At 35.0% G+C, this 144,179-nt stretch overlaps 1 protein-coding gene across 2 annotated transcripts; it reads left to right on the forward strand.

Annotated features, from left to right (window-relative positions):
- Nucleotides 1-2,703: 2,703 nt before the first annotated feature.
- Nucleotides 2,704-103,747, forward strand: TSPAN12 (tetraspanin 12). Of its 2 annotated transcripts, XM_074193825.1 has the most exons (9): nt 2,741-2,803; nt 3,515-3,572; nt 3,922-4,057; nt 27,409-27,491; nt 32,605-32,740; nt 58,468-58,542; nt 67,496-67,603; nt 75,615-75,758; nt 102,077-103,747. In XM_074193825.1, exons 3-9 carry the CDS (start codon nt 3,992-3,994, stop codon nt 102,380-102,382), a joined length of 918 nt encoding a protein of 305 aa, XP_074049926.1. In that variant the 5' UTR covers nt 2,741-2,803; nt 3,515-3,572; nt 3,922-3,991; the 3' UTR covers nt 102,383-103,747. The 2 variants fall into 2 exon arrangements, with proteins under 2 accessions (XP_074049925.1, XP_074049926.1); XM_074193824.1 differs by lacking the exon at nt 3,515-3,572 and having other exon boundaries at nt 2,704-2,803.
- Nucleotides 103,748-144,179: the final 40,432 nt, after the last annotated feature.

Below are 144,179 nucleotides of genomic sequence, written 5' to 3' on the forward strand. Positions count from 1 at the left end.
CTGAGATAATAATAATAATATTACTCATGCTTTCAGAAAATCATTTTAGTAGTTGTGTGGAGAATGGCTTGTAGAGAAGAAAGACTTTGGGCAGGGAGAAAAAAATAGGAAGCTATTGCAATAGTTTTGGGGACAGCTAAGTGGCAAAGTGGATAGAGTACTGGGACTGAGTCAGGAAGATCTAAATTCAAATCCAGTCTCTGTCACTTGCTAGTTGTATGACCCTGGGCAAGTCACTTAACCCTATTTGACTCAGTTTCTTCATCTGTAAAATAAATTAGAGAAGAAATGGCAAACCACTTCAGTTGATCTTTGCCAAGAAAACCTTAAAAGGGGTCATGAAGAGTTGGACATGATAGAAAAAAACATCTGAACAATAACAACAATTGCAATAATTCAGGGGAAAGGTGGTTTGTACCTTAAATGGGTTTAGAGGTGATTGTATTTGTAGCAAGAAGAATACAGATGTGAGAGATACTGTACAAGTAGAAACAATGACATCTGGCAATCTGTTGACTATGTAGAGTAAGGGATAGTGAGGGGTCGAGGATAACATCAAGGTTTACAACCCAGGGTAAGTAGGAAGGAGGATGGTATGCCCAACAGAGATAGGGAAGTTAAATTCTGTTTTGGATATGTTGAATGTAAGATACTAAGGAGACATCCAGTTTGAAAAGTTCAGTAGGTGATTAGTGATACAGGATTGGAGCTCAGGAATAATTTTCATGGAGATGATAATTAAACCTATAGTAGCCAATGAGGTCAACAAGTAAAAGACTACAGAGAGAGAAGGGAAGGCTCAGACTAGAGGTTGGAAACAGTCACAATTTAGGATTATGTGGTTGATGAACTAGCCAAGGAGATTGAGAAATGGTAGTGAGACAGAGAGGAAGAGACCAATAGGGAAAAATATAAAAAAAAATATCCAGAGAAGAAAAAGTATTTAGGAGGAAAATGTGCTTAGTGGTGTTGGGTACTGCACAGAGGTTAAGAAACAGATTAAGAAAAGGCCATCAGATTTTGAAATTAAGAAATCTTTACTAACTTTGGAGCAAGGAATTTCAGTTGAGTTTGGGTTCCAAATTGGAAACAGTTGAAATGTTTGTGAGCAGTGAGGAAATAAACATTTTCCAGGAATTTGACTATAAAAGGGAAGTTATAAATTGAAGGGATTTTTGTGTATAGTGATTTTTTTTTATTTAAGGGAAATGAGGCAGAATAGCAAAGAGGACTTTCCTTTAAAGGGTTACAGAATTTTTACTTCCCACCTGTGCCTCAGAAAGTTGGGCTTTTTATGAAACTTAGTAAGATCATGAAAATTAAGATAAATAATAAAATAATAGAAGAAATGGAAGAAACTTGCTATAAGAACTATTTGTTGTTCAGTCCATTCATGTGATTGCTGAGTAGATTTCAACTTTTCTTGGCAAAGATATTAAAATGGTTTGTCATTTCCTTCTCCAGCTCATTTTGCAGATGGGAAACTGAGACAAACAAGGTTAAGTAACTTACCCAGAGACTGGATTTTAACTCAGGTCTTTCTGACTGCAGATCCAGAATTCTATCTGCTCTCCACCTTCAAATATTTAAGGAGATAATTTAGAACAATGATTTTTATGGAATGTATGCAGAACTACTTGTTTCTGAAAAAAAACAATGCACAATATGTTTTGTAGATAGTGTCTTGTATTAATGTAATATAGATCAATTATGCTTCTAATTTTAAAATAATTCAGATTTCCACAGCTTGAATTTAGAGACAAATATAATTTAGTGTGAGGTTTTATTTTTGAAGAAGGCAGGACTTTGATGCTTCTTATCTGAAGGAATAAAAAAAGGCTTTTCCCTATTTGGTTATTAAACACTTCAATAATCAATCAGTCATTCAGCAAGCATTTACTTAAGCAACTACTATGTGTTAGGAGCTGTCTGAGGCAAACAAAGACAAAACAATACCAGTTCTTATTGGTGTTGTTTTTAATGCTTATTTATTACAGGTATCACTTTATACAAGTCATTTGACAGATCTAAACCTCAGTATACTCATCCATAAAAGGAAAGAGTTAAATTAGACCGCCTTGTTTCAGGCATAAGCTCTAAACTTTTTCTTTTTGGAAATGTATGAAAAAAATTAAGAGTGAAAGAGAGATCACATCTATAATAATTCTTTTGTTAGGTTTTTGCAAGGCAATGGGGTTAAGTGGCTCGCACAAGGCCACACAGCTAGGTCATGATTAAGTGTCTGAGGCCGGATTGGAACTCAGGTCGTCCCCACTCCGGGGCCACCCAGCCTCCCCAACATCTATAATAATTCTGAACTCAACAAATGTGTCTTTTCAGAGAGTTGACTTGATTCCCATCTCCCCGCACCAATGTCTACAAGTAGGATCACTTTGTCACAAAGTGAGGGCGCGGTGACAGCTTTCCAGAGGGGACCCGAGCCTCTGAGCTCCCCTTTTCTCCGGGGCCGACCCCGCCGGGAGGAGGTGTGTCCTGGGGATGCTGGCTCCCAGGAAGGCGGCCGCGCCAAGAGCGCCCGCTAGGACCCAGCCCGGAGCGGCGGCCGGCCGGAGCATGCGCCGCAGCCTGCAGGCAGCTGGCCCCGGCTGCCGCGGCCGCCGCGTCCTCTGTCTGCCCGGGGCTGGGAGAGCGGGCGAGGGCCGGGAGGGCCGGCGGCGGGGGTGGGCAGGGGGCGAGGAGGAAGCGTCCGGCCTCCAGCCAGGCTGCGCTGCCCCGATGAGTGCTCGCCGTGTGTCCCCGACGGTCCCTGGGCGGGAGTGGGGGTCGGAGCCCAGCGCCCGCGGTGAGTGACCCGGTCTTTCTGCCCCCTCCTCTGTCCCCCGGCTACCGGCTAGCCGGCCCCCGGCCTCTGGGGAGGTGCTGGAAGCCTTCGGAGCCGCCAGCTGGACTGCTTAGAGAGGGGATCTCCTTCCCTCCTGGGCTGGGCTAGCCCGGCCCCGGGCTCCACTCTGCCTCTTCGCGGGACCTGGGGTCCGCAGTAGCGGTGGACCTTGGGTGGGTGGTCGGGAGCACGGGGCTGGCAGCTGTAATGTGGGGAGAGTAACCGGGGGGGTGGCGTGGAAAAGAGGGGACAGACAGAAAGACAGGCAGGCAGGCAGAGACTGAGAGGAAGGAGATGGAGGGAGAGGAGAGAGACAGACAGACAGAGAGGGAGGAGATGGAGGGAGAGAGGAGTGAGAGTGTGTGAAACTTGGTGCCTGCACAGCTGCCTTGGACTTAATTCCTCCGTGCCTCCCCTCCCCATTTATAATCCATCATTCCATGGCAGAAAACATCATTTCTCACATTCTCTCAAAGAAACCCAAGTCGCGGAGCGGAATTACAGCTAACTCTTGCCTCCCCTCCCCCTTTCCAGACACTTTTACACATGACGTTTTGTGAGAGGTGGGTGAGTGAGAGCAGTGATTTAAAGAAATGTAACTTCCCTAATGAGAAGGGGCATTCACTGCCTTCCACGCTTCAGCTGCTTACTCTAATTCCCTTCACACTTTAGGGTCTTATGCTCTCCAGCCTTTTGGGCTGTTCCAAGAAGTGGCAGTCCCGAAGGAGAGGTGAGTTAGTAGAGTTTTTTAAAGCACCTCATTAAAACTTGCTGGGGGCGAAAAGAGCAACCCAAAATAAACAGTCCCAAGATAAGTCAGCTCTGCACCCATTTGCTAACAGAGCAAATATTTTCCCTTTCTAGCAGGTGTCATCTGGGGCCAGTTTGTATTTTTTGTGTAGTTTAAGTTATACTTCAAACCCTAGTGATTTTTGTTGAGGAGAGGAAATGCCACTGTCCCATTGGGTCAGACGAGACATCCTACTCTGAGGCCACTGAGAGGATGTCTGTGGGTGGAATTAAGAAAAGACAATGGTCTCAGTCCTTTTTCCTGTCTTCCTGTCTTGTACCCATTACAGATAACTGTAACCTTGATTGGTGGCAGAGAATGTGGTAAAAGGATGGGGTTTCTCCAGTGGAGAGCTCACAATGGCTAGAGAAGATTCCGTCAAGTGCCTTCGCTGTCTTCTCTATGCCCTCAATCTGCTGTTTTGGGTAAGTAGTTCTCTTAAACAGGTGGCACTGTCTGGACTCAAGTTACAACCAGCCACCAGATAAGGCACCAAAGGGCACCGCTAAGCATTAATTAATGACATAGGATTAATTCCCTCTATTTTCCAGACTTGTAAAGGTTGCCCTTCTTACCAAGTTTGAGCCACCTCAAGTTCCATTCAATAATTAAAACAAAATCACTATACACCCTTGCAGTAAAATTAGATTTGAAGTTAATCTAGGGTTATAAATAAGTACATGCGCCTGTAGCTACAGATAAGAAAATTATGACAGACTGCTGAAGGAACTCTTTCTATTCATGAGCTAGAGATAACTGTGCAAACCATAAATTGTTTTAGTCAACCTTAAGCATGTAGTTTCCAACTGCAAAAAAAAAGTTTTACTTTTCATTGTAAATTTTTTTACATATATACTTTCTACATACAGTATCTTATAAAAAGTTTACCTGGGTATGTTATTTAGGAATACTTTTCTGCAATGTACAACATGGAAACAATGTAAAGACTGACAAATTGCTTTTTGTGCTGGGTGGGGGAGGGAAGTAAGATTAGGGAAAAAATTGTAAAACTCAAAATAAAATCTTTAATAGGAAGACTTTTGTGGAAGCTGGAAATCAACTGAAATAATAATTCTTGTGTAAACCATTCCAGGTTAGAGAAAATTTAAGGAATTTTCTGCATTTGTATATAAATGTCATACACTATTTAACAAAATAAACAATAGAAAATTTAATGACCTGAAAATAAACTTAATTTCCTTTATATTAGGTTTTTGAGCCTGTGCTTTACAATGAGTTTTTCATAAAGTATATTTCATCATTCTAATGCTATTTTTAAAAAAATCAGTGACAAAATCTTAAAACTGTCAGTGAAACCTGTTCAAATAGAGACCAGTGACTACTGTGTAGAAAAGTAGTAAGTGTTGGATGTCTTTTGGTATGTTTTCTTGATAATTTATGGTCTTTTGTAAGAAAATGGAACCTAGAAATAGTAGCAATAATATAATCTGCATTCCATAACACTTTATAGTTTTTCAGAGTGTTTTCACATGTTTTCTCTTCTGAACTATAAAGTTTGATAAATAAGTTTAGATGGTGTCTCCTAGATAAATTTAGATATAGTCCAGAAAATGAAGGCATTATAAAAGGACTAAGTTGAATATTTATCAAGAAAGCCTGGGTGGTGGGGAGGCTGCTAGGTGGCTCAGTGGATAGAGCACTGGCCCTGGAGTCAGGAGTCCTTGAGTTCAAATCCAGCCTCATACACTTAATAATTACCTAACTATGTGGCCTTGGACAAGCCAATTAATCCCATTTGCCTTGTAAAAAAACCTTAAAAAAAAAGAAAGCCTTAGGAAATTTCTTTCACAAAAATTGAAGTAGTAAGTAAATTCATTTTTAAACTATCTACTAAATATTTCTTATTTATTTTTTAAAATTTATACTTGCAAATAATTTCCTTCCCACTCTTGACTACTCAGTTAATACATGAAGCCATGTATGTGGCACATTATTTTAAAATTTTATTGCTATTGTTGATTATGATGGTTATTAACTATGAAAAGAAAGATATATGAACTTTTCAAAAAGTAGTAATAAGTATTTTATACTTTCTTTTCTTTCTTTGCTCTTATTCCATACTGAAAAGAATTCCCAAAATAGCATGTGATTACTGCAGATACTTAAATATGACAAGCAGTATTCTAATTAATTCTAAATATTTCTCTCAATTTAAATCCCTTCATAACAATTCTTCATAGCTACAGGGCCAATTTATTATATTTTACATTTGTTCATTTCTCATTTCACAATAGGGATAGAGCACTGGTCTTAGAATCAGGAAAACTCATCTTCCTGAGTTCAAATTTGGCTTCAGACATTCACTAGCTGTGTGACCCTGAGCAAGTCACTGAACCTTTGTATGCTTCAATTTCTTCAGCTATAAATTGGGGATAATACTTACCTCCCAGGGTTGTTGTGAGATTCAAATGAGATGATATTTGTAAAGTATTTAGCACAGTATCAGACTCATGGTAAGGGCTATAAACATTAATTATTATTAGCTATTATTATGTGTTAGTGTTCATTAAATCTAATTGATAGTTTAGTTACTTTTATGGTTTCTCGTCTTGTTTCTACTTTATAGGAATTTTGATAGGTTGTCTATGTAATTCTTACCATTCATGCAATCGTAGACTATTTATCCAATACAGTAGTTGGAAAATGAACTATTAAAAATTGACAGAGGGAAGCCAGGAAGGTTTCGCTCCCTATGTGGGAATACCCAGGACTAGAATGGAAGGGCGTGTGTGTGTGTGTGTGTGTGTGTGTGTGTGTGTGTGTGTGTGTGCGTGCGTGTGTGTGTGTGTGTGTGTGTGATCTCTGTATTTCAGAAGAGTTTGTAAGAGCTTCTGGTCATTTTCTGGGGTTGGAGCCATGGGCTTGACTACCCACTTCAACACTCTCGTTTATGTCTCTTACGCATGGGAAGTGTCATAGCTGGCCAGTGTCCTCTTTTGACAGCTACACTTAACTGATTTTGACTTGAACCAGGCATCCCATGCTGAGTGTGGGGCAGAGGCAGGAGGTTTCTCCTTTTTCTGGCTCTTCAGGGTGTATTCTCTAAACCATGGCCTTGTGGTTCACTCTGGGAGGCACACCCCTTCCTCTTGGCTCGAGCACCTTTACAGTAGCCCCACCCCAATCCCATCAGTCACTGTAATATCAGCCACTTCACTCCCCCCAAGAATTAGGAGTAGAGAAAAATATATCTTACTCTGCAGAAGTTTGAATTTTTAATGTCTAGAATTTAACTTTTTGAGTTTTTTTGGGGGGGGAAGTGTGGAGAGGCAGTGGAAACACCTTAGCATTCAGAGAGAAAACCCTATTTTTCCTATTGTTCTATGTTCTTTATGTATGAGAAATAGACCCAAGAGGAAACAGTCTGTAACATTTGAGTTAAAGATGTACTATTCTTTCTCTATTTTTTTTTAGTTAATTATCTTACTTTACTTGATTTTTCATGTGTTCGGTATGCTTTCCCAAGCCATAGGGTAATATGAGCTCAAGACTGCTGACGTGGGATTGGCAAAGGATGTGAGTGGTGGGGGTGGAGGGGCCGGTAATTGGCCAAAGTCCTGAACCGCATCTGGGTCTGTGATTAGCACTGTGTGGTTGTTCTGAGAGGTCTCCTAGAACCTGGTGAAAGGAAGTTGAATTCTACCATAGATATCTCTTAGTGTTCTTATTTTCAGTTTGCTCCCAATGGAGAGTAAAAACAAGTGCACAAAGCAGGGAAAACAAGACCTTAGAAGCACCTTCACTCTGATCAAAAGATGATGGGCAGTTAATGGGTATGTGAAAAACCTTCCTATTGCTGTCATTATCAGTTAACTTTTGTGGAACACTTCCAATGTCCGTGGTGGTATTCTTTGAATTTCTTAACTATCTTCCAATTTTAGACTTAAAACTGGTGGCTTTGTGTTGTGAGTATTTATCTGCTCAATAGCCCTAGAATTATCTACTCATTTTACAGATTATCAAATAGCTTTCAGATGGTAATTTTCTGCTACTATCAACATGGGCAGAATTAGAAGCAAAGTTCTCCTTTTTCTTTCCTTTTGAAAATGCCTGAAAATTGATAGCACTTAACATTTCTTGTGTAATTGTTTCTGGTCAAAAAAGCATAATAGTTTCTTTGCAGTTTTGTTAAAATCTGCATTCTGCACACAATTTGGCTAGAACCATCATAGCGTATTTGTTGGAACATACAATAGCAGGATAGAATTAAGGCCATATTCATTACACAATGAAATTAGGAAAGAAGTGTGGAACAGTAAAAACAGCAAACTTTCTCTCCCTGTACATTCAGTTTTCTGTTTCTATCCATTCACCCTTACTTTAATCTTTCAACTGGTACAGACAATGAAGAGTTAGATACCAATATTATTTTTTAACTAAAATTTATTTTTTATTTAAAAGAAATCTATTTACTTTCTTTCCAACAAGCCTTTTAAAAAGAAAAAAAAAATTCTTGTAACAAATATTGGTAGTCAAAGGAAAAAGATTTCCTCATTGATTATACTATATATATTATATATATATATGTATATATATATATCTTATTCTGCATCCTGAATCTTTCACCTCTGTCGGGAGATGATAACAGACTTTAGCTTTGGCCTTCTATAATCACTGATTAGGGTTCTTCTGGCTTTCAAAATTCTCATCTGTTGCTTAGTTATTGCTATTGCATAAATCGTTCTGGCTTAAGTCTTCAAAATTTATTCATTTTTATAATATTGTTGTTATAGTTTAAATTTTACTGCTTCTGTTCACTTCACTTTGCATCAGTTCATACATGTCTTTCTATGTGCCCTTGAAATAATTTATCTACATTTTATATAGCACAGTAGAATTTTATTATATTCACATATTGCAATTTGTTTAATCCTTTCCCAATTGATAGATATTTCCTTAGTTCTTATGTTTTTGCCACCACAAAAAGAGCTACTATAAGTATTTTTATATACTCTTTCTTCTTTCTTTGTTCTCTTTGAATTTTAAGTGATATAACTGAGTGAAAGGTTGTTTATTACACTTTTCAGGAGCATTTTGTGTATAATTACAAATTGCTTTCATATTCACAAATCCACCGATAGTATATCAATGTTCCTATGTTCCCATAGCCTTTCCAATATTTGTCATTTTCTATTTTTATCATCTTTGCCAATCTGGTGATATTAGGTGGGACCTCATAATTTTTTCCATTTTCATTTCTAAAATGCTTATTGATTTGGTCAACTGAAGATATCAATAATTTTAGATAAATCAGAATTCACCTTCATATTTGATTCATATGTTTCTTTAACTTTTTAAATAGAGTGTAGAGATCTTATTTCTGCATCTAAGGAATCGAGCTGTAAGCTAATGTAGAGCCCTCTGATACCATTACTAACTACTTGCTCATTAAAATTCATTGCACATTCCCTAGAGTAATGATATCACTCAATTACTTCAAGAAATGTTTTATTCCCTAATTTTCCATGCCTAAGCTGGCTACTTCTTTAATAAAATGTAGTACAGCTCACAATGGGGTAGCTTATGTGAACCACTGTCAACTTCATAAAAGGAGTTTTTGGAGGCATTCAGAGGATTATTTAAATCTATTAAATTGCTGCTGAGACTTCTTGCCTATCTCTGCCCAACCTGCTAATTCCCTTTCCTCTATATTCCCTTCCCTGCCCCCCCCCCCCTTATACCAGCAGGGTAGTTTGGTACAGTGGAAAGAGTTCTAAACTTGATGGGGATAGATAAGTTTGGAATTGGAATACCTGCTCTATCCTTTACTTGGCTTTGTAATCTTGGGCAAATCTTTTTAACCTCAGTTTCCTCATTTATGGAATTAGGTTAATATATGTATTACCTGCCCAGAAAATTATTATAAAGAGGAAATGAGAACCAAGAATCATGTGAAAATGTTATGTAGTCTAAAGCACTATTTAACTATAAGCCACCTCATAATTAGTAGGCATGTATAGGGTGAAAAGGGTGCTAACTCTGGAATTAAAAGACATGAGCAAGTCTTTTAACTTCCTTGGAACTCAGGATCCTGAAATGGAAAATGAGGGAGTTCAATTAGATGACTTTTGAATTTCCTTTCACCTCTAAATCTGTGATCCCATTTGTGTTAATGATTTTTTAAAAAGTCACAAATAATTCTCAAATCTGATTTTAGCCATCTTAGTAAAAATTTACATTTTCATGCCATATTTTATACTTTACATTAAGGAAATTAGATAAAATATTATGTACCAGGAACTATGATAATTACCTGAAGGAACTTCCATTATAGTAGAAGACAATCTGTGAAGAGGAACTAGAACTCTGGAGGGAAAGAAGGGAAAAGAAGGAAGTCACATGGATAAATGATTATTAGAAAGTGGAGAAATTCAAAGAGTGAGTCAAACTGGGAGGGAAGTGTACATGGCTGAGACTCCTCATGAAATGTTGTTCCTCATAACACCTTATGTTTTTCTTAGTGCAAATAGTTTTATCCCCATTTTGTAGATAGAGAAAGTAAAGCTCAAAGAAGTTGAAGTTTACCCAAGATCACACAGTAAGGGTAAGAGTCTGCATAGGACATTTTTCAGTATATTATGCTGTCTCTATTCAGAGTTAGTCTTCCGCTTCATCAGTCCTTTATAGAAAACCAAAGATTCCCATATTCTCAGAATTAGAGGGAATTTCAGTGGCTATTTCTTCCTATACCTGAAACAAAAAAATTCTCTTATTGTATACAAGCCAAAAAATCATCCAAACGTTGGTTGAATGACAACCCATTCTATATTTTTTCCCTTAGGTTTTTGCAAGGCAATGGGGTTAAGTGGCTTGCCCAAGGCCACACAGCTAGGTAATTATTAAGTGTCTAAGGCCGAATTTGAACTCAGGTACTCCTGACTCCAGGGCCGGTGCTCTATCCACTGCTCCACCTAGCTGCCCCAACCCATTCTATTTTATGATAACTAGTGGTTAGAAAAATTTCCCTTACATCATGTCTAAATGAACCCATTTTTCAATTTCTAGCCATTATTGCTAGTTATTCTGTGTAGATTCTTGTCTAATATCTTTTCCTTGTACAAGAGCCTCACATATTTGAATGCAGCTATCATGTCTCCCCTAAATCCTAAATGATAGCATGTATTAACACTGTTGTCTTGCTTGTATAACATATATAACCCTGCTACCTTTAATTGTTTATCTCCTTTACTTGTAATCTTTAAATTGCTTGGAAATCGATAATACTGTCTTCTTCAGTCTCTAAATAAGTTAATTTTATTAGCAATTTCAAGAAGTATGCCTGGGGTTTTAATTCCAAATTAGTAAACACCTTAATTCAAGGATTTTTTTCCATGTTATTAGTCTCAAAACTAAGTCAAAAGACTTATTGCTTAAAATTCATCTAGGATCATTCATTAATTTACTCAACAAATGCATTTTTCTATATTGTATAGAGTAAACTATTGAAAGATACTGCTAATCCATATTCCTTGTATCATTTACAAATAATGTTCTGAGATGGGGTGCAAAAATTGTTTTTACAGTATTTGGAAAGCATAAGGAACTATAATCCTTGGTAAATAGGATTATCACAATGTTTTAGTAGTTCAGTAGGGGCAGATAGGTGGCGCAAGTGGATAGAATACTGGCCCTGGGATCAGGAAGACCTGAGTCCAAATTCAGCCTTAGACACTTAATTACCTAGCTGTGTGACCCTGGGCAAGTCACTTGGCCCCATTGCCTTGCAAAAACAAAACAAAACAAAAGTTTAGTAAACTCGGATCAGAGTTGAATGATAATTTTCAGTCACAAAATTGGAAGGCATACTAGAAGTTGGTTTATTGTAAAAGGTTCAGAAATTACCAAATAAGCAGGACTTTTGGATTTAATAATAATCAGTAATGCCTTTCATGGTTTGTTATTGAAATAGTTTTCCCTCCTTTTTTTAGGCAGATATTATTATTATTATTATTATTATTATTATTATTATTATTATTATTACTCTAGATCAAGAAAATATAATGGGAATAAAATGGTTCTTTTTCAGGGCCTTTAATTAACTGCCTAGGAGAGATGAGTTTACTCCCTCTAAGAATTTTTTATTTGCTATAGGGTTAAAATTGTTATTTTCAGGCAGCTAGGTGGCGCAGTGGATAGAGCACCGGCCCTAGAGTCAGGAGGACCTGAGTTCAAATCCAACCTCAGACACTTAATAATTGCCTAGCTGGGTGGCCTTTGGGCAAGCCACTTAACCCCATTTGCCTTGCAAAAAAAATTGTTATTTTCAAGGCTTATTTAACATCATTGGTATATGTAGCTGCAGTACTTCTATAGAGTCCCTGTGACCCAATTAAACTAATTACTCACATTTGTTTAGTACTTTATAGTTACAGAGTACTTTATGCATATTTTTTTCACTTGGTACTTACTACAGTTTTATGAGGTCAATAAGCATTTATTAAATACCTACCATATGTCAGACACTGTGACTTATTAAAAAAAAGCAAAAAACGATTCCCTGCCCTTGAGAAGTTCACATTCTGGGGGGGGGGGGGGGGTGCGGGACATCATGGAAACAATTATTTGCAAATCAATTTTATATATAGGATAAGTTGGAAATAAACTGAGGTAAAGCACAAAAATTAAGAATTGCAGAAACTTCCTATAGGAGATAGATAAATACAAATATAATTATTCCCATTTTGCATATTAGAATACTGAGGCTAAAAGAGTTTAAGAGACTAATTCAAAATCATAGACCTTGTAAATGACAGAGCTAGGACTTGAGTCTTTTGACTCAGGACAGTATTTATTCTACTATGTAAAATAGTCTCCCAGATAGTACAATTGGAAGGAACCATGGAGGTCATCAGATCCTCCTATATATACTCAGTAATTTTACAGCATTTCTAATAGTTATCCAGTCTCTGTTTAAACAATTCTAGTGATGAAGAGGTCTCTACTTTTTCAGGGAAGCATATTACAGTTTTGGACAGTTGTAGTTAAAACTTTTTTCCTTATGTTGAGGTAAAAATCTTCTTCTCTGAAACTATTGATTTCATTATACATTTTAAGTGATACTATGTTCAAAGCATCTGGGAATACAAAAACAAAAAGTTTAATTCTTTGTTCTGTAGAAACTTATAGTCCAAATGGAAGCTGAGGAGAGAGGAAGAGACACATGCAAATTGACCTTATTTCTTTTGACCAACACATGATAAATCTAATTCCTCTTCCATTGAACAACACTCCACATATTGGAGAAGAGCCATCAGATTTGCCCTAGAAGTCATATAATAGAAGCACCTTTATGCTTATAACTAGCAGTAAGGCAGAACTATTGCTATTATCTCTTGATTCTTCCCTTTATATATCTAGATACATTTAGTCTAACATGAATTTTTAACATGTCTGTTGATTATAGAGTACTGGACTAGGTTCACCTATATAAAGTATAGGTGAAAAAGTGCTCCTGTCCTCATGGAGCTTCCCATTTAGTAGGAGGATGCTGCAACAATATAAAATACTATACATGGTTACTATGTCAGAGCTGTAAAGCAAAGTGTTATCCAAATTGGGAGAGAATTTCGTGTGCTTGTGTGTGTGTGTGTGTGTGTGTGTGTGTAAAAAAAGTGTATGGGAGGGGAAGGTATCACAGAAGTGTCATTTTATTTTGACTTTAAAGAATGAGTAGGAATTAAGTGAAAGAGAAGAAATTCAAAGGCATAGATCTGAGAAGGCATAGACCAGAGAGTGTGGACCACATTTAGGGTTATAGAATACAGGTTTGAATCCCAGCTATACCATTTACTTGCTTACAAATCATTTAACTTCTCTCTATGTTTCAGTTTTTGTATTTGTTAATTGAGGAGGTTGGGACCTTTAAGTTCCCCTCTGGTTTTAAATATATGACACTGTGATCAGAAAACATTGTACTCTAATTTGGCTATTTGTATAGAATAAAGGGGGAAAGCTAGATAGTGAAGTGAATAGAATATAGGTCTGGAGTCAGGAAGATCTGAATTTAAGCCTGGTGACCCTGGGCAAGTCACTTAACCTTATTTGCCTCAGTTTTTTCATCTGAAAATAAGCTGGAGAAGGAAATTACAAGCCACTCCAGTATTTTTTCAAGAAAAATTCAAATGGGGTCATTAAGCATCAGGACTGAGATGATTGATCAATAATAATAATAATAATAATAATAATAATAACAACAATAGTAATTAGAATAAATGGGGTTTGTGTGAGAGAAAAGTTGAGAGGTAGGATGGTATCATTTTGTGGAAGAACCTGAATCTCAGCCATAGGAGTTTGAACTTAACAAATTCTGAAAATTATTACTCTTTTTGAACCTAATAAGATGGTTAGGCATATATTTAAGTAATAAGGAAGACTAATTTTCTAATAGTACAGGCAACTAATTAGCACCACAGACCTGACAGAGCTGGGAGTGGAGTCAGGAAAACCTGAGTTCAGTTTTGGTTTCAGACCTACTACATATGTGACTTTGGGCAAGTCTCTTAAACCCTGTCTGCCTCATTTTCTCATCTGTAAAATGGAGCAAATAATAGAATGTCTTTCAGGGCTGTTATGATAATCAAATGAGATATTTGTAAAGTGGTTTGCAGACTTTTAAAGTGCTTTAAAATGCGATGCTATTGCTTCTATTGGTGAATAATTGGAAGTGAGAAGAGAGTAGAAGTTAAATTTTACTTTAATAGTTTAGGTGGTATTAATGAAGTCTTATAATTGAGTTTTGGCAGTAGAATAGGGGAGGGTTTTTTGTGATGGAAATGCTAAAACTTAGCAATTGATATGAAGCAGTGGAGAAAAAAGAGTAAGACAATTTCAAGGTATGAAACATAATCAATTGAGTGAACAAGATTATCAAAAGCAGTAACATTTATTTGTAAAGAGAACCTTGGTTTGGGACCTGTTGAGTTGAGATGGTTGTGAGATTCAGAGTGGAGAAGAAAGAGGGCTATAGATAATAGATTTGGAAGTCAACTGTGTAAGGCTAAATCATGGGAATAAATGATACCAACAATAAGAAGGAAGAAGAAAGTGAGAGAAACAGAGACTGACAGAGACATTGGGGGAACATCAATCAATCAATCAATCAATATCAATCTTAGAGAATTAGAAGGAAGACAAGGAAACAGCAAAGAATTTAGAGAAATGGTATGACAGATCAAAAGACAACTGAGAGAGGTGCCCTTGAAACTGAGGAAAGAAAGAGTTACAAGAAGGAATAGACATCAGATACCATGAGAGAGTTCAAGGAGGACTTGAATTTGGTGTTTAATGAGATGAAATAAGAAATTCACATGTAGATTTTTAAAACAGCAGTAGCATTGACATGAGATCTCCTTCTTTCAGGAAAGATTGCAATTCATATGTGATCATATTTTTATTCCTAGACTGCAAGAGATTAAGTGATTTACCCATATCCCCATAGCTAATTAAGTGTCCTAGGGATTTAAATATGGTATTCTAGATGCCAAGTTCAGTAGTCTATTTATTACAGAGAGGTTCAAAACAACCTCTATTTTTTTTAAAGGCTAAGCAAAAATCACCTTGCACAAGGGGGGAAATTAATAGCTCTGCTTAGACTCCAGGTGAAGATGTAGGACAGATTTAGATATCAAATCTTTTTTACTATATTAATAATTGACATCTAGGATTTTTCCAAGACTTTATTTTTCATTGCTTTAAGTGGTGGTTAAACAAAACAATCAGAGCTTGGACTCAGAGGAGATAGAAATTTAATGAATTTGAATTCAATCCAAATCATTTAGCTTTCTTTTACCTAATACTACAGGGAAGCAGCTGTAGTCCTTTACCTAATAATAATTAACATTTAAGAAGCAAGGTGATATAGTGTTAAGTATTAGCCTAAAAACTAGGAAAGCCTCAGTTCAAATCATGCTTCAGTGACTTTTTTTACACTGGGAAAATCAATCTTTCAATGATAAAGGAATTTGTCTTCAGTTGTGACCTTCATTGCTGGAGGGAATTTCCATATCCAGGAATTACCTATAACAAATAGGTATTAATTACACATCTAGACTCTAGCCATATCTCTAACTGACATTTATATAGTGATTTAAAGTTTAGACAGCACTTTCCTCACAAAAAACCTTGGAAATGGTTTAGATAATATTATCCCTCATATAAAGGGAAAGAGGCTAATATTCAGAGATAAATGAATTTCTTACTGAAACTGATAGTAAAGGATTCAAGCCCAGGGCTTCAGTCTTTGAGCTTTTTCCTCTTTCTACCTCACTACACTGCCTTTCAACATGTGAGAAATGAATGGTTGGAACTAATTTTTTGAAGGGTATTATGTTTATTCAAGATTTGCATTAGAAGTATTTGTAGTTCAAAATCTAACCATGGCATGACTGGATAGTTTAGGACCTAGAATTAATTGGCAAAAATACACACACACACACACACACACACACACACACACAAATTTAGTTAGTGAAGAAGCAGCTATTGAACAATGATCATATTTCACCTGCTAAGATTGATTACTTAGTAGAATGAAGTAGGGGAATTTTGGACCTGGAATCAGGACAATTTGGTTCACGCTTGTTAGCTGTGTGACCTTATGTACTTAACTTTTATTTGCCTCAGTGAGGACACACTAGCAAAGGCAGTGGCAAACCATCCCAGTATCTGCCAAGAAAACTCCATAGACATCCATAGGGTCACAGAAAATTGTACAAAACAGAAAGACTGAATAACAAAAGATAAGACATCTCTTTGACTGCTGATGTCTATAGAAGATTAACTATTTTTCATGTAAGCTGAAAGTAATGGGAAACTGAACAAAGGAATAATAATAACAAGAAGGAAAGGTAGAGAAAAATGGGAAGAGAACTGAAGTTTAGTGTAATGGTTGCTATAGTATTATTTAGAAGCAGTAGAAGTGAGGATGGCAAAGAATAGATAATTGCGTAATCAAAAGAGAGTCAGATGAGAGAAATGCTACACTCAGCAATATGGAGAGAGTGAAAAGATCATTTTGACCTCAGTCTTTGGGATCATTCCATAGATAAGTTAACCAAGAGACAGTAAATCATACCCGGACACGTTAGTGTGGTAGTGTTCATAGAAGAGGATGGTGAGTAGTTGGTAGTTTTTTTTTAATGACTATTGCTATTTCATTGACTTAATTTATAGACCAGAGCTTAATTATGGAATGTTAACCAAAGAAATTTCTTGATAGGGCTGATTCTTCACATAGTTATAAGATAGCACTTTTAATCTTCTTATTAGTCAACAGACACTTGTTAAAATCCTGTTTTTTCTGTTGTAGATCCTGGAGAGGCAAATATAAAAATGAAACATGATTTGCTTCTATCAAGGGAAACAGGAGTCAGATATATAGGTTCATCCAGTGATGTGTGGATTATCGGGCACAAACAATAATTTTAATATAATTTCATTATTTCAGAAGCCTCAGTCATTTATTTACTTTTGTTGATGCTGACTTCAACCAGATGAAATGGATTGAACTGATTTTCTCACCTCTAGTTAGTTTCCTGTCAGTTGAGTTATGGAATCAATGATCTACACATTTAATTCCTCTTTTATTGTTTTTAATTCTGTAATTTTTAAGAATGAATATTACTTCAAGGAAATGTGCAAAAGTTGCAAATCTCAAAGAGTACGCTTCAGTGACTGCTAGAAATGTTGCAGTGGTTATTGTGGGGAAGTGTAGAATTTCAAGGATCATTCAAGCCCATGAACAAACAGAAACAGTCACACTGAAGCCCAAAAGGAAACTATGGCAGAAAACAAAAAACCAACCAAAACCAAAATAACAAAAAACCAGTACCAAGAACTGATAATCAATTGTAAAATAATCTAATTAGTCATTAGAACATAAGCAGAGATCTTCAAAGGGAGATGGCAAGTGAATGTAACTCCTTAAATTCCTTTTTATTGCAATATAGATTTCCTGAAGTCAGAAAAATAGTGAAGAGAAAATGAAACAGTCAACTGCTAGCTATTGCTATGAGGAAAAAAATGTTTTTCATGGGCAAGATAATACAAAAACTGGAGTATTGAAGAATTGAAACTAGTAAATTTCATTTCATTTATATATGTGATTCTGGGCAACTGAACTTTTTTCAACCTTGTTTCCTCAGATATAAAATGGGAAAAATAAAAGATCAGCTTAGAGAGCTGTTGTAAGATCAAATGGGAAAACATGTAAAATGCTTTCTACACCTAGAACTGCTATATAAAGTCTATTATTATTTTAATCAATGCTTTTCCAAAATCATTCTCAGAAGTCCAAGTAAGACTACATAATTGAAATCAGAACACCCTCATCAGACTGAAAAGCATATATATATATATATATATATATATATATATATGTATATATATACATATATATATGTATATATATATATATATATATATATATATCACACACACACACACACCAAAAACGTTTTAGGGATTTTTTTTTAGAGAGGAGAAAGTTTTGTCCTTATGGAATGAATAATGAGTTGGGATAAATATAGTGACATACTAAGAAGTCAAATTTTATTGCAAATAGAGAAATTCCCAACATAACCTCGCTTCAATGCTATATCTTGAAAGTTTAAGAAATTTATTCATGTAATATATAATCATGCTTCAATGGCTTGGGACCTAACCTGGTTGAAAATGAAAAAAAACCTATAGAAAATGATCAAGTCTAGACTTGGAGTGAAAATGGACTGCTTGTCAAAGATACTTTTAGTATGCAACGTAATAAAAGTATAGTTTCAAGATGAACTAAAGAATTTGTGACAAAATCTTATAAATTAAATGCTAAATCATGTAAAAGAAGAGATTATGGGTAAAGGAAGATATATTGCATATTAAAGTTTTTAAAAGATGTAACAAGTTGTGACATTTTTGTCAATAAACTTATTTCATTTTTACCCAAGCATTTTGCTTACAAGTATACAATTTCTATAAAATAAAATTTGACATTTATTTTTTGCTGAGGCATGATGCTGGAAAGTATTACCAACTGGGAGTGAAGTGAAGAAAGGCTTTTCATAGAATTTAAGTTTTGAGCCATGAAGGCAATACAAACTCTAACATATAGTTGAGGAAGAAGCTTATTCCAGGTACAAGGGGATAAGGGGGTCATCTATGAAAAGTCGGGTACTGTGCTTTGCTCAAGATAAAATATAATCAAAAGATAAAGACCAAAAAATAATTCTGTCCCTTATAGAACTTATATCCTAATGAGGGAAGATAACACAAGAAGGAGCAGAAACAGGAATAGAAGATGAAGGGACAAGGGCATGGTATTGAAGTTCAGAAAGTTGTAAATACAGCAAGGAGGGGAAAAGACAGAAGATGTAGTATCTTGTGTAAAGATCAAGTTGGCAAGAGGATCAGCTTGTATGAAAGGGAGCCAGATTATGAAAGGCTTTAAATACTCTTTGTATTTAAATCTGCAAGAGCCGGTATAGTTTATTGGACTGCAAAATGATATAGTCAGATCTTTGCTTTAGAAATATAATTCATTAGTGGTATGGAAGATAGGTTTCAGTGGGAGAATACTGAGACACATAACAGGTGATGAGACCTTGAATTAAGGTTGTGACTATGCAAGTAAAAGGAGTGAGAAGAATGAAAAAGGTGTTATAGAAATAAAATTGATAATATTAGGCACATTTGGAAGGGTTTAGATAATTCTCTTAAAAAAAAACCATAGGGGCAGCCAGGTGGTGCAGTGGATAGAGCACCAACCCTGGAGTCAGGAGTACCTGAGTTCAAATCTGACCTCAGACACAATAATTACCTAGCTGTGTGACCTTGGGCAAGCCACTTAACCCCACTGCCTTGAAAAAAAAACCTAAAAAATACCATATTGAGTTTGAGATGTTGACAGAATACCTAGTATAAAATGTCTAATTGCTATTTGATGATAGATCTTGGAGTCATCAGCCTAGAGATGATCATTGAAATTTTTAGTAGTTGCCTGACCCAAACACAGCTTCTTTGTGCCTCATTTTTACCTTCAAGCTCTAAATATATGATTTTATGAATTTGCGGTAGCTGATGAGGTCATCAAGACATTATGTTATAACTTTTACGGTTCTTATAACTTTAAAGATGTTTTTTAAAATATCTCTTGTGCCTAGAAAAAAGTCATGCTGTTATCCATATAATTCAACAGATATTTGTTAAATGTTTATTTTGCATAGACACATAATCAATTCCTATATGTTCATTCAACAACTTTTCTAAAGAGAAAAAGCATAAAGTTTTGTTGAAAGTTTGAGGGAGAGGTCAATTCCTGTAGGATGAGACATTTTAAAGGATCTGTAGGAACTCAACAGCTAGGGCAGTTAGATGACTATCCATGGTGGATAGAGCACCAGGCTTGGGTTCAGAAAGATTCATCTTCCTGAGTTCAAATCTGGCCTCAGACACTTATTCTCTCTGTGATCCTGGGCAAGTCACTTAACCTTGATGCCTTAGTTCCTCATCTGTAAAATGGGTTAGAGAAGGAAATGACAAACCACTCCATGTATCTTTGCTGAGAAAACTCTAAATGGGAACACACAGAGTTGGATGAAACGGAAAAGACTGAACAACATCAAAGGAATTCAAAAGATGAAGAGAGAGAATAGTATGTAAAGAAGGGCATAGAGATGAATGGACTTGACATGAGTTTTTAAAGGATAGAGAACAATCTAGATGTCTGTAGGACAGAGTGCATTGAGATATGAGATCGTGCTAGAAAAGAAGGTTGATATTAGACTGTAGAAGTTCATGTTAGCTGAAGTGCCTTTTGTGAATGAAGAATTTGTAGGATTGGAGTAATGCTTCTGCAAAAACAACGCAGAAACTGTGATCACATAACAGTGATAGTGTATACTTCACATTCTCTATCTACAATATTCAGTTTCTCTACCGCATTTTCATCTGTGAATTACCATTAATTTACCATTAATAAAATGATTTCCATTAATTACAGTAATTAAATTCAGCTACTTGTTTGTGTTCATTTCATTAATTTGTAGTTATTTTGTGTATTTTTCTTCTGGTTTATTCTACAGTCTACATCATTTTTTTGTACAGGATAATAGAATCTTAGAGCTGAAAGAACCTTAGCGGTTGTGGATTACAGTTCCTTCATTACTTATGAGAAAATTGAATCATATGGAGATTTCATGATTGGTCCAGGGTCACACAACTCACATGGTGTCTGAGAGAGGACTTCAAACTCAGTTGTGACAAAGTTGCCTTTTTCTATGTAAACATATAAACCTGAAAGAGAGCTATTCTTCTTTCCTCTTTCACCACTAAAAAATAGTATAAGTTTGAGAGAGCTGAAAATACAGTTCCATTGTTTTTTTTTAAGCTTTGATATAGAAATCATAGTGAAGTTCTGAGTAGTATTGAAAAGGTTAAGAACACTGATTGGTTCAGTAAAAGACTTGATTTTCCAGAGGATAAGAATATTACTTGGGAGAAGGGTGCTGTACCCCTTGATTCATTCATTAATTTTTTCATTAAGGGGACTATGTTTTGCTCTTCAGAAGGTCATGCAGCTTCTTTGGTTTTACTCCAACTTTATAACAAAAAGGCAAATTAACAAAAGTAAGACTAATGTCATAATTAATATATTTTCATTATTTATATGTATATAATCTTATCATTTTAAAGTAGAAACAACCCTTTAAAATAATGTAGATATGAAACTGTATGGCATGGTAGGAGGTACTTATTAATTGTATAACTAGTCAAGTCATTCTACTGGAGTTTTCTCATCTCTAAAATGGGTGTACTTCACTATGTACCCTACAGATTTATTGTTGAAGAAAGAGCTTTTAAAATATAAAGATTTTTAGTCACATGAGTTATAATCTAGCTTAATTCCTTTAGGTTAGATCCATTGTCCTTTATGAAAGCACTTTCCAGGACCACTGATTTGATCAGTACTCATTTAACATATATGCCCCACTATTTCCTTACATCACAGAAATTAGCAGTCATGAAGATGATTTTGAATTATCATTCTCAAAATTTGAAATAATCATTGTGGGGACTTCATTGTTCCATGTGAAATTCCTCCATGCTTTAGTATATGGTTCACTGAGTTGCTGTGTCCTATAACAAAACATTATGTATTGACCAGAGTTCTGATGATAAGCCTCTCTACACTTATGATACACTGGTTTGGGGACAAAAGATCTAATGTCAATCATAAGACCAATACCCAAACTCATACCATCTTATGAGGACCTGCCAGAGCTTGTTTTATCTTGGCATAGGCAGCTAAGTGGCATAGTGGATACAGAGAGTTAGATCTGGACTCAAGAAGACATAAATTAAAATCTAGCTTCAGACACTCGTTAATTGTATGACCATGGACAAACCATATATAGCCTCTTTCAGTTTTTGGAACTATACAGTGAGGATAATAATAGCATCTACCTCTTATGGTTGCTTTGAGGATCAAATGAGACATTATTTGCAAAGTGCTTAGCAATTGTGGGTGATTAATAAATCTTTATCCCCCCCAATATCCTCTTTCATAGTTTTTAAGTTTCTGGAGTCTTCCATCGTACTATATATTCATTATGTTGAGAAAGAAGAGAAGTACATCTCATAATTTATAAGATTTCTGTGAAATATTTTTTAAAATATTGTTACATAAAAGGTCTTAATCTCTCCCAGAATCTCTTTTCCAAAATGTTTTCTTTCTTGAGTGTTCTCAATAACCAAATTTTTATTACATCATTGCATGTACATGATATATCATATTACATATATTACTCATGTAATATGATATAATTTGGTTATTTCCTGTTGATACTATCATTCTAGCTAGAAGGATATAGTACTGGCCATTAATGATGAATGCGATGTTCTTAAATATGCTTTCATTTTGTAAGAAAATTTTAAATATAATAGGAAAATTAATAAAATATTTTTGTGTTGAAATGATTGTAGTTTGTGGCTTAGAATCAGTGAAAGGAGTATAATCTTCAGATGATTGAACTAGGAAAAATGAATGAATGTTTCAGAGGCAAATTTATACATCCATCAATAAATATTTATTAAGCACTTACAATGTGCTAAGCAGTGGTGATACAGAAAGAGGTAAAAGACTTTCCTTACCCTCAGGGAATTAATAATCTAACTGGAGTGGGTGGTGGTGGGGAGATAACATTCAAAAGTAACTGTAAAGAAATAACTGTATAGAAAGGAATTTATGTATAGGATAAATAAATAACAGAGGTAAGGCTCTAGATTTAAGAGGGGATGGGGAAGGTTTCCTGTAGAAGATGGGATTTTAAAGGGAGATCTGTAAGCACAATGAAGAAGGAGAATATTTTCAGGCATTGGAATCATCCAGAGAAGTGTCCAAAGCCTAGAAATGGGGTGTCCTGTTGCTAGAATGAATGGTCAGAAGGCTTGTATTTCTGGATTGAAGATCAGAAAGGTCAAAAGGGGTTAGACTTTAAAGAACTTTGAATACCAAATGAGCATTTTGTATGCCTCATGAAGGCCACTAGAGTTTACTGAGGAGGGTGATATTTGTGGACATGCTTTTTAATGATTGAATGGAGAGTGAATTGGGGTAGGAAAAGACTTGAATTAGACATATCCACCAACGGATTATTATAGAAAGTCAGGCATGAGATAATAGGGGCTTGTACTAGAATGGTATCAATCAGAAGAAATTTTTGTAAAGGTGAAATCAATAAGCTCCGGGAAAATCATTGGATATGAGAGGGGAGAGAGTTGAGGATGACTCTGAGATTGCATGCCTAAGGAATTAGAAGGTGGTCCTTTATAATAATATAGAAGGGGCTGGTATGAGGGGAAACAATGATATCTATTTTGGACATATTGAGTTGAAGATATCTACTGTTCTTCCATTTTGAGATGTCTAGAAGTTACCTGGAGATGAGAGGTTGGGTCAGGATAGGTAGATTTGATCAACAGTATAGAGATGCTAATTAGATCCATGAGAGCTGATGAGATCAGCCAGTGAAATATTATAGAAGGAGAAGGGAAGGGGTCTCAAGACAGATAAATGCCTGAGGGTTTCATCTGAAAGAGTATTCAGCAAAGGAGACAAAGAAAGAGCAGTTATATAGGTAGTAAGAGAACCAGGAAACGGGGATGTCCTCAAAACCTAGACAAGAGAGTAAGTAAGTAGTAAGGAGGATAAAGTGATCCACAGTGTTATTGGCTGAAGAGAGGTCAGGGACAGCTAAATGGTGCAGTGGATAGAGCACTGGCCTTGGAATCAGGATTGGAGTTTAAATCCAGTCTCAGACACTTGCCAATTACTGTGTGACCTCAAGCAAGTCACTTTTCCCTGATTGCCTCACATCCAGGGCAACCATCTCCAGTCATCCTGATTCATATCTGGTCACTAGACCCAGATGGCTTTGAAGGAGAAAGTGAAGCTGGTGACTTAGTGCAGCCCCCCCCCCACCTCACTCAAATCTGATTCTTGAGCTTGTCATGGCAACACCTCCTTGATGTCATGGTCTTCTTTAAGAATGAAGGACAAACATCATCACCAAGGTTAATTGTAAAGGGTTCAGAAGAAAGTGAGAGGAGAGAAAATGAGGCATATTATTGGAGACATCTTTTATGAGGTCTTTAGCTACAAAAGCATAGCATAGACTAGTGCTTCACCATGGTGCCTCACTGATACAGGAGGAATCAAAACTATTTAAGGCCAAGAGACTTCTGCAGTGGCTAGATCATCTCCAGTAGTCCTGTATCCTAAAAAATCAGGCCGGAGATGGAACAATTCTGGAAAAGTGAGAAGGATGTCTTGCACAGCATAACCCTTCATTATAAATAAACATTTTGCTACACATGACTCCAATCATTTGATTGGTTGGGATGATCTTTATTCTTTGAAGGACTAGTAGTAATCACAAAAGACAAAAGAGATATAGGATGATAGTTAGCAGGATTTGAAGGATCAAATGGTTTTTTTTTTTCAGGATAGGGGAGACATGGGCATGTATGGAAGCAAAAGAGAAGGAGGTTGACAGGGAGAGATTGAAAATAAATGAAAGAAAGGGAATAATAGAGGGGTCAATCTAGTGGAAGAGACTACATAGAATGAAATTATAGAAAAGTAGAGGGGTAAAGCCATTTCTTCAGGTGAAGGAGGAGAAAGTGGCAGCAGGTACCTAAATCATAGGAGATGAAAAAGAGGGAGTTTATGTCAAATGGTTTCAATATTTTCTGTAAAATATGAGGAGAGCTTTTCAGCTAAAGGTAAAGGGAAGCCAGAGGAAATTTGAATAGAAATGAAAAGATTTGGAAGATCTATGTGGGAAGGTATAATAAATTGATAAGGTATAAATAATTGATAAGAATTGTATAGCAGCAGTGAAGGCCGAGTTGAGGTTTTGTAACTAAATATATAGTAGACTCAGTGAGAATTTTGCATAATTTTTTCTATCTGCAGCATGTGTATAGGAATCAAGATGGCAAATGGATAAGGCAGCTAGAGATGCCAGAGTGAACAGTAAAGTTGAAGTGGTTGGACAAGGAGTAAAAAGAGGGAAAAACAGAAAGGATGGCTAATTTAGGGGAGATGGCCAGGGAGAGTTCAATGATGACTAGAAACTTAATATGATGAAAAAATTTTCCCTTATAGCTATCCCAAAGTAAAATGGGCAACTTCAGTAAACATTTAGATCACCCTTATTAGAGATCTTAAAACAGTGTAAATGAGCATTTACCTTTCCCAGTCCTTCCAATAATGATGCTTTCCCTTTACTTTCCCTTTAAGATCAACTTTTATCTACTCAATATATATCTTGTATATACCTAGTTAGTGACATGTTGATTCCCCTATTTCTAGGTGAGCTCCCTTAAGGCAGCACTATTATTTGTTTTTGCCTTTCTCTTTAGTTCCCATTGCTTAGTCTAGTGCCTGTCACTCGAGTTTGTTTTCTGTCTCTCTCTCTCTCTCTCTCTCTCTCTCTCTCTCTCTCTCTCCCCCCTCCCTCCTTCTCTCCCCCACTCCTGGTACCCCTTTCTCTCCCTTCCCCTCTTTCTGTGTGTGTGCATATATAAATACATATATATTAAGCTCTTAATATCTAAAGTTCTTAATAAAAGCTTAGTAACTGAATAGGGCAGGCATTTTATCAGGTACTGATTAGACTAGATGGCCTCTCAGACCCCTTTCAACTTTTACTTCCTCTGAATCTGTGACACATAGAGAAAAGATCACTGTACATGTATTAGGAGACTAACTCTTTTATGGTTTTGACTGTCTTAATTAGCAGTGTAACTTTAGCCAAGTTAATTATCCTCTCTAATTCTAATTATCTTCACTGGCAAAATGAAATGATTGGAACAGATTGGTGTTTCCTAACCTCTGTCTACTGGGGCTGTGGAGAGTGGTGGAGGAGATATTATAAAGAATCTTTGCATCCACATTTATACCAGAGATTGTGATTTTTAATCTTTTTTTAACTCCCCAAGCTATGAAGAGTGAGCTATAGAATTATAATTAGGGGATAACAGAGTCAAATGAAAGGTATTTGTTTTTATTTTTTTATATAAATAAGAGAGACATGGGCATGCTATAAGCTATAGGTGAGATAAAAAGATCTAGTAGAGAAGCTAACCCAAAGTTAATTGGTAGCCTCAGGAAACACTGGGTTCTCTCTCATTAGAAGTCTTTAAACAGAGGATAGATGATCACTTATTTCTTTAGGAGGCCTTTCTCAGTCCCTCCAGCTCATGATGCTAGAGAGATTACAGATGGGGCAAAGGAAGTGAGTGATTGATGAGGAAACTTCTAGAGGACATGGAAGGTATGCAATAAAGGATATGTTACCAGTTGAGGGAATAGCCTTAGCAAGGAGAAAGGGATCTTTTTCCCTTGGAAATTGAAACAGTAGAAGAAGGTGGGTGAAGGTATAGAAGAGTTTGGGTATGTAGAGTAAGAGAAATAAGAGAGCAAATGACTAATGGTCTTGATTTTCATGGTAAAGTAGATGAATGTCATTTTCTGAGAAGGGAGGTTGGAATTGGTGCTGAAAAAAAGGTTTGAAATAGCTATTGTGATGAAAGTCTATCATTTATCAGTCAGTCATCGAAGAATAAAAGTATTACCATGTAGCAGTGAATGTCTGTGCCACATATTAAATCTATCATGTCAGGATACCTTAAATTTTTGATATAAAAAGGAATACTTGAAATAATTGGGGACCGATGAGCTAGATGATCTCCAAGGCCTTTTCTAGCTGGGGAAAGAGGAGGGTTCCCATGAGGACTGGTGTCTCTGGGGGTGTGGTTGACTTCCTCTCTACCTCTCTAACTCTGATCTGTAGTTCATCCCAGGAAGACCTGCATTGGAAGCTAAGCTTCTCCTCATGGCTGTAATGTTACAGGGGCTCTCTGATGATGAGAAGCCTTGGAAGCCACTTCAATTCCCACACACCCACTTGAGTCACTCTCGTTTAAGCTTCCCTAGGAAACTTCTCTTTTTGAACTTTGTTTAATTTTTAAACTGTTGATCTTAGTTTCTTTTCAACCATGATGTTTAATAAATATTTTAGTGTAGCAAAAATTATTCTACCATTCTATCTTTTGTAGTAGATACTCAATAAGTATTATTTGGCTCAATAATACATATTTATTATGCATAATGACCCACATTCTAATTAAATTTTAAATTTGATAATTGCTTCAGCAGTATCATTATACTAAATTCTTAATAATAAATGTGTTTCTCCCCCAGTTGATGTCCATCAGTGTGTTGGCAGTTTCTGCCTGGATGAGGGATTATCTGAATAATGTTCTGACTTTAACTGCAGAAACAAGGTAGGATTTATAATTATACATTACTATATATTTTTAGTATTGTTGGTTATGTTATTTTTCAAATAATCATCTTAATAATATTTCAGGTATAGCACACTGTTGTTGATTTAGATCACACATGAAAGGACTACTTTTGAACTTGTATGGCACATTATCTCTTTCACAAGATTTACCTATTTGTGTGTGTCCTTGACACTTTTCCCCCCATACTATCATTGACTCCTTGCTCATTCTAGTCATTTCACAAACCAATGTGTCATAGAGGGGACCAGATGAATGCATGTATGTAAGGATCAATTGGATTATCATTACTTTTGGAAGAGTATATATCTTGCTGATGCAGGATCAATAGTATCATATTTGTATATAAGGAACTGCAGAGTGTAGGGTGTGTTCAAGGAAGACTAGTACCTTGATATGAGGGCTGCTGATCCCTCTTTAGGGCATACACAGCATACACAGCTGCCACAAACTGGCCCTAGAATCAAGAGGACCTGAGTTTAATCCAACCTCAGACACATAATAATTGCCTAGCTGTATGACCTTGGGCAAGTCACTTAATCCCATTGCCTTGCCTCCCCCAAAAACAGATTGAGGGTAATGGAGAAAGTCTCAAACTTATTGGTGAGTAGTGGGGGGGGGGTCATCTACCCAAAGCATGTGAAGTCTTCCACTGGTGGAATGGGCAAAAGAGAACAATTTGTTCCAATGGCCATGAAGTCAGCTGGAGCAGGTGCTGTGGAGCACTTAGAGTTTGATTAGACATCGAAGATGCCAAGGTCATCCACTGCATCTAGAGCCCTCACCAGTTATCTTGACTCCCTCTTGCTGTGCTGGACCATATTGACTTTGGAAGAGAGAGTGAGGCAGTTGACTTCATGTAACTCTACCTCACTTAAATACAATTAATGCATGCAACAAAAGAAATCACTCATAAGCATTCCTCAAAGTCCTGAAGTAACAGGCAAGTGACAAAGCAGCAGTTGTGGATATACTAGGAGCTGCAGTCACAACCCTGCACACTGGCAGCCCAGGTCATAAAGTCCTTTCCTCACTGAAAGCAGCAGTGGTATTTGGCAACTGCTGGGTGACTGTTCATCTCCTGCTATGAGGAAGAGGCTAGAAAAGATGTCCTAAAAATTGTCTGCTTACCCAACCCTAACCTGATTACTGTGGCAGGCAGAGATCCCACAATGCAGTTGAGACACAAAAAAATTTACAAAAACTTCATCAAAAACTTACCCTCATACACAGAACATGCATACACTCATAGACAACACAAGATCCAATAGACTTGGAAGACAAATAGCTCTTGTTGCAAGAGAACTCAGCCAGGTAGGGTACCCTGAGTGAAACAAGGCTGGCAAATGAAGGCCAACTTACTGAAATTGGAGCTGGATGCACATTTTTTTGTGGAGTAGCCACAGTGAAGAAAAACATGAAACTGGGATAGGTTTTGCTATTAAAACTAATCTAGTTAGCATTCTTAAATGTCTACCTAAAAGAATGAACAACAGGTTCATGATAATGTGATTGCCATTTCTAGGAAAATGCCATTCCACCATCATCAGGGCCTATGCTACCACCATGACAAACACTGATGAAGGTTAAAAAAAATTATGAAGACCAGGAGACCATTATCATCAATGTACCAAAAGAGGACAAGCTTATAATTCTGTGTGACTTTAATGCTAGTTGTGTGACCTTGGGCAAGTCACTTAATCCCATTGCCTTGCCACCTCCCAAAAAAACAGATTGAGGGTAATGGAGAAAGTCTCAAGCTCATTGGTGAGTAGTGGGGAGTGTCTACCAAAGCATGTGAAGTCTTCCACTGAAAACGTGTGCATCTTATGACCTTCTCATCACAAACACTGTCTTCCGTTTATACAATAAAACTTCCTGGATGTACCCTCATAGCAAATATTGGCATAGTCTATGTGATCCTAAGGGGAAGAGACTGACAGGATGTGAGGGCAATGTGTGGTGCAGAGTGCTGGACTGATCACAGACTCATCCTCTCTAAGCTAAATCTTCACAATCAAAGCAGTGGCCCCAAGGCAAAATGAATACTAGAATTAATGTCAGGTAGAGTGTCTCTCTAAGAAGGAACAGTTTGTTGTTAACTTGGGAGTGAAAACTGAGCCAACACATAGTTGGCAACAGTGGAGCAGAAAAGGAATGGGCAGCTTTCAGAGAGATCTGGTGTGAAATGCTGCATTTCCTTATCTTGGCCAGAACACTAACAAACACAACACCAAGATTAATTTGATGAAAACAATGGGGTAATACAGAAGCTGCTAAATGAAAAAAAAAGAGAACTCCTCAGGGTTTACCAGCAGGATAGTTCATTCATTTCCAAGAAATCAGAATTTAATTCCATTAAAAGTAAAGTACAAGCAAAGCTTAGAGAGATACAGAACTCTTGACTCATTAAGAAAGCAGATGAAATTCAGTGTAATGCAGATAGAAACAAATCAAAATGCTTTTATGATGCTCTGAAGTCTATTTATGGGCCAAAGAATCATGGTGTATCTCAACTACTCAGTGCTCATGGAGCCATATTGATTAACGATAGGGCCATGATCCTAAAGATGGGTTGAACAATTTCATAGTGTTCTTAACAGACCATCATCAATCTATGCAGAAGCTATTGATCATTTACCTCAAGTTGAAGTCAATCAGGCCCTAGATGAATTCCCAACTGGAGAAGAGGTTTTGAATACCATTAGACTCCTTTCAAGTGACAAAGAAACAACTGGTACTGATTCTGTTCCAGCTGAGCTCCACAAGGTGGTGGTGGGGGGGGGTTCATTGTTCATCCAAAAACTGACTGAAATTTTCCAGTTATATGGCATGAAGAGGTTATCCATCATGAATTCAAAGATACCTCTATCATCTATCTCTATAGAGGTAAAAGGAACAGATTATCCTGTGACAATCACAGGGGTATTTCTCTTTTAGTCATTGCTGGTAAGATTCTTGCCAAAGTCCTTCTCAATAGGCTGATCCTTCACCTGGAAGATCATCACTTCCTTGAGAAGCCAAGGTTCCACCTTGACTTCAGAAAGGGTAGAGGAACAATCAATATAGTGTTTGCTGCCTGACAACTCTAGGGAAAATGCCATGAATATAACAGAGGTCTACAATATTTATAGATCTAACCAAGACCTTTGATACCATCAGTCATGAGGGTTTATGGAAAATTATGTCAAAATTTGGTTGCCAGGAGGTTCATTAGTATTGTACATCAATCTCATGATAGCATGCATGCCTGGGTTCTGGATAGTGGATGATGCTTTTGAGATTTCCTAGTCACCAATGGAGTAAAACAATGATGATGTGTCCTTGCTCCCATACTTTTTAGCATGATGTTTTCAGTCATGTTATCAAACACCTTCACTGAGGATGAACACGGCCTCAAGGTCAGTTACCACATTGATGGCAAATTCTTCAACTTGAAAAGGCCAAGACCAAAGTGGAGGGAGTTTGGTACAAGATCTTCTGTTTAGAGATGACTGTGCACTCAATGCAGGCTCTGAAGCTTAGATGCAACAAAGGATGGATTGATTCTCTGCTGCTTGTGCTAATTTTGGGTTAACGATCAACACCAAGAAAACACAGGTCCATCAGCCAACACCACACCAACCATATGTGGAACCATAATTACAGAAAATGAAGTTTTGAGTACTATAGACAAGTTCACTTACCTGGGCAGTGTCCTTTTCAAGGTGGTACACATTCACAATGAGGTTGACACTTAGATTGCCAGAGCTAGCTCAGTATTAGGGAGACTCCAAAAGAAAGTGTGAGAGAGAAGTATTAAAATAACTACCAAATTGATGAGCCATTGTGTTGATCTCATTGCTATATATGCCTGTGAAACTTGGGCAGTCTACCAGTGCCGTGTCAGGGAACTGAATCACTTCTTTTTACATTGTCTTAGAAGATTCTGAAGATCACCTGGCAGGAGAAGATAGCAGACACTGAGGTTCTCTTTCTCAAGCTAAACTGTCTAGCATTATATTACTACAGAGAGTGCAACTGTGATGGGCTAGGCACCTTGTTAGAATGCAAGGCATACTCTTGCACCGCCCCCCCAAAAGTATTTTATGGAGAACTCACACATGGCAAGCACTCACAAGGGGATTAGAAGAAGCAATACCAAGACACCATGAAAGTCTCTTTGAACAACTTTAGAACTGATTATACAGCATGGGAGACACTGACACTGGACTGCTCCCATGGTACCTTCTCTTCAGTGAAGGTGCTATACTCTATGAGGAAGGTAGAATTGAAGCAATTTAAGGGAAATGTGACATATGTAAGTTGAGAATACCCACCCCAGGTGTTCACATGGGCTGTTTGTTCCTAACCTGTGGTAGAGAATTTTGAATTCATATTGGTCTGATCAACCATAGTTGGACATACTGTAATTTGTCTCAAACATAGTGATGTCATTTTTAGTCTTTTTTTCAATAATGGAGCATAAGACCAACCAACCAACCACATATAAACTGGTGGGTTTTTCCCTCCAACAATATAATAATCTACTGCTTCTGTTCTTTCTGAGAGTCTTAGCTTATAATTTTCTCTCCATTTGCCTTCCACATTCTGCACATGGTTCATTCCCTGACTTCATATTTTTTTTTGTTAACACGGGACCATTTAAATCTATAATTATTTTATGGACCAGTCCACTTTATAATTTCCTGAAAATCTTAGATTGATTGGTGATATTGGAAGAGAGGGTAGTAAAGGAGAATAATCATGGGAGGATATATTTTACTGACCCAATCTTCCATTAGTTTTTCCATATGGGATTCCCTATGAATTGTAAAGAAAGTATTATGCTAAGGGCAGCCTTCTTGGAGCTTTAGCAAGTCTTCAAGGTTTTCCCTAGATTCTAGTCTGTCAGTTAAGTGAGACCTTTACTTAAGAATGTTCCTACTAAGGTGAAGAAAGATTAACTCATTTGATAGGAAAAAACAAAGTAACTGAAAAATAGCATTACATTTACATACAGTGATATAAAGTTATTATGAAAATATTTTTTTCTTGTAATATAAAAAATGTGTTTTCTTTCATTTTTGTGACTTCTTTTGTTTATTTTCAGGGTAGAGGAAGCTGTCATCTTAACTTATTTTCCTGTGGTTCATCCCATAATGATTGCTGTCTGCTGCTTCCTTATCATCGTGGGGATGTTAGGATACTGTGGAACAGTCAAAAGAAATTTGCTGCTTCTTGCTTGGGTATGGTTTTTACATTTTCCTTCAGTTTACCCTTACAAAGACTAAACAGTAATGTGTTGAGTTGTTTTTTAAGCTCAGTCACAAGAAAAATGCCTAGGAAACTGTGATAGCAATGAGATTTCATGTGGTATTTGCCAAACATGCTGTGGGAAAAAAACACATTCTTTTCCTGAGAGATATGAGTGAAATTAGTGTATTTCCAGTCCTGTGTTCATTTGAGAATTTGTAGAAATGTGAATAGTTTCTCTCAGGCTCTGTGACAGGCTCAATTTGGAGTAGCAAGTTTTGTTTTGTTTTATTCTCAGAGGCCAAGTTACCACCCAAGCAGACTCTTTAAGGCCTGAGGACCAAGAGGGGCCTCAAGAAATTGTCTTTAAGTCATATTAGTCACAAGATTGCATCAACCAAACACTCAAATATTCAAATACATCATTGTGAAATAGACAGAGGTCTGGAGTGCAAAGAAGTCAGTGAAGATTTAACTTTGGTTCTACCTCTGACTAGATATGTAAGTATGAGTAAGCTAGCTATTTAGGTTTCAGTTTCTTCATCTATAAAATGAAGGACTTAGAATAGATGACTTCTAAGGTTCATTCTAGCTCTAAAAACTCCACTCCAATTTTATAAGTTGGAATTATATAAAAGATAGACTGATGGTTGATTAGTAAAAATTTGGAAACTCTCTGAGAGTTGTCAAATGAACTTTTACTTTAGTATCTTCTCTTTGTGGGAAGGCATAAATAGCTTCTTATTTAATATAAATATAATATTCTATTCTAAATAAATTGATTTTTGGAAGTTCTTACCTGCCAATTTACATGTAGCCTTTTATACATGTAGAGCACATACATCAATATCAATACCTCTCTATCACAATTTTATTTTTGAAACTAGGAAACCATTTGAGCAAACTGATTAAAGAAACAAACCAATAAATATGTCCATGAGTTTTGACATATTTCTTGACCAACTACTAAGAGGGAACTCTTATTGAACTGTTAATGTTTGAGCAAAGTCAAAATGTTGTCCATAACACCAGTTGAAAAAGTAGGAAATTAATGGAGCTGATTTTTATAAAACAAAATCAGATAAAGCCTGATACAAGAGGCAAAAACTCTCATAAAATATTGCTTGTAATTTGTGCACACTAATTTGTTGAAGTAAAGGTTCTAGGAACTGAAAAAATCTTAATTAATTGCCTTTTTGTTTAATAAATATAAATTCACCAAACAGAGGTGAAACATTTCAAAATGTTTATCAATGAAACATTGGGGGGGGGGCGGCTAGGTGGCATAGTGGATAAAGCACTGGCCCTGGAGTCAGGAGTATCTGGGTTCAAATCTGGTCTCAGACACTTAATAATTATCTAGCTGTGTAGCCTTGGACAAGCCACTTAACCCCATTTGTCTTGCAAAAACCTTAAAAAAAAAAAAGAAACATTGAGGGGAAAAATCATAGTTTCTCCAGCATAAATTAAAGGCAAAATTAAAGGCAAAAAAGGTGATTAGAAAAATAACATAGAACTTCCTTCTTTTTTCCAAAAGAGAAATTGAAGCTAAGTGGAAATTGTTTTTGTCTTGAAATGAAAACAGCAGATTGGTACTACTGAAAGCTTTTAGCTATATAGACCGTCATTGAATTCATTTGTTATTGCAATTCTACTTTCCATTAAAACAAGTATTTTGAAAGCTTTGCCAACTCAGTGGGGATGTAAACAAATTGAACTGACATGTTTACCCTGTTCAGCAGCAGCTAAATGTAACCATCAGGAAATCATCATTTGTCATCTTGTGATACTTTATGTGTATTCAGTTGCAGACAAACTCTAAGTGATAAAAATGAAGACTTAAAACAAGTTTTAGAATCTGTAAACATTTCAGATCATCCTATTATACTTAACTAGGAGATACATTTTTCATTTTGACTGTTCTAACATATGTTTTTGCATATGTTTCATTACTGAAAAAAATCTTTGTTTTTTTTTCTTTTTTAATCCAGAAGTTTAGAGAACAGTATTAGCTGATTAATGAAAGTCAATCTATTACGAATGTTAGTAGAATTAATTTTATGCTTTTTATTTTAAATTATAATGCTAAAATAGAGCATATTTTCATAACAATTCATTTCTTCTTAAGACTTTCAGTTCTCCCTTAAGATCTTCTCAGGAGTGGTTGAGTGATAAAATTCAGAATTGTGTATTCTGGCACATCATGAAAACTTTGAATTTTAAGCTTGAAAAATATCTATTTCCCTAAGATGAAATTATTTTGGCTTGACTTTGGTGCTATCCTTCCAAATTACCTTTCATAGATATGAATGTTATGTTACTGAAATACAGTTTGTAACAGAAGTTTAATAATGGGAATTTTTTCTTTAAAATTCATTGTATTTGTAAATATGAAACTCTTACTCTTCAAGATTAATCTGACATGTAAAATACTTTAAAATCTATAACATGAAGAAAAAATGTAGAATCAGCACCATCATTTAATATTAAATATCAGTATAAACAATTAAAGTAGCTTTTGCAATAATTTATATTTAAAAATTAATTACAATTTTCAAAAAATATAATTTTCTTATTCATCCCCTCTAAGTCTCTGTCATATTTCTTTTCACTTTAATAAGTTAATAATGTACTATGTTCCTTTGGTTTTGCTTTTTTCTTTTTGTATTATTTTATAAAAATTATTAAATATTTCTTTGTATTCTTCTTACCTTTTGGTTTTCGATGTATTGTGTTTCTTTATATGAATTACCATAATTTATTTGGACAACTTTTTGGTTGCTTCCATCTTTTTATCATTTACAAATACTGCTGGTATTACTAAAAAAACACCTTTTATCACAATCAGTTTTCATATACACAAGAGCTATATAAACTAGGCATGAAAATTGGCAGTGAAGAAAATTGTTTACATTTTGAAAATGCATTATTTTTCATTAATTCACCAGGATAGTAAATTGTGTAATAGTGTTCTAAAAAACATTTAAATACCTTAAAAAATGAAAGATTTTCTGCGTCTTTAATGGTAGTTGCAAGCCATCAGTTCTTTGTTACCACTTTTAATTCTATAAAGACCATGATTGTAACTTGTTTGCATAAAGAAAAACTTCTTTGCCCATCTGGAGTCTCCAGTTCACTCTCTGTCTATGACATCGCACATGTAGTTGCAGTGATTATAGATGTAAAACTAAGGAAACCCTCCATTTTAAAGAGAAACTGAGGAAACTGACACAAATGCAAAATGACTTGCCCAAGGACATAATATAGAGTCGTAGAAGTAATTTTTGAATCCAGATCTTCCAATTCCACATTCAAATCAGTACTTTCCACTGTGGCACATAGTGTCATAAAAAAAAGGGAATAGATTGTAATTTGGTTAGCCTACTGCAGATATATTATTTTTACTGGAAAAACTATAATAATCTATTGATGGTACATAAGCTATTTTTATAATCAAAATTCTACATGTTTATAGTAATGAAACTGTTTTTTAGAATTTTTGGTAAAGCAAGTGTGAAGATTTAAGTTTATCCCTTAAATTGCCAGATTTGTTTTAAATATTTTTAATATTTTTGTTGAGAATCTTCCTACAATGTATTATTCCTAAAATGTATTATTTGCTCTCCTGTCTTTTTTGAACATTAGTTCCAAACTCTGTCTTTAATCTGATCTAATCTGGATATTTGCATAAGATGTCAGGCTAATTAGAGTAAAGAAGACTATTATTTTTTATTTCTGAGCACTATTTTGGGGAGACTTCTCCTACATTTGGGGCTAGGCTTTATTCCAATGGTTTGAAGTTTTCAGAATTCTGATTTTTGATTATTGTGTTAAGCATATTTTCCAGTATTATTGTATCAAAGTATAGATAGACTTTCTATCTATCTCTGTTATCTATCATCTATATTACTTGGTATATCTCATTCATATATACATATAATCTGGCTATCACATCCAAGGAAAGCAGCAGGTATGCAAATTATCCACTCCTGACCCAGGGAGTAGTGATAAATAAGACTCTTTTGAGGCTCTGTAATTGGAATAAGCACACTTTGAAACCTTTAATAAGAATCCTTTGGAGGAAAAAGTCTGGTGCCAGTAGCCATAATAAGTTGAATTTTGGGATCAAACTAGCCCTCCGCCATCCCATTCACTGCCTCTTGGCAACCCCTCAATGCTCTTAGCTGAGTGTTCTTTGGGGCCTGAAGTGTTTCCTTTGCAAAATTAGTGTTCAAAGCAGGTTTGGGTCACCTGGATACCCTAACTAGGAATAATGGAATACAACCCTGGTTCTATTTTGCTGATTTTCAGAACCAGGACCATGATTAAAAGTGAAGATCAGGACCATTTGTATTGTGCTGCTAGAGGTGAAATTCTTGGACCTACACAAGGTAGACCAGAATGAAAGCATGTCATGGGTTTTTTTTTTTAGTGATTTCTTTTTTTAATGGTTTATTTTACATTATTACAATAATCTTGTTATGAAAGTAAAGATAAACACCCCTCCCCCACCCAAAAAAAGATAGAGAAATCTCAAGAGTAGTGAGAGAGAAAAAAGTGTGTTCAGATTCCATCAGCTCTGTCTCTGGGATGAGTTGCCTTCTTTATCATAAATCCATCAGAGAAGTTGCTTCAATATCTTTTCCTACAGTCACTATTAATAACTGTATTTCCCTCCATTTATTCCTCCCCACTTCCATTTATTCTATTCTCTTTCTCCTTTCACCCTGTCCCTGCTCAGAAGTGTGTTATATTTGATGCCCTACTCCCACGATCTTCCTGCTCTTCTATCACCTACTTCCCTGCCTTCTCTTTGCTGTCCCCCCTTTTCCTGTCCCTTTCCTCTCATTTTTCTCTAGGGCAAGATAGATTTCTATACCCTCTTGAGTGTGTATGTTATTTCTTCACTGAGCCATTTCTTACTCATTTCCCATTGTCTTTCCCCATTCCTTCCATTGCAAAAGCTTTTTACTCTTTTATGTGAAATATCCCTTCTTCCTCTCCTTTCTCTTCCTCCCAGCACTTTCCTTTATCACCCATTGACTCTATCTTTTTACTATTTTATACCATTATATTCAGCTCCTTCCTGTGCCTTGTCTACATATGCTCCTTCTAACTGCCCTTATAAATGAAAAAGTTCATATGAATTTTCAGTATCTTCTTCCCATGCAGGAAGTTCAACATCATTAAGTTCCTCATAGTTAGTCATTCTTGTCCACCTCCCCCCATGCTTCACCTGAGTCCTGTACTTGGAGATCAGACTTTCTGTTCAGCTCTGGTTGTTTCAACAGGAAAGTTTGAAAGTCCCCTATTCCATTGAATATCCATCTTTTCCCCTGAAAGAGTATATTTAGCTTTGCTGGGTAATTGATTCTTGGTTGTATTCCAAGCTCTTGTCTTCTGGAATATCATATTCCTAGCCCTTCAAGCCCTTAATGTAGTTGTTGCCAAATCCTATGTAATCCTGCCTGTAGTGTCATGGTAGTTGAATTGTTTGTTTCTGGCAGCTTGACTTGGGAGTCTTGGAATTTGCTTATAATATTACTGGGAGCTTTTCTTTTGGAATCTCTTTCAGGAGGTGATCAGTAAATTCCCTCAATTTCTATTTTACTGTCTTCTTCTAGGATCTCAGGGCAATTTTGCTGCATTATTTCTTGAAAAATGAGGAATAGAAGGGCAGCTAGGTGGCGCAGTGGACAGAGCACTGGCCCTAGAATTAGGAGTACCTGAGTTCAAATATGACCTCAGACACTTAATCATTACCTAGCTATGTGGCCTTGGGCAAGCCACTTAACCCCATTTGCCCTGCAAAAAAACCTAAAAAAAATGAAGCATGGACTCTTTTCCTGGTCATGACTTTTAGATAGCCCAATAATTTTTATATTATTTCTCTGGATCTGTTTTCTAGATCAGTTGTTTTTCTCAGTGAGATTTTTCACATTTTCTTCTAATTTTTGATTCTTTTGGTACTGTTTTATTGTTTCTTTATTTCTCATAAAGGCTTTAGTTTTCTTTAGTTTCATTCTACATTTGAAGGAGTTATTCTCTCTAGAGAGCTTTTTTTAATCTTTTCCCACTGGCCAATTATGCTTTTTAAGGCATTCTCCTCATTTGCCTTTTGGGGTTGCTTATTTTATTTGTCCTAAACTGGTTTTTAACATTTTTTTCAGTATTTTTTTGTATGTCTTTCACCAAGCTGCTGGTTTTCATGATCTACCTGTATTGCTCTCATTTCTCTATTTTCCTTACTTGTTTTTCAAAGTCTGTTTTGAGCTCTTCCATAGCCTAGGACCATTTTCTATTTCTCTTGGAGGTTTTGGACACAGAAGCTTCCGTGTTGTCATTCTCTGAATCTTCCATGGGACCAAAGTAATTTTCTCTGGTCAGATTCTTCTTTTTTCTTTTTCTTTTGTTTGCTCATTTCATCAGCCTATGACTGATTTACCACACGTCCAAGGCTTTGGGGTGTTTTGGGGACACCCCAAAGGAATCTTAATTCCTCTAAGGTCTTATGAGAGGCTCTGACTGCTCTCTTACCTGTGCTTTGGTCTGTGGATAACAACAGGCCCTCTCCTCTTCCCTGGAGCTGTGAGGAAGGTCCCTGCTCCTCTAATGGTAGGATGGGGTCCCAAATGGGCCCTGGATCTGAGTGTGGAAAAAGCAGCAGAGCCCTACCCTAGGGATAGCAGAGAGACCCCTGAAGTCTCTCCCCACCCCCTTACCTGGAAATGCTAGGGTGTCTCCGCAGGTTCCTGCCATAGGTTCTCATTGCTGGGCTGCTCTGGGTCCCCATGCTCACTCTAGTGAGGCAAAGTTCTTTCACTTCCCCTTCAAGCTGTCCCGAGTGAACCCTGGGCCAAGAGGTCTGGAAACTGCCCCTCTCTATCACAGAACCAGGTGTCCCCAGGGACCCAGGCATCCCACAGACTAATCCTTGAAGGCTGGAGCAGGTTTGCTCTAGCCCAGCTGTGCTTCTGCTCTTTCCAACCCCAGTCCTGGTGAAACAGACCTTTCCTGTGGATCTTCTAAGTTGTCTTGGACTGGGGAATTGTATCACTCAGTATTTCTGTGGATTCTGCCCCTCCAAATTTTGACTAGAATCATAATTTGATGTCTTTTGGAGTTCTGGGGGAAAAGAGTTTCTGGGAATTCTTGCCGTCACACTGCCATCTTGGCTTCGCCCTATCTTGGCTCTGCTCCAGCATGTTTTAGTTCTGACCATAAATGATACTGAGTAGCAATCCCTCATTGGGATTGTTCTCATGACCTACCAGTTTTCAGGAAACCAAAATCTTTAGGTTTCCAGGGGACTATGGTTACAGAGCTGTGTAGTATAGACTATTAAGGTACAGATTAGCCTCCCTCTACTGTTAAAAGCTCATCACCAAATATTATTATACTTATTATTATTTCATCATGAAACTGGATAGTTTTACCCTACTGTCCAAAAATTATTGCCATAAAAATACCATACTGAGACTCTACCTTGTGTTACTGTAATACTGTGATGCCTTGATGACAGGAGAAAGGTCTGTATCTAAGGTAATAAGATTTCCTACTGTGTCCAGACCAACAACAGAAGTCCTATTTCCTATAATATCAGGTCACTGGCTTTAAGACAGTTCTGGAAGAGTCAGTGAGAAGGATATCTTTGCCCAACATTCCCCTCACTTTAATCAACATAATATGCATGTCATGTCATTATTTACCTGATGTCATGGTCTTTTTCCAACAAAGAACAACAATCAATCCATCAATCAATCATACATATGAGGAAATATTCTTATATATCCATCTTCAGAGAGACAGATAAATAGTTAAGCAGACAGGTTCAAAAAAGACTGACACAAGAAACATCATTTTGTAGTGGATTTGTATCCCCCACTCACCTCTAACACCTCTGACAGCAAATAACCCAAGGAAAATCACTTTACCTTTCAGTGCAACGTGTCTTCTAAGACATTAAGTTTTAGAAAAGTTAATGATTTCATCCAGAGAGGCTTTTCCTCAAAGGGAGTACTCCTATACTAATGATGCCCAAGACCTGTCAAAAAAAAATCTATCTTTGCCTACATCTACATCTATCTCTTTATATATATATCTATGCACATATGTATATGTACATACATTTATATATATATATATGTATATATATATATATAAATACACTTATTTGTAGAGGTCGACATACATGTTTTAATATTTATATATATACATATATTTGAGGCAACTGATTATAATATCATAATTATGTGTATCTAGTAAATTTTTCGTCTCATATAAAGCACCATTGCAAATACTGACAAATATTTGGTGCTGTAAATTTATCAAAAGTCACACTTTTGACAGTGCATTAGATATTTTCTTGATTGAGTCTAAAACCCAGTATGAAGGAAAGAGGAATATATTTTCACAATTTCACATGCATTGGCTTTGTTAAATAGTAGTGTCTTCCCTCATAATCAATTTTCAGTTGTGAAGTGGCTGGCTCAAAGAGCAACTAGGTGGCACAGTGAGGCAAGTGCTGGAACCTCAGACACTTACTAGCTGTATGACCCTGGACATGTCACTTTACCCTGTTTGCCTCAGTTCCTCATCTGTAAAATGAGATGAAGAAGGAAATGGCAAATAACTGTTATTTTTGCCATGAAAATGTTAAATGAGATCACAAAGAGAATGAAACAACTGAACAACAACAAAGAAAGCTGGCTCAAAATCAGTTTGGTGTTTTATTTATTGTCACACCATTAACCATTATGAACTCTAGAATAGCCTAGTTTGAATTTTTAAAAATTAACATAGTCTGCAGGACTTTGATTTGCATGATGGCAAAAATGCTATTAAGGAAAAAAAGAGAACTACATAAGTCTTTCCTTATTTTATTAGGATGTTGCTGGGGTATGCTCAAAATCCAACTGAAATTCTTTGGCATATATATATATATATATATTATTAGTATATTTAATTTCTGTTTCATCACTTTGTTTAAGCCAAGAGTACATTATTTTTATTCTTCATCTAACTTTGTTCCAAATGAACATATAGTTTACATCTGGCAAACAAAACAGAGTCTGTTTAAGTAATCACACTATTTTCCACAGGGCTTAGAATAAGCTATGTGTGCTCCTAATACTAATTAGATTTTATTAGCTTAGAAATGCTTTCCACATTCTACTATGTCACACTGGCTTTTATATCCTTAATTGTATTCAGAGTTTAAATAAAACTTAATAATAAAATGAGAATATATAATTAAGTAACTTAAACTGATGAGAAAAAAATCCAATAAATGTTGTAGAAGTTTCAGATGCCTCTGTTTTCTATGGCCTTCTCATTCTAGAAGGCACTTAACTGTTCTGCAGCTCACTCCTTGGACTGCTTAGAATCATATTGAGGAAGTGCCCTAGTTTTCCATACTTATGCCTTTATTCCTCTCCTGACTCTTCCTGACTCTCAAGAATTCTCTACCTTTTCCCCACCTGCTGCTGTTTTTAAACTCCCTTATATGTGTTATTATTAGAATGTAAACTTGAAATTAGGCACTATATTTTTTTGACTTGTATTTGTATATCCAGTACTTAGGACAATGCTTATTCTATAGTCAGCCAACCCTCCTTCCATCCTTCCTTCCTTTCATCCTTCTTTTCCTTTTTCCTTCCTTTGATTCATTCCTTCCTTCATTCCTTTCTTCTTTCTTTCCTTTCTTTCATTCTTTCCTATATTTTTTCTTTCTTCCCTTCTTCCTTTCTCCCTTCCTTCCTTCCTTCCTTCCATCCATCCTTCCTTCCTTCCATCCTCCCTCCCTCCCATCCTTCTTTCTTCCCTCCCTCTTCTCCTCCTTGTTCTTCTCTCTCTCTCTTCCTTCCTTCATCCTTCCTCTTCTCCTTGCTTCCCTTTCTATCTCTCTTTTCTTTCCTTCCTCCCTTCCTTTCCTTTCTCTCTCCCTTCTAACAGATTTTTAGTATGCTACAAAAGAAGATGATAACTAAGTTTATTCTTTTTTCTCAAAAACTTTGCAAAATCATAAATCACAATTCTGGATTATTGAGATTTCTCCTTCTCTTAAACAGAAATAACAGTAAGCTTAATTTGATACCTATAAGGGATAAGGTTTTATAATAGCTCTAGGATTCTAATAGTCATTTAAACTTCAGCTCAAACATGAAAATTTCAGTTGAATTACTTTATTTCTATTAGGCAATTAATTGTGTTCTTCTATAAATTGAATTTTCATCTTCTTTGGAAGGGGATTTTCATTTGTCTAAGTTTTGTATGTTTCTTTGCCATAGTTTATATAAACACAATCTATTAATATTTAATTTCCTTAAAGTGATTTAAGTTTTAAAGATATTTTGGGAAGGATACTTTGAGACATATAATTTCCATTAACCATTTTTTCTTCCCTGGGTTTTGTTAATTTATGATTTGTGTATAAAATGTACTTTATGTTAAATAGGAAAAAAATATTGTTAAAGTACCTTTCCCACAAAACTAGCATATTGAAGAATTTTAAAAGTGTAAGAAAGGTCTTATGGGGATCATTATATATTAGACAATGTGGCTTAATAGCCTCCTAAGAGCAGTTGCAAAAAAAAATGAATAAATGGAGTTGTCAAATTGATAAACCTAATTTTTTTTTCTTTTTCTCTTAGTTTTTGGTTTTTACAAGGCAATGGGGTTAAGTGGCTTGCCCAAGGCCACACAGCTAGGTAATTATTAAGTGTCTGAGGCTGGATTTGAACTCAGGTACTCCTGACTCAAGGGCTGGTGCTCTATCCGCTGTGCCACCTAACCACCCCTAAACCTAGTTTTCTAAGTGGGGGCATGGTCTTGAGGGAAAAAAAAGACAATAGTTTCACAACTTAGTGGTTTTTGCAAAAAAAAAATAGTAATTTCAAAGAGAAATTATGAGAGTTATTCTAGGACTGGATATATGAATCCCTTCTTCTATATTTTCAATGAATCTTGCCTCTTCTTGAACACCCCATGGTTAGTAAAACTTAGTACATCATAGTATGAATACATAAACTATCAGATATTCTGTTATTGTTGAATATCTAATGATACATTTGAAGAGGAGACATTCAACAAATTTACAGAATGAAATTTTAAGGCATCATGTTGGTGAAAAAAATTTTGGACTTGTAGTCAGTAGAGAAATGGTTTGAGCCTGGTCTCTGATACATAGTTGTTGTGACCATTAACATACATATTGAACTTGAATATCAATTTCCTTATTGATAAAATGGCAATAATGATGCCTGTAACACCAGCCAATTATGAGACTGAAATGAGATGATGCACATAAAGTGCTTTAGAAATCTTATAATGCAGTATAATTGTCAACTATTATTGTTAATATTGATGCAGTTAAAGTTTTGTGGAAATCTGATGTGGGCTAGATCAAGAGTGACTTTGGCCAGGAAAACAGAATTTTCCTAAGCAAATATATGGTGCTACAAGATTGTACCTGGAGAGCATTATTTGAAAACAAACCTATTATTTTAAAAACACTCCTTTCCATACATACAATTGTTGCACTATTTAATAAATCATTCTGTTGTACTCACTAAAACAGATGTACAAAGAGTACTTTCACCATTATGCTATTATTCTTCTAATGTACTTGAATGTCATTGCATTCAAAGAAGGCTGAAATATACTTCTGCCTTTCAGAATTTCTCTTCATTCAGGGTGCCATTCTTCTCCATGAAGTCTTCTCTTTTCCCATCAGTTATTAGTATTTTCTACTTTAAAATTCCCTTGTATTTATTTCTCTGTATTGCATCCTTCCTGGAAAGTATCTTCTCTGAAAACTTGTAATAGGTTTTTGTTTTTATATCACCAATGTCTAGCATGATATCTTGCACATTTTAAGTATTTAATAAATACTGAAATTAATTAAATAATTTTTGAAAACAAGAAGTCTTTGACATTCAACTAAACAACTCTCCTAAGTATAGGGAGGAAAATGACTGTTAAATTTTTCACATCTTCTCAGGTCAAAACTCAAAATGCCTTGCATATTAAATTCAGGTAAGCATTCAATATCACAGAGCTAGTGAAATTAAAAGGAAAAGTTTTCCTTTTATTGAAAAGTAATTGTGGAAAATATTTATGTTTGAGGATAGATGTGTGTGTGTGTGTATATATATATATATATATATATATATTGCAAAGAGAGAAAACTAAAGTGAATATATTATCTTTGACAATAATTATAAAATGTAAAATGAAAAATGACTAAGACACATAAGCTAATATTACAAAACAACACTTGATGTCTGCAATAATGGAGAATCAGAATTATTGAATAGTTCAAGACATGGTCAAGATTATTTTTCCTGTCTTTTGGATTTTTTCCATAACTTAAAACATATAGTATATTTTATAGATATATGACATAATGAGGCTTATTTTCTCCCTTGAATCTGGGTTGGTGTTAGGCCTATGTTACTGATGAGCTTTAAATAGAAAATTTTGGACAAAACTGACTTGGATCCTGGTGCCCAAGATATCCAGAGTGTGTGTGTTCCAGTGTTATTTTTTGCTAATTGACATTATAATTTGGTTCATCTTGTCAATGTCCATTTGACCATGATTCCTATTAATTCTTAACTGATTACAGTAGTAGAGAAGGAAGTTATGATTCCACATCCAGGCCACTCCTTCATTCTTCACCTATTGTCCGCTTATCTATCCTATTGAGTCATTTGTTGGAGACCAGCAAAGACTCCTTAAAACTAATAAGACAAGTGTCAGATGATAAAAGGTAGCAGAGTTCATAAGCCAAGTTGTTTGATTAATTATTGCCACAGACCTATTTTGACTCCTGATAAGAACTCTCCATTTAGCTATCAGTGTTTGAAATCCCAGCTGCTACTCTGTAGACTTTCTGAATACTACCTTCTTTTCCAATAGAAATAAAATTTAATAAGAAATTACATTATAATTTAGAACCTAATATTTACAAAGGAACTGATTATATATATATATATATATCACATTCTAAAATGCCATATATATATACATATATATATATATATATATATATATATCACATTCTAAAATGCCAGAGAATCAGAATTACTAAATTCAAGAAATGGTCAACTTTTTTCTTAGATTTTTTTTGAAGAGCTGAGACTTTTAAAGATTTTATCACCTTACTTTTATCCTTTTACCTAGAAAGCAAAGTTTGAGCCAAATTGTGAGACCTGATTAATTTGAATTACATTAGTGTGCAAACTCCTTGTGAATAAGAATTGTTTCATTATTTGTAATTGAATTCTAAGCAACTTAACAGGCCTACAATAAATTATTTTTGATTGATCAAAATTCATAACTGCAAAATTCTCAAAATAATGACTTAATTAGTGTTTGTACTTTGGGTCATGAGTAGAGGTGGGTGGGAGTGAGAGTGAGTGGAGAAAGTTAAGGTAAGCAAATTAGCCAAATAAAACAAAGTCTCAGAGGGAATAGTTGACCTATTTACCAGAGAATTATTGCTTAAGCACTTTGTAGCATTATAGCCAGACTAAAAAAAAATCTGTTCATTCAAACAAAGAAGTCCTTAAAGAACTTCATACTTGCCAACACTTTGATGGCTAAATTTGAATTACAGCATATTCCTGAAAATAGCAAAGTTTTATTCATTTGAAAATATTCTATAATTTAAATGTTTTAGTATTAGACCAACTCTCCCTTCAATTATACCCAATTATTAAGGCTTTAAGTTACTCCCACTTCAATGTATTATTCAGAAAAGATCATTCAACATTATATTTCCTCTGGAAATGTTGAACATTGTCACAGATTGCACTTATATGGAGCTAATTTAATTTCCTTGCGATTTCATTTTGAGTACAGGATATAATTGAGATTTTTATCTCTTTTGCTTTTTCTGAGGTGGTAGGTACCAATGTAATGAAATTATTCTATATATATCCCAATCTCAGTAGATTCTTAACAAAATGACAGCTGTTCCATTACCTTGTACAAATATTTGGCACTGGAATTCTATTATTTACTAACTACAAGTAATGTGATATTTTTAAATCTCCTATCTTGGGGATAAGAAAAATAAACGGCTGACAGAGAGCTACTTAATACCAAAAGTCTGTAAAGCTTAGGGTTAGACAGGATAGAGACTGGAGTTTATCATTTATCATTTTCACAATCCAGGCCTTTAATCAAACTTTTTTGTTTATTAAAGTGTAGGTACTTAAAGTATAACTAGAAAGAAAAGGGCATAGAATTTATTTAATATTAAACATCCCTAATATAGTTTCTTATATTTTGGAATGGAACATCTGTATGTGTGGGTACATAGGCATATATGAGGGTGACCAAAATGAAGAAGAGAAGACTGGGGTGTGTATATGAATGTGGTTAAATCTTAGGAAATTCCATTCACACAAACTGACAAGTGTTAAAAGTAGTATTAGAATCCATATCTTCTTGATTCCAAGCCCAGAGAGTTCTGTCTAGTGTATTATACTACTTCTAAAGAATTCAAGCTAGTAGCAAATTTCCACGAAGACTAATCTGCTTCTGTGGTTTCATGATGGATGTGGAGTCAGAGCATGTGAATTCAAATACTAACTCTGCTGTCTATTACCTGCCTGTGTGGTCTTAGACAAAACCAGACAAATAAATAAAGAAAAAATTGGCCTCAGTATAACTCAGTTTCCTTATCTATAAATTAATGAATTGGATTAGACAGTATCTGGTGTCCCATTCAACTTTAAATCTCTGGTCCTTTGTTGGTACCTGTGGTTTTAAATAAATTATTACAAAGCATAGTTTTAGTTTTTAAATGAAAATGTCATATTTTCAGACAAACCCATTTAGAAGCAGGTTAAAATAACTTTTATGATTTTTTTAGGGTTTACTGTCCTATCACAAGAACTATTATTATCTTTGGGGAACTATTTGGCTACAAAGTATAAATTAGCCCGGAACCAAATTAAAGAGGTTCACTGGTAATGTGGAAAAAGCTTTGGATTTGAGGTAGAAGACCTGTATTTCAATCCTAACTCAGATAGTAATGCCATTATTCTAGGCAAATAATTTAATTGCTGTGGTCCTCATTTTCTTCATTTGTAATATGAGGCTTGAACTAAATAACTTATAAGATCCATTCAACTGAAAAATTCTGTGATGCTCAGAATGAAAAAAAACAGAAATATTTTTATTTGAAGAAACTTGAACTAATTGACATTTATTTAGAAACCAAATTATAACATTTATGGAATCTTTGCAAATGCAAAAAAATATTCTTTTTCTACTTGCTATATTTTACAGGACTATATGCCCATTGAGTCTCAAACATGTGGGATACATTATTATTTGAGATGTGGGAAAATTATTATTTGAGATATTATTTGGTTGATACCAAACAGAGCTCAGTGTTTTTTTAAATATTTAAACATTATTTTTCCTTTTTTGTTTCATCTTTGCTTACTAATTAGCAAGTCTTCTCAGAGTAGGAGGTCAGTAAATGTTGAGTGTTATGTTTTACAAGACTTAAACTAAAAATGTTAGGAAAAATTCAAGCACATTTTCAAATGAATTAACTATGCAGTTATATTTTTATAATAAATACTTATTTAAAATTTCTGTTTAAAATGTTATACATGCCCATTATATTAGCAGTGAAGTATAAACAAAATTTCAACTCATTGAAAACTTCAATCCAATAATTTCAGTTTATTAATAGTTACCATGTTTAATTACTATTTTAGGGACTACAGACCCCATGGCACTCTACTGTATTATCAAAGAAAGAAAATTAATTCTCTGCTTCACTTAAAAAAGAACTTTATTACTAGAGTACTGGGGTGCCAACATCTTGGGGGGAGAAGTGTATTTTCTTAAATGCCTAACCCCCAGATTTCCTAGATGACCTGAAGGTGGGACCAAAGTACTCCTTTGTCTTCAGACAACATCATTGATGGAGAGGAGTTATTCTGCCTTTTCAGAATGGCCCCCTTAGAATTGAAATCTTCAAGAGTTTATGTCACCCTCCCTAGCACAACTCAATTTCTTTACCTGGAGGATGTAGACCTTTTCAATTCCCTCCCTATATTGCTATCTCCTGGTCCATTCTCTCCTAAGTAATTCCTTGTCTGTTGAAGGTCCAGGACTTTGAAGTCTCTATTCCTCTCCATCCCTGCCCCACCTGCCCTACCTCAACTCAATCTCTGCAGCTGTCCTGTCCAACAGATTATATACAGTGACTTTTTTTTCATTTTTTTTTTGTGGGTCAGGGGGATGGGACTTGTCTGTTTTTTCCTTAATGAAAAAGGTCCCAGGTATATGTATATGTATAAGGTATATGTAGGACTTAAAACTTCTCAAGAATTTCATTATGGCTATTAGGGCAACCTCTCACTGTGATTGAATAGGCTATGGGGGATGGGAACAGTATAGACAACTTGGGCCACAGTATTCTGAGACTTTATATTTTTGGATTGTATTCACTATGCCCAACCATATTTACTTTTTTTTTAAAGTTCTTCACTCTTTGTATTTCTCATCCCTGTCTTTAGAACTTGGGCAGTTTTTTTTTAGACTTGTAAGGTATTCTGTAATTCTTAGACCTAAAAAGATTTACTTTTATTTTTCATTTGTTTTTATGACCTTTTTTTCTAGTGACAGTGGTGCCCCTATGGCATTCTCATGGATTAATTAATATGGATAAAATATAGTGGTAATTTTTTTGAACAAGAGATCTCACTGGTTAGTATGTGCTCCAGAAATCAAAGACAGAGAGAAATATTCACATTCAGAATAAATATTCATAGAAACACTTTTCTGGTTAAAAAAAAGAGCTGGAAACAAAGTAGTAGTTGCCCATTCATTGGGGGATAGATAGCCAAATTATGGTACATGAATAGAAGAATTGAATACCACAAGGAATAATGAACTTGAAAATTTGAGAGAAGCTTTGGAAGAGTTATAAACTAATGGAGAATGCAGAAATTAGAACCAATAAAACAGTATATACAAGGGCAGCAACAATGTAAACAAAAGAGCAAAATTTCAACACTGAATACTGTGTAATTATAAAGACAAGTCTTGACCCTTGAAAAGAAAAGACAAAAATGTACTACCCCCCTTTCTTTGCAGAGATGAAAGACTGTGAGTGGGAAAACTTGCATGTAATGTTTTATTCTGTTGATGTCATTTAAACTGTCCTTTTTCTTTCTTTTTCATTTTTTGTTGCTGGGTAGGGGAGAAGAAAGGATATTTTCAGAAATGTTGAAAATAAAAAATAATGAAACAAATTTAAATAGATAATATATACACAAGGATATGGTGGGGGTGACAAAATATATAGTTTCAATATTGGCTAAAAATGACACCACTTTTGGTGGGGTACTTAGATCCAGTTAATTAGAGTTTAGTTATCTGAGGAGTCTATAAAAATGCATTGTGATGAAAATGGATTTTAGTAGTTTTCTTTGTTTCAATTATGTTTATTATCTTAATCTTCAAGTACAAAATCTTAATTATCAAGTACAAAAAAGAGGCTTGTATTAAAAACTAAACTACATTGTTTTTCAGAAACATGTTTCTATATGTAATATATATATTTTTGTATTTTATAGTATAATTTTTTAAAAATTGTTTGTGTCCCTCTTCTGCATTTTTGATTTTTGTTCATTAAAAAGTTTTATTGATGCTATTTTTTGTGTTTAACACTACTCACTAATTTGCCACCCTTAGCCCCTTCTCAGAAGCTTTCACTTGCATCTAATATGTATAGTCCAACAAAACAAATCAATACAGTGACCAGGTATAAAAATGCATTTCTCATTTGTATTACTTATCTATTGCCTTTTGGTCAAATAGTTCTTTGTTAAAAGCCCACAGGATGGAGATAATTAACCTTGGGCAAGCTTCAAAATGAGATCAAATCTGCCCTCTCCTTCTGACCCCATTTTCAGAGCAGGAAATTAGATTTTCTTTTCAATTTAAAATGGAAAAAAAACTAAGAATTTGCAAAAGCTCTGACTGCAATTGTTTTCGTATGGTTAAAAAAACAACCTCCACCAAGATCACTAAATAAATTTCCCTTCTGCTTCATAGGGCTGAGTTCAGAGTTTGAAAATTCTAAGCTTAATGACTTCTTGTGACTGTGATGACCAAACTTAGAGTCTCCTATAGTGGTCTAATAATAGTTCCTATTTCTATAAGTCATTTGAGGTTCTTAAGCAACTGCTTTCTTTATTAAAGAGAAAAAGCTCTGTGAAGTAGATGCTCCCTGGCTCACAATTAGTGACTAGGAAAGGACTCAGAGCCAGGTGATGAGGTCATACAATGGTTTTCTTTGTATTCCTTTCACCATATCTTGCCTCACTTTTGAAGTTATATGTGAGGGATCAGGAGATGAGAAGGAAGTTTCTAAGAAATTTTTGTGTTCAATTTTAAATCTCTTGATTTTCTCTAATGTCTTGTTCTTTTTCTTGTCACTTGACAGTTCTATTTGACTAAGAGATTATTATAACTAAATGAGGTTGGCTCTGGTTGGTTCATTTATTTTTAGTGACCTGAAAACTTGTTTCTCAACAGAAATGCTAATATTCTCAAGTGGTCAGATTTGAGAATATTTATTAACATTAATTCAATTATTTTGAAGAAGTTTTCTTCATTGAGAAAAACTTGCTCATTAACACAGGTGTGGTTTATGGTGAGCCAGATTGCTAAGGGTCTTAAATGCTTAGTGACTAAATTCTTTTGTATTTTTATTCTAGAGGAGCCACTGAAAGTTTTTGAGTAGGACAATGCAATGGTCAACCTTATATCTTATGAAGATTGTTTTGGCAACTTTGAGAAGATTAAATTGAAAAGGGAAGAGACTGGATTCAGACAAATTAGCAGGCCATTAAATAGGCAAGAGGCTATTAAAAAAGGTCTGACCTAGGATGTGAGAATATGAGGAAAGGAAGCATGTGAGAGATTATATAGTTAAAATGGACATATTTTGGTAAAATGTCTAGAGATTGGGGAAGTAGGGGTAAGGGAATAGTCAAAGATGACTCTGATTTGAACTTGGGAGTATGCATGGATTATCAGTGAAAAGAAGGTAATGAAAAGAGGGACAGAAAACTAATGAGTTCCATTTGGGACATGTTGAGTTTGAAGTACTCATTCAGGAAGAGATGTTTAGCAGGAAGTGGGACTAAAACTTAGAGGAGTGACTGTGGATTTTACTCCATGTGGAAGCAGAAATTTAATAGAGATAGGGAAAAATTTTCCCATTTTTAGGTTTACTAGGAGGGGAATTGTTGACAATCAATTGGGCGAGGGATTCAGAGGTGGATTAAAGGATATTATTAAAATGTCACTGAATTACCAATTAATATATGAAATTATGAATACAGGGAAAGACCACAATGGTAGCAGGAGTAATGTTTCAATAATACTTTAATAAGGCACAGAAAGTGCAAGGAGAAATGGCACAAAAAGATTAGAAACAGTGGCACAAAAGTTGAGGGTACAGAGCAGATGCCAATATAATGGGGGATGGGTTGTAGAGAAAGGCAGACAGCATAGGTAAGAGAAGGGAGAGAGAGAGAGAGAGAGAGAGAGAGAGAGAGAGAGAGAGAGAGAGAGAGTAAGAGTGTAATTTATTGGATTTGGATTAGAGGTGGGAGTACTTGGCTCTGTGGGTCCAAATGGAAATGGAAGAGAACTGGGTATAAAGTGAGGGGAAATATTTTAGGGTCTAATTTTTATAGGATTTTAATGGAAGACATCACCTTGAGATTAGTTCATCAACATAGCTATATCATCCTAAAGTTTTCAGCATATTTGGTCTTATTGTGGATTTCTGGAATTTATCTGAGATTAACATAGACCAAACTGTCCTAACAGCAAGACCTAGATGGCTCCCGTAATTTAGCACATAGATCAGGATGCAATATTTGACTTTTATTTAATATACTTTGCAAATTATACTCCTTTGTTCTTTGGGACAGTCTCAATCTTAGCTCCTGAATTGTAACTTTATACTTGTTACTTATAAACTTAGTTACCATACTGACTAGAAGTGCAAAGAGGTAGTCAGAATCAGAACAAGATTCAATTTTAACATAGTCCCTATTACAGAGTAAAAGCTAAAAGACTGCAGGAAATTCAAAAAAGATGGGAAGGGAGCAGTGAGGTGGCATAGTGGATAGAGCACCAGCCTTGGAGTTGAGAGGATCTGAGTTCAGATTTGACCTCAGACACTTAATAATTACCTAGCTGTGTGACCTTGGGCAAGTCACTTGACCCCATTGCCTTACAAAAATAAAAACAAAAAAAGACAGCATGGTTAGGAGAATAGGGAAGGCACAAAGGACTGATTTAATGAGAGTAAAGAGGCAACTCAGTGGTACAGTAGATAGAGGAACAGACCTAGAATCAGGAGGATCTGAGTTCAAATCTGAATTCAGACACCTACTAGCTTTATGACCTTGGACAAATCACATAGCCCTGTTTACCTAAGTTCTTCATCTGTAGAATGAGCTGGAGAAGAAAATGGCAAACCAATCTAGTATCTTTGCCAAGAAAACCCTGCATAGACTCACAAAGAACAGGACTAAACAACAGTGAGACTAAAGACCAAAAATGAATGGAATACTGTTTGTGAGAAAGATAGTAAGAGAGGATATTGTAATGGGGGGGGGGGGAATTCAGTGTTTCAGAGGTTTTATTTGATGATGATGATGATGAAGATTATGATGATTGATAATGACATGATGAATATGAATATCAAAGCAGATAGATTTGAGGGACAGCATATTATAAATATCAACATTTATACTGAAGGATAATGGCAGAATGAATGGAAAAGGAAAACTTTGAGAAAGTGTGTGTGTGTGTGTGTGTGTGTGTGTGTGTGTGTGTGTGTGCGTGCGCGCGCATGCACGTGCGCGCTGAGGAGCAGTTGTAGCTTAGGGTTACAGGACTGATCTTGGATTTAAGCCTCAACTCCAAAAACATACTAGCATCCTGACCATAGGTAAGTCATTAATCTCTCAGAGAGCCTATTCAACTCTATAAGACTATAAGTTACAAAATCTGTGCTGTGGAAGGAGTTTCCATACTGGGCACTCCCCACACTTATAAAATTACAGGTCTGAATCCACTATTCTCACAGCATTATATGGGTGCATATATAATATTTATTTGAATAGGGAGAGTGTATGTATGTATGTATATATCTGAATCTAAATAGTTCTAAATATAAGTTGTACATATATTCTGGATTGAAATCTTAGTCTAATGATTAAATTAGAATATTGCAAAAAGTGTGTAAAAATTTTATTGTATAGAATTTTCTTTTTGGCAGTTCCTACAGTGATAAAATTACAAGTTCAGATAAAAAACACATACACTAATAAAAATCTGCCTTACATGACAAAATACTAACACAGATCCAATTTTTTAATAATAACTTTTATAGGGGCGGCTAGGTGGTGTAGTGGATAAAGCACCGGCCTTGGAGTCAGGAGTACCTGGGTTCAAATCCGGTCCAGACACTTAATAATTACCTAGCTGTGTGGCCTTGGGCAAACTACTTAACCCCATTTGCCTTGCAAAAACCTAAAAAAAATAACTTTTATATAGGGCTTACTATATTATCTCATTCGATTCTCAAAACCATCCTGGGAGATAAGTATGATTGTTACCCCTATTTTACAAATGAGGAAACTTAGGGACACAGGTTAAGTGACTTGCCCAGTGTTACAAAGCTAGTAAAATAAGAAGCTGGATTTGAATTCAAGTATTACTATCTTGGACCTTAAAGATCTAATGGTCTAAATGTGTCTCCTGAAGCATTAATCACTAGTTGTTCAGTTTCTATTTGATGACTTTCAATGACAGGGGCCTTGCTATTTTCTGAGTTAAAGGAAGTTGATCAACAGAGGTGGAAGTTCTATATAAATGGTTGAGTAGTTCAGTTGGATTATGTTTGGTAAGGAGCATACAGTTAAGAAAAACAAGCAAGTGAATGGTGGAGGAGAAAGTTCAAAGTGGACAGGGCATAATGTCAAGGCAACTCAAATACTTGGAAGAGGGAAATGGATGGCAATGTAGTTGGGAGAAAATAATCAAACATTTGTGTTATGAATGTAATTATTATGTTGACAGCAAAAGTGACTCAGAATACAGTACAAACCATACTGCCCAGTATGAATGACATAATATTCATACTGATCAGGAAAGGAGAACTTTGTGAGAAAGACAGTTTAATTCCCCAATTCTGTGACTGGAAAGGAATGGAAAACTTTGAAGTGTTGAGTATTGAATTGTTTGTTATATAATATCAAGGTACACGAGGTCTTATAATTTAAAAAAAATTATAGTTCCAATTCAAATGACTGCATAAAATCATTTAGCCTGATTCTGTTTCCTCTTATATTTGATAGAGATAATAATGCATTATTAACTTGGCATGGTCATATTGAAGAACAAATGAAATTATAAGTGCTTCATGGAGTCAGGAAGATTTCAAGTTGGGTGAAGAGGGAACTTGAACATTCATATACTAAAGAAAAAAGCAAAGGAAGGATCATGTATAACAGGGAAGGTGAGGAAACAAGACTAGAGCACTGTCAGGAAGCAAATTTTCTTTGTGTCTAGTGTCCATAAAGAGGCCACTTGGAAGTGACATGACAATTTTACAAAATATCGAGAAATCAACCTGAACAACTGTATAGCATATACAGTTCAAATCTGAAACATTCAAGTAAACTCATGTTACCATGGAGAGTGTCAATCACGAGGATTTGATTTAACAGCCAAAACATTTGATTGGTGTTTTATTGAAGCTTTCCTCTTTTTGGTGTAGAGAAGTTGCCTAAAATGTAGCAGGACTTCAAATTAGTGATGCTAATGACAAACAGTTCTGCTGTCTAGGAATAGTTCTTTTCTGAGGATTGATTCAATCTTTTTTTCATTTTATTTTTTTCTTTAAATTTATTTCTTTTCATCCATATGCACATGTATATTTTTAAGTTACCGAATGTCTTTCCACCCTCCCTTTGCACCCCCCTCCACTTGGTGGAGAACAATCAGATTAGCATTGTATATACATATTTTGATAAACACGTTTACAGATTGGTAGTTTTCAATATGAGAAATTAGCATGAAGGGAAAGATGCATAAGAGATAATTTTTATAAAATGTTCATAAAATTCTAAAGGGTTGTTGCTGGTGTGTGTGTGTGTGTGTGTGTGTGTGTGTGTGTGTGTGTGTGTGTGTTGTTTTTCTTCCTCTAGATGGGGATAATATTGTCCTTAGTCTAATACAGTTGTCCTAGCTCTCTGGACTGCTGAGAGGGCCTACAATTCAATCTTAAAGAAAAGGTGAAAGGATGGAGCTATATTTACATTTAAATTTCAACTTCTATGATTATTAAATTAAACTATTAAGTAAAACCTTAATCTGCACCTGACTTAACAGTAATATATGGACTATGTTTTATCAGAGGCAGTCTCAGTAAGATAAGTAATCTTAGGGTGTCTCTGGCTCTGGCTCCTGGATAGTTGGGAAGGAAAAAAATTACAATTAAATATAGCTGATTGTGCAATGAGGACTTTCTGAAGGATGGTGCTGACCTTTAAAACTTGTCATGGGATTAGTAGACTAGATCGATCTTCTAGAAAAACACACCAAAAACTATAACAAAAACAAGTCTAATGACCTTGAAGTAAAGAACAATTTTGTGGATTTTTTAGAAATTGAATTGAAGAACATGGCTTATAACCTGAACAATAAGATTGTTGATAAAACTGTTGCTAGTAAATAAAATACTGTTGGATTTGAACTTAATAAGGACAATTGATCATTTGCATAAAATTAAACATTTGAGAACTGGAGAATGGAATCATCTGAGAACTTTCAGAGACATATATTTTCATGTGAACAAAGAATTTTTAATGGATCCATGATATTTTTGTATCTACACTGAAAGAATATTTTAGGAAAAAAACTTGGATGAATAGTAAAGGTACTTTGTTCTAGCCAAATTCAGAGTACACCCAAAGCAATCCATTTAATATAAAGAAATATGTTTGTTGTCTTTATACCTGCCACTGTTACCTCCTTAATTCTTCCTCCACTAAGTAGAACAACATCTGATTATAATGAATTGTGGCAATTATCTCATGACTCTGTGCTTTTAAGGGACCCTTTCTGCCCTAGGAACCAAGCACCTGCTAGCTTTCTTGTGATCCAAGAAGGTTAAGGCTGGACTAAACAAGATGTGGCTTAAATAGAGGGGAGAGGAGAGGAAGGAAGAGAAATGAAAGGAAAGAAAGCTCTGCATAAAATCATTCTATGTCAAGCAAAGGAAATAAAACTGCCTTTACCAACCATTCCTTTGGCCATCCTTGATTTCATTTTAATCAATTATATGACATCTACATCTATTGTTTCTTTTCAGATGTGATATATTTTAAAATATTAGGGATTAGGGAGATGATTGGGTGTGTGACCTACCTTGTTAAATTAAAATATTTTTACAGGATAAATTGCTTAAGAAAGCTGTTTGATCTGGACTTTTGATCTCATTAAAACATAAGATAATTTTAAAATATTGCTTTCTGGCTGGAATTTTGTTACAAGAAGACTTGGAAAAAATTGTGACTTCCCTGTTATGTTTAAATATATATATACATATAAATAATATTATATTATATTTATATATTTATTTTCTGCTAACAAACTTATACTTTGAAGGCTTCAAATTAAAGTTTACAAATAATGCAATTGTTAACAAATGGCATGGAGCCTGAAATTATATATAACATTATTAGAGCAGAAAGAATTAGAGACTTTTGTATGTAAGGGTCAAATGACAGAAAAGAATAAAAAAGAATCATACTTTGAGTCAGTTATTTATTTTATAGTGTTTTTTACTTCTCATATTTTGCAAATCACAGAAAAACCTATCAATCTTGTTCAATTAACAAATCATTATTAGTTGTGTGTTTCCACACATAGCAGACACACCTAATAATGATTTGTTAATTGATTGCATATGATGAAATTAGGTTTTTCTGTAGCTTCTAAGTATTGATGGATCTTCACTTATAAGGAATAATGAGAGTTAAGCCTGCCAAGGAGGACAGCAAATATAAATATCTGTATCATACTTGGTTAGATCTAGGTTTTGGTTTATGTAAACATTGTTTTATGGCCCACAATTTGGATTTGGTGTATATAGTTTTATTAGACTTTAGCATAGAAATTCAAATGTTCAACTAATGAAGTACTGAAGTCTCTCAAGGGCATTTTTCCATAAAGTGATTAATAAACAATGGCCTATTTTGCTCAGAATGAATGTCCTTTGCAGATCTTTTAAATTTGTAAGATAATGGGGCAGCTAGGTGGCACAGTGGATAGAAAATCAGCCCTGGAGTCAGGAGTACCTGGGTTCAAATCCAGTCTCAGATACTTAATAATTACCTAGCTGTGTGGCCTTGGGCAAGCCACTTAACCCCAGTTGCCTTGCAAAAACCTAAAAAAATAAAAAAAAATTGTAAGATATTATCCCCCATCTAATTGATGAGAGTCTCACCTTATTTCATTAATGATTGACATCTGTTTTCTTTTCCTTCAGATAAATATGGCACTAAAGATATTTAACCTGATTTTGATAGCAGAAATTTAGTTTAATTATACTCCACTAATATACTTTTATCCTATACTTTTTCTGTAGTACTTTGGAAGTTTGCTTGTGATTTTCTGTGTGGAGCTAGCCTGTGGTGTTTGGACCTATGAGCAAGAAGTTATGGTAAGTTCAAAGGGAACAAAATTATTCTAAAATTTGAGTTGAGCCAGTTTCCAAAAAAAAAGTGGGGGGGGGGAGGTTTAGTCTCATTTGGGAGTTGTTTAGCAGATATATATATACAAATACACATACACATATACATATATATATATATATATATATATATGATAGATTTTCTGCTTTAAAAACACATTTGATAAAGTTCTGAGAAGATTTTTAACATCAGAGACCCATATGTTGAATTTATTTTGGGTTTTCCTTGAGTATCACTTGGAAGTTTTAGGCAATACTAAATAGATACTTGTCAGTAGAGAGCACATGCCACTATGTTTCACAGTTTCAAACTATCCTCCAGTTTGCTAACAAATATAGTTTGAAGAGATTTTAGATTCCATGTATAAACATTTCATCATCTGTATTATAGTTACCTGAAAACAACTTTCTCCTTCATTTTGTTTCCTTCCTTCTTCAACTGATATGGTTTAGGGAAATAAGGATAATGTTCTCTTTTTTCAAATTCAAAATAGTATTTGCTTTTTATATCACATTTGAAAATCATTTTTCCTGTTGGGATGCATTGTAAAATTTTATTTACATTTTGTCATGTGAGGTTCGCTTTGATATTTGCTTCATTTGTCCTAACCTCTTCCCCAGGTATTTAACTTCCACTGTAGAAAAATAGCTTTATTCATTAGGCTTGTAAACATTGTTAAGAATGTAATACATTATTTACATAGCTTATTGATATTATGGAGATATATGTTCTCTTTATGATATTTTCTGTACATGTATTTTTAAATGCAAAACATTTCTTTTTGATGCCTTAATCTTGTTTTTCGAGTAAGCATTAGTTTTTTTATTATACATCATGACATATTTTCATTACAAGTACATATTTTAGTACTAAATTAGTGATATCTACATAATTTACATAGTATGATTATGAAATGAAAATTTAAAAATCAAACTATATGTCTCATGTGAAATATTTTAAAATCCATGCAAACCTAGATACAAAGTTAAAATGTCCTGGGTAGATTTCATTAGAATGCACAGTATTTAAAATGTTTTCCCTTTTTGTCTTTTTTGCTATTTGTCCTTCTGGGTTAAGAATTTTATAGATTTCAAAATTAAAATCTTATTATGCTGAAATAATTCTTTTGTGACATTTTCTTCATGCAAATCTTATAAACCTAAAATGTTTAGTCTAATTGTTGGTAGCTTAATCAGGAGCATCAGTGGTGGGAGATTTTTAGCTCCACAACTTGTAATAACAATTCTGTCTGCCATTGTAGTGGAAGTCAGCACCTTTCTCATATTCCCTTTGACCAAAAATCTTCACCAAACTCCATCTCTTCATGGGTAGTTTTAGCATCTTTAAAATATCAGGTAATTTATTTCTATTTTTTTCTTTTACATACTGTCCTTGAAGCTGGAGTCACCCAATCTCATGTGTTTGATTACACATGAAAGTAACATTTGAAAAGCATCCTGCAACAATGTTAATCCACATTACCATGTTCCTAAACTCTCTTGCTTGCATGACTTGTCAGACATTCATTTAGGTGAATAGACTTTTTTAATAGAAGGTTTTGAATGATGAGGTTTTGAATACTAATTTTTAGTGATTTTTTTGAAATGTTCATTCACAGATGTTTTAATTTCAACATGGGTTGAGTATCTCCAGGAGGTACAGGTCGCTCTCTATCCATCTCTTCTCATCTCATGTGACTTGTTTATGCCCTTCTATTATAAATATTCCACAGGGGTTCACTTCACCATCTGGGAATTTTCCCTTATGTATCTTGGCATTGTGTGGGTGCCAATATATGACATAATATGACCATGATTTTATCTAATTCAAAAGGTTATCCTTTGTTCTCACTTCATCACTAGCCCAGTTCCTTTCCTGGTCATACAGTTTTTCAACAATATGGTTAAGAAGAGTGCTGTAGGGGCGGCTAGGTGGCGCAGTGGATAAAGCACCAGCCCTGGAGTCAGGAGTACCTGGGTTCAAATCCGGTCTCAAACACTTAATAATTACCTAGCTGTGTGGCCTTGGGCAAGCCACTTAGCCACTTAACCCCATTTGCCTTGCAAAAACCTAAAAAAAAAAGTGCTGTGTATGTTCTCTGGGATGCTCTAATTAATGCTCCTCCCCCTGCCCTTTTTTTTTGTTATTTCTGTCATTTCTCACTAATGCACCCTTTACCCATCCACAGAAATCCTCCTTTTTAAGGAAAATGTGTATTCAAGCAAAACAAATCAATACATTGACCATATCTAATTTTGCTCTGTACTTGTTCATTAGTAATATGTTTCAGCTTTTGGTCACCATGTAACTTTCTATTGTCCTTTTGATGACCTGCAACTTTTTTCCTTTGGAGACTGTGATATTCCATGCTCCACAGACACATAGCATTCCCTGAAATAATATTAGTATTAAAGAGATGAGTCTTTGTTTCAGAGAGAAACCTGAGGTCATTAAAGGTACTGTTCAGTTTACTAAATTCAATCCAGCTGGTTCTCCTCCTCCTCTTTAATTCTGTACCCAGTTTATGGTGCATCTGGGGTGTCTATTCAAAATATACACATGACCTGATTGACTAGCTCAGATTCAGGGTTTTTGTTTTGTTTTGCTGATTTAATTTTTCAACTTATTAGTATAACCAGTAAATGTAGATTTTTATTAAATCCTAGAAAAGTATTTAATAATTAAAATTTGTACTTTATACTTTTTTAAAGAATAGGATGGGCACCTTTACATAATCTTCTTTTCTAATTCCATGCACCTCAAAGAATTGGTTTGCTTATAGTCGGTCTTTAATAAATGCTTGTTAAATAAATAATTGAATGAAAGAATAATCTTGTTTTTGCTATGACTCAAATCTTTGAAGAAAAAAGACTTTTTTTTACTATATATATATATATATATATATATATATATATATATTTATATATAATTCTTTTCAACCTATCATCCAAAACATAGGTGTCACATAGCAATTATGTTCCTGGAAGAAGGGGAAGGTAGGAGGAGAAGAGATTTTTGGTTTTGCTCATACAAAACCAAAGGAATTTTTGGCAATTGTGTATTCATATTTGGGCAGTATTGTTTCTTTGACTAGAGATTTGATGGTGAATTTGCTATTTTGATGTAAGAAAGCTTTGAAAACTAAATGAAAATTACAGATTAAACTTTTTAAAGCATTTAAAATGGCATGTGCAGAGTATGTTTTGGCAACTGTTCAAATCTGAGACCCTGTATAAATATGCATGCTTCCAATTTATGACAGCTTTAAGCTTGAAGGAAGAACTTATGACTAATTTCTTCCATCCACAAAATTAAAAAGCTTGGGCAGACTCTGTTAAACATAAAATAATAAACAGTTCCTTAAAAACTAAATTTCTATAATTGTACTGGTTTACAAAACTGAAAGAAAATATAGGTGTACTTTTTACATTAAAAAATTTCACTCTTGCTGTGAGTCCAGATGGTAGCTCTCTTGAGGGGTAAGATGAAGCCAGTTGATTCTAAGAATTGATCCTGCTGCTACTATGTACATAGCTGGTAAAGTCAGCACTCTTTTTAAATTGTCCTCATCCTCAAAAATAAATCTATCAACTTGGTTTCCATGCATTGGAGAGCACTTCTCAAAGTAAATTTATTTCCCTTGTCCTAGAAATATCTGTTGAATAGTACTCTTTATGTTGTTTTTCAAAGTCAAGGGATTAAATAACAGTTGACTCTATTTCCTGATATTAAAGTCAAATTGAATGTTAGATGTGCAAGTATTTACATATGTAATATTAAACATGGATAATTTTAGTGATATTTGACTAGTCTCTGAATTATTAAAATTAAACCTTAAAATATTTACAAAGGAGATATTTTTATACCAACTGTATTAACCCCCTCCCCCCCACACACACACAACTTGTGGAACTAAATTCAGATTTGCAGTTTAGACACTCATTGATCTTTAAATAATCAGATTGATTCAGTTTCATCTTTTAATTGATCCTACATATAATTAATTAATTAATTGCTTAGTTAATTTTGTCTTATAACTTCCTGAGTCATGGTTCTTTGTTTCTAAACTTAGTTCAGAGTTCAACTGAGTTAAATTAGAGTCAATTCAGGATAGAGATTCAGTTGTCTTGTTAAACATGGTTCTGTTCTTGGGTCAAGGCCTATTGTCCTTGAAGAATGCAGGTGGACCTAAAGAGTCTGATTTAGTATCTTTACATTGCCAAGCCTATCCTTCAAGGATGTCTGAGTTAAAATCCAAAGAAGTCTGGTCCACTATCTCTAACCTTGCAGGAGGTAAGCAGTAAACATTTCTTAAGTCCATAAGACAGAAGGAATGGGTTGTTGTTAATACATCCTTCCCAGATTTCAGTTAATCATATTGTCTCCCATTCCTCCTCTCTCTAATCAATCATACAAATTTCACCATTTTCGTTGTAGAATTTTTTTAGCCAATTATAATATGTTCCTCAACTGGGAAGTCCAGTTCTTTGTTCTGTACTTTCCTAAAAACTAAAATGGTCAGCCTTTTCTCACTTTTGGATCTTAGCTTTACTGAGGAAATCAAGGTCCATTTTTTTTTTTTTGGTACACCTTACTAAGAAATTGATCATGCTCAAAACTTTGTGTCTCTGTTTATCTCATACAGGACACAACAATATAATGCCATCTGTAGCAGCTCATGGCATTTTTGATGGTGCTAACTGCCTCATAAAGTTCTTGAATAGATATATATTTGTAAAATTCTATTAAGCAGTTAGGGATGTTTCATTGTGGTACCTGTTTATTGTTCCCTCAATTACTCACTAGTAAATAAAATTTGTTGAACCCCCCCCAACAAAACAGTATTGGATTTTGGACTGAGATTTAAGTTCTATCTCTGCTTCTGCATTTGAATTGAAATCCCTCTTCTACTTCTCATTGCATGTGTAAACTTGGATAAGTCACTTAACCTGTATTCTTTCATTTGTAAACTTAAAGGAACTATAGTTGATAGTTTTTAAGTACCCACAGCTGTAAATTTATTATTTATGAGTCATGAATGATAAACCTGAATCTATTGATGCTACAAAAGTTTTTCCATAGCTCTCCAACTGCCAGTTTTCTTTTTTCTTTTTTGGTTCTGGGGGGAGGCAAGTGTTTAGCTTGTTTACTAATAGCCTTGACAAAGAAAGTTCCATACACCTTTAGTATTTGCCAAATTTTATAGCATTTCAACTTCACATAAAACTTATAAAAGGATACACTAATATATATATATAAATCTCAACATTTTGCACCAGATCCTCAATGGCTTATCTTGTTTCTCTCTAAAATTGGTCTCAGGTTAATTGTGATGTGGCATATTTTGTTAATAAGACTTTGTTTCGTGAAATGGCTGTATGTTGATGGCTTAAGCAAGGGATCTGAATATCGATGCCCTCTGTGTCCTTTTGTTACATCTATACTTTGAATTTAATTAGTTCTCAGTTGTTATGTTGTCTTTAGATGCATAGCCTATTTTGAATGGTAAACTCTTATGTCCAACTAACTTCTAGATAGTTATTTCATATTTTTCCTGATGTATGATATTTAAGGTTTATTTTTTTGTATATTTTTTTTTTAGTTTTTTTTAGGTTTTTTTTGCAAGGCAGTGGGTTTAAGTGGCTTGTCCAAGGCTATGCAGCTAGGTAATTAACTGTCTGAGATCGGATTTGAACTCAGGTCCTCCTGACTCCAGGGCCACTGCTCTATCCACTGCACCACCTAGCCACCCCAAGATTTATGTTAATGTCACATTATCCTGAGAGGTCTTTAATCCTTAAATTAACTCTGCAAATGATATTAAAGATGGAATTAATATTAAGGTTGTCTTTTGCTTCTCTTTTTCCAATTTTTGTGTCTACTTCTATGTTTTTGGAAATAGGCATTATTGTTTTGGAGTCTTCATTATGTGTTGTAAGTTTTCTACTTTGATGCTTGCTTTATTCTTTGAGAGCCTTGATTTTTGACCTGATCTTTATCTCTTAAAGATTTTATTTCTTTTTTGGATCATTTTAGATTTTCTTTGGGGAATTTGTACTGTTCTCTTTTTTTGATTACTTCAAAATATCCCATTAATTCATTTTTATATCTGGAGGGGAGAGGGTTTCTTACTCATTTTTCCTTCTCTTTTGATGAGTTTTGTAGTTCATATTGTCTGCTTGGGAGCTAAGTTTATGTCTAGGAGTTCTCTTTACTTTTATGTTTTGACCATTTCCTTATATTCTCAGTAGTTTATCTTGGCTCCTTCTCACTTTTCAAACCTTGCTTTTTCCACTGCTCTGGCATCCATTTTTCTTTTGCATGAATCCTCTTCACTCTCCCCCCCCCCGCCCCCAAACCAGGACTGGTTCTGAGTTCTTTGAAGTAAATTCCTTGATATATAAATGATCACAAGTAGGATCCTGTTTCCTCTTTCCTTAGTTATTGAATGGCCTTTCCCTCTAGCTAAGTGCAGTACTACATTATTCACTCACCCTAATCACTATCTCCACACACACACACACACACACACACACACACACACACACACACACACACACACACTCTCTCTCTCTCTCTCTCTCTCTCTCTCTCTCTCTCTCTCTCTCTCTCTCTCTCTCAAATAATTGTACTCTTCTTTCTTATGACTGACCATGATCAGCTTTTTCCATTTTTTTATGGAGTGGGGTCAGATTGAGTCACTATCATGAGGGTGTTAGGGGCCACCATATCTAGACCTTAAAATGCACACCAGTGAGGTTTCCTACATTAACTGGATGTCCTGCTGATGGGCAAAATGACTGGAACCTTATAAGTATTTTAGTTCTGATTCTATTCCACAATGCTTTGATCTCCAGTGTTATTTCTGCCTTCTTATCTTGTTGATTCAGGTTTAATTACTATAAATTTGGGTTGTTATTTCCTTTTTTTGGGGGTTGTTAAGTTGGAGCAATTATGTTGAAAACAGCTACTGTGTCATATTACCTAATTCATGGTCTTGTCTCTGTATTCCTTAACTGGATTCATTAGCCACAACATTTTGTTCTAGTGTCAGTAAGAAATTTCCCTTTTAATAATTAGGTAGAACCCATAGACCTTCCTTGTTCTTTTATAAATAAAATATCCTTCATCCATATGAATTCTTTTCTCTCATGTCTTTTATTTAATTCCAGTTCAGATTTTCTTATCTGTTTTGTTATTCTGCTTATCATCCTCTTGGTATTATTTTCAGTTTTCTTCCTGACTTCCTTATTCTGTTAGTCTTGTTTTATTTTTCCCTGTCTAGGCTAGGATTCTCTCATTAGCAAAAAGATAGAAAACATGTATTTAAAACCTTTTTACCTTTCCTTTGTAGCTATTAGAAAGCATTTGCATTTTATACATGAATCAGAATCTTTTACAGGAAGACAAACAAAGCATAAATCTAATATTCTCTGGAATATTTCCTTCTACTTTCATACTTCCTGAGGTTCAAGTAGAACTACATAATAATAACAATTTTCGAGTTTGCAAAAACTCTTTATATAAATTCTCATTTGCTAACTAAAGAACTTTTCAAAACAATTAAAATAGTCTAGGTAATAAAAGAACCTTTCAGGAGCTGTGAGCTAATCTGACTCATTTGTAAGGGCATAGGAGTTAGACTTATGTCTACTCTCAGCATTGCTGCCAATTAACAGGATGAGGTTGGGCAAGTTAATCTTTCTAGCTATCAGTTGTTTCAGTTTCAATTGGATAGATGATTTCTAAGTTTATTTTCTTTTCTAAAAATTCAATTGTTATGAATTTGCTCATCACTTCCGAAGATATTGACAAATACCTTTAATTTATCTTGCCATAATACTTTTAAAAGTAGAAATTAGCATGTATTGAACAAATAATAAGACTAGTTTGACTAGAACAAAGGATTTCGTTAGGAAAATAGAAATAGGATTGTAAATGCAGTTGAGGAGGTGTTGTCAGACATGACTAATGTATTGATTTATTTTGTCAGTCTATATATTTATTATGACAGGATTTCTACTAAGGAAAAGGTGGTGCTGCTGGTAGTTTGTGTATGATAATAAATAAAGCAAAAAAGAGAATCATCAGTGAAATATTTTTAAAATGCAGGATAAAAATGGAATTAGTAAAAGTATAGAAGCAAAAATAGGCACAGTATATTAAGGAGTAGGGACTAAACCAGTTTACCTGGAACATAAGTTTGTAAAAAGGCATAGTTGAAAATAAAGCTGGAAAGGAAGTTCAGCCAAGTTGTGGAGGGCTTTGCATGCAATACTAAGGAATTTGACTTTTATTCTGCAAATAACTGACTGGGAAACAGGTGAAGTCATTTTTGTTTTATTTTGATCAGTAAGCAGCCTAATCAGTTCCAGATTATTGCTTACAAACACCTTTCTTGTGATATGACTCTGTGTCATTGAAATATTGAAATTGGTGATCTATACAACACTCTCCTCTCTAGTATAGTATATAGCATTTTCCCTTCTATATTCAACAAAGGTTACTTTTCTTTTTAGTCTATTCCCACCTGACTTTAAACAGTTGAAAAAGCTTCAGTAACCAACTGAAAATTGATTGAAATTCCTATGTCCTTCTCTGTGCGTAGTTTGTTTACTAACTTTGAATTATTGTGATTATAGGTAGCTATTTCCCCTGTCTTTTCTGTTAACATATAAACATAGAAATGAAGAACTTTCTAATGTGTCTTTTATTTCCTTCTGCAACTAGTGTTCTCCATTAAGTAGGTGCCTCCTTCACCAACTGGTTGACAGCATAGTCAATCAGTGAATTTGTATATAATTCAGTAACTGAACAAATGTCAATTATAGGATATCTTTTTTTTTTAACAAATGAATATTTTGGATGGGGTGTTTAGAGTAGAACCTAATTTGTTTTTGTGTTTTTGCTTTTGATCTTTAGGTCCCAGTTCAATGGTCAGATATGGTCACTTTGAAAGCTAGAATGACAAACTATGGCTTACCTAGGTATCGGTGGCTGACTCATGCTTGGAACTTCTTTCAGAGAGAGGTAAGAATTACACTAAAATAAGTGAATAATCACTAAATGGTATATACTTGATCTTTTCAAGGTTTGTGGGGGGGAGAGGGGCATGGAGTGATGAGACTTTATTGTATGTCTCTCTGTGGAAAAGTTAAATCAAAATACCTCATGTTCCTGAAAATTGTGACTATTTTCTATCCTTCTCATTTCTCCTTTTCTTCTTGCTTATAATTTTAGTATTTTAAAATGAATTTCTCATAGTTCTTTTGTTGAACTTCATCCAGGATACTTCTCAGGGGTGGGGGCAGAGGATATTCTTTTTTTGAAATGTTATTTTATTTTTCCAATTACATGCCAAGCTACTTTCCAACATTCATCTTCTTGTAAGCTTTTTGAGTTCCCCATGTTCCTTCCTCCTTCCCTCCCCTATTTCCTCCCTCCCCATGACAGCAAATAATCTGACACAGTTTATTCATGTATAATCATTTTTAATGTATTTCCATATTAGTTATGTTGTGAAAGAAAACTCAGAACTAAAGGGGGGAAGCCATGAGAAAAAGAAAAATATAAAACAAATTTTAAAAACAAAAATAATATGCTTTAGTCTGCATTCAGGCTCCATAGCTTTTTCTCTGGATGTAGATGACATTTTCCATCATAAGTCTTTTAGAATTGTCCTTGATCATTGAACTGCTAAGAGGAGCCAAATCCATTATTGATTATCACACAATATTGCTTTTAAGGGTACAATGTTCTCCTGGTTCTACTCACTTCATTCAGTGTGCAAATCTTTCTGAAGTTTGCCCAATCATAATTTACAGAACAACAGTACTGCATTACATTCATATACCATAATTTGTTTAGCTGAAGGATATCCCCACAATTTCCATTTCTTTGACACTGCAAAAAGAACTACTAGAAATATTTTTGTACTGTGGGTCTTTTCCCTTTTTTTAATGACTTTTTGGGGATACAGACCTAGTAGTGATATTGTTAGATTAAAGGGTATTTAGTACCCTCTAGTCATTGTTTCAAATAGCTCCCCATAATGGTTGGATCAGTTCAGAACTCCATTAACAAGGCATTGGTGTCCCAGTTTTCCCTTATACTCACCAACATTGATTATTTTCCCTTTTTTGTCATTTTAGCCAAGCTGATCAGTATGAGTTGTTTTAATTTATATTTGTATTTTAATTTGTATTTGTATTTCTCTAATCAATAATTATTTAGAGCATTTTTTCATATGACAATATACAACTCTAATTTCTTCATCTGAAAATTCTGATCTTATCCTTTGACCACTTATCAATTGGGGAATGGCTTATATTCTTATAGTTTTACACACACACACACACACACACACACACACACACATATATATATAATAGAAACGACTCCTTTATCAGAACACTAATTATGAAAATTGTTTTACGGGGGCAGACCCAAGATGGAGGCATGAAGGCAACATATCTCAGGAACTCCAATCCCCCCCAAACCCCCAAAAAACAAAGGATGGCTCTAGCCAAAATTTAGAGGGGCAGAACCCACAGAAAGACTGAGTGATACATTTTCCCAGTCCAGGATAACATAGAAGTTCCACAGGAAAGGTGTGTTTCACAGGACCAGGGTTGGAAAAAAACCATGGTTGCAGCTCAGAGCAGTCCAGCCCAGTCCAGAGATCACCAGTAATAGCTTGAAGGGGTGGTGAGAGAACTCTACTCCACCAGAATGAGTGTGGAGTGAGGAGCACCAGCTGTAGGTTGGCAGGAATCAGGAGAAAGCAGCCTGCACCCCTAGAGAGAGTAAGGGATGTCTGCAGAGATTTCTCTGCTCTCCCTGGGGTAGGACTCTGCTCTTTGCCTACACTCACATATTGCAGTTTGGGCTTCCATACTAAATAACCAAGCTGAATCTCTCCTTATAGCCCCAGGACAGAGGGAAGTACTGGTCCATCTATATATCAAAGCACAGGCTAGAGAGCTTAAGACCTTGGAGGAATAAAGGTCCCAGTGGGGTGTCCCCCCCCAACAAAAACCCAAAGCCTTGGAAGTGCTGTAAATCAGTCTTGGACTGAGGAAATGAGTAAACAACAGAAAAAAGAAGAATCTGACCATTAGAGAATTACTTTAGTCCTATGGAAAATCAAAACACATACTCAGATGTAGAAAAAATCGAAGCTTCTGTATCCAAAACCTCCAAGAGAAATAGAAAATGGGCTCAGACTATGAATGACCTCAAAAAAGACTTTGAAAAGCAACTAAGGGAGGTGGAGGAAAAATTGGGAGGAGAAATGAGAGTGATGCAGAAACATTATGAAAACCAAATCAAAAGCTTGGTGAAAGATATACAAAAAAGTACTAAAGAAAATAATATGTTAAAAACCAGTTTAGGCCTAATGGAAAAAGCAAAACAAAAGGCAAATGAGGAGAATACCTTAAAAAGAAGAATTGGCCAGCTAGAAAAGGAGATAAAAAAGCTCTCTAAAGAAAACAACTCCTTCAAATGCAAAATGGAACTAAAGGAAGCTGATGACTTTGCAAGAAAGCAGGAAGAAATAAAACTCTTCCAAAAAAGTCAAAAATTAGAAGAAAATGTGAAATATCTCATTGGAAAAACAACCGACCTCGAAAACAGATCCAAAAGAAATAATTTAAAAATTATTGGGCTTTCTGAAAACCATGGCCAAGAAAAGAACCTAGACTTCATTTTTCAAGAAATAATACAGCAAAATTGTCCTGAGATCCTAGAAGCTGAGGGTAAAATAGAAATCGAGAAATTCACCAGTCACCCCCTAAAAGAGATCCCAAAAGAAAAACTTCCAGGAATATTATAGCCAAATTCCCAAACTCTCAAATCAAAGAGAAAATTCTAAAAGCTGCTGGAAAAAAAACAATTCAACTGCCGAGGCTTCATAGTCAAGCTTACATGGGATCTGGCAGCATCTACATTAAGGGCTCATAGGGATTGGAATATGATATTCCAGAGGGCAAAAGATCTTGGTTTACAACCGAGAATCAACTACCCAGCAAAACTGAACATCTTCTTTCATGGGAAAAGATGGACATTCAATGAAACAAGGAACTTTCAAACTTTCTAATTGAGATGACCAGAGCTGAAGAGAAAGTTTAATCTCCAAGTACAGGACTCTGGTGAACCATAGAGGGAGTGCAAGGGATGGACTGACTAACTGTGAGGATGATATTGAACTGTTTGTATTCCTGCATGGGAAGAAGATATTGATAACTCATATGAACTTTCTCATTTATAAGAGCTGTTAGAAGAAGTATATATATATATATATAGACAGGAAGATAGGAAGGAGCAGAATATAATGATATGATGTGGTAAAGGGATGGAGTCAATGAGTGATGGGGGAAAGTACTGCGAGGAAGGAAAAGGAGATGAAGAAGCTGAGAGAATTCACATAAGAGTCAAGAAAAAACTTTTTCAATGGAGTGGGGGGGGGGAGGCAAGGGGGAATGAGTGAGCCTTCATTCTCATTGGAAATGGCTCAGGGAGGAAATGACATACACACTCAATAGGGTGAGGAAATCTGTCTTGCCCTGGAGAAGGATAGGAGGAAAGGGATGGGTTGAGGGGTAATGGGGGGAGGGAAGGGGCAAACAGGTGATAGAAGAGAGGGAAGATTGAGGGAGAGGGTACACAGATTCAACACACTTTTGGACAGGGCCAGGATGAAAGGAGAGAGAGAGAATAGAATAAATGTGATTGGGGAGAAATAGAGTGGAGGTACAGCTAGTAATAGTAACTATGGGGAAAATATTGAAGCAACTTCTCTGGTGGATTTATGATAGGGAAAGCAACTCACCCCAGAGACAGAGCCAAGGAAATCTGAACACAGACTGAAGTACATTCTCTCTCTCTCTCTCTCTCTCTCTCTCTCTCTCTCTCTCTCTCTCTCTCTCTGTTCTTGAGGTTTCTCATCTTCTTGGGGGGGGGGGGTTATGTTTATTCTTATGTTTACTCTTACAACATTCAACTCATATCAATGTATGGCATGGAAACAATGTAGGGACTGTCGGATAGCCTTCTGTGGGGGCGGGGGAGGGAAGGGAGGAGGGGGAAAATTGTAGAATTCAGAGCCTTGCAAAAATTGATGGGTATATATTACTGCTGTATATAATTAGAAAAGAAATAAAATGTCAAAATGTTTAAAAAAATTGTTTTTCAACTTTCTGCATTCCCTCTAATCTTGGTTGCATTGGTTTTATTTGAATAAAAACTTTTAAATTTAACATAATCCAAATTATTCATGTTGCATTTTATAATGTTCTCTGTCTCTTGTTTAGTCATAAACTCCTCCCCTTCCATAGATCTGGCAGACGGATTATTTCTTGTTCTCCTCTTGTTCTCCTATTAATGTTTGTCCTTTATTCTCAAAGAACCTAGCATTAGGGAGGTGATGTCACAACAAGCACAAGCACATGAATAGGATTTGAGTAAGGGGCTACGGTGCTAAGTCACCACTTTCTCCTCCAGAGCCATCTAGGTTCAGAAGCCAGATATGAATCAGAACAGCTGGAGATGGCCCTGGATTTGAGGCATTCAGGATTAAGTGACTTGTCCAAGCTAGTAAATGTCTGAGGCTGGATTCGAACACCTGTCTTCCTGACTCCAAGGCCAGTGCTATATCCACAGGTCCATCTGGTATCACCCTTTATGTCTAAATTCTGTACCCATTTTGACCTTATCTTAGTATAAGATGTGAGATGTGGGTCTATACCTACTTTCTGCCATACTATTTTCCAGTTTTCCCAGCAGTTTTTATCATATATTGAGGTCTTATCCCAGAAGCTGAAATTTTGGGGATTATCAAACAGTCAATTACTATAGTCATTTACTACTGTTTCTTTTGTACCTAATCTGTTCCATTGATCTACCACTCTATTTCTTAGCTAGTTCCAGACTATTTTGATGACTGCCACTTTATAATATAGTTTTAGATCTGGTATGGCTAGGCACTTTTCCTTTAATTTTTTCCCCAGTAATTCCCTTGATATTCTTGATCTTTTGTTCTTCCAAATGAATTTTGTTATTATATTTGCTAGGCCACTAAAGTACTTTTTTGATAGTTTGATTAGTTTGGCACTAAATAAGCAATTTATTAGTTTGGCTTTCCCATTAGCAATTGGCATTTTCCCAGTTGTTTAGATTTGACTTTATTTGTGTGAAAAGTGTTTTATAATTTTATTTAAATAGGTTCTAGATTTGTTTTGGCAAGTAGACTCCCAAGTCTTTTATACAGTCTACAGTTATTTTAAATGAAATTTCTCTTTCTATCTCTTGTTGCTGCACTTTGTTGGTAATATATAGAAATGCTGATGATTTCTGTAGGTTTATTTTATATACTTTGCTAAAGTTATTAATTATTTCAAGTAGTTTTTAGGTTGATTTTCTAGGATTCTAGGTATCCCATCATAATAGGAACTGTTCAAATTATTTAAAAGCATTTAATGTCACTAGCAACAACAAATTATTTTAATTGACTTATCTGTTCTTTTAAGAATAATTAAATCATTTTTGACTGACTTAAAACAGCAATGTAAGTTTCATGCTTATATTTAATTCTTTTTACCACATTATCTTACTCAATTCATGAAAAAAATAATGCCTACACTAGTTAGATACTTTAACTCAGAGGTTTAAAATTTAAACTTTCAAGCCAACTATCACGCATTCTCTTTAATGATGAACATACTATACTGGAAAATGCTCTGGATTTGACATCAGAGGACATAGGTTCAGATTCTGGGTTTCATTATTTGACTACAAGCCATTTCTTCAACTGCAAAGTGAAGAAGTTGCATTAGATGATCTCTAAAATACCTTTTAATACTAAATCCCATGTTATATTACATCATTCTGTTTCTGCTCTTCCAGAGTCAATAACTAGAATTGTTGCGTCTGGTGCAAATAGCCTGTAATACACCCCCCCACACACCTTTTAAGACAAAGGATAAAGGGAGGAAGGCAGACTCAGACAAGGAGAAATGTCATTATTTGGTAGCTTCCTAGTTTAGCAAATTATCCTTGTTTAAGTGCTAAGCTCAGTTGTTTCCATTTTGTTGAAGGATTGTAATTGCAGTCAGCATACTCCATCTAAATTTAAGAGGAAAGCCCCAGTTGCCCTTCTCTAGTAAAATGACTCTTCTTTCTATAATTGCAGTATTTACAATAGACATTCTTTTTTTGTTTGTAATTCTTTACTTTATAGAAGAAGTGGCTCAGATTTAGGACAGAATTTGGAGGGTGGTATATAAGATAACATATTTATAAAAAACTCAATTTATTAAGTATTTTTATTTTAGCAACCCTGTGGTATATGTAATCCAGATATTATCATCCCATTCTACATATTGAGAAGTTGAGACTTAGAGAGATTAGATGAGTTGTGTATTCCCATAGCTAGTATGAGTTGAAACTGGGGTTCAGACCTCAGTCTTTTGATTCAAAGCTGGTAATGAAGAGTCATTCAGATGTTCTCCTTTTTACAAATAAGGGCTCCTTGCTCCTAGCTCAGGGCTAAAATTGGCTCATTTTGTTAAATTTGTTGAAATGTTCAGGCTCACACTATCACAGACTTCTTATTTATATGAAGACTTCCTAATTGTATTTGTTTGGTTTTTGTTTGTACTAAAAATAAATAACATAAAGAAAACCAATGAGACCATAAGTTTGTGAAGAAAACTGTCTCCTGAAACTGGGAATCTCAAATATTATGACATCATAGGTATACCCCCATCCCCACCCCCAGTAAAGCCAAAAAGGAAAACCTTCTTGGACAAAAATGAAGTTCTAAATGAAGCTTTTTTTATTCCTGCTGACTGAAGATGCAAAATGTTAGCCAGTGTTATAAATGGAGTTACTTATTTTGGCCTAGTTAATTCATTCAGATTATCTAGGGGGCAGCTAGGTGATGTAGTGGATAGAGCACCAGCCCTGGAGTCAGGAGGACCTGAGTTCAAATCCAGCCTCAGACACTTAATAATTACCTAGCTGTGTGACCTTGGGCAAGTCACTTAACCCCATTGCCTTGTAATTAAAAAACAAAAACAAATTGTCTATTTAAAATGTTTACTTTGCTTATATAGATGTCAGTCTTTCATTATAATCCTCAAATCCCCATCCTACAGAAAGCAAAAAAATACTCTGAAATAATAATCACTGATTTATTACATAAAAATTGCAGAATGGATACAAAAGAGACTTTAGAGGTCATTTTCTTCAACACCTTCCATTCATTGGAGATAACGAGTAATTCTCCCAAGTGCCCACAGCAGCACTCTGTTAATCTTTTCTCCTTATTCCATTTGTTCTTTCTTCTCTGTAGTCTTTACTCAGAACTATCTTGATTTTATTTTATGTGAGATTCTTTAAAAAAAAAGAAAACTTCAGTATCTTTTTCTCTCTAGCATGCAATATGATAGAAGTAGTAAATTCTAAGGGGGAGGGTCAAGGATTTTGTTGAAGATTTCATATATATATATATATATATATATATATATATGAAATCTTCTACCAACTATATATATAGTTGGTAGAAAAGACATCCAAATTTAAAAGGATGTAGAATTGAATTTATCCACCAAATCACAGAATTGGTTAATATAGACACTAGAAACCTATTGATTTAGCCAGAAGTTAAACTAGTGGCTTGGAAGTAAATGTAGTTAAGAGATTTAATTATAAGTGATCAAATTATATCACATTTTATTATATTTGCTAAATTGAAATTACTCCAATTTTTTTGTAAAAATCTCAAAGCTCAGGGATTAAAAAGGATAACATGATTGGCAACTTTTTTTATCATAAACATTTTTCAGAACTGTGCTGGTGCTATAATTGATCATAGTACATTTGTACTGTAATTATTTGTACCAATATATGTCATAAATCATGAGTAGCAGAAATAGAGTTGCTGTTGATACAGACATTTAGGAAGTCTGACTATCTTAACTCCTTTGAGCAAAGAAAATGTTCCTGTATTCTCTGATTCTGGTTGGTCTTCCTTTTGCAGTTTAAGTGCTGTGGAGTGGTATATTTCACAGATTGGTTAGAAATGACTGAGATGGACTGGCCTCCAGATTCCTGCTGTGTTAAGGAGTTTCCAGGATGTTCGAAGCAGGCAAATCGTGAAGATCTCAGTGACCTTTTTCAAGAGGTAAGAAAAAGAAGCCATATTTAAAGTCCAAATATTCTATGATTTTTAACTTTCTGATAATGAAAAGAATATTTAAAAATCAATACTTGACTGAAGAATGTTTATATAGACATTTTCCTAGTGACTCTAAAATTTTATTTTTTTAAAAATCTATTAAACAACCAAAAATTAAATGAGATGACATTTGTAAAAGACTTAGGCTAGTGCCTGGAGTATGTCAGTGCTTTCAAAAGGTTGACCCCCAAAATTTCTTCTTTGTCAGAGTGGGGCAGAATTCCAGTCAAAGAAAGATAAATGTCTAAACAATAAAATTTAAACTTACAACTTGTACTTGTGTCTAAGTCATATCTGCCAAAAACTGTTGATCCTCCCTAGAAGTGAATTTTTTATTAAATGAATTTCAGATTCTGATCTACAGAACTACAGAGTATTTGTAATATTTTAAAAAGTTTCCTTAAAAATGATAAACTTCTGTCTCACCTCTACTAATATAATACCTAGGGTTGGGTTATTTGAGAATAGTACATAGCAAAGGAGTCATACAGAAGCACAAAAAGTTTGATCCTTTAAAAAAAAAACCACCTCACACATAACAAAGACTATCAGAGTTGTTCTCCAGTCTTTTTGCAGGTTAATTATTAAAACTATTAAGTAAAGCTATTTATATTGTTATTTATTTAACAAATATTTTGGGGGGAGTTACAGGTAGTACTAAGCCACCACTTATTTTGAAGACATAGAATTGAATGTTCATTAGGGAATACAAGTTGAGCAAGTGGGACAGGGTCCTTATGCTCAAGCACTTGAAATCTAATTCACAGGGGGAAAGCCCTCAATAAACAAGAATATTCAAACTCCAGAAATTGGAGGCTTTTTAAAAATATCAGACTGAGAATATATTGATAGGAGACATTCAAAGATAAAGGTCATCAATTTATTCATTCAAATGAAGAGGCTGAATAAGATGCCTTTGATGTTCCCTTTCAACTCTGAATCTTCACCCCTCTATTTTGGGATGTAATTTACTAATATTCCCATAGATCATGTCATTATTTTTTTCAAATGCTATTCTTAACTTTTCCAGGTTTTTTATATTAGCAAGGTTTCAACCTTTCACATAAAAAAACAGTTTTTCTGCAAGAATTCCTCTGAGATTGTGAATATTAAGAAATGATTTTAAAATGCACATTAGAAATTATGCTTCAGAATAAGTACTGTCTTTTAAAGTAGTCACATTAGCAGATTATGCATTATGCCAGTAATACTGCCATTACTCATGATGTTTTGGAATTGTCTTCAGAGACAGTTTACCAGACACAGAGGAAATTCCATGTCATTACTATATAGTCATACACATTTTTTTAACAACAGCTGTATTGCCTGGTTTCATTATTCACCTTATCCAGACTTGGCTTTAAATGATTTGGGGCTGTTTTCAGAAATCAAATCTACCCTCAAAGCATAAAGATTTTCCACCATTGAAAGGAATATGCCACAGACTCTAAAAGCTATTCTAAAAAAGAAAAAAAATTGCATTCCCAAATAATTTAAGCAATGGTTGAAGTCACCAGAATAAGTGTATGACTTCTCAATTTTGCAGGGAATAATGTTAATTTGAATTAGTAATTGTTTTATGGTCACTCCAAATTAAAATGAAAGAAATTATTTTGTAATTATGACTGTGCATGGTATACTAGAAAATGAATAGTTCTTAAAGTCAGCCAACCTGGCTCTTAGTCTTAACTCTTCTGCTAACTTCCTGTTTGCATCTGGGTTGTATTGTTGATCTTTGCGATTCATTTCCATCATATCAAAAATGAAGGGATTCAACCAAAAGTCTGTGCTTCCTGATTTAACATTCTGTAATTTTTCAGAATTTCACTGAAATATTCTTAATCCTTTCTTGATTTTGAGTTTATATTTAGTGGAATTTTTGTCTTTGTATTCAATTGAGTGTACTATGAAGCATTGTTTATAGTGAAATGCTTTAACCCTTATTTGTTCTGTTTTCCCCCTGTTTTTTACCTCTTGTTAGCCATCATTAAGAAATGTAAAGCTAAAATCCCATCATCTGCAAGTAGCTTTTCTCAGTCTCCCTTAATGCTAGAGTCTTTCTTTATAAAATTATCTTCAATTTATCCTGTTTATATCTTGTTTATACATAATCAATTGCATATTGTCATAGACTCTTTGAAAACAGGGACGATTTTTTGATGCCTTTTTTGGATGCTTAGCCCTGGACCTGGGATATAATAACTTCTTAATAAGTGTTAATTGAATTGATTTGCAAAGTGTTGTGGACTAGCAGTTAGGTCTCTTCAGTCAGATTTCTAAGTTTGTGACCTTGGGAGTTTGGGAGCTTAGGGATTTTGCAATGAGTATGAAAGAGTATTCAACAATTGAATCCTTTCCCTGTTGATGGAAGAAAATGGCAAACTACTCCAGTATCTTTGCCAAGAAAACCCAATGAACTGAACCCAAATAAAACAAGTGAACAACAATAAATTTATAGCTCAGCTTAAGTACTGCCAAAATATTGAGTCTTGGCTTCTGCTTAGCTAGGTGGCACAGTGGATAAAACAACAGTCCTGGAGTCAGGAGGACCTGAGTTCAAATTCTACCTCAGACATTTAATAATTACCTAGCTGTGTGACCTTGGTCAAGTCACTTAAATCCGTTGCCTTGCAAAAACCAAAAAAAAAGACAAGAGAGGTAAAAGTCAAAACTTGTAGAAATTCAACATCTCATTTACTTCTAGCTTATACTGAGGTAGTAAGGTCAGTCAAGAGATGGTTGAAATAGATAATAAAGGTGTAACTAGAACTTTTCATGACCCCTTTTGGGATTTTCTTGGCAAAGATACTGAAATAGTTTGCCATTTTCTTCACCAGCTCATTTTATAAAAGAGATAGGTAAGGTAAAATAGGGTTAAGTGACTTGTCCAGGGTCACCCAGTTAGTATCTGAGATCAGATGTGAACCCAGTCTTTCTGGCCCCCTAGCCATTGTATCATTTGTTGACCTATTTTATTTTAAAATAGTTTTAGTCAAATTTGTCATTATTGTTTTATTTCAGAAAACCCATTTCTTGTTTTTAAGGCTGTCTAAAGGTTTATTTTTTACCAGATTGTGCTTGTATTGCTTGATATCACTGTCATTTGCATTAATTATTATAACTTTAAAATTACAAGTGAAGCATAGGAGACAGAGAATTAGTCTCAGAGTTAGGAAGAAATGGAATCTATTTATTTACTTCTGATACATTCTGTCTCTTTGACCCTGAGTAAGTGATTAACCTCTCAATGCTTCTTGAAGTTGACTAAATTGTAAATTGAGGAGTATATCTTGAACTGTCAATTTTTTTTCCTTTTTTGGGAGCTGCTTATACCAATGAAATCACAGATCTGGTTTTTTAATTTTAGAAAGGTTTTATTTATTTTATTTATTTATTTTGAGTTTTACAATTTTCCCCCAATCTTCTCTCTCCCCCCATCCCCCACAGAAGGCAGTGTGTTAGTCTTTGCATCATTCCCATAGTATGCAGTGATCTAAGTTGAATGTGATGAGAGAGAAATCATATCCTTAGGGAAGAAACATATAGTATAAGATATAGCAGAATTGCATAATGAAAATTTTTTTTTTTAATTAAAGGTACATAGAAAGTCTTTGGTCTTTGTTCAAACTCCACAATTCTTTCTCAGGATACTGATGGCATTCTCCAATGCAGATATCCCAAAATTGTGCCTGATTGTTGCCCTGTTGGTATGAGCAAGTCCATTAAGGTTGATAATCACTCCCATGTTGTTGTTAGGGTACAATGTTCTTCTGGTTCTGCTTATCTCGCTCAGCATCAGTTCATGCAAATCCTTCCAGGCTTCCCTGAATTTCCATCCCTCCTGGTTTCTAATAGAATAATAGTGTTCCATGACATACATATACCACAATTTGTTAAGCCATTTCCCCAATTGCTGGACATTCCCTCAGTTTCCATTTCTTTGCTACCACAGAGTTGATATGAACATTTTTGTACAGGTGATGTTTTTGCCCCTTTTCATAATCTCTTCTATTGCTGGATCAAAGGGTATGCACATTTTTGTTGTCCTTTGGGCAGAATTCCAAATTACTCTCCAGAAAGGTCTGATGGAGTTCACAACTCCACCAACAATGTATTAGTGTCCCAGATTTCCCACATCCCTTCCAACATTGATCATTGTCCTTTCTGGTCATATTGGCTACTCTGAGAGGTGTGAGGTGGTATTCAGAGATGCTTTAATTTGCATTTCTCTAATAATTAGTGGTTTAGAGCAATTTTTCATATGACTATGGATAGCTTTGATTTCCTCATCTGTAAATTGCTCTTGCATATCCTTTGACCCTTTGTCAATTGGGTAATTTCTTGTCTTTTTTTTTTAAAAATTGACTCAGTTCTCTGTATATTTTAGGGATGAGTCCTTTGTCAGAAATACGAGTCATAAAAATTTTTTCTCAATTTACTGCATTTCTTTTGATCTTGGTTATACTGGTTTTGTCTGTGCCAAAGATTTTTAATTTAATGTAATTAAAATTATCTAGTTTATTTTTAATGGTGTTCTCCATCTCGTTCTTGATCATAAATTGATTCCCTTTCCATAGATCTGACAGGTAAACTATTCCTTGATCTTCTACTTTGCTTATAATATTGTTTTTTTATGTCTAGATCCTGTCCATTTTGATCTTATCTTGATATAGGGTGTGAGGTGTGGGTCTAATCTAAGTTTCTTCCATACTAACTTCCAATTTTCTCAACAGTTTTTATCAAAGAGAGTTTTTATCCCAATAGCTAGACTTTTGGGGTTTATCAAAGAACAGATTACTATAATCATTTCCTGCTATTGTACTTAGTCTATTCCACTGATCCACCACTATATTTCTTAGCCAATACCAGACAGTTTTGATGACTGATGCTTTATAATATAATTTTAGATCTGGTAGAGCTAAGCCACTTTTTTTATTAAGCCACTTTTGCACTTTTTTTCTAAATCTCTGGAGAGTCTTGACTTTTTATTTCTCCATATGAATTTACTTACAATTTTTTCTAACTCGGTAAGGAATTTTTTGGAATTTGGTTGGTAGGGCACTAAACAAGTAGTTTTATTTTGGTAGAATTGTCATTTTTATTATATTTCTTTGGCCTATCCACGAGCAGTTAATATTTGCCCAGTTTTATAAGTCTGATTTTATTTGTGTGAGAAGTATTTTATAATTGTTTTCAAAAAGTTTCTGAGTCTGCCTTGACAGGTAGATTTCCAAGTAGTTAATATTGTCTGAAGTTACTTGGGATTTCTCTCTCTCTCTCTCTCTAGCTCTTTCTGCTGAATCTTGCTAGTCATATATAGAAATGTTGAGGATTTATAAAAGTTTGTTTTATATCCTGCGACTTTGCTAAAGTTGCTAATTATTTTTAGCTGTTTTTTTAGATGACTTTTTGGGATTCTCTAGCTTTACCATCATGTCATCTGCAAAGAGTGAGAGTTTTGTCTCTTCTTTCCCTATTCTGATTCTTTTGATTTCTTTTTCTTCTCTTATTGCTGAAGCTAACATTTCTAATATGATATTGAATAGTAGTGGTGATAATGGGCATCCTTGTTTCACCCCTGATCTTATTGGGAATACCTCTAGCCTATCCCCAGTGCATACAATGCTTGTTGATGGTTTCAGATAGATACTGTTTATTATTCTAAGGAACAATCCATTTCTTCCTATGCTTTCTAGTGTTTTTAGTAGGAGTGGGTGCTGTATTTTGTCAAAAGCTTTTTCAGCTTCTATTGTTATAATCATATGATTTCTGATAGGTTTGCTATTGATGTGATTAATTATACTGACAGTTTTCCTAAATTGAACCAACCCTGCATTCCTGGGATAAATCCTGCTTGATCATAATGTATTATTTTAGTGATAATTTGTTGTATTCATTTTGCTAAGATTTTATTTAAGATTTTTGCATCTATATTCATCAGGGAGATAGGTCTATAATTTTCTTTCTCTCTTTTAACTCTTCCTGGTTTAGGTATCAGTACCATATTGGTGTCATAGAAAGAGTTAGGCAGAGTTCTGTCTTCATCAATTTTTCTAAAGAGTTTATATAGCATTGGAACCAGTTGTTCATAGAATTCACTTGTGAATCCATCTGGCCCTGGAGAGTTTTTCTTAGGGAGTTCAATAATGTGACTTGTTGAATTTCTTTTTCTGAGATAGGGTTATTTAGGTATTTAATTTACTCTTCATTTAACCTAGGCAACTTATATTTTTGTAAATATTCATCCATTTCATTTAGATTATCAAGTTTATTGGCATAGAGCTGGGCAAAATAATTCTGAATTATTACTTTAATTTCCTCCTCATTGGTGGTGAGTTCACCTTTTTCATTTATGATACTAGCAATTTGGTTTTCTTCTTTCTTTTTTTTAATCAAATTGACCAGAGGTTTATCAATTTTATTGTTTTTTTTTTTTCCCACAAAACCAGCTCTTGGTTTTATTTATTAGTTCATTAGTTTTCTTGCTTTCAGTTTTATTAATTTCTCTTTTAATTTTTAGAATTTCTAATTTGGTTTTTAATTGGGGCTTTTAATTTGTCCTTTCTCTAATTTTTTAGTTGCTTATTTAGTTCATTGATTTCTTCTTTCTCTAATTTATTCATATAAGCATTTAAAGATATAATATGTCCCCTGACAGCCACCTTGAGTATATCCCATAGAGTTTGGTATCTTATTTTATTATAGTCATTATCTAGGATGAAATAATGAAAACCTCTGGGTTCAGTGACCAGATATGAATCAGAAAGACTGGAGCTAGCCCTGGATGTATTAATCAATTAATCAATAAGTGACTTGTCCAAGGTCACACAGTAAGTGTCAAGTGTCTGACACTGCTGGCATAGTTTGAAGCCAGGAGTTGCTATTTACTAGCTGAATGAGTCTGATCAAGTCCCTTCACTATCTGTAAAATGAAGACTTGGATTAGGTCTCTGAGGTCCCTTCTTGCTTCAGATCCCTATGTTCATGGGGATCTTATGATCTTCTAAAGGTCAGTTTTCTTATCAATAAACTAGAAGTATATTCTCTGATTGGGTTATTCAAGTAAATATTTATATAGTGTCAGCTATGTTTAAGGCAAAAAAAAAAATAGTGTGACATTGTGGATAGGGGGCTGACCTTGGAGTAGGGGAGACAAGAGTTTTTAAAGTTATATCTGGGGGCGGCTAGGTGGCACAGTAGATAAAGCACTGGCCATGGAGTCAGGAGTACCCAGGTTCCAATCCGATCTCAAACACTTAATAATTACCTAGCTGTGTGACCTCGGGCAAGCCACTTAACCCCATTTGCTTTGCAAAAAACCCCTAAAAACCTAAAAATAAAATAAAGTTATATCTGATATACACTAACTTTGTGAACACAGGCAAGTTACTTAAACTTCTAGTGTGCCAGTTAATTTTCTAAGCTTTAAATTATATACAAGATGCTGTTTTGCATCAGCGAATGGAATTTCTAAACTAGGGGTCCCCCAGAGAAGTGAAAAAAATTGGTTTATAACCCCCATATCTTCTTCTTCAAAAAAGAATTGTGTGAGCTAGCTGCTGAAGTACAAACTCCTGCTTTCCAAGGAGTAATTTCATTCTGGGAATAGTGGTGGTGGAAGAACTACTTTGTAGTCCCTAAAGTACTGTGTGTGTTTGTGTGTGTGTGTGTGTGTGTGTGTGTGTGTGTGTGTGTTTGCACAAATAATATATCTTACAAATCATACCTATGCATATGTATTTAGTAAGAGTTTTTATTGTGCAATTAAACTACATTTGATAAAGATAGATTTTTTCATCAGATTAATCAACTTCTTAATTTACTACATAATTGTAATTACATAATTAATAAGCATTTAATATGAATATGTTATTTATCTATAGTTGAGTTATAGATTTTTTTTTAGGTTTTTGCAAGGCAATGGGGTTAATTGGCTTGCCGGAGGCCACACAACTAGGTAATTATTAAGTGTCTGAGGACACATTTGAATGCAGGTACTCCTGACTCCAGGGCTGGTGCTCTATCCACTGTGCCACCTAGCTGCTCCAAGTTATAGATTTTTAAAAATTCAGAGTATAGATTAGATTAATAATTAAAAATATAAGACATAATTCTAATTTAATTCTGATGAAAACATGGTAAGAGTGTTCATTGGTCCTAAAATCAGAAGCCCTGGATTGAAGACCCTATTCTGACATTTTGTAATTTTTGGATCCATGGCAAGTTATTTCCCCTATTGTGAATGTTAATTTCTTCATTTATAAGATGAATATGATAATACAAGAAATTTGTAAATTAAATATTGCTGTAGAAATATGAACTACTGCTATTTCTTGTCTACATATCTTACAGAGAACAACTAAGCTGATGAGGAGTCTGGAAATCATCTGATATGAGGCATGTTTAAGGGGTTTGTATGTTTAGCCTATAAATGTGAAGACTAAGGGGAAGAATGAAGCTATCTTTAAAAATGAGCTATCTTTAAAAATTTGAAAGTATCATTTGAATATTAGTTTAGACCTTTTCTTTTGTCTACTTGTTATCCCCTAAGATAAAAAATTAGGGATTGCAGATAGACTCTAGAATAAACCAGATTAAAATTTATTATAAAGAAAGACTTTTAAGGACTATTAGTATTCTCTAAATAAAGATTCATAATTGGGGTGGCTAGGTGGTGGAGTGGATAGAGCACCAGCCCTGGAGCTAGGAGTATCTGAGTTCAAATCTGGCCTCAGACACTTAATAATTAATTACCTATCTGTGTGGCCTTGGGCAAGCCATTTAACCCCATTACCTAGCAAAAGCCTTAAAAAAATAAATAAAAATATATAAAGATTCATAATTGGACTAGCTGCCTTACTAAGTACTTATCTTTGTAACAAGACATTCAGGGATAGACCAAGTTTCCAACTTTCACAGATCTTATAGAAAGAATCCCTACATTGAGCATGATGTCCATGACCTTTAAAGACCCTTACAATTTATGTGCTGCAACTTAGTAGTAAAAACTTTCTTCCTTCAACATGTCCTCTTCAAGAAAGTTTTATTCAGAAATTAAAGCAAGAAATAAACTCTCATATCTAAATGATTTTCATGATCACTGGCTCCAATCGAAAAATCCTTCATTTAAAGTGTTAGCATTCAATTTTGTCCAATCTGATAGATTTCCATTATATTTTCTATTAGAAATAGAAAGTATTTCTATATAGTCTGCTCTCATTTTTATGATCAGTACTTTCCACATATTTTGCATTCTCAAAGAATGCATTGTATATTATAAATGAAAAAAAGAAAATTAGATAATCAGTAACTGATAGACCAAGTAAGTCGAATAGACTTACATATTTGTAACGTTGTAAGGAGGCATGAAAAAAGGCCTTTGATTCAGAATACTCAACAATTGCCACAGGTACCTAACATTCCATTATGAGGAATTTTTTTTTTTTGCTTATAGGGTCTTATCATCTCATCATTTTCTTCATATCTATAAAAGTATTCTGTAACCAAAATTTGAATGGCTTTAAATGACAAATAAAGAAACTTGTATTTGATCCTAGAAGTAATAGAGATCTATCAGAGATTATCAGGTAGAAAAGTAATATAGTTCAAACTTGTATTATAGGGAAACATTTTGGCAAGCAAATAGAGAATGGATTGAAGAAGGGAGAGACATAAGATAGTCAAAACAATACAAAAGCCACTAGAGGCCTTGTGAGTAAAGAGAAGGGAATGGGTATTAGAAATGTGGAGATAAAACTGCTAAGACTTGGCAATTGTCAGTGAGAAACCTCTCAAGCTTCTAGATTGGGCCTTGGACAATAGACATTAAGTTCAACCCTACATCCATATTTCAATCTTTTACATTTTAATGTCACCCACCAGAGTTTAAAATTCTACTTTCATAACCTTTGACTAACAAGGGCTTGGCCATACCATGACAAATCATTAGAATAGGACTTAAATTAAATTAATGGAAAGTAATAAAGCATTTAAAAAAAAAAACAAACTGAAATGTCATTTAGTTGCTCTTTCTGAATAGCAATGATAGCAATATCTGTTTGAATTGAAATAACTTGTTTAAAACAAGTATGATTATAAAATGTGTTATTTAATCATTATATTTTCCTTTTTCTTATGGAAGAAGAATAAGCAGTGAAAGTAAATTTAGCATGATACTTAGTGAAAGTATTTACCATACCACAATAATATATATTAAGATAGACGAACTACCCTTTGAACAAAATCTGAAATTACTTTTTTTTTAACTTGAAATTATCTTTCCTTTGAAAGAAAATCTAGGGGCAGTTTAGTGGGGGAGTGAATAGGGTATTGGCTCTGGAGTCAGGAGGATCTGAGTTCAAAGTCATCTCAGACATTTAATACTTACTTAGCTGTGTGACCTTGGGCAAGTCACTTAACTTCATTGCCTTGTAAAAAAATGTAAAAAAGACTTATTTCCCATCATTTAATGAGTATTGTGTTAATTTCACTACACTGTGGTCCATTTGTTCTATAAGTTGGCTAGATCTTTGCTTCATTGCTCATCATGGCCAAAACATGTATGTTATTCATGGGAGTGTTCTGATGTAGTATACCGTGAAATGAGGAGCTTTTCATTGAGGTCCTAGATCTACCATTTACTATGGGACACTAATTTTTCTGTGCCTCACAAGACTTCTACCTCAATTAGCATTATTGTAAGGGGAAAAAAACATATGTGTGCTCAATGAATGAACAAAAAAAGTATTTATAAAGTATCTTAAATCATTTTGTAATTGTAAATTGCTAGATAAATGGAAGTCATTACTACCTTGTAAAAACAAAATATTAACCCTGGGAGGAAAGTAGCAAGGTTGCTCCCAAGGTTAATTTTTGTTTTTACTGTATATAATAAATACCAGTCTCCTTAATGAGCTCTTTATACTCCAGTTCAAGGGACCTCCCTTCTGTTGGCCACCAGGTTGCTGTAGTGTAAAACTGCCTAAGTCCACATGATTCAAAGAGGCAAAATCATCTTGGGCTCAATTGAAAAGAATTTGGTAAAAATCTGAACAGTGGTACAAATAGTAGCCCATCTATTCTCCCTCATTTTTATCCATATCCTCCTGAAAAATCACCATGGGGTCAAATCTAACAATCTAACATGCTGGGGACTTTTTTCTAGATCTCTTCACTTTGGGTGGTTATGAATAGAACTACCCTTTGGTACCTCTAGCTACCCTTTTGTTAATTCTTACTCTTCTCATTTAACTGTCCTATCTCTTTTCTGGTAATGTATCTCTCAAATGAGATATGTGTAGTGCTTATTCTTTTGTCTAGTTCTTCATTGCTAATTTTCTGCAGCCAGGTTTCCCCGTAGGTTACTCCTTGCGCTCAAGTAAATTTTTTAAATGATCATAGTGTTCCTGATTTGTGGCCATATATCATCACTAGAGGAGCATCAATGTTAAAAATATGTGTGTGTGTGTGTGTGTGTGTGTGTATGTATGTTTTGTTTTTTCCCAGTGAGAATTGTGGTGTCACTAAAAGCACTGAGTAGTGTGCCCAAATAGAGCCCCACTTTTTTAATTGAGTCCAGTTTATTGTTCATCACTAGTTTCTGTTTGTAATATAAGTATTGACTGACCAGTCAATAAGCATTTACAATCACTTCTTTGTTCCTGTCACTATGCCATTATCTCTCTGATTCTCCATAGTACAGCTGAAATGATAGACATTCTTCCCACAGTTTATTTTTCCTGTTTGATTAGTTAGGACAAACTGTATAAAGTGATGAATCTTTGCTATAATAAAACTTTTTTTCTTTGGATTCTGTTGGAAGGCATAGCACTCCATGTTTTATGCTTTGTTTGATATTAGTAATTAGCAGGTCATTGAAAAAGATACATTAATCTCTCAAGATATTTTAATAAGTTAAAATATGGAAGGGAGAAATTTCCCAGTGGAAGAGTCTTTAAAGCAGAATTTTGCCCTATGAATCAAATGCCTATACATAGAATCAAAAGCATGTAAGTGCTGTGGGATTTTTGTACTTTACACTTATTAAATAATCAATCTCCCAAATAACCTCTCATGGTCCTATATCTTTCTTTACCACTTATTCTCTCATGGCAGACATTTTTTCCAAAAACAGTGACCTCCCCTGCTAGCCTCTATGGAGAAGCCTACCTGACAGAATTACTTGTTTTTTGATTGTTTACTCTTGACTTAAATACTCCTATCATCACTCCTCAATTTAGGATGAGACAAGGACTAGGTGAGGAAGAGATGCAGGGAACCCAGGAAAAGACCTGGGAAAGGAGACATTCCAGTGAAAGAAAGAGTCTAAAGAATCTTAGGCTTAGATATAAGGGAATTTCCAATCCTTCATTACAGAAATATAAGTTTTAAAAACCATTGACCTTTGCCAAAACTAAAAGGATAAAAAGGTAAAACTCTTTCTTCTTCTGGAGAAAAAGCATCTCAGAGCAATAAGATAACTATTTCACCATTCATAAATAGCTTTTAGATGAATTTAGATGAGTTTAATGACTTTTTCCAATGATATTCAACAGACTAAGAAAAGAAGAGAAATTGGATTTTTCCTAAGAATGAGAGTTAGCAAAATAGGAATAGCAGAAGGAGAGAGTACAAGAGATAGTAGGGGAATGCCAAATAAAATCTAGGTTAAAAGAAGCTAAAGGAAAAACCCAGACCATTATGAAAGGTTGAGCAGTAAGGAAAGGTCTAAGAGAGAGAGAGAGAGTGACCACAGGGGAAATTATGGTCCCCAAGAATGGGCTCCTTCAAAGGAGAATGCGCCAAGGGGATAAGTAGTAAATAAGGGCAAAGGGAAATGAGAGGTTTTGGAGGGGATGATGCTCCCCCAGAGTGAGCTGCCCTCCAAAGGAAGAGAAGCAATAAGAGAAGCAATAAGAAACAACTGAGGAATGAGTGAGCTTTTAAGGAGGATGGATATAGCCAGACAGAGGTGGGGACAGGTAGCTGAGTTGAGGTAAAGAGAGCTAGATTGATAAGGGGTAGTAGCTCAAAGAGCAGAGATAAGGTAATTAGGGATATATAGATAAGAAGTAGTAGGTAAAGACTTAATCCTTTCTGGCTTTGATAAGATCCAGTGTTTTGTTGATACTTGTTTTGTGCTTGGGGCAGAGATTTATGAGTCCTTGCTAATTTACCAAAAGCACATCAATCTCATCCCATAACAATGGGAGAGACTTGATGGGAGGGGGGAGCAGTGTTAGTGTAAGGTACCTGGTCATGTAGAATAGATTAATTATGGAATGTATTTCTTTTAACATCTCCCTTACTTCAGATTCAGAATACAAGACGTTTTTGGAGAGTGGATACAAGAAATTGGGGCAAGGATTAGGACAAGATTTCATATAGATGGTGCCATTTCAACTGAAGAGGTCATGGGAAATGGTCTATAAAAGGCATGGACATAAGGAATGAAGTGCCATGTGTAAGGAATATCAAAATAGTCTTTTGGGTTAGAGAATGTGTGGGGGGGAGAGTGATTCAAAACAGACATCATGATTAGTAAATGTAGAGCAAAGATTAGAATTGGTATGTGATTTAACAGGAAATGTGAAAGGATTAACCACTTTCATTGGAGCATAGAATTTCAAAGTTACAGATATTTGAAATGAGATGATTATGAGAGATGGGAAAGATAAAATCTGAATTGTAACCATGAACATGAAGTAGCCAAAGAAGAATCAAAAAGGTTTTTTTTAAAGGAATCAAGGAATTTGTGATCTAGTTTGTTATAGAGGTTATAAATGTAAATGTTAATATTTCTGAGAATGTGACATGATATAGGTAAGAAAGGAAGGTCAAGAGTCAAGGGCTAAAATAAGAAAATTATGAATGATTTGAATGGTTGGTAGATGAATGATTGGGTGAGTAGGACTGCAAAGTGATAGGGATGTGATTTGAAATTTTTAACAGTGTCACCAAATTTGCTAATAGATGGGGCTACAAAATGCACAATGGGACCATGACTTGTAATAGCAATTTGTTCTCTTTTACTTCTTATTTGAATATAGTATTTGTCTTCATATAATAAAAATAATAATCTACACATGTGTCACATTGTGTGTGTGTGTGTTTGTGTATGCATGTATGGAGAGAATGGTGGTATAAGAATTATAAGAAAACATTCTGCAGTCAAAATGATATTTAGGGAGACCCATTCCTGACTTGTTTTTGTATTAGGAAAGATAATTGGTAACTATCATTTTAGTTTTCAATAAGATCTGTCCTAAAAAATAAATAATCTGGTGAAGATTAGAAATGGCCAATAAAAAACAGGTTATAAAAGAAAATTAAGCTGTACAGAGAATTAGGAGTGCATTTGATTAAATCAAGATTTAAATTCCTGGTCTGAAATAACTCCTTGGATAAGCTTTTTTTCTACAACAAAATTCTGATTTTAAGATAACCTTAATTCATAGTTTTCAAAACTCAGAAATGCATTTAACTTGTACAAGGAGAGCACTGTATATTTTAAACAAGTATTCATACTTTTTTGGTGCAGTAACTGGAACGGGCATAACAAAAAGGGAAATGGAAATTTGTTTAAATTGTTGATTAAAAGCTGGGGCTGCTAGGTGGTGCAGTGGATAGAGCACTGGCCCTGGAGTCAGGAGTACCTGGGTTCAAATCTGGTCTCAGACACTTAATAATTACCTAGCTGTGTGGCCTTGGACAAACCACTTAACCCCATTTGCTTTGCAAAGAAAAAAAAATTAAAAAAAAAAGCTAATTGAAGTCAAATCACCAAGCCTTTATTAAGGAACTACAATGTATCAGGAACTGTGTTGCAACTAGGGCTACAGAGACAACAAAAACAAGAACCATCACCCTGTGCTGTAATGAGGGAAACAAAATGCCAATAACTGGCAATTGGCCCCCAAACTAAATTCTAAACAATCTTCTTTAAGTACTCCCTCTGACCATAATACTGCAAAGCTTAAGAACTTTCAGTGGCTCCTCCATACCTTTAGGGTAAAATACTGACTCCTTAGTTTGTCATTTCAAGTTTTATAGTCCAGATACAACCTGCCTTTTAGGACTTGCTTTACACTACTCCCTGAAAACTGGACCTTTGTTATTCCCTGAACTTCTTATTGGATATTTCAAACTAGGTATCCCCAGAAATACCATAAAATCAAAATTTCCAAAACTGAGCTCATTATATTTCTCCTTAAATATTTCTTCCAATTGTCCTTATCAGTATTTCAATCTCTCAGTTTCATTGCCTTACCTTAAAATCAAGCCCTTCCCCTTTATATTCATTCAGTTGCCAGATTTTACAGGTTGTGTGTTCAGACTCATTCCCATCATTCATAGTTACCACCTTTATTCAGGTTTTCACACCTCAGCCTCCTAATTGATCCTCCTCTCAACACTTCAATCTATTCTACACATTACTGCAAAGGTGTATAGATCTTAATATGATTCCCCAATTCAGTCAACTCCAGTGTCTTCTTGGGGTTTTGAGGATTAAAATATAAGCTCCTTTTGTTTAGCTTTTAAAATTCTATACAACCTGATCCTAACCTATTTTTCCCCGCATCGGACATGATTCTTTATTCTCTTTGTCATCCAATCAAACTCATCTTTTCTCTGTTCCTTACACATTACAACTCATTTCCAGTCTTTTTGTCTTTTCACTGGTTGTCCATCCCTGGAATTTTCCCCCTCCTTGCCTCAGACTAAGAGGTCCTCTCTTCTTTTAAGAACTTTCTTAAATTCCATCTTCTGATTGAAGCCTTTCCTCTCAAATTAACTTGCATTTAACTATTCTGTATTTATTCATTTACATTTCAATTGTATATTATTGTTATTTGTTTTTCCTTCTCAAAGGAGAACATAACATCAGGAAGGTGATGCATGACCTGCAAGTGAATTTGATTTAAATAAGGAAGGCTATTTAAAGTTACCAGTCTCTCTTTTTCCTCAGGATCCAATGGTCAAATGAGGGTCCAATGTCCAATGGTCCAGTGATTGATTGACATTTCATTTGTCTGTGAACTTTTGTACTAAGTATTCCATCTTCACCATCCACCTCTTAGAATCTTTGCTTTCCTCCAAGTCTCAGTTCAAGTACAAAACTCCTTGTATATTAATGCTCTGATCTTCTTCCTCAAAATATCATGAACACAGATGCTCTTTATGAATAATGAACACACTCCTCTTCAGCTCACTGTCCACCCCCAATAGAATGTAAGATACTCTGAGTAAAGATACTGGTCTTCATTTGGCTTTATATCCTCTGCAATGAGCACAAGGTAGACACTCAAAAACTATTTGCTAAATTGAATTCATTTGATATTCCAGATTTCTTAGCAATGCTTTCCTAGTAGTTTACAGTCTTGCTTGGTACATGGGCTATTGAGGTTACTTGCTTCTGAGTCTTTCTTGTCTGTTCTATTTTATTGATCATACTTAGGAATTTTTTCCAGTATCAGTACCAATAGTTTTTATGACCATTTTTATGATATAGTTTTATATAACTTAGCTATAGAAAACTATAGACTGAAATGCTTGCTTTATTTTTTTGAGACTTTATTTGAATTTTTTTTGAGCTTTTTGTTCCTCCAAATAAATCATTATGGTTTTATCTAGTTCTACAAAGTATTCTCCCCAGTAACTTTATTTTAAATTGTTTTTACTAAGTTCATTCATTTTAGAACATTTCTACTTTTAACCTGAGAAAAATAATTTAGCAACAATCTAAAAGAAGGCATTCTAATTTGAGAATAGATGTAATAGTTGTGTATAACTTCCCTTTCAAGAACTGAATTATTTTGTTTCAGTAGCAAGTCAAAGTCAACTGTGGCATAGGTAGGTGCCATTTCAGTCAATTGCCAGTGGCATGCGAATATCTTCCTTTTTCCCCATCTACTTTTCTTTGTCTTCTTTATTTTTTATTGTTATTTTATTTTTCCAATTATATATGAAAGTTTTTCAACATTCATTTACTTTCCACATTTTTGTTACACATTTTTCTACCACCCTCTCTTCCCACCCCATTTCCCTCATCAGTGAGCAGTCTAGTAAAACTAGTACATGTTCATTTGTGTTTAACAAGTTTACATATTAATCATTTTGTGTATAAGGAATTAGGACTAAGGAAAAAGAAAGAAAATCATGGAACAGGAAGGAAAAAATGTAAGATGTTTTTTAAAAGTGTGGGGTTTGTTTTTTTTGTTTGCTTTTATTTCCTGTCTTCTGCTTTCTTACATTCCTTTATTTTCTCTTTCAAAATTCTCTCTTATGCTTAATGTTTGCCAGAATCAACCATAGCCATCAAAATAGAAAATTTTGAAAGGGATCATTTAAGTCATCAAAATTAATCTTATCACTATCAATTGAAGTCCGGGAATTTGAAGTTAACTTTTTTCAAGTTCACATAGTACTTTTAAAAGGTTAAATTTTATTTTTTTTTAATCAACAAACATCTATTTTCTCTCTTACTCTACCACCATTTCAGAACAACAACAAAAAAATTAAAATAAACTTCTATATTGATCATGGACTGAAAACTATGTCTCATTCTGGTTTTTTGGAGGTAGATAGCATATTTCTTCCCTAATCCCGTATTAGTATCATTATATGTTTTACTAATCAGATTTCCTAATTCTTTCAAAGTTGTTACCATATTTTCATTGTAAATTACTTTGCTGAATTCTATGCACTTTCTATTATTTCATAAAAGTCTTGCCATATTTCTCTAAAATCATCTCCTTCATCATTTTTTATAGTACAATCATATTCCATCAGAATTATATGCCATAAACTTCAGCCATTTCTCAGTTTATGAGTATCCCCTCAGATTTCCACCTCAAAAAAAGATGTAATATTTATGTAATAACATCTTTAGTATTTTGTTTAGAACTGCTCCCACTCTTAAATTTCTCTCCTATTTTTCTGTTGAATGAAATGTATTTCTGTAGCCAACTCTGACTGTATATTCTTCCTTCTTTTGTTCAGATGAAAATGAGGTTCATTACAACATTTTCCCCCTCTTCATCCTCATTGTTTGTATAGGGGTCTGTTTTTCATCACTCTTCCCTTTCTCTTAAGATCATCAATAGCAGAACCACTACCAGGCCTTCTCTAATTTACATCATTTCTAATCGAAAGCAGCTTATCCTAATTTTATCTCTTATAATTATTTTTATTTCCTTATGTTCCTTTTAATTCAACATGTTTAAAATTCAGGGTTTTTGTTCAGGTTTTTCATCAAGAATGCTTAACAGTCTTCTGTTTTTTCCACCTCTATAGAATTATTAATGGGTTTTTTTTTTTGGCAACTATCCTTCATCTTCTGAAATACCATATTCCCAATTCTGCTACTTCTTTATGGCAATAGTTGCTAAATTGTATGCAATTCTGTGACTCCTTAGTATTTAAATTTCTTTTAATTTCAGGTGTTTTTTTTTTACCTGAAACCTCTGAATTTTGGCTATAATGTTTCTGTTCTGGGGTGTTTTTGTTCTGGGATTTCTTTAGGAGTTAATGAGAGAGAGGAGAGAGAGAGAGAGAGAGAGAGAGAGAGAGAGAGACAGACAGACAGACAGACAGAGAGAGAGAGAGAGATCATCTCAAGAAATTTCAAAACTGTCTACATCTTTTAGATAAAATGGAAATTTAAAAAAAAATCCACTCAGGGAAGACTTCATTGAGGTAGGGTCCAGAGAATGATTGGCTGGCACATCTGCTTGGCATCCTGCAGAGACTGGTCTTGGAGCTATACAGCTAAGGGGAAAAATTGAGCAAGCAAAAACCAGAGATATTGTAACATAGAAGGCTATTTAACAGAGGTCCAATAATTAGGAAAAAACTAGAAGGTCTATAAGGGGTTAAGAATTATAAGCCAGTATCAAAATAAGAAAATGAGTTCCAATATAATACAAATTTGTTGATGGATGCCACATAAGTTGTAGACAAAAGCTCAAAAATAGTATAAACAAATGTACTGAAAAGGCATTTTTAAAAAAACTGCACATGTCCAAAAAGTAATTTACAACAAAATTTTCTATTTTAGCTTTGGCCATGTTTAGAATGAACAAAAATTCCAGTTGAAGAACGGATCTCTCTTTAAAGCAGTTAAAGGGTATACCAATAGGCATTATTCTGATCCACTGGCTCACTCTCATATTTAATTATGATGTACTTGGAATGATCATGGCAATTTGCTATTGCAGGGCAGAGAGGGACACAAGGACTTGTTCCCTTATAAAGTCATACACACAATCCTTTTCATTGAGCCAGGTGAGGGATTCCTTTAAGAGAGTCCTACCTCAGTTCAGGCTAGGGCAGTTCTTTAGGGTTTTTTTTTTTTTTTTAGGTTTTTGCAAGGCAAATGGGGTTAAGTGGCTTGCCCAAGGCCACACAGCTAGGTAATTATTTAAGTGTCTGAGACCAGATTTGAACCCAGGTACTCCTGACTCCAGGGCCAGTGCTTTATCCACTGTGTCACCTAGCTGAGCTTAGGGCGGTTCTTTCAAAGGTCACTTACTATATCTGCATCATTTACCATCAAATCCCATAGGGCTAAATGACTTCATTGGCATATTGTCTTTCTATTTTAACATACCTGATGTCAGGCAATTAACTATAACCAGAGCTTCAGGTGGCTTGATCACTAAGGAGAATCAAGAGTGTGCCAGTCTGTAATTTGATATAAGATATCCAGGAGAAAATTATAATTCAATTGTTGCTCATGTACCTAAGGACAGTGCTGTAGATGAAATGCAATAAACAGATTTTGAGATGTAAAAACACAATAATCCTAATTCATTTTTTTAAATAAAATCAACTTTTTACAATGAACTCATTTAGTTATTAACTATATTTAAAGTAACTAAAATCTCCTTCTGGCTAGGAGGCTGCTCATCATCTCCCTACTTCTCTCATAACAATTGGCTAGAGATTGCCACAGAGAAATCTCAAATTATCATCATTATTATTTTATCTTTCTCATGTTACATAGGTGCTTTTCCCTCAAAGCAAATAACTACAGTCCCAGTTTACACACACACACACACACACACACACACACACACACATATAGCTAGAAACTTATATTCATAAACTTTTCACTACTAGCCATCTTCAAAAATACAAATTATTACTTAAAGAATTATTTTTAAAAACCCATTAGAACATCTTAGGTAACTTTAAATTTCTAACATGTGTTATTAATTCTAATGCAATAAAAAAATTCCAGGCATTCAAATCAATTAACAACATGGGTTATTATGCATGAATCCACAGATTTATCCCAGAAGGGGTCATAATTTGTGATACTTCTCTTACCACCCCTTCAAAGCAATCAAATGTTAATTCCAGGCTTTGACATTACAGTTTTCAAATAGCTTACATGTGCACAGGAGAATCAAATGCTGTTAATATAATTTCTTTGAAGTTACAAAAGAATATCACATAACTGATAAATACATATACATATATATTCCCTTCCATAAACAAGTGATGATAGATGATAAGAAACATAGAATACAAACTTTCTTCCTTTACCCACAAAAGACCTTGTGAGATTGTTGACAATGTGCATCAATTTAACATCAAAGCAAATCAGATTATACAATTTAGTACAATATTTCTCTTTCCCAAAAGAAATCAGTATATATGATTCAATATTCCCAAATTCATTGACATACAATTTATCCCAATTATATTTTCCTCCTTAATAACACACACAAATTCTCAAGATTTGTTACAGAATTTAGGTGACTAAATTACCCTCATTTAGCTCTCAGTTTCTTCTTTTTTTAAATGCAAGGTGGTGACCTTTTCCTATCAAAGGTCTTCCCTCCCTCTTTTTCAAAGCCTTTTGAGGGCAGGAAGTCTATTCACAAAATTTGCAATTTATAGGTTTAGATTCCAACTTCACTAATTACTTAAAATTAGACCCTTTAATTCAAAACCCAAACTAAAAGGAGTAACATTTAAATCAGGTAACTGTAACTATTTCAGATCTGTATTACACATACACAGACAAAGGAGCTTAGACACAGACACAACTCTTTTGTATAAAGTTTTCAAATTTATCAAGGTGAGATTGGCTCCTTGTCTTGCCTCAGGAGTAGTTTCCTGAGAGCTATTGGTACCTGGAGCAAAATAGGGGGTAGTCCCAAATTGGAGATTTTTTTTTAATTAAATGGAGAAAGAAAGTGACTGGTCAAAGGGTCCTGCCATGAGGCAAAATTCTTTCTGACATCTGCAGGAATTAGCAGTTTTCTAGAAATGAGGAGGTAAGGTTAGGGACAGAAACTGTTTTGAGGGAAGATATCAGAATGGATACCTTACAAGTTTTGATTCTATGAAGAATGCAGAGAATAGAGAACTAGATAATTATAAGGACTGTGAATCAGAGAATGAGGCCTAGAGTATACATAAAGAGAAGATGGATAATGAACAGAGTAAGGGAGAGAACTCTCCTGTGGCAAGGGTCACAAAAAAAGCAATCTTAAAAAAAAAAACTTAATGAACAATGTAATTGAAAGGAAGAAAGTCAGTGGGAATAGGGTCACCCTAAAAAGATATTAAGTTAAAATAATTGAAGAGGCATAGTTCTGTATTTATAACAAAAGAAAAATAACTTGAAAATATAATAAAAAAATGGCAGACCAGATAAGAAAACCACAGTCTGCTATTTACAAGAAACATAATTTACCAAGACATACATAGAATTACACTGGTTGATGGGGGGAAAAATTTTTACTATGAATCAAGTGAATCCATAAAAGAAAAAGTTGCAGTCTTGCTATCTGACAAAGCAAAACATTCAAAAGAATAATGATAAGGAAAGGACATGGAAACTAATAGTTACAAAAAGATAAATAATAACACAACAGTAGCAGAAGATTTCAGTATCCCTCATTCGGTTTTGGATATGAATAATCAAAGATAAAGAAAAGGAAAATAGGGAGCAGCTAGTTGGCACAGTGGATAGAGCACAGACCTTAGAATCAGGAGAACCTGAGTTCAAATCCAGCCTCAGGCACTTAATTACTTAGTTGTGTGACCTCAGGCAAATCACTTAACCCAAAGCTAGAAAGAAAGAAAGAAAGAAAGAAGGAAAGAAGGAAAGAAAGAGAAAGGAAGGAAGGAAGGAAGGAACTAAACAAATTGCTGGTAAACTAGAGCTAAAAGACATATGTGTCCTTGAAGGACAGACAAATGTAATTCTTAGCACCACCTGGAAACTTTAGAAAAACTAATCATTTCATGCTATCCCAAGAAAATATTAAGGAAATGTAGTAAATAATCCTTTACAGACCACATATCAAAAAACATGATAGTCATTTGCTTGGGCATCACCAGAGAGACAAACCCAAATAGAGACTTAACAATGAAACCTCAAATAATGGGTGTATTAAAGCAAACTGATTCATAGGAGAATTCTATCAAACTTTTAAAAATAATTAAGAGTATATTATATAAATTATTCTCAAAAACTGAGAAATTACCCTTTGAGAATCCTTTTATGAGACAAATGTAGTCCTAATACAGAAACCAGGGAAAAATAAAACAAAGAAAGAAAAAATATGACAATATAATTAATGAATATTGACTCAAAATTTTTAAACTAAATCCTATTAAACAGGCTACAATGATCTTTCTTAGAAATTATTCATTTTGACAAAATGGAATTTGTAGCAGGGATACAAAAATGACTGACTCAACATTAGGAACCACACTCAACTTATATATAAGAATTTTTAAAAAATCTAAACATCCCAAACCAAATATCTTAATAGATACAGAAAAAGACTTTGACAAAATTTACTAATTTATATCAAAATTCTTCAAATTATAGGCAGAGAGGAACCGCTATAAAACCTATCAAAAACCAAAAGCAAACGTTTGTAATGGGGATACACTAAAACCTTTTATAATAAATAGGCAAAGAAAAATAAGGATACCCAATCTCCCTACTGACATAACTCTGAAAAAGAGCTACTAATAGCAATAAAACAGAAGAAATTAAAGGTATAAATATAGATAAAAAGGAAATAAAACTAACTTTTGCTGATATAGTGGTAAACTGGGAAAATCCCATCAGAATCAAGTACTCTTTGAAGTACCAAATCATACAAGTTGCACAGTATAAACTAAATCCTCAAAAATCAATAGCATTTCTATATAATAAGAATCAAACACAAAATATAATAATAGCAAGGGAAATCCCATTGCAAGTAACTATGAAATACATAAAATATCTAGGAATCGATCTGCTAAAGCACCCTTAAGACTTGTGCAGATACAATTACAAAGTGTCCCATAAAGAACACTGTAAATAACTGGAGGAATTTTCAGGGCTCATTGCTGAGCTATGCCAATTTAATAAAAATAATCAATTTTTACCAAAGTATCAATCAAATTACTGAGGAGATACTTTATAGAATAACAAAATTCATTTGAAAAAACTAAATATCTTGAATATCAAATGAAATGATGAAAAGAGGTAAGCATTAAGAGGAAACAGTACTTCTACACCTTAAATTATCTTATAAAGCATCAGTAATCAAAACCATCTAGCAATGGTCAAAAAAAAAATAGGTCAACATAACTTCCCCTGAGAAAGCAGTCTGGCAGAAAGTAGACTTTGCCCTACCTCATATTACACAATACATTATAAATGAATATGTAAGCTTAATACTCAAATCATACTATAAAAATGAGTACAGAAACTGATTTCATACTCTCAAGCTCTAGATAAGACATGTATTCTTAAATCTATTAAGAATGAGGCACTTATAAAAAGGTAACTTTGGTTGTATCAAACTGAAAAACTAACATATAGATAATTAATGTGCATGTGATAGAAAAAACAGTGACTAACAGTCAAAGAAATATTAATGTTCTTCAAAAGAATGCTAAATATTCACAATCATCTGAATATATATATATATATATATTCCAAATCATTAAGTAATAAAACAAATCAAAATATCATTGGTATTTTACCTCACTTTCTGAAAATTGGGGGAGGCAAGTTTAATGTTCTAATGTTCTACAAAGTATAGTCATAGGGACAGCTTTTTTTAATATCCTGAAAAAAGCAGATATCATGTTCAATGGGGATATACTAGAACTTTTTCAATAAATATAGGAATAAAGCAAAGATGCTCATTATCTCACTATAACCTGTTTGTTATTGTCCAATCATGTCCATCTCTAATCCCATTTGGGATTTTTTTGGCAGATATTTGAGTGGTTTACCATTTCTTTCTCCAGCTCATTTTACAGATGAGTAAACTGAGGCAAACAGGATTAAGTGACTTTTACCCAGGGTCACATAACTCAGAAGTATCTGAGACCACATTTGCAATCAGTTCTTCCTGACTCCAGGCCCAGAACTCTATCCATTTCACCACCTAGCTCTCAATTGTAACTTGATATAGTTCTGTAAATGCTATCAATAAGCAATAGTAGAAGAGAAAGATATTCAGATGCACTATTATATTATTAGTGGAACAGCAAATTGTTACTATCATTTTTGAAAATAATTTGTAAGTATGCAAATAAAATGACTAAAATTTAGTGTACTTGAATAGATTTAATTACATATCTTTGACTGAGAATCTTAATTTTGGGATTTATTTTTCAAACTTATTCAATATATTGTTATTTCCTTCACTTTTTCTTTTTTGTGTGAATACTATGAGAGAGGTGGAGGAGGGGAAGATATTGGGGAAAATTATGATGATATTAAAAAAGAAAAGACATCAATGGAAACTTTTTAAAAAGAAGATATAGTAACAAGACCTCTAAGAAGACATCAATGGCTTTTTGAAATGTCAGGAAAGGTCATCCATAATTCCTGGCCAAAAAAAAACTAATAAAATTTTCTAAAAATTGAACTTCAACTATTCTGTTGCCCTTTTTTTAAATGGTCTGAAGTTTTGACTCTGGCTTATGGTTAGGGCCAAAATGTTTGCTAACCCTTGTTTTAGAGAAATAGGTTGTTACTGAATAGATGATTTTGAACCCTTACCTTCTTTATTTTCAAGCTAGTTACTATACAATATCTTCTTGGATTGTGGGAATCCCCTTCGGGGAGCAGAGAACAATTGATGATGGCTTGTCCTCCCCATAGTCCCCTATCTCTACTGCTTCGGAGAAATGAAAATTAGAGTACAACCTGATATAGACTTTTAGCAAATACTTGTTAATATATTAATTAGTAGATTATTGACCATGAGTTAAGTCTTCATCCTATCTATCCAGCTGGTAGTAGGGATTGGCTCCTGATAAGACTGAATAAGCCTGGAGGTCATTGGGTGTGTAGCTGATTAGATACCACTTACTGTCAACTAAAGACATATATTAATCAGTTTTATATAATCTATTGTTTAATATATTTTATGTTCCCTTCCCCCACTCCACCTATTTAAGAGTTTTTCCATTTACCCATGAACTAATGTTATTGTTCAAATTAGTATGTGAAATGACCTGTGTATATTGGTTTTTAAAAAAAAGAAGACATTTCAATTCATTGTTTGATATTTTGAGATTTAAAAAGATGCTGCCTCCACATTGGCATGAATTGTATGGTACTGCATTAGTTTTTGATCATGTTTGCATAAACAGCAACTAAGGGGTAGAATTGCCACATTCCTTTGTTCTTGGCTGCCAGTACTGATCAGTGCAGTAGCTGATAGCCAGTCAGTGTAGTTCCTTCTCCCAAGTTCCCTTAGCAAGAGCTGAGATTTGATCTCTACACATTTGTACCCACTTAACTAATAGATTAGGAAAGACTGTGCTGATTATTGAGAATAGTAGCAAAAGAATATTGACTATACTTAATAGTTGCATAATAAATTTTTATTCCATTAGCTATGTCAGTGCAAGTGAAAAGGCTGATTTTTCATTTGAAAAATATAGCACAAAATGGAGTTATAAATTGTGTATATCTTTATTTATGTACATATTGTCAATATAAATGCATGCTCTTTGAAGCTGACATTTTATTTTTTTGAATCATTATTGCCTACTAGATTGCCTGATACACAATACCTACTTAATAAATAACTTGTTATTTTATTGCTAGTTGGCCAGAATGTTTGGTAGTCTCATATATCATCATGAAAAGTAAATGAATTTCTTAAGAGATATGGATATGTAAACATCATTTGGTATTGTTAAGTAATGCAGAATTCTTTTAACAAGACTTGTAAGAGACAGATCCCAAATGATACTGACCACATCTATTTGTTTTGCAGGGTTGTGGGAAAAAAATGTACACCTTCTTGAGAGGAACCAAACAACTGCAAGTTCTAAGATTCTTGGGTATCTCTATTGGAGTTACACAAATTCTGGCAATGATTCTCACTATTACCCTGCTGTGGGCTTTGTATTATGACAGAAGAGATCCTGGAACAGATCAAATGATGTCCTTGAAGAATGACACCTCACAACACCTGTCATGTCATTCAGTAGAATTGCTGAAACCAAGTCTGTCAAGGATCTTTGAACACACAACCATGGCAAACAGCTTTAATACACACTTTGAAATGGAGGAACTGTAGATAATGCAAGAGGATGAAACCACAAAATTTTTGGATTGGACTTGTGATTTTTATTTGAGCATACAATCCTTTGTCCTTCTGTTTAAGAAGTATCGTCATAAAAGAATACTTGCAGACATGATTTTCTGCTTCCTAAATGAAGGGGAAAAGAATTTCATATCATGCTAGAAGTAGCAAGTGGCTGTGCACTTAAAAGAAAAACAAACACCTCCTGTGTTGTGGTGAGGGACAGAACTAACAATGGCCTTTTAGACAATATCATGTAAGATTTTTATTGTTTGTAGATATAGTTAAGTTTGGGGGCTAACTAAGGTAAAATTTGACTTTACATCCACGGGCTATTTAGTTTAAAAAAGCACTGATTAATTACTAATATAGGAAGGTAGACAGTACTAATGATCCTTTCTCTGATGGTGAATTATTTTGAAAGTGTTAAAAAAAAGATTCTTCAGGAGAAAATTCTGTAAATTTCTTTAAAATTTCTAAAATTAATTTTAGCACTTAAAAAAAAGAACTAACCCAATGTCTTAAAACTGATCAGGGATGTTTATGTAAATGATTGTTTTTGTGTGTTAAGTCTGTATATTTTAGTAGATTTTAGTCTAGCAAAAGTTAAAACAATTGTGAAAAGGACAAAATTGCCTTTGCACAGCACCTTTATTTTTAGCCTTTCCTGTAAGATGATTTTTTAAAATTCTGCCCTATATTTTATAACTATTAAATATCTCTAGGTTTGGTAAGTCACCAGTGTGATAAATAGGCATCATTATTTTTCAAGAACATGGTCCAGTTGCTAGAAAATTTTTAACAAGACAGTTTCTGCTTAACCAAGTTTGTACTGTATGACTTGAGAGCTATACCTTTCCAAACTGTGGTTCTATAAGAAACTAGCACATTTTCAGATACTTATTGCCATCCTCAAACAGTCTGTAGAATATACTATTCTTATTATCCAGTGACATGCCTGGGATATACTGTCAATAAATTAAATATTGTTTGATTAGAGTTTTTTTTCTATATTGCTTCAATTAAAACACTGGGGTTATACAAATTTTAAAATTTCTACAAAGGTTAGAATATATTTATTTGAAATGGGAAGAGTGCATTTTACTGTATTTTGTGTACTATGTTTAATAGAATATTTGAAAGAAAATTAAACAAGTTTCAATAAACCTTCTGTAAAGAGTGGTAATTTCCATATTCCTATTTTTATACATTGGCATCATTCATAACATTTTGTTGGGATAAATCTGGGGAAAATATATAACAACTGGGAGAAAAATGATTGTTTTTCCAAGACCTAAGTGTACCTTTTTAAGGGTATATCTGTTATTCAATAAAATTCAAAAGAACTTAAAGAATATCTATTTATTTTCAAACATAGCTTTCATTAATCTTTTAATTAAAAAAACCCCCAACAGAAACAACTTAACGAAAGCCAAAATTACCTTGTCTTTAAATGTTTAACTTTCTTTTAGCTTCTTTCATATCCAGTTAATTTTTTTCAAATTTTCATTTTCCCCCCCTCAAAATTCCATTTCAATTCTATTCCTTCAAAAGTAGATTATACTCCATAGATGCAGATTACAACCCCACTATGAACTTTAGTAGAAAAGAGGAGCCACGTGCATATGGAGAGTAGGGAAAGGAATGCAATCTCAGTAGTTTGCCAGACATATCATAAGTCACAGTCTAGAGGAAAAGAAGGGGAGCCCCTACCTGGAGTCCAGAAGCTCAGAATTCAAATCCAGCCTGAGAAACTTACTGGTAGTGGGACCCTGGATAAGTCATTTAACCTTTTTTTTACTTCAATTTCCTCATATGGAAAATGAGCTGAAGGAGGAACTAACAAACCACTCCTAAAGCTTTGTCAAGAAAACCCCAAATGGTGTCACAAAAAATCAGGACTGAAAGGACTGAATTACAGTTAATAGCATTTTTCAAAAAAAAAAAAAGGAGATAATAGCTAGCAAAGTGATTCATATATGCTCATTTATTTGACCCTCACAATCCTCTAAGTGCTTTTAATCTCCATTTTTTCAGCTGAGGAAAGGAAAACATAAATAAGTAATTTGCCCAGAGTCACATAGGTAGTCAAGTATCTGAGACAGAATTTTATTTTATTTTATTTTTTTAAATTTATTTTTTATTCTCATTTTATACAAATTTTTTTTACATTAATAAAATATTCTTGTTTACAAGTAAACAAAATACCCCTCCCCCCATGAATATAGATAGACTTGCTTGGGCGAAAAAAGTAAAGGGGAGAGAAAAAAATTAAAATTAAAAAAATAATAGTAATAATTGTAGGTATGGCCAGGTGGCGCAATGGATGAAGCACCAGCCCTGGAGCCACAAGCACCCAAGCCCATATCCAGCCTCGTAAACCCAACAGTCACCCAGCCGTGTGACATGCAAACTCCCTGATCCCCACTGCCCTGCAAAAAACCAAAAAGAAGGAAAAAAAAGACCCAAAATAAAATAGTAATAATAGTAGGGGTGGCTGGGTGGCAGACAGAGCATTGGCCCTTGGGTCCAAATCCGGCCCCAGACACCCAAAGATCACCCTGCTATGTGACTCCAGGCAGGCCACCCAGCCCCACTTGCCCTGTACCCTCCCCCAAATAATAATAACAAAAAATGTGCTTCAGTCTGTGTTCCAACACCAACAACTCTGTCATGGGTGGATCACATTCTTTATGATAAGTCCATCACAAAAGTTACTTCCATACTTTTCCAACATTGCCATTGCTAATCGCAACTCCCTCCTTTCTTATTTCTCCACTACCATGTACTATATTTTCTCTCTCCTTTCATTCTGACTCTGCTTTAGGGTCACTGAGTGGCACAGCAGACAGATCCTTGGTCCTGGGGCCAAGAATCCCTGAGCCCCCCTACCACCCCTTAGGCCCAGAATCCACCTGGCCATAGGTCCTGGGCAGGCCTTCCAATCCCAGCCGCTTGCAAGAAGTAAAAAAGAAAATGTGTTATATCTGACCACTCTCCCCTCATGGTACATCCTCTCCTCCTTTATTCACATCCCCACTCCTTCCCCCTGCTCCCCACTCTTTCTTACTCCAGATGCCTATACCCCATTGAGTATATATGCTGTTTCCTCTCCTAGCCATCTCTGATGAGAGCAAAGTTTCCCTCATTCCCCCTTGCCTCCCTCCTTCCATATCATTGCAATAGCTCATTGTAATAAAAAAAAATCTTATTATGTGAAATATCTTGGCCTATTCCGCCTCTCCTTTTTCTTTCTCCCATTCCATTTCCCTTTTTTTCTATTGACTCCATTTTTACACCATATTTTATCTTCAAATTTAGCTTTCTCCTGTGCTTCAACTATTAAAAGCTCCCTCTACTGGCTCTATTAACTGAGAAGGTTCATATGAATATTATCAGTATCATTTTTCTATACATGCAGTTCATCATCATTAAGTCCCTCATATTTCCCCCCTCTCCTCCAATCTCTGTGCTTCACCTGAGTCCTGTATCTGAAGATCAAACCTTCTGTTCAGCTCTGGCCATTCCAAAAGGAACCTTTGAAATTCCCCTGGTTCTTTGAAAGTCCATCTTTTTCCCTGGAAGAGGACATTCAGCCTTGCTGGGTAGTTCATTCTTGGCTGCATTCTAAGCTCTTTTGCCTTCTGGTATATTGTATTCCAAGCCCTACGAGCCTCCAGTGTAGTTGCTGCTAAGTCCTGTGTGATCCTGACTGCAGCTCCACAATATTTGAACTGTGTCCTTCTGGCTGCTTGTAATATTTTCTCTTTGACTTGGGAGTTCTGGAATTTGGCTATAATATTCCTAGGGGTTGGTTTTTTGGGATCTCTTTCTCGGGGGGATCAGTGAATTCTCTCCATTTCCATTTTGCCCTCTGCTTCTAGAATATCAGGGCAATTTTCCTGTAGTAATTCTTTGAAAATGATGTCAAGGCTCTTTTCCTGATCATGACTTTCAGGTATTCCAATAATTTTTAAATTATCTTTCCTAAGTCTGTTTTCCATATCAGTTGTTTTTTCAATGAGATATTTCACATTTTCTTCTAATTTTTCATTTTTTTGGTTTTGAAGTATTGATTCCTGATTTCTGGTAAATTCACCAATCTTCCTGAATTCTATTCTTTGTCTGAAGGATTTGTTCTCCTCAGAGCATTTTCGTATCTCTTTTTCCATCTGGCCAATTTTGCTTTTTAAAGCATTCTTCTCCTCAATAACTTTTTGAATTGTTTTATCCATTTGACCTAAGCTGGTTTTTAGCATGCTATTTTCTTCAGCATTTTTTTGGATTTCCTTAACTAAGCTGCTGACTTCATTTTCATGTTTTTCCTGCATCTCTCTCCTTTCTTTTCCCAGTTTTTCTTCCAACTCCCTCATTTGATTTTCAAAGTCTTTTTTGAGCTCTGTCATAGCCTGAGCCCAATTTCTGTTTTTCTTGGAGTCTTTAGATGCAGGAGCTTGTGCTTCCTCATCTTCAGACTGAGTATTTTGATCCTTCTTGGGCTCATTTGCAAAATGTTTTTCAATAGTCTTCCTTTTGTTTCTCTACTTGCTCATTTTCCCAGCCTGGGCCTGTTTTTGGGGTGCTTCCTGAGCTTTTGGGGCACTCCCACAAGGGTCTCAGTGTGTGAGGCTCTGTCCTCCTTCCTGGTCTGTGAATGACCATATGCACCCCCCCTCTCTGCCACGGGGCCGAGGTGGGGGGCCGCAGCTGTTCTATTGTGGGGGCCTAGACTGTGATCAGGATCTGAATGTGGTCAGAGCCCCAGAGTCCTGTTCCAGAGGCAGAGGACAGAAGAACTCTGCAGTCTCTCTCTCTTCATTCCCCTCCCTCAGCTCAATGGGCTCCTGCTTACTGGCTCCGCCTGCTTCTGTTTCCTGGATCAGGGCTGGGGAAAGACCAAGCTGCTTGCTGTGTGCCCTGAGGGCTGGGCTCCAGGTGCTCGCTTTGGCAGAGGTCCCTTGCTGTTCCCCCACTTTGTGCCCGATGCTCCCCGGGGTGCAGCTCAGGGGACTCCCGTGCTGCTGTGAGCTGAGACTCCCAGTGCCCTGGGGCTGCCTCAGGGAGGCTGAAGTTCTTTTGCTCTGGGGGGCCACCCCTCCAGTGGGCCACCCCTTTGACCCTGACCCCAGGGAGCAGAGCCTTTCTTCTTTTTTCCAGGTTACCTTGAGTAGGAGAACTGCCTCACTGGTTCCCTTTGTGGGTTCTGTCTCTCAAAAGTTTAGTTAGAGTCCTTAGTTTATGAGTTTTTATCAGAGAGCTCCTAAGACTGAATCCCTTCATGTAGCCATCTTGGCTCTGCCCCCCCCAGACAGAATTTTAATTGGAGAATTCCTGAGTTCAAATTCTGCACTCTGCCTACTGTATCACCATTGGGGAATAGGAGTCTAGAGTTCAAAAATGAAGAAAATAAGCCATTTGGGAGTCCAGATATGGATAATGGGTAGATATATAACATTTTCTACTTTTTGACCAGCAAGTATGTTTTTCTTCTGTGTAGACATGATTACAAATTTCTGTTAATCCTTTACAGTTGTCCCATGCCAAGACCTAGACACCAATGTATGTGATGTTTTTTAATTCAATTAAATAAGTATTTAGGCACTTATTCACTAAACATTGTACTAGACTGGCTACAAAATATCAATCCTAGCCCTCAAGGAATTTATGTATTATTGGGGTCAAGGTGAGGGGGAACTATGAAGCTCACAAATTATTTGCAAAATGGTTCCCAAGGAAAGAACACAGGTCTAATACAAAGGGAAGTTTGCCAATAGAAGTTCTAGGTATTACAATGGAAGAAGGTAAGGAAGAATAGAATGGGGATACTAAGGGAAGGGTGAAGTTGATACAGATGGGTATAAGAGGGCAGAAAAGGATAGTCAAGGAAAAGAACTTTGGCCTCTAGCCTGCAAATCAAAATCACAGGGATTCTGAATAGAGTCATGAGATAGTGTTGTCGTTCTCTTCACAGTGGCAAAGACAATGTTGATTTGATGATCAGTTCCTAAAAAATGCAGAAAATGTGTTAGAGGTGGAGGAGTAGGGTCATTACATGCATGTCTGTAGAGTTGAAGACCTTGCCTGATAATCAAGGTAAGAGTCCTGGACCTAGACTGCTAAAGAAAAAAAATCATATTAAACATTTTAAATTAGTTATAATTCATGAATTTCTTGAAGTATCTTCTGAAAGCCTTAGTAGCCTAGAATCATATAAGTGGCACATTGGATAATGTGCCAAATGTCTTCCTGAGTTCAGACCTGGTCTCAGATACTTACTAGTATTTGACCCTGGGCAATTCACTTAACACTGTTTGCCTCAGTTTCATCATCTGGAAAATGAGCTGGAGAACAAAATGGCAAACCACTACAGTATCTTAGTCAAGAAAATCCCAAATGGGATCTCAAAGAGTACATTTTACTTTATTTTGTGTACTATGTTTAATAGAATATTTGGAAGAAAATTGAACAAGTTTCAATAAATCTGTAAAGAGTGGTAATTTCCACATTCCTATTTTTATACATTGGCATCATTCATAACATTTGGTTGGGTAAATCTGGGGAAAATATATAACAATTGGGAGAAAAATGAATAGAAACAACTGAACAGCAGCAAAAGCCTAGAATCAAATGTTGTTTCATTTATAAATGAACTTCATCTAATTGAAAAAAAGTTTTCACAGCAGATTTTTAAAAATCTACAAATAGTAGTAACAACCTGAAGCTGTAGATCTTCCATAATTTTTAGAAATCAAACAATTTAATGAAGCTCAATAAGGTAACAGTTTTGATACTTTGCAAAAAAAAATTGCTAACCATTGCTCTGGGGATTTAAAAGAATGGGGAATCTAGAAAGGATTAGGCGTAAATATAACATGGCTTTTACTTGATTCCAAATTGAAGTGCTGATTTTTGAATTTTCAAATAAATCTAATATTGCTGAAATACACATGTGCTTAGACCATGAAATTATCAAGTGACTGCTTATTTTTTTTTACATACACACACAGGAAAGGAGACAAATATTTCATAAATAAGAATGAGTCAGCATTCAATATATTTACATTTCCCTCTTTTTTTTTAGCTTAGGAATCAAGATTCAAGAAGATTATTTTCTAACACAGATACAGGTTAATAGCCTTTAAGTTTTTTATTTTTTTTAATTAGGCCTGCAGAGTTTTATCCCTTATTCTCTGGTCTCAGGAACTTGAGATAAAGGGGCTAAGAACTAAATTCTCCACCTTAAAGAGCAGGCACCTGCAGGTTCTAGGGGCTATAAACACTATTATTTCTTCCTTAGACATTTTCCCTTTCAGTCCTACTTAGAAATTTCCAAGTATGAAATTCTAATAGTTGTGAAAGAAGAGTTCCTGGATGAGACAGGACATCCTTATGGTTTCCTTTAGCTGGATCCCAGATAGAATCACCCACATGTACAAAAATGAATTCAAGGGACCACTTTCCTTGAAGGTTGATAGGTGTTAGGGATGGAGCCATGGAATTAGGAAGATGAGCTCACATTCTGCCTGCCTCAATTTCTAACTATGTGGCCCTAAACAAGTCACTTAAACCCTTTGGCCTTCCATTTCCTACAAAAGGAGCAGATGAGACTTAACAGTCTAAAAGGTTCCTTGTAGTTCTGAATCTCTGATCCTATGATCTTACTCCTTCCCTATCCCTACTGGGTCAGTACCTTAAATCAGGTAGCCTTTACTTCTGGAATATTGTTAAGTCTCTTAATTGATTTTTCTTTTGTTTGTTTCTACTTTCTCTTCTATTCAAAATATCTGCTTAATATTCCTGTGGCATAGGTCTGACCTTATCATTCTAGGGCTCAAATCTTTACAGTGGCTCCCCATTGCCTCTTAATGTAAAATATTCATTTCTCATCCTGGAGTCTAAGACCTTTCACAGTCTGAGTCCAACACACTTTGCCAGCCTTATTCTTCATTATTTGATTTCACATACTCAGTATTCCAGTCAGACTACTAGCTGTTCCTTGTATTCAACATTCTCCCACATTCATGCTGCCCCTTATGCCTAGGAAGCAATGTCTTCTGTATTCTTTTTATAGCTGATATATTTTTATATCAGTTTTTATATTGGATCCATCTAAAAGAATGTTCCCAAGGATAGGAACTGCTTTTGTCCTATTAATAAGTGTTTTTCAGATTGTACTCTGTCTTTCAGAATACTTTATCCCTCCAGACTCAGATCAAGGGTCATTTTTTTTAGATCTTTCAAGGCAATGGGGTTAAGTGGCTTGCTCAAGGCCACATGACTAGTCAATTATTAAGTGTCTGAGGTCAGATTTGAACCCAGGTACTCCTGACTCCAGGGCTGGTGCTCTATCCACTGTGCCACCTAGCTGCCCAAGGGTCATTTTCTCCATGAAATTTTCCCTGATTTCTCCCCCATCTCAGATATTTGATACTACCTTGAATATATTTATCTGTCTATCCATCATTTCCTTATAATTTAATGTAAACTCCTCAAGGGGAAGCAACTATATAATTTTTGTTTTTGTTTTTAAATCTTCGTATCACCAGTATCTGGAAGAATAATTTAATATATAATAAGTACTTTGAAAATGTTGATTAAAATGACCTCAGATATCTTCTAGTCCAAAGGTTTATAACCTTTTTTTATGCCATTCCCTATGGCACTCTGATTGAAACCCATAGATATTCTTAGAATCATTTAAAAAATAAAATATATAGACTTTCAAAGAAAGTCCATTCTGTTTTAAAGGGATGAGAAAAAGGGGGCAAAACCAAGATGGTGGAGAAAAGGCAGGGCCTTGCCTGAGCCCTCCCAAATTCCCCTCTGAACAACAACTTTAAATAATACTTAAAAATGAAGTCTGGAGCAGCAAAACTCAAAAAAGAATGGAAAGGAAGAAAATTTAGAAGGCTAGTAGGGAAAGGTCTTTTACCTGGCTATGGATGGCATTTTCTATCACAGGCCTTAGGATTGTCCTTGATCACTGAGAGGAATCCATCATAGTTAATCATCTGGCAATGTTGCCATTAATGTGTAGAAACAAACAAAAGATAAACCAAATAAGAGACTTTTAACAATATTCCAGAAGTAAAGGCTACTTGATTTAAGGTACTGACCCTGTAGGGATGGGGAAGGAGTAAAATCACAGGATCAGAGATTCAAGTTTAAGTTTCTCTGATAAAGACCTCATTTTTCAAATGTATAGAGAACTGAATCAAATTTAACCACACTTAACAGATTGGCTAATATGACAGGAAGGGAAAATGACAATTATGCCTAAAGGGCTATAAAACCATGCAAAGTCTTAGACCTAGCAATAGTCCTACTAGATCTCAATGAGATTTTTTTTTAAAAAGAAAAGGCTCTATATCTACACAAATATTTGTAACAACTCTTTAGTGGTAACAAAGAATTTGAAATCGAGGGGATGTCCATCAATTGGGGAATGGCTACTTAAAGAATGTATATGATTTCTTATATTTCATGAAAAGATGAGCAGAATGCTCTCAGAAAAAAAATTGGAAAAATTTATATGAATTGATGTCAAATGAAGTGGGCAGAACCAGGGGAACATTATACATATTAATAGCAACATTGCCAGATGATTAACTATGATGGATTCCTCTCAGTGATCAAGGACAATCCTAAGGCCTGTGATAGAAAATGCCATCCATAGCCAGAGATAAAACTATGGAATCTGAATGCAGAGCAAACCATAAATCTTTTTTAAAGCTTCTTTTATGTTTTTTCTTTCTTTCTCATGGTTTTTTCCCCTTTAGTTCTATTTCTTCTTTTGCAACATGACTAATATGGAAACATGTTAAACATGATTATTCATTTACAACCTATATCAATTTACTTTTTACCATGGGAAGGGAGGAGAAAATGGAAAGTGGTAGAAAACTGAAACTCAAAGGCTTACAAAAATGAATGTTGAAAATTATCTTTGTATGTAATTGGAAAAAATAAAATAAAATAGCATTAAAAAAAGAAAAGCCTGGAAAAATCTACATGAATTGATTTAAATGAACAGAATCAAGAGAACATTGTACAAAGTAAAAGCACTATCATACAATGATCAACTATAAATGACTTAACTATTCTCAGCAATAAAGTGATCCAAGACAATTCCCAAGGATGAAAAAAATGGCATCCAACTCCAGAGAAGAACTAATGGAGTCTGAATGCAAATGGAAGCATAATATTTATTACCTTATTTTTCATTTTTTTTGTTTTTTGATATTTTTTTCTTTTACAACATAAGTAATATGGAGCTATGGTTTTTGCATGATTGCACTCATATAGCCTATATCAAATTATTTGCTTTCTAAATGAGAGGAGAGAAGGAGAGAATTTGGAATTTATTGAATGAATATAAAAATTGTTTTTTACCTGTAATCAGGGGAAAAATAAATATAAAGGGAAGAGATAAAGATGAAATAATATTTCTAGAGTTAATAGGAATTCAGTGAAGTTCATTGAAATAAAAAGAGAGACTGAAGAGCCAAAATGGTGGAGTAAAGGTAGGAACTCCTCAGAGCTCTCCCACAAACCACTTCAAATGCCTTTAAATGATGATTCTAATCAAATTCTACAATGGTAGGACCCACAAAAAGACTGAGTGAAACATTTTCCATCCCAAAACAACTGGGAAGATCCACAGGAAGGGTCTGTTACACTGGGGTTAGAAAGGGCCCCTAGCACAACCTGGGTCACATTGGAACTGATCTGATCCAGCCACCAGGACTAGACTGTGAGGCTCCTGGATCTGTGGTAGTGCTGATGCTTTCCAGACCTCTCAAACCAGGTATTGCCAAGGACAACTTGGAGGATTAGCAGGAAAATCTGCCACACCAGAGAGAGTGGAGCACAGTCTAGCATAGGACTCATCACAGACTCAGACCCTGGGGACTATAAGCAGGTCCTGGGTGCCATCTGGCAGTTTGCTTTAGAAGAGCTCAGCCTAGGGGAGGTTGTAGAGGTCTCCTTGCTATGCCTGAGGCAGGACTCTGATGCTTTGTCCATACAGAGATCCAGGTTGCAGTGTGGGGTCCCAGGCTCAGATAAAAGAACAGAAGAACAGAGCTTACTGCAGCAAAGTAGACTCTGCAGGAGCAATTCTGGGTCAGAAACATCCCTAGATCAGAGCTCAGACCTCTCATAAGACCTTGGAGGAATTGAAAACTTGCAGAGGTACTCTGAGGGAATCTCTGAAAACTAATTCAAAAACCTCTCAAAAGATTGGGAAACTGTATCCTTCTGAAGCAGAGTCCTGCCTTAACAGAGTTAAATCAAGTCATAGACTGGGGAAATGAGCAAAGAACAGAAGAAAAAAAATCCAACCATAGACAATTACTTTGGTCGTATGGAGGATCAAAATACACACTTAGAAGAAGATAACAAAGTCAAAACTTCTGCATCCAAAGCCTCCAAGAAAAATATGAATTGTTCTCAGACCAAGGAAAAGCTCAAAAAAGATTTTGAAAGTCAAATAAGGGAGGTAGAGGTGGGGGGGGAAGAGAAATGATAGCAATACAGGAAAATCATGAAAACCAAGTCAGCAGTTTGGTGAAAGAGATAAAAATACTGAAGAAAATAACATCTTATAAACCAGTTTGTACCAAATGGAAAAAATGATCCCAAAATAAAAGGACGAGTGCCTTAAAAAGCAAAATTTGGCAAATGGAAAAGGAGGAAACTCTTAGAAGAAACTATTTAAAATATGGAATACACCTAAGGAAAACTGATGACTATGAGAAATCAGGAACCAATAAAGCAAAACCAAAAGAATGAAAAACAGAAAGAAAATATGAAATATCTTAATAGAAAAACAAATGACCTGGAAAATAGCTCCAGGAGAGATAATATTAAAATTAAAGTACCTGAAAGCCATGACCAAAAAAAAGTGCCTAAACATCATTTTTCAAAAAAAAAAAATCCAGGAAAACTGCCCTAATCTTCTAAAAGCAGAGGGTAAATAAGAACTTGAAAGAATCTACTGATCACTCCTGAAAAAGATCCCAAAATGAAAACTGCCAGGAATATTATAGCCAAATTCCAGAATTCTCAAGAGAAAATATGACAAGCAGCTAGAAAGAAACAATTCAAGTATTGTGGGACCACTGTCAAGATAACATAAGATTCAGCAACTTCTATATTAAGTAATCCTAGAGCTTTGAATATGTTATTTTGAAAAGCAAAAGAGCTTGGATTACAGCCAAGAGTCAACTACCCAGCAAAACTAAGACATAACTCTTTCAGGGGGAAAAATGGATACTCAATGAAGTAAGGGACTTTCAAACTTTCCTAATGAATGACCAGAACTGAACAGAAAATTTGATCTTCAAATATAAGATTCAAGTGAAGCATAAAAAAGGTAAAATAAGAAAGGCAAAGCATAAGGGATTTCATGATGTTGAACTGCTTGTATTCCTGTATGGGAAGATGATTCTGATAACTCATTTGAACTTTCTCATTTATTAGGGCAGTTGAAAGGATCATATATAGATAAGGCACTGCAGGGGAGTTGAATTTGAAAGTATAATATATAAAAATATGGAGTTTATGGGCAAGAAAAGAATGTACTGGGAGAAAAGAAAAGGTGAGGTAGAATGGGGTATGTTATTTCATGTAAAAGAGACAAGAAAAAGCTTTTGCAGTGGAGAGGAAGAGGGGGAAGGTGAGGAAGAGTGAGTGAGCCTTACTCTCATCAGAATTGGTTCAGAGAGGGAATAACATACACATTCAATTGATTATAGAAATCTATCTTACCCTAGAGGAAAGTAAGAGAGGAAGAGGATGGGAGAAAGGGGATTGGGGGGGAACAGATTGAATAGAGGAGGTGAAGGTGACAAAAGAGAAGGAAGATTGTAGGAGGTGGCAGTGAGATAGAAAACATTTTTGAGGAGGGTGAAAATGGGAGTGGGGGGAATAGGATGGAAGGAAATACAGTTAGCAATAACAATTGTGGGAAAATATTGAAACAGATTTCTCTCATAAAGACCTCATTTCTCAAACATAGAGAACTGAGTCAAATTTATAAAAAATAATAACCACTCACCAATTGATAAATGATCAAGAGATATGAACAGTTTTCAGATGAGGTTATCAATGCAATCTATTTAAATCACTTTTTAAAAAAAAGTCCTAATTCACTATTGATAGAAGAAATGTGGATTGGAACAATTCTAAGTTACCACCTTAAACCTATTGGATCAACTAATAGGACTGAAGGAGAAAACGATAAATGTTGAGAGTGATATTGGGAAATTGAGACATTGATGTACTATTGGAGGAATTGTGAAATGAGTCAACAATTATGTAGAGCAATTTGCAACTATGCCCCACAGGTTATAAAACCATGTCCAATAGTGCCACTGCTTGGTGAAATATGGGAAGAAAAGAATCTTGCATATATGTATATATATATATATATGGAAATTTATGACAGCTCTTTTCTGGTGGCAGGGAACTGGAGATTGACAGGATGCCCATCAGCTAGGAAATGGCTGAACAAATTGTAGAATGTGATGAGAAATGTGGTCTGTTATGGGAAATGATGAATAGGATGCTCTCAGTAAAAAACTTGCATGAGCAGATGTAAAGGAAATATATTATAAAAAGTAACAGCAATATTGCAGGATGATCAGCTGTGAATGACCTCCTTTTCTCAGCAATGCTTTGTGAACCAAAAGAACTCTGAAAGACTTATGATAAAGAATATTATCTGTCTCAAAGACTGAACTGATGGTGTCTAAATACAGACTGAAGTATGCTTTTTTTCACTTTATTTTTCTTGAGATTTCTCTTTATTGGGGGTGTATGTAATAATGTTTTTTTCATGACTACATATTTTTAACCTATGCCAAGAAAATTGCTTTGTCTATGGGGGGAATGTAGTGGGGGGCAAAGGGTGGGAAGGAAGGGAGAGAATTTGGAACTCAAGGTTTTGAAAGTGAATGTTGAAACTTGTTTTTGCATATAACTGGGGGGAAAATAAAATAAAATGATCCCCATCCACTAGGAAAAGAAAAAGAAAAAGGGAAAGGCATGGTCAAACCTTCACTTTAGGAAACTCACTTTTGCAACTATATGGAGGATACATTAAAGAAAAGAGAAAGGAGAGACTTGAGGCAGGAGAACAATTAAGACATAACAGGGGCAGGGAATATCTGTCCCATAGAGATATGAGCTTGGTGTTTTGGGGTTGTATTGGTTTGGTGCTTCTAAGGCAACCATGGTGGGGCGGACTTGAAATTCAAGAAATTTAGGTTAGGATGAATTAATTAAATAGTTAACCAAATAGAGCCCACAAATGATGTTATAAATATCCAAAAATTTCACCATCCTTGCTTTATAGTATGTATTAGTCCTAAGTGAAGAAGTATTGAACATATAAGGTGGCTATGTAAATAGAAAGAAGATGAAAAATGTGAGAGATCTTGAGATAGAAATAATAAGATTTGATGGATGGAGATTGAAGAGTAGAAGAAAAGACAACATTGCAGATTTGGGTAATTGGAAGAATGCTGGTGTCTTGATGGTATGAGGAATTTTCAAATTGATCCCCAAAGGTTAAGAGTTTGCATTACTGAGACAGTGGAGCTGGAGAAAGGATGAGTATAAGCATAGGTAGTTATGCTTGAGTCAGGTTCTATGATGAATCCAATATACCTTCCCACCTTCCCATTGAAAGACCCCTTTAGATTTGGTAATACTCCCTTACCTGCAACCTGCCAATTTAGAGAATACCAATCCAAAATATTGATTCACAACAGTTACCAGGAGTTTCATAGTTGTTGCAATGGTTTCAAAAATCCAAAACTGTACCAAGTATACTCATTTTTAAATCAATTTACCTACAATAATACATAATGGATTTTGTGTCTATAGGCTTACATTATTGAAGCTTCATTTGTGACTAATAGGACTAAAGTTATTTAAAAGTAATCTCCACGCAAGAAATGTCTGGCCACATTTGTCCTAAGTATCCTCTGTTGTCTAACTTAAGCTGATACTTTTTTTCCAACAACATATGTTGGTGAAAGTAGGATTTCTATGTTTGTAGCTTAGGAATTTAAATATTGAAGCAAGTTGTATGTGGCACCAGATCTAAGGTTGAAATTTGCATTGCTTTAACTAGGTTTCAAATCTCTGAAAGCCATGAGGCAGTTCCAGCCAACTCATTAAATGACTCAGTACAGTAAACAAACATAGCTTCTATGAACTAAAAAAAAAAGTTTTGTGCATGTGCACACATATGTGCATACACACACACAAACTCTCTTTTCAAATATAACTGCTATTGTGATTAACGTAGAAGTAAATGGGCATTTCTTAAGCATCTACTGTGTGCTGAGCACTTTACAATATTATCTCATTTGATCTCTCAACAGCCCTGGGAGACAGATGTTATTATCAGTCCCATTTTTACATATGAGAAAGTAAGGCAAATAGCAGTTAAAGTTACTGGTCTGTGTGTCTGAGGTTATATTTGAACCCAGTTATTCCTGATTCCAGATCCAGAAGCTCTATCTATGTTATCACCTAGCTCTCTTCAATTTTCATATTAATAAGATATAAACATGTGTTACCAAATTCATTTTTTTTTTTGTTTCTGCAAGGCAATGGTTAAGTGACTTGCCCAAAGTCACACAGCTAGGTAATTATTAAGTGTCTGAGGTTGGATTTAAACTCAGGTCCTCCTGACACCAAGGTTGATGGTCTATCCACTGTGCCACTTAATTGCCCCTGTGTTACCAAATTCATAGTAGATTTTTATCATCATAAAAATAGCTAACCTTTCTATAATGCTTATGATGTTTCAGAAATTGTGCTAAGCACTTTACAATTACTAGTTCATTTGATTTTCACAACCAAAAAGTAGGTAGATTGTTATTATGTCTTTTTTCATTCATTTCACACCTGGCTTCACTTTTCTGGACTTATTCAAACATTCAGGAACATTATCTTTCTGAAAGATCACATCAACCCTGCAACCCATATTTCATTGGTGCCTCTGCCCTGGGATCCCTCCCTTCCTCCCTTCCTCCCTTCCTCTTATTGGAGAGAGTAGAGAGTGTAAAGCAGACAGTTCTTCCCAGAACTTCCATTTAAGAAGGATGTTCACACCGGGAATATCTTTCTTTCCCACATACATTGAAATTTCATCATTATCCAAGCCAGGTACACTGCTGCAGTGCTCCCCTTTCCCCATCCCATTCCCTTTCAGTTTCTTTTGAGATTCTGGAGAGCAGGAACTGTCTTTTGCCTTTCTTTATATCACCAGGATTTAGCACAGTAAGTGCCTAAAATAATTATTTACTAACTCACTGATGCATAGAAATAGCATAATTTTGATCTCATGTTTCAGTTAGAAAGGGTCTTCAAACCATATATCTAGCCCAAATTTTTCCATCTTATTCACAAGGATCTCAAGACATTAATCAGGTGTATTGATGAAATCTATACATATGTGGCTAAATATTCTCCTAATCTATTCTAGACTTGTAATTTTTTTTTTAGATTTTTTTCAAGGCAATGGGGTTAAGTGTCTTGTACTTGTGTGTCTGACTACAATAATACATAATGGATTTTGTGTCTATAGGCTTACATTATTGAATTGTATTCAAGGCACAAATGTCTTGCCCAAGGCCACACAGCTATTAAGTGTCTGAGGCCGTAGACTTGTAATTTGCAAAAAAAAAAAAAGATATAGTTAGTATAATATGAGCTACCTGTTCTTGTTTTATTCCTTAAAGAGTTTATTTATTTTGAGTTTTACATTTTTCCCCTAATTTTACTTCCCTCCTCCCACCCCCACAGAAGGCAATTTGCCAGTCTTTACATTGTTTCCATGGTATACATTGATCCAAATTGAATGTGATGAGGGAGAAATCATATCCTTAAGGAAGAAACATAAAGTATAAGAGATAGCAAGATCAGACAATAAAATATCAGGTTTTTTTTTCTAAATTAAAGGTAATGGTCCCTGGTCTTTGTTCAAACTCCACAGTTCTTTCTCTGGATACAGAGGGTATTCTCCATTGCAGACAGCCCCAATTGTTCCTGATTGTTGCACTGATGGAATGAGCAAGTCCATCAAAGTTGATCATTGCCCCCATGTTGCTGTTAGGGTGTACAGTGTTCTTCTGGTTCTGCTCATCTCACTCAGCATCAGTTCATGCAAATCCCTCTAGGCTTCCCTGAAATTCCTATCTGTCCAGGTTTATAATAGAACAATAGTGTTCCATGACATACATATACCACAGTTTGCTAAGCCATTCCCCAATTGAAGGACATTTACTTGATTTCCAATTCTTTGTCACCACAAACAGGGCTACTATGAATATTTTTGTACAAGTGATGTTTTCACCCTTTTTCATTATCTCTTCAGGGCATAGACATAGTAGTGGTATTGCTGGGTCAAAGGGTATGCACATTTTTATTGTCCTTTGGGCGTAAGCTACCTGTTCTAAGTAAGCTAACTCTTAATGATGACTCTTTCCATTTTCTGCTCAGAAATTATCCTTTAATAATATACTATAAATGTAGGGCAGGCATTAAAGTCAAGTTTCTTTGGAAGGCTCCTTTTTTTTAAATTGGAATATCTTTTCACATTCCTATTGCCAATTGGATTAGAAATGTTCTTTAACCTGTGAGTGGTTAGAGCCAAACAGAGCAGGCCAAAGAGAAAAGGGTTGGCATCAAATAGAAGTTTAATTTCAAAATGAGGAAAATGCTTGCAGGCAGAAGTTCATCTTCTTGAGAAGGAGGGCTTGACATGTTGGGGCAAGAGTAGGGCTTATATTCCTGAAAACCACAAAAAAAGGTGAAACTACAACACAATTATTAGGTCTTGAGTAATCAGTTTCTACAGTTAGCATTTCTTGAGACAATACAGGAGTTCTTGAGTCCTATTATTAGAATCATTGGATCTTGCTATTGTTTCTTTCAGCAGGATATATACCCAGAATTAGTATAATGGAAACAGGAGTTCAACCCTAATTTGGTTCACTTAGACATTACAAGCTTGGAATTCAGAAATTGTTAGCATGTTAGGAGATTTTGATTGACCATTTTCTTTTATAGCACCTTGACTGTTTCTCATTCTCAGGTTCCTGGGAAATTATCAATTAATATGAAAATCATAAGACTTTCATATGTTCAGAGAACACCTGGTACATGTTAAATCAATTTTGCTAGAGGGAGAGATCATCCAGAAGGTGAATGGAAAGGATTGTTATGCCAAATGCAGGGCATAGCCTGCTAGCTGGAAAACAGTGTCTTCAAATATCTTGTTAGTAAATTTTTTTACTCATTTATTTATTTATCTTATATAAGATAAGGCTCTGGGGATTAAAAAAAGTGTTTTGCTCTTAAGTTCTGTTCATTGGAGAGGGATTAAACCATAGAAATGCACTTCATCTGCAAATTAGCTGGAGAAGGAAATTGCAAACAACTGCACTGTTTTTTGTCAAGAGAGTCCCAAATGGGGTCATGAAGATTCAGACACAATTGGAATAACTGAACAACAATAACATTTCAAAGAAGGATTAAACATCAGTGACAATGAGGGTAAGGAAAGATTTCATCAAGAAGTGACACCTGAGTTAAGCCATAAAAGAAACTAAGAACTCTAAGAAGCAGGGAAGAGAAAGTATTTTATTCTAGGTATTATATACCTGTACAAATGCACAGAAGTGGGAGATGAATATGAAATTTTAGAAACTACAAATAGATCAGTTAGACTGAGATTTGTAAGGAAGAGAACAGGAAGCAAAGTTCTGAAAAGTGATATGGAGTCAGTCCATTCGGGACTTTAAATACTGAAGTGAAAAGTTGACATTTTATCCTAGAGAGCTAGTAAGGTCTTTGTCAGTGTAGTGCCACAGTTAGACATTGCTTTAAGAAAATTATTGCTTGAACTATATCTATCATCTATCTATCTATCTATCTATCTATCTATCTATCTATCTATCTATCTATCTATCTACATACACACACACATACACACAGTATAATTAGGAGACCATAGCAATATTCCAGAATATAATTATGGGCCTGAGCTAGGGTGCTGACTGTGTGAGGAGAGAAGGGATAGCCTGATAAAGGAGATGTAAAGGGAGAAGAAAGGAGGCACAGGAGAGAGAGAAACAGAGGGGGAGGGAGAAGAAGAAGAAGGAGGAGGAAAAGGAGGAGAAAGAGGAGAGAAAAATATCTCTATATTCATCCAGGGTATTCCTGTGAAAATCTGAGAGCCCTTTCTTTACCTTTTTAACCTATCTTCCTCTGACATTTTCTTCTCCCTGTACCCCCCTTTGTAATCTATTGTAGGAAATATGGTATTTCCATTGTTTAAAAAAAATTGACTGCTTTTGGTTTGAATAATAAAGCTATACTTTAAAGTCATCAAATCCTGCCAATCCTGTCTTTGCAACATTTTTATATGAAGCCATTCCTATTACCTATAGTGCAGTCTCCACCCTTTTCATCTCAAGCCGAGGTTATTATAATAAATTTCTAACTGAACTCATCGACCTCTTATGACTTTCTTTTTTTCTATTATGTCTTGCATACAATTTAGATATAATACTATTATGTCTTGCTCAAATATCCTCAATGCTGTTAGGTCTTAATCAACTTTCAATATAGAGCTGAGCAATGTAACAACAAGTTAAAGTCCAAACTCATTAGACTGTTATCCAAATCCTTCCATTTATAGTATAGACATATAGTAGGTGATTAATATATGTTTGTTGAATTGAAATAAATCATACTCTTAACTGCTTTTCCTACATTATATCCTAGGACTTTGAACAATGATAGAAATAGACTCATAGAATTACCCAATACCCTTTCAGGGCATCTGCAAGGTCAAAACTATTTTCATTTTAATTCATTTTTCAATTGTGTCTGACTCTCTATGACCCCATTTTGGGGTTTTCTTGGCATAGATACTGGAATAGTTTGTCATTTCCTTCTCCAAATCATTTTCCAAATGAGGGACTGAGGCAAACAGAATTAAGAGACTTAACAGCCAATATTTGAGGTCAGATTTGAACTCAGGGAACTTCTGTTCTAAGCCCACTGTGCTTCTTAGATGCCTCTTTTCATAATAATACCAATGTGTTTTTTGACTATTAAGCTACTCCTTCATTTCCCAACTACATATTTGCATGAGGTCAGATTTTCTTCATATACTTCAACCACTGCCTCAAAAAAGGTATTAAAAATGATCAGCCACATGAGTGGGTTCTTTAGGGATCTCAATAATTTTTAAAAATATCTGTTTGACTATAGTCCAAATCATACTATTTTCCTTTTTTGTTCAAGTTTTCTTGCACAAAATGACTAATATTGAAATGTTTCACATGATTGCATAGACATATAACCTATATCATGTTGCTTAGTGTTTCAGGGACTGGGGAGGGAAGGGAGGAAGGGATAGAATTTGAAACTCAAAATCCTTAAAAAATGCTAAAATTAAATAAAAGAGTACACATCTCAAAATTTTAAAGGGTGTAAAGAGAATGTAAATTTTAAAAACTGCTTGAATAGTGTATAGAGAGCTGAACTGGAGAACAGGGAAACCTGGATTCACATTCCATTGCTGACTGATACTAGGAGTCTGACCCTAGGCAAACCCCTCAGTGATTTAAGCAACTATGTAAGACTTTAAGATACAGGGAAAATGCTGATCTGCATTGGTCAAAGGAATTCTCTTACTGGTAGCACTTATGTTCTAATGAAATCACAGGACCAATCACCAATTCACAACAGCAAACTCTAATAAAAATGTTCTGCCCCAGCAAAACTTGTCTACTCTCTGTTGCCTAAATTACCTTGTATAATACTAAGTTTTTTCTCCATATAGTAGATATTTCTTAAACAATCTCCTACTTTTATTATTCCAACAACATCCTTTTGTTCCCTCCATATCTATTATGCCCACTTCAAGTCCTATCTCTTCCATTAAGTCATACTTGATCACACCAATCCACAATGATAGTTTCTCATATGATCTAATATGATTTGATATGATATATTTGACATCCATGTATATTTTATATTGTGCTTTCATTTTTCACCTGCTTTGTCCTACTTTAAATTGTAAACTCCTTGAGGATAGCTACAGAATCAGAGAATTTAAGAGTGGAAGAGATCTCAGTGGTCATGTAATTTAAACCATATGTGAGAAGAATCTCCATTACAAATATCCATTAAATTGTCATCTAATTTCTGGCTCAGAGACCTCCAATAAGGAGGAGTCCTTTAGTGACTTGGTTAATAGGCCTTGCATGTTCAAAACAACTTCCTCTATTTTATATATGTGAAGGGTTTGTTTGTTTGTTTTTTTGTAACCAAGTGCAAGACTTTATCTTTAGCCCAGTTAAATTTTATCTTATTAGATTCAACCTACTATCATCCCTCCTTGATCTACAAAAAGTATGGTAAAAAATAGAATGGTATAACATAGAAGGAAGAGGATAGTAGGCCACACAGAATTTAAAAACAAATTTGAAACTTTTCTGAAGAACAGAGAGCAATAAACATTTACTATGCTCATCATCCTTAAATTTAAGCAGCATACCACTGAAACCCTTTTCAAAGTCATTGATAAAAATGTTAAATAATGAGGAACCAATAACTGAGATATCCTGTCACACTGATATTTAATCATTAATACCTTCTCCTTGAGTCTTGCCATGCAACCAATTTTCAGTCAGTTGGACTATAATATCTTTGAATCCATAAACCTCCATCTTTTCCATAAGAATAGTATGAGATCTTATTAAAAGCTTTCCTAAAATAAATAGGTAAAACTATATCCATATCATATTCTCATCTACTAGATTAGTAAACCTGTCAAAAAATGAAATGTGGCTAGCCTGGTTGACATGCTGAATCTTGAACCTTCTTTATGGCTACTCTCTAAGGTGTATAACTTGGGACATGTCAATAGTCTACACCCTTGATTGTAGCTGATAAACCTTTTAATTAAATTTTGCAAGTCAACTGGTATTATTATGACTTCATGTGATTTTTTTAACCTTTGTTAACTGTGCTTCATCTCTGATTAGGAATCTGTTATATCTATATTTAAGCTATAATTTAGAAATCCAAATCTCAGATACCAATACTGTCTTCTTAGCTAGGTGTTTGATGACTGAGATAATGTTTTAGGATAGCTTAATCTTAGGATTCGAGAAGGTGAATGAATTCACTTAAAGAACCAACTCGACTCAGTTTAGTGTCTTCAAGCAGTTTCTGTAAGATAGTTATGAACAATGGGATGGGAGTCATTGTTAATATAAGGTCAGTACAGAAAGAGATGAGGTCATCAGGGATGTATATTTGAAGAATGTAGCATGGATGAGGTAATTAAAGACATTTTTAAAGGGTCAGTAGCTCAAAAACTTAATCCTTTCATATCAGAGAGAGATTTATTGTTTTTTTGATTGCAGCCTGTCTTGTGCTTGGAGGCAGGGATTTAAGAGTACTTGTCAAGTCACTGACTTCAGTGACTTCATCATTTTCACTTCCCAAATAAGGAATTCTAGTTTTCATGCCTTTTCTTCAATGGGTTGCGGAGAAGGAAACATAACCTATGTCCTTATAGTCTTCAGTTTCTTGACTAAGACTTTATAATTTTTTGCAATACTTTTATGTTCCTTCTGAAACTGTCATTTTAGTAAGATGTTTTATTAGATGGCTGTACTGTATCATTCTGTGAAGAAAACGAAACCTTTTTTTCTAGAGTTTCTCCACAACAGGAACTGTCTTTTTGTTTTTGTATCTCCAGGGCTTAGCAGTTGGCTTGTAGGTAATAGGGAGGCACTTAATAAATGTTTATTGCCTAAGAGCATGCAACTCCTTCAGAACAACCTCAAATCTTTTAAAGCCTTGATTGTGCCGTTCTTCTCTTCCTTCGATCTGTATAGCACTGTTCCATTCTTGAGTCCTTTCCCTTAATATCCCTTTGTCTCACCATAAAACCTCACAGTTTAAGAATAATTCTTTCTCCCTTATAATTGGAAAGGCATTCTGTAAATTCTTTTATCTCTTTCATGAGAGAGATCAGTCCTCACAGATACTTGTAATTTGGTAGAAATAGAAACATTACAAACTTAATGTAAATTGCAGTATTATTTTCTGTGCTCTCAGTAATGGTTGAGATTTTCAACCTAGTTTCTTTGAACTATTTATGGGTGTTAACTCTAAGTAAATACCTGGTTAAAGATTTTAATAGCTAATTAACATCTCTTAATTACATGATCTCCCTGATCAAATTTCTGTTTTTTGTCAAAATAATGTAGCATCAACAAACATACTCTCTTCCCATTCATACATGTTTTACCCTTTCTGCTGCTGACAGGTAGGGAAAGTGAATAGTTTGTGAGATGATCAACTTGGGTGAATGCAGCTCCTATCAGTAGTTCCGAGATCAAGAAGAGACCTGCTATGAACAATGCCATCCACATCCAGAGGGAAAAAAAAAACCAAACAAAATCTGAATGTATACAGTGATCATCTTTTAAAAACTTCTGCATTGTTTTCCCTTCCTCTCTCATAGTTTCTTTCTTTTCTCTTAGTTGCTCTTTTAGTTCTCCTCACTTTGAAATTTTGATACTAACAATAGTTATAACCCCTCCCTGAGGATCAAATGAGATATTTGTAATTCTTGCTTAGCATAATTACTGACACATAGTAGGTGCTATATAATTAACTTTTGATCTGTTTCATCAATTTGCCCCACCCATCAATACTACTTTGGATTCTATTTCTTAATCCTCCTGGATTCTTTTATATCCTCTTTAAAGTTCCTTGATTCTGCTTTTTACTTCAACTGGGAGGCAGAATTTAGATCAGTATCTGGGCCAGGAGATTTTTTTTTTTTGCCTTCAAATTTTTCTAGGTTTCTCTCAAATTTTGCTATATTTTCCCTTAAATCCAACCTCTAATCTATTTCACTAGTCCAGACCCAGTTAAATCACCTGGTTTGCTTCTTCTTCTTACTATTTTGTATAGCCTAAGTTAAATTATTTTATTTATTCTCCATAAACACATCCTAATGATATTAACATAGCAGATGCCTGATAAATATTGAATGAATGAATAAAGCAATTAATGGAATCAAATGTCACTGGGAAAGAGGCCTGAGATTACTGAGAAATTCTTGAATCTATCAGGGGGATACCAGTTGGCTCTGCAGCATAGCTCAAGCACTTAGCCAAACATTACAAATGTCTAAGTGAAATTCCAAATTGCACTTGATGCCAAAGAATACAACTACTACCTTGGATTTATCATGTTTTTTTCTTCCTGAGAGCTCAAACACTTTTAAGAATTTTTTTTTGCATCCTTAAATTATTTCATGATTTCTTGATTTTATTTCTTTTTCTTTTTATTATATATACATACATACATACATATATATATATATACATATATATATTCTTTTTCCTTAGGTTACTTATTTCATGAAAGATAAGGACTGTACCTATGATTCCTTCATTATAAGGAATTCCTACAAGAAGGAATTCTCTTGATTAAGGCAAGTAGGCATCTTCTCTTCAATTTATAGTCTTAGAGAGTTGTGTAGATCAAATGAGTCAGTCCATCAACCAGGCTGAGGTTTACAATACTGAATAGGGGTGCAATCAGATAAAAATGTAATTGGGGGGCCAGCTAGGTAGCTCTGTGGATAGAGCGCTGGCCCTGGAGTCAGGAGTAACTGAGTTCAAATGTGGCCTCAGACACTTCATAATTACCTAGCTGTGTGGCCTTGAGCAAGCCACTTAACCCCATTTGCTTTGCAAAAACTAAAAAAAATATAATTGGGAAATAGTGAGCAAAATAAATAAAAAAAATAAAATAATACACGTTGTCAATAGGTGATTTTCTAAGTCAATTTTCTAAGTCTCTGTGTCTGCAGGGATCCTTATGAACAGTTTAGTGACCCTTGTTGCTGTTACTATTATTCTAAAGGAACATGGGGTTAGGGGGGGTTGCAGGACCAGGATATGGCATTTGAACTCAGGTCATTCTTGCTTTGAGATCAGTGATCTCAAAGCATTGTGTTTTTTCAGTTCAAGTCTGTTCCCCATTCACTTAATTAGCTTTGCCATTTCCTCTTGTATCTTCTAAATTTATCCACCTGCAAGATTCAGCACAAGGTCTTTCTTGGAAACAAAAAAAAATTACTATGCATCTACCACAAAAAAGCCTAGAGTTCATACCTTATAAGGACTACTTTAAGAAAATGGGGTTATTTTGCCTGGAGAAGACAATACTTGGCAAGGGTTGACAGTAGGACACATGAATAGCTGTCACATGCAAGTAAAATTAACTTCATTCTGTTTGTTTCCAGAGGACAATACTAGAAGTAATGAGTGGAATTTTCAAAGCTAAAAATATAGAATTGATATTAGGAAAAAATTCCTCCTCAGAAGAGCTATACAGAAGTGAGATAGGCTGTCCTAGATGTCAGTGGGTTCTACTTTATTGGAAGACTTTAAAAATTATCCTATGATCACTTGTTGGTATGTTGTAGAGGGGATTCAGGTTCAGGCAGGAATCAGTTGACTCTAAGATCCCTTCAAATCTGAGGTTTGTGAGTTTCTCTTTAGCAAAAATCAAGGAAGACAATGTAGGACACTGGCTAGTGGTCAAGCTTTCTAGGCTGAAAATCAGTTATTGTCTTGGAATTGTGACTCTGAGCAAATCATTTAACTTCTCAGTGCTTTAGGTAAATCTCTAAAGCTAATTTAGAGATGTTGAAGTTGTGAACTGCTCTAATCCTTCTGGAGAAAAATTGAGAACCATGCTCAAAGGGATATTAAAATTGTACATTCCTATTGCCCAGCAATATTACTATTAGGAAAAAGATCTGTTCATGCAAAAGTATTTCTAACAGCTGTTTTTTTTGAGAGGCAAAAAAATTGGAAATCAAGGGGATCCTCATCAATTGGTAATGGTGAACAAGTTACGATATATGATTGTGATGGAATACTATTATACTTTTAAATGATGAAGGGGATGGTTTCAGAAAGATCCAAGAAGTCCAGAATACTGTACACTATATAAGAAGGATATTGTAAAGATGGTCAACTGCAAAAACCTTAGCTACTCCGATCAAGACAATGACAATTTGAAAATATTTATAATAAAGATGTTATCTACATCTAGAGAGAGAACTGTTGAAATGAGTGAGATTGAAGTATCCTTTTTAGTCTATTTTCCTTCCTTTTTCTTTCTTTTGTGGCAACATGCTTAATATGGAAATAAGTTTTGCATGAATTTGAATGCATAATGGTGTCATATTGCTTGCCTTATAAATGAATGGGGAAAGAACTAGAAAGAGGGAGAGAAAATTAGAAATTTAAAATTTTTAAAGGAATTTAAAAATAAAGTGTAATTATTCAAATTAAAATGTTTAAAAACTGATTTACAGAAAATTAGCCAATAAGCATTGGGAAAGGGAGTTACCTGGAATTCATAGGTTAAATTACTTCCCTGTATGTAAATTAAAGGGAAAAAACCCCAGCATGAAATGCAATTAGAAAGAGTCGTATAAATGCCATTTTTAGGACCTTTTAATAAGAACCATAGATGACATTTACTAAATGTTTGCGGCTTCAGGACATTGAGGTAGGTGGTGTCCTGTCTGGATGGAAAGCTAGGCACCATTAGTTCTGTCTTATACTTGGCCTATACTGCATACCATTATAAATGTTGGAAAACAAAATCAAAAGTTTAATTCCATTTCAAGGCATCAAAAAAGTAACTAGCTTTCCTCTCATCCTAATATGATTTCTGAGATTTGGAGTATCGTATATTTTGAATTATAAACATTATTTCATTATCTTCCCTTCAAAATAAGTTCCGAAGTTTCTTTAGGACTTTTCTGTTTCTAAAGACATCACCTTAACACACAGTATTAAAACAATGAAAATGGGAAGTAAAATTAGAGAAATGATATTAAACATATTAAATTCAATTCAATAAATACTATGTTCCTATAACATATAAGATACTCTATATTTACAGGGGAAACAAAGACAAAAACAACAATACAACACTTTTTCTTTCGGTCTAATGAAGCAGGGACAGGGAATCAGACATACACACAAATAAGCTTCATAAAAGATAGATTCTAAGAAAGGAAAAGGAAAAATTAGACATTTAAAAATTTGAGAGGGAAAACACTTTCAGGAGAAAGACTCCAGGGAAGAGGTGGCACCTGATAAGGATCATGAGAAACAGGGATTTTAAAAGATATGCATATTAAGGGAGTATAGGGCAGACATACTGATAATTTCAGCATATACATGGAGGCTGGATAAGATTGTGGATCATTAGTAGCACAATTTTACTGAATATAGAATGCATGAATAGGAATAAAAAATATTGGAAGCAATTTGTGGAAGACCCTGGATGTAAATGATTTGTAATTGATTTTCTAGTCCAATGATTATCAAAGTAGGGGGTCACAGCATCATGGGGAGATGTGACATGACTAAGAAATGTGGATCAACCAAAACAAGGATGAAAACATGGGTTGCATCCCACCCTGTCCAAGAAAGTCAATAGTTGGGACTTGTCTCCCCTTTTACCCATAATGTACCCAACATTTCCCATCCTGATCTACAAAGCTGTACAAGTTCCCAATCTCTATTCTAATCCACTCTATCTTGACTCTTCAGGGAGGATATAAACTATCTGTGAACAACAACTTACCTTACAAATTGATCAGGGAAAATCTGTGCTTTCAAACATATATCATCATATTCGTAACTTGCCCCTAGTTCCCAAAGTGGTTGAGGAAGATACCCCTTGGAAGCACAAACTCTGAACTCTGTGATTGGGAAATGGTGGTAACAAACCCCCCTTACTTTTCTTTATGTTTGGGAAAGTGAGTCACATAGATTGATTGTGTAATATGCTTTATAAATATTATTTCATTATTTCCCCCTGCCCCTCCCTCCCAAATTCTGAAGTTTCTTTAAGACTCCTGTTTCTAGGGAAACCATTTTGTTGGTCTCTTTTTATTGAAGTCTTTGTATTATCCTCAATTCCTTGTATCACATGAGCAACAAATACCCAAATCTTGTTTTTGTCTTCACATGTCATATCTATTATCTCTCTACTAAAACAGCCTCAATTACTTCTTACCTAGGCTACTAAAAATAGTCTTCTAAATTATCCTGCCTGCCTCAAAATCTCTCCTCCATACAATCTATACTCTATATATCTACCAAAGAGATTTTCCTAAAGTACATGTCTGATCATGGCATTCTCCAATTCAATAAACTCTAATAGATACTTAGTGAAACATTATTTCATCTTTATTAAAATAAATATATTTGTATAAATTTTATAATGACCTAATTATGTAATTTACACACGAATAGTCAGGACTTGAGTTCAAATCCAGCCTCAGACACTTGACATTTCTTAGCTTTGTGATGTGGGCAAGTTACTTGCCTTGCTTAAGTTTTTTTTTAAAAATGAGATGTGAGATAAAAAAAAATATCTCTACTAGAGGAAATGGGGAGCCAATGAAGGTTTTTCTTCTTTTTTTAATCAGGAGAGTGACATTAAGTGTGCATTCTTTTGACAGCTATGCATTCTTTCCCAGGAAGACATTGTTTCTTCCTTATTTGCAAAACATTACAAATTAGTCTATATTTGGTGATTAGAAGAATAAAACATTTTTAAAATGCTTACCATGTGTCAGGCAACCTGCTAGCACTGAGAATACTAAGAATAACCCAATCCCTATCCTTGTGGAACTTAATTTAGATAATGGCTATCTGAAAAAACAAGACACACACATACACAAACACTACCGCCACCACCAATCTGAAACTGGATAATTGTAGGATTCTTAAGAGACAAAAGGATTATTATCAGATTTCATATTCAGCAAAAGAACAGGAAAAGTCATATTAAAACCTCAAAATTCAAATGTTCAAAGGATTTAAAAATACATATATTTTAGAGGCTGCTAGGTGGTGCAGTGGATAGAGCACTGGCCCTGGAATCAGGCGTACCTGACTTCAAACCCAGCCTCAGACATTTAATAATTATCTAGCTGTGTGGCCTTGAGCAAGCCACTTAACCCCATTTGCCTTGCAAAAACATATATATATATATATATATATATATATATATATATATATATATATTTGATAGGAAATATTCAAGGAAAAAATGTTAAAAGTGAACTGTAGTGCATAGATATTGATAACCTACATTATGTATGCATAGCAACATAATAGCATCTAGCATTTATATCACAAAGTTGTGCAGTGTTTTACATATATTCACTCATTTGATCCTTAGAACAATCCTATGACAACAAAGCCTTCATATCTCCATTTTACAAATGAGGATATTTAGACACAAGGAAGTTAAGTGACTTGCTTAGAATCACAAAGCTAGTGTGTTTCTGAGGCAGGTTTTAAATTCAGATCTTCCTAGCTCCAAGCCTTGCATTCTATCCATCATACCACCTAGCCTCCTGGTAATATAACAGAACACAAATATGATTTGAGAGTCAGAATGACAAAGTTGATAAAGAGTTAGCCTCAGGTATGAGTTCAAGTCCCAAGTTGACACATACTGTTAAGTCACATAGCCTTTCAGTCATAAGCAACTAATGCTGACAGTCAATCGATAATATTTATTAAGCACTCATTATGTGCCATGATCACTATTTATTATATATTCCTCCACACATTCATAGGCATATGGGCTCCAGAGCTCATCATAGTATCAGGCAATAGTAATTAATAAATGTTTACTAATTAATACGCATATACACACATACCAAGGTTCCTTCTAATCATGATGATGAAAGTGACTTGGACTTTAGCCTTATTAGTTCAATTTAACAACATTTTGTTATTATTCAGTTGTCTTTCAGTCATTTCTGACTCTTTGTGACCCCCCATTTAGGGTTTTCTTGACAGGAATACTGGGGAGATTTGCCATTTCCTTTTTCAACTCATTTTACAGATTAGGAAATTGAGGCAAACAGAGTTAAGTGATTTGCTTAGGGTCACAAAGCTAGCAAATATCTGAGGCTGGATTTGAATTCAGTAAGAAGAATTTTCTTGATGCTTGGTGGCTTTCTACCCACTGCTACCTAGCTACCCCTAAAAAACATTTTGAGGATGCAAAACTAAAAAATGAATTAGTTTTTCCCTGAGAATGGGTGGGGAGGGAGGAGATGGTATGTATGTATGGTATGTACATAGTTTTTGTATGAAAAAGAGAAGGAAGAAAAGATCTATACAATATGGTATAGGAAAATTGGAGGAAGGGGTTAATATGTTTATCTGGGGTTTAGGGAAATTTTCCTGGAAGAAGTGGTACTTGAAATGAATCTTAAAAATTTTACTTTAAAGGTACTGAAAGAAAGGAGTGAATGACAGGCATGGAGTACAATCTCCCTGAAGGATCAAACCTAGAAGATGACAGATTGAGTTAAGAGAATACTAGTAGTTTAGCTGGACTGAAAGGCAGAGTTCATGGCAGGGGTTGAAGGATGGGCAGTATGTAATCATATTAAAAAAAAAAGGATGGAATGGTTGATTAGAGCCAAAATGTCAGCTGAAGAAATTTATAGTTTGTCCTCAAAATAGGTAAGCAGATAGGAGCACTGAACTTGCAGTCAGGAGGACCTGAGTTCAAATTTGATATAAGACAATAGATGAGTGAACTTGAGCAATTCACTTAAGCTTGAATGCCCCTCCAAAAAAAAAGAAAGAAAAAGAAAAAGAAAAAATAGCTACTGAATTTTTTGTTTTTTAGGAAGGGAATTATGACATGGTTATATTTGTCTCTTAGGACAATGGCCTTGGCAGCTGTGTGGAGTTCAGTGCATGACTCCTTTTTCTCTCCTGCCCTCATATTAGAGAACTTCAACATTTATATATTGATACTCCCTCAAACAGCCTAACTTCCTAGTTCTTCATTTTCCATGGCCTACTACTCTACCTTATCTCAGCCACACAAAAAAGGTCACACTTTTCATCCTTTTGAGTTTATGAACTCAGAAATCTTTAATAAGAAACTGTTGTGTCCAACCTCTCCCTCTCCCTCTCCCTCTCACTTGAAACTCCAAATCAAATATTTCTTTCACACTGATATCCAATCTTTCAACTCTTCCAGTTCTCTCTATTACCCAGGTCCATTATCCCTGGACTATCTATCTTCTCTTTACTTCTTTCTCCATCTTGACTCCTTTGTGAATTTGTAGGTTTCTCTTGGGTTTCTTGACTCTTTGTTGTTTAGCTGGTTTTGTCCTTTCAAGCCCCAGGTGTAGATCACTCTCACATGTGCTGTTGAATGAATCTGGAGAAAATCATGAAACTGCTGCTTTGGTTCATTTCAAACTTATGTTTGATAACCTCAACTGAGCCTTCACTGTGGTAAGGCAATTCTTTTACACCCCCAAATTAACCCATTATCTTACTAAACCTTTTCCATACTACACTCCATGATCTTATCAGCTCCCTTGGATTCAATTATGATCTCTGCGTTGATTATTCTCAAATCTATCTAAGCCTTCTTGGCCTCCAGTTTCACATTTTCACCTGCATCTAGAACTAGATATCTATACCTTTAACTCAAAAGTCAAAAACTGAACTTCTTATTTTTCAACCAAACCCTCCCTCTTCTTAACATTGCTATTACTGATATGGATATCATCACCTTTCCAATAACCTAGGTTCACAAATTAATGCCATCCTATGCTCTTTACTCTCTTGCATTACCTATATACAATCATTTGTCAAATCCTATTGATTTTAACTTTACCGTGTTTATTATATACATTTATTTCTCTCCTTTCACACTCTAGTGAAGGCCTTCATCACCTCATTCTCAGATCACTGCAATAGCCTGCTGAGTACCACATTACAGTCCAATTTTCCTATAGAAATGATCTTTTTAAAGCCCTGAGGTGATCATATCCCTACTCAATAATCTTTAGTGACTCCCTATCATCTCTGGATTAAAAAAAATGTTCTCAAAACCCTTTATAATTTATTCTACTCCTATTTTTCTAGTCTTCTTACATTTTAATCTCTTCTACCTCCCCACACACTTTACACACATAACTTTCTTAAATTTCAAAAAAATTTTAAAATTTATTTAAGGCAATAGGGTTAGGAGTGACTTGCCCAAGGTCACACAGTTAGATAGTTATAAAGTGCCTGAGGCCTAATTTGAACTCAGGTTTTCCTGACTTCAGGGCCAGTGCTCTAACTACTGCACCGCATAGTTACCCCTACACATACCTTTCAAATCTAGGGATATTGACCTCTGGAATTCATTGAACAAGAAATATTGTTTCTAGGCATAAGTTGTCCCATACATTCCTAGTATATTCTCCCTCTCTCATTTCTTCTCCCTGGTCTCCCTGATTTATTTTTATTTCAAGTCCCAGTTAAAATCCTCCCTTCTACAGGAAACTTTTCCAGATTTCTAATGCAAACACTTTCCTCTTTTGATTATCTCTAATTTATCTGTTACTTAACTTGTTCATTCATAGTTGCTTGGGGTATTGTTATCTTTCCATTAGACAATGAACTTCTTGTGAGTAGAGACTCTTTGGACTCCTACTATTTAGGATATTTCTTGGTCACAAATAGGTGCTTAAATATCAACTGTCTGGAGGATTGATAGGAGGAGGAAGAGACTAGAGGCAAGGAGAGTCATTAAGAAGCTTTTTCAATAGTTAAGCAAGACAGGATGAAAGACTGAACATGTGGCCATGTCTCTGATGAGTTGAGAGTAGCTGCGAGGGACGTATTAATGAAACTAGCAGATCTTGGCAACCAATTCATTGTAGAATAGGGGATGAGGGAGAAAGAAGAGTAAAAGATGACTCAGAAAGTATTCAAACTTGTGTTTTCTTGACTCTAAAAAGGATGGTGGAAAATGAATTTATATATTTTTGCTTATCCTTTTTTTTGCATGGATTCATTTGTGTCTCAATCAGGAGAGAATTTTGGGAGCAAAGTTGACTTTGTAGCTTTGATCAAGATAAGCTTCTATGGAATTTCATTGTCAAAATCTCTTGAAATATCTTCCCCCCACCTCTACTTGGGGAGGGGTTGGAAGAACTTATAAGAAACTCTAGTGATATATATTAAAGGATTGTCTGCTTGTCTTAATGAAAAACCCTTTCCAGTCATTATACTGAAGCAGATGATACCTGACATGGCTAGCATTTAATCTTGAAAAATTAATATGAGACACTTGTAGCAGAGAGAAATTTGGTAAATAGAAGGCAAGTAAAGACACCATAATGTCTAGTGGAATTAAGAGATGAAGGAGAGATTAAGTGACCATCACAAGGGCAACATGTCAACAGCCAAGCTGGGAGGACCAGCAAAAAATATCTCTGTATTGTGAAGGGTATCCCCATAGTTGTTACACTATAATGTTTACACAAAATTCAAAATGTTTCTGCACCATTCAAAAGAATTCACTCATTTTCAAACACAAATGAAAGTCTCAAATAACTCATACACATCTCCTTTCACAAACCATATTTCCAGTTCTGTATTGTCCTCCCCCTGGCTCCGAATTCCTTTTGCCAAAATAGTCGTGGACAGAGAGTACTGGTCTTAGAGTCAGGAAGATCAGGGTTCAAGTCCCCTTCAAACATATATTGGCTGTGTGACTCTAGAGCAGTCACCTAGCATCTCAATGGTATAAACTAGCAGTTCTCAAACTTTTTTGGTCTTCTTAAAAATTGGGAGTTTCAACAATTTGTTTATGATGTTTATATCTGTATTTTTACCACATTAGAAATTAAAACTGAATCATTTAAAATATATAGTGATTGGGGAAGCTAGGTGACAGTGGATAGAGCACTGGCCCTGGAGTCAGGAGTAACTGAGTTCAAATGTCAAACACTTAATAATTACCTAGCTGTGTGGCCTTTGGACACTTAACTCCATTGCCTTGCAAAAAAAAATAACGTAAAAAAATAAAATATATAACGATTAATTCATTTAAAATAGCAGCAATACACATATTTTAAGGAAATCTGAATAATTTTTTAAATGAAAAATAGCTATTTTCCAATAAAAAAGAAAAATTATTTAGAAGAATGGCATTGCTTTATGGATTTTTGCTAATCTCTTTAAGTCTGGCTTAAGGAGAAGACAGCTGGACTCTCATATTTGTTTACTTTCTGTCAGTTGTGATATGTTTGGTTGAAATATATGCAGAAAATTCAGTCTCACACAGGAAAGTAGTTGGAAAGAGGAAGAATATTTTAATAAGCAAATAACATCTTAATATTATTATAAATAGTTTTGATTTCTCATACCCTCTGAAAAGGTTTTGGGAAATCTCATAGGTTAGTAAACTACACTTTGAGATACACTACTCTAGGCAACTCTAAGATTCTAATAGATGAGAAGAAACTGGTCTGCATTATCTTGGATGCATGAAATTTCAAGTCTTGTCCTGTTCTGTTTCTATCCTTTGTCTAAGTAAAAAATTTTCACCTGATACTTTGCCCTGACCATCCTCAGTTACTTAATGAACAAGATTACTGCCACTTCTGATCTTGTACCACTCTTCTATTTTAACTTTGCCTGATATTACTGTGTTTTCCATACTCCATAATCTTGTCAAAGGTGCTTAAATTCATTTATTCATTCAACACACACAATTTAAGTGTTCATTCTATGTAGAACTTTGTCCTACGGACTAGATTTAGTCCTTGTTTGCTGAATGCAACCTGAACAGTCATTTCTATATCATTGATACAATTCTCCCTTTTCCTTTAATGATTTCTTTTTTCCTCCTCCCTGCCTGTTGAAATCTTGCATTGTTCTTTTCAGTTTTTCAGTCATGTCCAACTCTTTGTGACTTTATTTGGGATTTTCTTGGCAAAGACATGAGTGGTTTGCCATTTCCTTCTCTAGCTCATCCAAGGAAACTGAGGCAAACAGGTTAAATGACTTGCCTGTGGTCACACAGCTCATGTCTGAGGTCAGATTTAACTCATGAAGATGAATCTTTCAGCCTCCAGACCCAGCACTGTCCTATTCACTACACCACCTACAATTAGCTCTTCCATATCAATCAACTGAATGATTGGTGGTATGAGTTATACAATGATGTTTATTATACTGAGAGGTATTCTGTGCAAGACATCCTTCTCACTTCCCTTTACCAGAATCATCATAACTCATACCCTGATTAATAGGAATCAGGACAATTGGAGATGGTCTGGCTACAGGAGTCTCTTGACCTTAATTTGGGTTCGCTTCCTCCCTTTTCAGTGAGGCACCACAGAGCCTCATCAATGCTGTGCAGGCATGTGATATCCAGCAATAAAATGTGACAACCTGGAACATCCTAACCTGTCTCTTGAGGGACAAATCATCAGTTTAGCCTTCTCAGACTTTCTTTGGTTTCTCTTCCTTCCTTATCAATGAGGCTAATCATCCTGTACCATCTAGCTGTTGAAGTCTAACTTGTCCTTTAAAGTTTAGTTCAAATGCCACCTCTTATACATAGTATATTGTAAGGGACTGTTGTATGTGGGAGTGCTGTAAAATTTTATCACCTGGTGTCCTCTAGCACCAGAGTGTTATTTACTGGTTGATTCTAGAGTACCATGGGAGTGGAAGTGGATCAGGGACTAGAGAGGATATTTAAGTATTTGTATTTAGTTTAATAAATGGAGATCTTAGTTTCCATCCTTGTCTCCCTCCCCCTTCAACATTCGCTTGGGTAAGGATAAGCTAGCCAGCAGGAACCTAACACTTCCTGAGCAGCTAGTCTAACAGGAACATAACAGTCTATCAGTACATGACCTGTGCCATTCATTCCATCTCACATAGGACTTTGCTCTGCAACTCTCTAATGTATTTATCATGTGACATTTGTTGTTATTATATCTTTATTGTATTCCCTTACAAATTGTAAGGGCTTTGTAGGCAGGGACTATGTCCTAGTTAAATCTAGCCCCTAGGATAAAGCTCTACACAGAGTGAACACTTAAAAAGTGTGTGCTGAATGAATAAATGAATTTAAGCACCTTATGACCTCTCTTTGCATTTGATTCTCTTTATTCAGATTCTCATTATCATTTATATTGCTTTTTTTCCTTCCTACCTTTTTTGTCAGTTGTGGGATGAGGTATATAAAAACTGATTCCTTTCATTTTTTTCTTCCCTAGCAACAAACTTAGGCAGTGTAGGTGTGTAATGAATGGAAGGGATACTGGACTTTGAGGAAGGATCTGACACCAATTCTTTTGATTCTAAAACTGACTTGGATTCATAAAACCTTTGGGAAGTCTTAACCTCTCTAAAGAATGCTTTCTCATCTGTGAATTGAAAATAAAATAAATTAAAAAAGAAAAAAAAAGAAATTTTAATATTGTATTTATCTCATTGTTTTGTTGTGAAAATCAAATGAAATAATACATGTAAATCTCTTTGCAAATCTTAAAGTTTAGGTAAATGCTAGCTGCTATTGAGAGATATAAAGAGTGCTAAATTTGGAATCAGAGGACTGAGATTACAATCCTTCCTTTTCTACTTACTATCTGTGGATATTAAAAGGACTCACACAAGGCAGGCATCCATATGGTAATCAGAAACAGCAAGACAAGAACACTTTTCAGTTGTTTCTGAAGAACTTTGGAACTGATTGTGAGACATGGGAGACACTAGCATAGCAGTGCCCAGCATGGCAGTGCTTTATGGATGAACAAAGCATTGCAGTAGATCAAAAGAAATTGTGTTCATATGGCTTTGATCAGCCACAAGTGGACACTGTACATTGACCTTGACATACAGATGTAATTTTGGTCTGGAACATCCTAACCTTTCTCTTGAGGGACTAGTCATCAGTTTGGCCTTACCTCTCAGACATTCTTTGGTTTCTCATCCTCCCTTATCAGTGAGGCTAATCATCCTGTACCACGTAGCTATTGAAGTTCAACCTGTTCTTTAAGGTTCAACTCAAATGCCACCTCTTATACAAAGTCTTTCAAGTACATGACCTGCCCCATTCCATCTCATATGGGACTTTGCTTTGCTACTCTCTAATGTGTTTATCTTGTGATATATGTTGCTATTTATTGTATCCCCTTATGAAGGACTGTAACAACTTGCATGTCCATAAAAATATTCTCTTAACTGTATGCATCTCAATTTCTGTGAAATAAGGGCATTATCTGAAATGATCTATAAGGTCTCTTTCAACTCAATTAGTTCAGGTGAATTTTTTTTTTAAATAAGATTATATCAGTTCCAATGGTGAAAAACTAGTCATATTGTGTATTGAAAGAGTGAATAATAAAACAGACAAAACTTGAAATTAAAACCAAACCTAAATTGTATTTCATTTTGTTTCATTATCCTAACTCATTTGGTTGAGTTCATTTCATATTTATTTCTCTAACTCAGATCCTGTCCTCAAAAGTTTGAAGAGAAGAGGAAAAAGTGTCAGCCTTCCAATTGCTGCATTTTCATGCTTTTTAATCCTTGTACCCACTAAAAATGTTCTTTGCCTTTTGCCACATTCTTATATTTTCCTTTCTCCCTGACAAAATGGGATAAATCAGTTCTACTTGGTACAATCAGACATGTATATCCTTTACTGGTTATCCTGCCTCATGCACACTCAGAGTATCCAAAAAAGGAAGAGGCTGGAAATTACCTCTATAGTATCAACTATATTTTCCTTCTCAGGACCATCCTCATGTGGTACGTTCTATATAGAAAAAGCTTGTTTTTTAAAATTTCTTATAAATGAATTTCCACAACTAAGTTACCATAATGTACCTAAACCCATAACCACAGTTTCTAAACCAACTTAGCACCACCTGTAGATTCAGGTCTACTAGAGGCTTTAGAACTAATTCTAGTTTATAGGAGAGAAAGTTGGGGGAAAAAATCCAACATGGTAACAATGTACAGGCTTAGTATTCAGCATTTCTTGCTGCCAGTTTCTAGTCGGAAGTGTTTGTTATTATTGTTAAGTCATTTTTCAGTTGTGTCCTACTATTAATGTCCCTCTAAGGGTTTTCTTGGCTAAGATACTGGAGTGGTTTGTCATTTCATTCTCCAGCCCATTTTATAGATGAGGAAACTAGTCAAAGATTGCCTAGGGTCAAAGAGTTAATAAGTGTCTGAGATAAAATTTGAATTCAGGAAAATGAGTCTTCCCAACTCCAGGCCCAGCACTCTATCCACTGCACCACATCGTGGCTACACTGTGTTTATTTAAGAATCTCTTAGTAACTTCCTATAACTTTCAGGCTAGATTTCCAATAGTTGGTACTAGGATTCCCTGATGCTGACTTTAGTAACTCCTACTTCTTGCTTACCTTCTGCTTAGGATCATGGGTTTAGAGCTGGAAGGGCACTTGGAGGTTATCAAATTCAGCCTCCTCATTCTACTAAAATTTTAAGTTAAGTGTATTCCTCAGGGTCGCACAGTTAGTCTCTAAAGAAGGATTCAAACTCAGATCTTGCTTCCAATAATCTGTCCACTACCTTACTTTACCGTGTTACAATTGTCTACTAATTCCTGAATTAGATCAAGGACTTGAATCTTACTTAGAGCATGGATAACAATTTACACATTTTCCCATTCCTTTTTCACCTTGTACTGATCTTTTTCTGTTGTATCTACAGTCTGACCTCATGTCCTATCTGTGGGATAAGAGATCTGCAGTCATAGTTTCATATTAAGACTTTTGACTTACTCTCTAGTTCTACCTGAATTACCCAGAGAGTGACATTTAGTCATTCTAGGGCCTGGACCAATGTCATTTCAAATCAGTTGATGGTAGTAGGGAGATTTCACTTTCTGGATCAAGGAATTCTAGGACTGAAATACATGAGATGCTAAGACACGTCAGAGGTCGACCCAAAGACTGCTGCTTTTGGAGGAAGCATAGGGCCAGTCTGGGGAGAAGGAGATTTCATGTGTGGTCTTGGGTAGCAGGAGGTAAGCCATCTGATATTTTAAAACTACTCCTTAAAAAATTTTGCACCTATTCAGCTTCAGTTTCTTGAGAGCAAATCTAATAATACCCTAGTTATGACTCTGATTCCCAGTTGCAACTTTCCTCCATCTGGCTTATGCTATCATTTATGGCAGCTTTTGAGTATTGCTGGTTCTATCAGGTATTCTAGTGATAATTCTTATGGTTAATATTATTTTTATATTTAACTTTGTTCTACTTTATTTTAGGTCTGTTCCTCTTTTGCATAAATCAGATGATAAGAATAGAAGAAATGATGATGCTACTGGCTGACATGGTATATCTGCCATGAACTTGCCAGGGAAGAATCTTCTCAAAAGTCAATAAACAAGTGTTAGCATCCCTTAGGTATACCACTCTATTTTAAGTCAGTAGCTTTGGTATGATGTTTATCTTAAACTTAGGAAAAGGTTACACCAAAGGTCCCTTAAGAAGTAGTAATCACTGGGCAGCTAGGTGGCACAGTTGATAGAGTACTGGCCCTGGAGTCAGGAGTACTTGAGTTCAAATCTGGCCTCAGACACTTAATAATTGCCTAGCTGTATGGCCTTGAGCAAGTCACTTATAACGCCATTTGCCTTGCAAAATCCTAAAAAAAGTAGTAATCTTTCTTGTTTTTATTTAATATTTTATTTTCCTCCAATAATATGTAAAAACAATTTTAACATGGTTTTAAAAAAAATTGTTAAGATACAAATTCTCTCCTGCCCTCCCTTGTCTTCCCTTCATCTGATATAGGTTTTACATATTTCATGTTAGTCACACAAAAACATATTTCATGTAAGTCATATTGTGAAGGAAAACAATAGTCCAAAAAACTAACAAACAAGAAAATTAAGGAAAACAACGTAAAAGTTTGCTTCAAATGGCATTCTAACTCCATTAGTAATAGTGATCTTTCATTGCTTCAGTAGAAGCCAATGGAAAGCATTTAAAGCAACCATTACTATCTGGGGAGGAAAATATGCTTTCTATTTTTTACATTTTTGTTCCTAATTTATCCAGGTGCATTGGACCAGCAGTTTTTATAATAGCTTCAAAACAAATGAATTTTCTGGAAATCAAATTGTCTTAGGATATTATATTTTTATATTCATTGAACTCAGTATTAGTCAGAATTTCCATACACACACACACACACACACACACACACACACACACACACACACACATTCACTTATCACAGAGATCTATTTCCCTCTGGGCAGCTATTTTTTCTGGCAACATTAAAAGAATAGTTATGGGGAAAGTATAATATGCTATTATCGAACTCTGAATTTGGTTCAATCATTCTTGACACCCTAATATTGATCATCTAATTCCCATTTCATTTTCATGACTTTGTGAAATAGTCTTCTCTTGCTATCTTGTGCTAAGTTTAAAACAGACCCAATCCATCAAGCAGCTAGTGCATACTCACAATATACAAAGACATGATTCCAAGTGGAAATTTATAATTTATTTGCTGAGATATAGACAAAAGTGAAAATTAAATAGAACTAAATTGGAAGAGATCAAAGATTGGAAGCCAAGACATCAGGTTAACTATCAGGTCCCAGGTCCCTTAGACTTTTTATACTTCTTCATACTCCAGTCACCTCCCCTACATATCAAACTAATCACTTCTGAGAAAGAAAACATTCTTCTACAAAAGCCAATATTCCCTTGGGGGTGATACTCTAATGATGATTCTCAAATGAGGTAATACTTATAAAGTGCTTAGTATGGTGTCTATTACAAAGTAGGTACTTAGAGCTTATTTCTTCTGTCTCTCCTTTATCCCTCTTTCCCTTTTCTCCCTTCTCCTCCTCTGAATTTTTTTATGACACAAGGAGGCATCCAAAAACAACTGCACATCCACTCCTCAACATCACAATGTGCCTCTACTATCCTTGTCTTCTAAGAAATAGGACACAAGCTTTGTTTCTAGAGGATTGCCGATTTAAACCTGATAGGGATCTCAGGATTCATCTAATTCATTCAGTCATTTCATTTTACACACAATAAAATGAAGGTGCCTAGCTCAAAGTTACATAGATGAATGACATATCTAGGATTTGAATTTAGTCCCTTGGACTACAAATTGAGCACTCTTTCCATGACATTATGCTAATACCATTCAAGGGGAACATCACACTGAAAAAAACTTAAGAAAAAATAAATTACATCTTTTACACCCTGCAATATTTGCATACTTCTAATTCAGGTTTAAAAATAACTCACAAAGAAAGAATAGAAAATAGAGAAATATCAGTCCCTAAGTAATAAAGTAGTAAATGGAATATAAGCAAAACTGAATCACATGATGAGGAGAATATGGCAAAAAAAAAGTGTTTATCCTGAGGAATAGGATCTGGGTGGCCACTGCCAGCTGACTGGGGAAGGAACTATGTGTGTGAGAAGTTTAAGAAAGAACAGAAAATGACAAACTTCTTCCACTCTCAGTCTGAATTCCACTTGCCCTTCCCATTCTACTGTTTGAGAGGCAAACAGAGAAAGGTGGTTTGTGAGCTGGTTTGAATTTCACCTTATTCTTCAAGAAAATAGTGGCAAGTTTAAAATAAGCTATGTGAAATTTTTTTATGAAGTGTTAATATGTTATGTGGGTTAGAGACAGCATAAAGTAATGGAAATAGTCCTGGATTGAATTTAGGAGTCTTAGATTGGAGTCTAGGCTCCAGTGCTAAGTAAATGTGTGACTGTGAAAGACTACCAGACAAGCTCTAATTGCCCCCATAAGGTAGA

This window comes from Macrotis lagotis, chromosome 7 (genome assembly GCF_037893015.1).
Source record: "Macrotis lagotis isolate mMagLag1 chromosome 7, bilby.v1.9.chrom.fasta, whole genome shotgun sequence".
In the NCBI taxonomy this organism is placed as follows: Eukaryota; Metazoa; Chordata; class Mammalia; order Peramelemorphia; family Peramelidae; genus Macrotis; species Macrotis lagotis.

What these genes read in the sequence shown, in the direction of transcription:
- TSPAN12 (XM_074193824.1), top strand. Translation starts at nt 3,992, where the DNA reads ATGGCTAGAGAAGATTCCGTCAAGTGCCTTCGCTGTCTTCTCTATGCC. An exon ending in ATTTGCTGCTTCTTGCTTGG is followed by an intron (nt 32,741 to 58,467) that starts GTATGGTTTTTA and finishes CTTTTTCTGTAG; the next exon opens with TACTTTGGAAGTTTGCTTGT. An exon ending in CCTATGAGCAAGAAGTTATG is followed by an intron (nt 58,543 to 67,495) that starts GTAAGTTCAAAG and finishes TTTGATCTTTAG; the next exon opens with GTCCCAGTTCAATGGTCAGA.